Here is a 138185-nt window from a genome sequence, read left to right on the forward strand (position 1 = left end):
GAGTTGGCCATCCCCTCACCATCAATTCATATACCCGAGACAGCGTCGGATCATTGTGGGTCTCCTTCTCTATATCCGTGTTCGTTACTGGCAATCGTTCAATTATTGATGAATAAAATATCTCGATAGGGTCCACTGCTGGTGCCTCCTCCACAGTAGGCAGTGGCAGGCGCGATAGCCCATCAGCGTTCCCATGCTGTTTCGTGCCTTTATATTCTATTTCATATTGATTCGCCCCTAGAAACAGGGACCATCTTTGTAACTGCTGTGCAGTCATCACTGGAACGCCCTTCTTAGGATTAAAGATGGAGACAAGTGGTTGGTGGTCAGTCAGCAAGGTGAACTTCTGCCCATGCAGATAGTGGTTGAATTTTTTTACTCCCCATACTAGGCTGAGGGCCTCCCTGTCAATCTGGGCGTAGTTGCGCTCGGCTGAGGTTAGTGACCGAGACGCAAAGGCTACTGGCCTCTCCAACCCATCAGGGAATTTCTGCGACAGCACCGCTCCAATACCATAGGGTGATGCATCACATGCCAAACGAATTGGTAGTGCTGGGTTGATATGGGCCCACACCTCTTTTGATGTGATCAATTCTTTACACTTCTGGAAAGCTCGTCTACGTTCGTCATCCCACTTCCATGGTACCCCTGTTTGCAGTAGGGTGTTCAGTGGGTGTAATACCATGGACAAATTTGGTAAGAACTTGTGGTAGTAGTTTACCAGCCTGAGGAACGACCTCAGTTGTGACACATTTTCCGGTGCTGGAGCCTTGACTACTGCCTCAATCTTGTCAGGGGACTTATGTAACCCCTCTGCCAGATAGCCGGAGCCGAGGCTACTCCAAACACCAGCCAGTTGTATTGATAGAGACCTTTATGAGTGTTGATCGTAAGGTATTGTTTCGAAGCTTCTTCTACCTCCATTTGCAAGTACGCCTGGGCTAGATCAATTTTGGTGAAGCGTTTACCTCCAGATAGCGAGGCGAAAATATCCTCAATTCGTGGAAGCAGATATTGTACCGTGTGAAGGACTGGGTTCACTGTCACCTTAAAATCCCCACAGATGCGGACCTTCTTTGGTTCCCCAGGCGTATTACTCAACGACCTCTTCATTACAGGAACGATGGGTGTAGCCCACTCGCTCCAGTCCACTTTGGACAGTACTCCTGAACGTTCCAACCCTTCCAGCTCTGCTTCAACAGCTGGTCTGATCGCATAAGGCACTGGTCTGGCCTTCAGAAACTTTGGGCTTGCATTTTCCTCTATTTTAATCATTGCTGTTATTCCTTTTAGTGTTCCTAGTCCCTCCTGGAACACTTCTTTTGCGTCAGTTAGCATTTTTGACAGTCGGCCAGGTGTGACGTCGTCATCCTTTTTGGCCTCAACCTTCAGTGCCTGTATGGAATGCCAATCTAATTGCATCTTCCGGATCCATTCACGTCCTAGCAGTGGTGGTCCTCCATCTGGCAATACATATATATCCATTTTAGGTATTTCCTGGCCTTTATATGTCACTTTCACCCTTATTTTTCCTTTGGGGTAGACTTTTTACCCCGTATACGTCTTCAAGACAATCTCTGTAGCTTTCAAGGGTATGTGTGAAAATAGCCGCTTGTAGTCTCTTTGATTTATGACTGTTAGAGCTGACCCTGTGTCCAATTCCATTTTCACTTGGACTCCGTCTATCTTGAGTGTAACCCAGATAGTCTGGTGATCCTCCATTTCTGTTACCTTATGTAGTTTCAGACAACCCAGCTCCTTGATTCCGGAGTCTGTGTCACTTTTCTGTTTGTCTGAACCACTGTCCGTCACCTGGTGTACCTTTTTGTACTTCTCCTGTGGAGATTTCTTACTGTTGGTTTTCTTCCCAGACCTGCAGACTCTTGCTATGTGTCCTGCTTTCCCGCACTGTCTGCCCACTTGGTCCTTGAACCAACAATCTTTCTGGTCATGTGTTGTTCTGCCGCAGCGATAGCACTTCCCTGTTCCATAGGACATTTCTTTGGTGCCATATTCTTGCGGTCTCCGTTGTATCTCTGCAGCGCCCCTTGCGGCTGCTTCGTGTGATACTGCCATACTGAAAGCTTTGTCCAGCGAAAGGTCCTTTTCTGATAGAAGCCGTTTCTGGGTTCCTTCACTTTGTAGCCCACACACAAACTTGTCCCTCAACGTATCTGCTAGTCCCGCTCCAAACTGGCAGTGTTTTGATAGCTTGCGCAGTTCCGTTCGGTACTCAGCGTTGCTTTCGTCTTTGTGTTGGTTCCTTTTATGGCCTTGTGCATTGAGTGCTACTGGAGTTTTGGTAAGTGGGAGAAAAATCATTTAAGAGTATTTTGTGAATTTTAGCGTGTTAAAAAGTCAATTATTTGAAGTAGGTTTAATTTTTTAAGGGTATATTAAACTATTGGGCAGTTTAAACCGGAAGTAGAATCCGGGTATAAAAGGGGCGGGGCTAGTGCTGTGCACGGAGTGCTTTGTGCATTGAGTGCTACTGGAGTTTTGGTAAGTGGGAGAATTCGGGCAAGTGGGAGGTGAGGGTGTGTTTTTTGCTCTGTTTTTCCCCCCACTCCCAGGCTTAGACAGCACTGCAGAGGCGGAGCAGCGAGACGAGTCAACCAAACAGGCCCCACAGACAGTATTCAAGGAGGAGGTTGATGATCAGCTGGTTGGTTGGTTTTCTTCCTTCTCTTCTCTTTTATACCTTTAAGTTGGTAAGTCCTATTGAACAGTGGTGTGATATTATCATCTATATCCGGGCAGGGTCTTCATAACTAATAATAAGAAATTTAATTAATTATATAGAATGGAGCAGGTGATGTGTTAATGTTGCGAGATGTGGGAGCCGGTGGACCCCATTGAGGCTCACGGTGATTACATCTGCGACAAGTGTTTGCTGCTAGAGGAACTCAAGTTCCATGTTATGGAGCTTGAGACTGAGCTTCAGACACTGCGACACATCAGGGAGGGGGAGAAGTTCCTGGACTCTATGTTTCAGGAGATGGTCACACCTATGAAGTTAATTACTGCAGATGTAGTCCGTGGTCAGGGACAGGACAGTGTGACTACGAATGAGGAAGGTACAGGGATCCAGGATGTAGTGTTGAAGGAGATGTAGCCCTTGCTCTTGTCCAGCAGGATCGAGGTTCTTACTCCCTGTGAGGGTGGGAGCGGGGACTGCAGGGAGGATGAGCAACCTGGCCAAAATGTTGTAGTGGTAGGGGATACTATCATAAGGGGGATAGATAGGGTTCTCTACAGTCAAGAGCAGGAGTCCCGAAGGCTGTGTTGCCTGCCCGGTGCCAGGGTTAAGGACATCTCTTCTGGGCTGGAAAGAAACTTGGAGTGGGAGGGGGAGGATCCAGTTGTCGTGGTCCATGTTGGTACAAACGACGTAGATAGGACAAGGAAGACGGTTCTGTTAAAGGAGTATGAGCAGCTAGGGGTCAAATTAAAAAACAGAACCTCAAGGGTAATAATCTCTGGGTTATTACCTGAGCCACGAGCGAATTTGGCTAGGATAAATAAAATTAAAGAGTTAAATGCGTGGCTCAAAGACTGGTGTGGGAGAAATGGGTTTTGCTTCTTGGGACACTGGCACCAGTACTGGGACAGGAGGGAGCTGTTCCGTTGGGACGGACTCCACTTGGCCAGTGCTGGGACTAGAGTCCTGGCGAATCATATAACTAGGGCTGTAGAGAGGGCTTTAAACTAATTAGTGGGGGGGAGGTTTCTAGAGAGCAAATAATAGAAATGACAACAGAGAAGGTCATAGACTTAGGTAGCAGTGGGGGAATTAAAAAACAGAACGTGTCAGGAAGGGACAGAAGGTATGGAGTAAAAAGTAAAGTACTAAAAAGGGAAAAAACAGGAACTAAGTGTTACAAAACATATTTGAAAGTTCTTTATCTGAATGGACGTAGCATTCGTAACAAAATGAATGAGTTAACGGCACAAATAACGACATATGTGTATGATCTTGTGGCCATTACAGAAACATGGCTGCAGGGTGACCACGACTGGGAATTAAACATACCAGGTTATTTAACAATCAGGAAGGACAGGCAGGAAGGGAGAGGAGGTGTGGTGGCTATGTTAATAAAGGAAGGAATCACTATAATACAGAGAAATGATATTGGGTCAAAGGAGCAGGATAGTGAAACAGTTTGGGTGGAGATAAGGAATAATAAGGGAAAAAAAACACTAGTGGGTGTAGTCTATAGGCCTCCGAACAGTTGCAACTCTGTTGGACGGAGTATTAATCAGGAAATAGTTGAGGCTTGTAATAAGGGAACAGCTATAATTATGGGGGATTTTAATTATCATATTAACTGGACAAATCAAATTGGGCAGAGCAGCCTTGAGGATGAGTTCATTGAGTGTATTAGGGATGGGTTTCTTGAGCAGTATGTAACTGAACCGACCAGGGGGCAAGCAACCTTAGATTTGGTCCTGTGTAATGAGACAGGATTAATTAAAAATGTCCTAGTAAAGGATCCCCTTGGAATCAGTGACCATAACATGGTTGAATTCCATATTCAATTAGAGGGTGAGAAGGTTGGATCTCAAACAAGCGTGCTGAGCTTGAATAAAGGAGACTATGAAGGTATGAGAGCGGAATTGATTAGAGTGGACTGGGAAATAGATTAAAGGGTAAGACGGTACATGATCAGTGGTGTACATTTAAGGAGTTATTTTACAACTTCCAAAAAAGATATATTCCACTGAGGAAAAAAGGGTGTAAAAGAAAAGATAGCCATCCGTGGCTAAGTAAAGTAATTAAGGATAGTATCCGACTAAAAACAAGGGCATATAAGGTAGCCAAATCTAGTGGGAGGATGGAAGATTGGGAAGTCTTTAAAAGACAGCAAAAAATAACTAAAAGATTGATTAAGAAAGGGAAGATAGATTATGAAAGTAAATTAGCAAAAAATATAAAAACAGACAGCAAAAGTTTGTATAGTTATATAAAAAGAAAAAGGGTGGCTAAAGTAAATGTTGGTCCCTTAGAGGATGAGACCGGGAAATTAATGGTGGGAAACATGGAGATGGCAAAAACACTGAACAATGATTTTGTATCAGTCTTTACAGTAGAGGACACTAAGAATATCCCAACACTGGACAAACAGGGGGCTCTAGGGGGGGAGGAACTAAATACGATTAAAATCACGAAGGAAGTGGTACTTGTTAAAATAATGGGACTCAAGGCGGATAAGACCCCTGGACCTGATGGCTTGCATCCTAGGGTCTTGAGGGAAGTGGCGGTAGGGATTGTGGATGCATTGGTAATAATTTTCCAAAACTCCCTGGACTCAGCAAAGGTCCCGGCAGATTGGAAAACTGCTAATGTAACACCCTTATTTAAAAAGGGTAGTAGGCAGAAGGCTGGAAACTATAGACCTGTTAGCCTAACATCTGTGGTTGGTAAAATGTTAGAGTCCATTATTAAGGAGACAGTAACGGGACATTTGGATAAACATAATTTAATAGGACAAACTCAGCATGGTTTCATGAAGGGGAAGTCATGTTTGACAAATTTACTTGAGTTTTTTGAGGAAGTAACATACAGGGTGGATAAAGGGGAACCAGTGAACGTAGTGTATTTAGACTTCCAAAAGGCATTTGACAAGGTGCCACACAAAAGGTTATTGCTCAAGATAAAAAATCACGGGATTGGGGGTAATATTCTGGCGTGGGTGGAGGATTGGCTCTCTAACAGAAAGCAGAGAGTTGGGATAAATGGTTAGTTCTCAGATTGGCAACCAGTGGCTAGTGGTGTTCCGCAGGGGTCAGTGCTGGGTCCCCAACTCTTTACAATCTATATTAATGATTTGGAGGAGGGGACCGAGTGTAACATATCAAAGTTTGCAGATGATACAAAGATGGGACGGAAAGTAGTGAGTGAGGAGGACATAAAAAACCTGCAAAGGGACATAGACAGGCTAAGTAAGTGGGCAGAGATTTGGCAGATGGAATACAATACTGGAAAGTGTGAGGTTATGCACTTTGGCAGGAAAAATCATAGAGCAAGTTATTATCTTAATGGCAAGAAACTGGAAAGTACTGAAGTACAAAGGGATCTGGGGGTCCTGGTGCACGAAACTCAAAAAGTTAGTATGCAGGTGCAGCAAGTGATCAAGAAGGCCAATGGAATGTTGGCTTTTATTGCTAGGGGGATGGAATATAAAAACAGGGAGGTATTGCTGCAGTTGTACAAGGTATTGGTGAGACCGCACCTGGAATACTGCATACAGTTTTGGTGTCCATACTTAAGAAAAGACATACTTGCTCTCGAGTCAGTACAAAGAAGGTTCGCTCGGTTAATCCCGAGGATGAGGGGGTGGTCATATGAGGAAAGGTTGAGTAGATTTGGACTCTACTCATTGGAGTTCAGAAGAATGAGAGGCGATCTTATTGAAACATATAAGATTGTGAAGGGGCTTGATTGGGTGGATGCAGTGAAGATGTTCCCAATGAAGGGTGAAACTAGAACTAGGGGGCATAATCTTAAAATAAGGGGCTGCTCTTTCAAAACTGAGATGAGGAGAAACTTCTTCACTCAGAGGGTGGTAGGTTTGTGGAATTTGCTGCCCCAGAAAGCTGTGGAAGCTACATCATTAAATAAATTTAAAACGGAAATAGATAGTTTCCTAGAGGTAAAGGGAATTAAGGGTTACGGGGAGCGGGCAGGAAATTGGACATGAGTCTAGGTTCGGAATGGTCATGGCCCTGTGGGTAGTGGAGTGGGCCCAGGGGCCGTGTAGCCTGGTTCTGCTCCTACTGTGTTCTAATTCTGTGTTAGATTTCAGGAGATGGTTTTATTCCTGTTCCTGGCTGGGGTGGAGATCGCCTTTACAGAAGGTAAGTACTGTAGAAAATATAGGGACAGAGTGATCTCCTGGAAGAATTTCGATCGCCTAGATGGGTCGGAGAGGAATTTCCCAGATTTTTTTCTCCCAAATTGGCCATGGGGTCTTTTATCTGGTTTTTCGCCTCTCCTGGGAGATCACATGGGTTCGGGTGGATGCAGAGTGATAGAAGATTTGAGGTTAGGATCAGATCAGCTATGATCTTATTGAATGGTGGAGCAGGCTCGAGGGGCCGATTGGCCTACTCCTGCTCCTATTTCTTATGTTCTTATGTTCTTAAATCGTTCTGCTATCAGCAGCGTTGTGGGGTTTAAGTGGTCCTGTAGGATTTCTACTATGCTTTCAAAATTCTTGTTTACCGGCTTCTCTGGGGTTATTAGATTTCGCAGTAACCCATAAGTTTTTGCACCCATGGAATTTAACAGAACCAGTGCTTTATTAGCATCTGGCACTTCATTCGCCCTGCAGTACACCTCAATACGTTTCACATATGTCGCCCAATCTTCGACTTCATTGTCGAACGTAGCGATACTGCCACTCTTTGGCATCCTTGGGTGTGAGTTAACTGTCAAAAATGGCGCCTCCCGCGCTTCCCCTTCTTCTCCGCTGGCACAAAATGGCGTCTCCCGCGCTTTCCTTCCTTCCCGCGCTCGCCCTTCTTCTCCGCTGCGGCTTCTAAAAATGGCGTCTCCCGCGCTCTTTCTTCTTCTCCGCGGCTCAATGGCGTCTCCCGCGCTCCCCTTTCTTCGCCCCGCGGACCCTGTTCAGCCCGTGAGCCCTGGCTGTGCTCTGCGCGTTCTTCTTTTTATATTTTTCGACACTGCTCAGTCTAGAACCCGGCTGTTTCTCTACCCTCTCTCTCTCCGGTTTGTTTTCTTTTTCTCGACGCCGCTCGGTGTTCAACCCCCGGCTGCGCCCTGCGCTCTTCACCCTCTTTCTTACCCCGTCGACGCTGCTTGGCTTTCTCTCCGCCGTCGGTCGGCTCCAGCCGCCGCTGCTCGGGAAGGGTCTGCGCTGGACCTGTCGTCGGTCTCTTGCTGCTCGTCGTGGCTGGGGAACCAAGCTCGGCTCTCCACAGCCTCCCCTGCGAAGTTCAATCTCTGCCTGACTGCTGGGCGGTTGCTCGTGGTCGACGCCCATGTTCCTGGCCTCGACTTTTTTTTAATGTTGCAGGTAGATTCGAATCGACACTCGTCGCCACTGTTGGATCCGTGGTTCAGTGGATATGCTGTTATTAAATAATCACATGGATGCTGTACATTAACAATAAACAGGTCTTTACTGGAGGAGGGTAGTCTCAAGACTGGGGGTACAGAGGCATGCGCAAAGCTTATATACCGGTGTAGTCACTGCCGGTACTACAGTATACAGGAGCTGTAAAAGTAGTTCTGACTTAAAGGCACATACACTACAATAACCCTGGCTGATTTTCTTTTCCCTAATGCAGGGGCACTGAGGCTGATTGTAACGCCACCACTGCCACCTTGATAACTCGCCTTGGACCGACTGAAACTGGCTCTTTTGTGTCCTATATGGTTTGTTAGCACACTAAGCAATGTATTTACCCACTGAGCCATCAAAGGATCTGACGGTGGAATGTTTGATCAATTTTGAAAGTCAGCAGTTTGAGGAGAGTTTGTCAGTGTGGATCCTCAGCTTCCTCACGCTCATTGTTTCAGTGTTGTGGGTGTGAGGGAGTCTATAAAGGACTGTGGGAGTGGGGGTGGTTGGGGGGAGTGTGGGTGGGGCAATGGGTTAAAATATTTCTACTTCACCTTTTGGACTTGGGTTAGGATTCAGCCCATTAATGGGACGTGGGGCCAGGTGGCCATTTTTTAATAAGGCCGCTTTTAACCCTGCCCGGTGGAAATCAGGCGGGCGTGAAGTTAAAATCTCCCATGGGACTTACCCGCAGAGGTCCCGCTGTCTTTAAGCGGGATTCAATTTTAACCTGCTCTCCTGAGCAGGTGTGAGGGACACCTGCCAGAAGTCAGCGGGGTCCTTCTTTAAATATGCAGATGTAACGGGCTCTGATGATGCCATTGGGGCCAAACACCAGAGGCCTGTGCGGGGAAGGATTTATAGTTTCCATGCCAGGCCAACCTAGCGAGAAGAGGAGCCGGGGTCATAAGAGGACCAAAAAGGGTAAGTGTTTTTCCTTTTGTTTTTCCTTTCCTTGTGGGGACAGTGGAAGCACGAGAGCTCCTCTGGTCCCACAAGGAAAGTTTGGTCTTCCCCTGCCCCGGGCAGCCCCACTTCCCGAACCCCTTCCCAACCACTTACACGAGTGCTGGGGACCGTTCCTTTAGTAGCCTCCTACCGCACGATATTCCATCCCTCCTGCTTAGGACAGCTTGGCCCCAACCCGCAAGACTCCCACTCTGAATTAAAAATTGGGCCTCATGCTATAGCACAGCCAGCTACAGAGTAAAGTTCACTATTAACCTCCAGCAATAAGCAGTGCCTTAACGTCAGAACAGCACCCCTAGTGCCACAATGTGAAATTAATTCTTCCACATCAACTATTCCTGTGGGCTCCCAGGGCGAGATTGCCAATTTTAATTCCACTTAGCACTAAGGTCAGACAGCTTTACATTGGCGGGGGGCAGTGTAACGGAAATGGGAGCAAGCGCGGACCAATTTCCACCCGTCTAACTCTTACTCTCTATAGTTCGGTGTTGCGATTATGCAGTTTTCTAACTAGTGTCACCAGTCTTTGTACATCTGTTTCCTTTTCTATTTTTAGCCCAAACACTAGTTTTTTTTAAAAATGTCATAAATCAGAAAACAGGGACTTTCTTAAGGATTCCCTTGAGAAATGATTTTTTTTTTAAAACCCAGATTTTATTCTAAGTAAATCTTATGGGCATTTCTGCAGGAACCTCACCCAGGAAATGTGCATCATTGCCTTAAGCTGCGGTAAAACTATTTAAAACATTCTTTTATTACTGGAACTCAGCGAAGAGCTGTGGTATCTTTCGACGTTAGCTATTTGTACACTAACGTAGACTGCGGGTAACTTCAGAGAAACTCACGTCTCCCCGGATCAACCGATTGTATTTATTTTTAGCTAATGAACTATGATGCTGAACTACTGATACTAAAGCAATAAAAGCACTCAAACATTAGGAGTATCTTTATTACTGTAATATTTATTCAAAACTATATGTTAAACAGCTGAAACACAGTTTTACATAAAAATAAATCAAATATAAACACGGCCTTGATTTTTTTTATTCGTTCACACAATGTGGGCATTGCTGGCAAGTCCAGCATTTATTGCCCATCCCTAATTGCCCTTGAGAAGGTGGTGGTGAGCCTCCTTCTTGAACCGCTGCAGTCCGTGTGGTGAAGGTACTCCCACAGTGCCGTTAGGTAGGGAGTTCCAGGATTTTGACCCAGCGACGATGAAGAATCGGCGATATACTTCCAAGTCAGGATTGTGTGTGATTTGGAGGGGAACTTGGAGGTGGTGGTGTTCCAATGCGACTGCTGCCCTTGTCCTTCCAGGTGGAAGAGGTCACGGGTTTGGGAGGTGCTGCCAAAGGAGCCTTGACGAGTTGCTGCAGTGCATCTTGTAGTTGGTACACACTGCAGCCATGGTGTGCCAGTGGTGGAGGGAGTGAATGTTTAAGGTGGTGGATGGGGTGCCAATCAAGCCGGCTGCTTTGTCCTGGATGGTGTCGAGCTTCTTGAGTGTTGTTGGAGCTGTACTCATCCAGGCAAGTGGAGAGTATTCCATCATACTCTTTATGCCTTGTAGGTTGTGGAAAGGCATCTCTATCCCCTCCTATTCTCTCTTCTTCCTTATTCTCTCTCTGTCCTTTATTTATTTACGAATAAACCTCCCAAGATGTTGCTCACTGGTGGTGTGGGACCTGGAGCACGGTTTTTGGTGTTTACCATAATCCCACAGCAGTCTAAACATGACAGAGGTTCGCCCATCGCTGTAACAGAGCAAACTTATTGGAGCAACATATCACATGGCTGGCATGAGGTAAAACAGTACACACCTTACTGACACTGAAAACTGCAGACTAACAGATAGAATATTTATAATACTATTTGCCTATCCATTGTCTAAAATACAAGTCATTTTGTTCTTTCATCCCCAAAACCTCTAATTCTTTCTAATTTTAGACCACGTCTATTCATGGATTTACCTAATTATGCAAGTGCTTCCATTTACATAGAATTACATAGAAATTACAGCACAGAAACAGGCCAATTGGCCTAACTGGTCTATGCTGCACACGAGCCTCCTCGTAATATTTTTTTTTCTTCTCCTTCCCAAAACCATTTACATGATTATAAAAGATATTTTTTTCAATCCCTTGTTTCTCACAGTGGATTTGCAGTTCTTGCTGAAACTGCCATTGATGTAAGACTTGCACCAGAGTGTCCAACCAACAGCGCCGAGAGCCACTGGTGGCTTGTGATGATCTACGCCGGCCTACCTGACTGGCTGACTGAAGCCGCACCAAAGCACTTCATAAACATCCCCTCCGAGAGGCCCCAGCTCCAACCTCCGGCCCCCTTAGTGACACAAAAAAAATGTTCATCTCAAACCCTTTAAACTCAGATTTAAATAAAAAAACTTTAACCGCTTAATCTGCATAAACTGCTGGAAAAATGAGGTCATGGGCCCCTGAGGTTGTTATTTGGAAATGTCTCATCAGTTGTCGTGACGCGTTCTGGGTATTGTAGCTTAACAGGTGAAAGATGAAAGCTACAACAAGTCCAGCAAGTGGGCAATAACGCAGCAGCCAAGACCGGCATCTCAGTGTTGTGGATGAGGTTGCCAACTCTCCAGGGTTGCCCTGGAGTCTCCAGGAATCGAAGATTAATCTCCAGGACATTGCTGCGAGCAACCCGGGAGAAAAATCATTAAGGGGCATTGAACCAAATTTTTTTTTCATTGTTCTTTAAACACTTTCATTTATTAGTTATAAAAATATTGGAGATGGGGGGGGGGAAAGAGGCTGTTTCACTAAGTCAAGATTAATCCAAATGGGTAACAATTAGTCTGTTCCCCTTCCAATTGACCGTGGGAAGGCAGTGCACCTGGAGGATGGGCCAATGGCGGGAGTGTGTGGGGGGGCGGGGCTGTTCGAGGCGGGAGGTCATGTGACTGAACCTCCAGGAATACACCCAACCAGAGTTGGCAACCCTAGTTATGGGGGACTGTTTATTTGTGCTGGTTAACGCAAACGGACAGTGTTGAGAATGGGGAACGTTTCATTTGCAGCACTAACAGTGTCGGCATCAAGGCCTCCTAGTTGGGGGATCGCATGAGCAAAGCTCGCTCAACCCTGACTCAACGCAGTGCCTCAGCTCCCACCTCAGAGCAGCATCACCAACTGCACGATGATGAAAGTTTCCATTTCCCACATCAGATGTCCAGATGCCTTTCTGAATAAGATCACCGATTTATCACTGAACGGAGTTGACTATGTGTGGCCTACCCATATCATTATTAATTCAGTTAATACTGACCCCCAAAGTCACTTCCTATAGTACCTTTACAACCAGCAGAAAGGGGCAAAATGACAGAGAGATAGAGACGTTCATTGACAACAATCCGGGCTGGATTCAAACCGATCGCCCAGATAAATGAACAGCATTTTAACCCACTGCACCACTCATTGGGCTAATTTTGACTTTGGATGGTTGTGTAAAACAGGCAATATCAATTCAGCTGCCCATTGTACATCTCTCCTGATTTGAAATGAGTATCAGGAGAGATGTATAATGGGCGGCTGAATCGCTATCGCCCCATTTTACACCATCATCCAAAGTCAAAATCCCTCCCAAGGTCTCAACATTGCAAGTTTAGGCACAGCGGGTAGCTCTTGAGCAACACGTTATATAGAGGAGCATTGACTGCTAAAGGAAGGGAGTGATATTGCATTCCTACAAGACAACTGGTTAGGTCACAGCTGGAGTATTGTTTGCGGAGCGTCCCAATTATAGGAAGGATAGTAGAGCTATGGAAAGGGTCCAGTGATGATTCACTAGAATGAGACCAGGAATGAAAGAGATTCACTAGAATGAGACCAGGAATGAAAGTTTATGGTTGAAGAAAGGTTTGAAAAAATTAAGCATTTTTCACTGGTACAGAGAAAGTTAAGGGGGATCCAATAGAGGTTTTCAAAATTCTGAAAGGTTTTAAGGGGATAATTAGTGCTAAATTGTTTCCATTGGTTGGCAAATTGGTAATGAAGTGGCACAGACTGGGGATTATCGCTGGAGGAAAAAAGGGGACTTTAGAATTTTTTTTCAAACAGAGGGTCCTTAGAAATGGAATGTTTTACCACAAGTGGCAATTGAGTCAGAAACTATAGCATAATTTAAAAGAGAATTGAATTACTATTTGGAAAAAATATGGAAGTAAAGAGGGAAAGGGTAGGGTAATGGGATTAGGGTGATTGGAGAGCCAGCACTGGCACAGGTACGATGAGCCTAATGGCCTACTTCTGTGCGGTGAACTCCATGATTACAGAAAATAGCATGTTTAAGTCGAAACATTGCTGATCGTCATCATGCCTCTACAATTACCAGGGTAGAATCAGGACTCTGTGTGGTTCATACGCTGCAGATGTGAGCTGTAACCTGAAACAAGTTTTCTTTTTGGCTTAATGCAATGGAAATTCTCGTTACAGTCCATAAATTATGCTGAGCTATTTATACTAGAATATTAGAGTGCCTTTTGGCTCAAGCAGTTATTCTAACTTGACTTAAAGAATGATAAGTTACAGCATGTTGTTGGCAGTCCTACTGAATGATAATGAATAAAAGAAAGAAAGACTTGAAAGGCACTTGAATATGATACACTGCCACCACAATTATTTGGCTGTATATTTATTTCCAACTTGAGGTCTTCAGACCAATAAAGTTTAGATTTGCTGACCCTAAGCCTGCTCTACCTTAAAACATGGCTACCATTTTTCTTCTTCATTTCATATCAGAACTCCTCATCTCCCTCAGTGTTCTCTTACTGCTGAAAAATAAAAATAAGTCGAGGAAGTGTGATAGGGAAGCTTTGCTGTACCACTGCACAACATAAAGCTTTAGAGATGGAATGCACTGTGCCGATATGATGGCTGTGAAGGATGTTTCTCCCTCATCACCCAGAATCTCCCACCAAGCAGGGCAGATGGGCAGATGACCAGACGGGTGTCCTTCACCAATGTTGCTCTGAAACTGGCCGCCAACAGTTGTATAGTGGTGAGTGGCGGCTTAGCTCAGCAGGAAGCATGGCCACCTCTCCGGTACTGAAGAAGCGCCACACTGACTGAGGTCCTGCGTTCAGACTCAAGGATGCCAAGCCAAGGCCCCGCCTGCCTAAGTCTGCTGCTGGGCATTAAGTGGTACTAGTCAAAAGAAAAGCAAACACTCCTTGCTCAGCCACTGCCACCTGAGAAACGGATTACATAGAAACATAGAAGATAGGAGCAGGAGTAGGCCATTCGGCCCCTTGAGCCTGCTCCGCCATTCAACGAGATCATGGCTGATCATCCAAATTCAGTACCCTGTCCCTGCCTTCTCCCCATATCCCTTGATCCCTTTAGCCTTAAGAAATATATCTAACTCCTTCTTGAATATATTTAATGAATTGGCCTCAACTGTCTTCTGTGGTAGAGAATTCCACAGGTTCACCACTCTCTGGGTGAAGAAATTCCTCCTCATCTCAGTCCTAAATGGCTTACCCCTTATCCTTAGACTGTGACCCCTGGTTCTGGACTCTCCCGCCATCGGGAACATCCTTCCTGCATCTAGTCTGTCTAGTCCTGTTAGAATTTTATAAGTTTCAATGAGATCCCCTCTCATTATTCTAAACTTGAGCGAATATAAGCCCAATCGACCCAATCTCTGGGTTAGCTGCTCATTCATCTCCTTGTTGTTTGTGAAATGTTGCAGTTGAAGAAGGGCGGTCATATTTTGCCTCTATGACAGTCACTCTGCTTGAAAAAGTATAGACGAGCTATGAGATGTGCTGATATGCAATGCAATCATTATTTATTTATAACAGCAGCCTGGGGTGGGATTAAGGACAGCTGTTAGGAGAGGCACAGCAGCAGCTGTAGGCAGGATTTTCTCTCGAGCTTTTCCTTTCTCCCTCATATACTTTGCAAGTCTCTTGTCAGGATCCCTGTGCCGATACCAGTGTTGCTGCAGTGTTCAACACAGGGCCGTGCAGCTGTGCAGTCAGGGTGTGTGTCTGGAACATCAGTTGTTAAGCCAACACAAATGGCCCAGGATCTTCCCGGATGGATCAGGAAACGTGTAACATGTACCCTGAGGGTTTCTGTGCATGAGATTAAAGTTGGTGGATTGTCGTGCAGAGGAAGAAGAGATGTTGGGGGATAAATGCAAAATCCTATCAGGAAATTATTTTCCTCTCCTTCCTTTGTGGAGGAAAGTCGCCTCCCCCCCAGCAATACAGAAACAGGCCATACTGGGAGTTCTGCCGAAGAAAGGGACAACTCCCCATAGTGGCACTGCATGGCACAATACATCGAGGTTCTGCCCAATGCTCTGATAGATTAGGAGTTCTCCCACATGGAGTCTGTTTACACAACACGTTGTGGCAGCACGCATCAGATAATTGCACGTGCGGTAACATGAATCAGTCATTCATGAAAGAAAGACTAATGAAATAATACTGAGCGGCCTACGGGTGGCACTGTCCAGGGAGAGTATAAATACTCGGGCACGGGCCCAGCTTGCACAGGACATTCTTAACAGGAACTAGTGAAGGACACAACTAGACCTCCATGTTGTAAAACAGTTGATTAAAGCTTTGTTTAACGCTTAGACCAAGTGCCTAGTAGTTTTCTTCTGTCATGCTGTGCTGGCGATTTTCCGATATGTACTTCCGGTGGTTCCCCAAGACTGGTGCGTACTTGCAAAATGACACCCCGATGCATTCAAAAGGTCCGAGTCTGAATTCCCCCTTCCCCTCATTTACCCTGTGTCATAATATTTCAGATTGCTCAGTATTAAAGGGCCAAAAAATCCACGGCCTTTCCGGCGTTGTTTGGGGTTGTCAACTCTGCCAGGACGTGTTCCTGGAGGTGTCGTCACATGGCCCTCCCGCCCCCACGCTCCCGCCATCAGTCGCCCGACACGTCCATCCTCCCGATGCACCGTCCCATGCCAATTGGACAGTGACCTGACCCTCCTTCACCCAATTGGATGATTTTTGACCAGCAGTCAATCAGCCTTTTACCCATCTCCAAAATTTTTATAACTAATCAATGAAAGTGTTCAAAGAAAATGTAAAAAAAAAAGTATTTTTTTAATGCCCCAAGAATTTTTCTCCAGGATTGCTGGAAGCAGTGTCCAGGATATTAATCTTTAATTCCAGAAGACTCCAAGACAATCCTGGAGGGATGGTGCCCCGAGCGTTGTTATTTGCACCAGTCATCACATCCATTATGGATTGTATACTGACACTTGGGTTTTACTCCAAGTCATAAAAGGCAGACAGTTGGCATAGATGCAAGTCTTTCTTTCTTTTATTAGAACTAAAGGAAATTCCTATGATATTCTTTTTCAAGGACAAGACAGCCAATAACACCAAAGAGGGAATGTTGACACGTGACAGCACCACAAACCTTCAACTTCTATGAGGCTCAGCAAGCCCTCAAGAGGCAGGCCATACGCAGTGTCAGAATCAGGGAACTAGGAGGACGTGCACCAGCTGCAGGCCTGTGTTGAACATCTGCTTCTCTTCCTTCTCATTCCACTGTACCCTGCAATAACTGTCAGCAAACCCTATCATGGAAAACTCAGGCCACCTCGTCTACTGCTCACGTGGTTGTCAAACATCCGCCTTTATTCACAGGTGCTCTTCCAGCCACCCCCCCCCCCCCCCCCCGTTCACACAGTTTCAGTTTGCACGGGAGCCTGGAAAACAGCTCATTCAGGGCTGAATAAAGCACCCCCCATAAATCAACGTTGCCCCCCTCTCCTGCACGAGGCGAAAGATTGCAACTTCACCCATCCCCAAATTTTTTTGTATTCCAGGCCAGCATGCAAACAGCACGAATGTGGCTGGATACGGTCAGCATGTTTTTATTATGTCCGTGTATAATTGAGACACGGACTGCAGGAGTTGACTATAACAAGTTTTTACTGAATGGAGACAACCTGGAAACTGAAACTACAGAAGCCTGCTAGGGCCTTTTATACAGGGGTGGTCACTGCCGGTACTGCAGTCTGAGACCAGTTATTCTCTTAAAGGTACATACACAACAATTCCTCCCCTTTTAGATAAACAGTACATAACATTCATTTAACAACTAAATAATAACTAATTACAATTACAATTACGGTTGCTAGATACATTGGTTGAAGTTAAGCAATTATAAGTTCAGTCTTTGAGGAGGCTTCCTGATTCTGTCTGGATAACGCCTCTTTGGGGTATCAGGTTCTTGTGGCAAGGTTGAGTCGGGATCAATGTCGTTGTTTGGTTCGTCTGCTTCCAGTATCACCGATTCTGCGGTAGATGCAATTGGTACTTCGGTTTCATCGCCAGGTGTATCAGATCGTGGTGTGGAGTTGACGTTTTCCAGTGACTCTAGAATCTGGTCAGCATGGTGTCTTACAATGCTCTCTCCAACGTCCACGGTATACATTAGAGGTCCTTGCCGTGTACAGATCGTTCCTGGCTGCCATTTCTCTGTGCGGTAGTCCCGGGCCAAAACTGGTTGACCTATCTTAAAACTCCTGGTCGGCCTTTCATTCATATTCTGAAACTGCCTGTTCTCCACATCTCTTCTGACGTTTGGCTTAACCAAATCCAAGCGGCATCGTAGTCTTCGATTGAAGAACATCATGGCTGGAGTTTGGTTGGTAACCGCATGTGTCGCATTCCGGTAGGCAAACAAGAAGTTATCCACCTTGTGTTGTAGGGGTATATCTTCATTACACATTGCCTTGATAGCCTTCTTGAATGTTTGAACAAACCTCTCGGCCAATCCATTAGTGGCTGGATGATATGGGGCGGATGTGTAATGCTTAACACCATTGTTCTTTAAGAACCTCCGGAACTCTTCAGACACAAACTGTGGTCCATTGTCAGAGCAAATCTGTTCAGGCAGCCCATTCCTGGCGAATATGGTTCGTAAGACTGTGATAGTTTTTTCTGTGGTGGTTGAGGACATTTTTATTACCTCTGGCCACTTTGAATGTGCATCCACCGCAATTAAAAACATCGAGTCCATAAAGGGACTGATATACCTATCAATTCGTCCAATAAAAAGCGACGAGTTAGGAACGTAACTAAAGGTTTTTATTGACTAAATAACAGAGCCCACCCTCGTGGGTGATCGGGTCCAACAAGGAGGAATACCAGCCAGTCGACTACCTTTATACCTGGGCAGGTAGGTGGAGCCATGGGCGGAGTCGGAGGTGGTCAGCCCAGGTATAACAGCGCGACAAGAGGCGACCTCGTATCGTGATACAACAGTGATAACGGTGATAACAATACAACAGTGATAACTATAGTGTAACGATAAAAGTGGTTTACCACATTCACCCCTTGTTTAGATTTGAGTCCGGCGGGGTGAAGTGTACTACCAGTTCTGGTATGTCAGTCTGTCCGGAGGCCTCGTAAGCCTCTCCGATCGTCGCAGCGGCGGTGCTGCATTATCCGGTGTTAGTGCTGGTGTCTGCGTGGTCGGCGAAGGCTCGTGGGGTTCCGGCATGCCGTCTACCTGGGCTGGAATTGGGGGGGTGGTGGGGGGGGGTAAAGGTGGTGTCTCCGGAGTGCCCGAGGGTGCGAGGTCTCGTAAGGAGACAGTGTCCTCCCGCCCGTCTGGGTAAGCCACGTAGGCGTACTGGGGGTTGGCGTGCAGGAGGTTCACCCTTTCGACCAGGGGGTCTGTTTTATGGGCCCTCACGTGCTTTCGCAGCAAGACGGGCCCCGGAGAAGTCAGCCAGGTTGGTAGAGTGGTTCCCGTAGTCGACTTCCTGGGGAAAACAAACATTCGTTCATGGGGGGTGGCGTTAACGGCAGTGCAAAGTAGTGACCGGATGGAGTGCAGCGCTGTCGGGAGGACTTCCTGCCAGCGGGAGGTTGGGAGGCCCTTAGACTTTAAGGCTAAGAGGACGGCCTTCCATACCGTCGCGTTCTCTCTTTCCACCTGGCCGTTCCCTTGGGGGTTGTAGCTGGTGGTCCTACTTGCTGCAATACCTCTCGCTAGTAGGAACTGACGGAGTTCCTCGCTCATGAAAGAGGAGCCCCGGTCACTATGTATATAGTTTGGGAACCCGAACAAGGCGAAGAGGTCGTTCAGGCATTTAATGACCGTGGTACTGGTCATGTCTGGGCAGGGGAAGGCAAAGGGGAAACGGGAGTACTCATCAACAATGTTGAGGAAGTACACATTACGGTCAGAGGACGGGAGGGGCCCCTTAAAGTCGATGCTCAGGCGCTCGAAGGGGCGGGTGGCCTTGATCAGGCTTGCTCTGTCCGGCCTAAAGAAGTGCGGTTTGCACTCGGCGCAGGTCTGGCAGTTCCTGGTTATGGTCCTGACCTCCTCGATGGAGTAGGGCAGGTTGCGGGCCTTAATGAAGTGGTAAAGTCTGGTGACCCCGGGGTGGCAGAGGTCGTTGTGGAGGGTCTGAAGTCTATCACTTTGCGCGCTGGCGCATGTAATTCGTGACAGAGCATCGGGGGGTTCGTTCAGCTTACCTGGCCGGTACAAGATATCATAATCGTAGGTGGAGAGCTCGATTCTCCACCTCAAGATCTTGTCATTCTTGATTTTGCCCCTCAGCTTGTTATTAAACATAAAAGCGACCGAACGTTGGTCGGTAAGGAGGGTAAATCGTTTGCCTGCCAGGTAGTGCCTCCAGCGTCGTACCGCCTCCACAATCGCCTGGGCCTCCTTCTCGACCGACGAGTGTCGGATCTCAGGGCCCTGTAGGGTCCTTGAGAAGAAGGCCACCGGTCTCCCCTCCTGGTTAAGGGTGGCGGCTAGGGCGAAGTCGGATGCATCGCTCTCGACTTGGAAGGGGATGGACTCATCCACTGCGTGCATAGTGGCCTTGGCAATGTCTCCCTTAATGAGGGAGAAGGCTGCGCACGCTTCCTCCGTAAGGGGGAAGGATGTGGACTTCATGAGGGGTCTGGCTTTGTCCGCATAATTGGGCACCCATTGGGCATAGTAGGCGAAGAGCCCCAGGGTTCTCTTAAGTGCCTTAGGGCAGTGGGGGAGGGGTAGCTCCATGAGGGGGCGCATTCTTTCGGGGTCGGGGCCGATGAGTCCGTTCTCTACTACACAGCCAAGGATGGCAAGGCGCGAGGTGTTAAACACACATTTCTCCTTATTGTAGGTGAGGTTCAGCCGTTGGGCTGTACGGAGGAATTTCTCCAGATTCACGTCGTGGTCCTGCCGGTCGCGGCCGCAGATGGTGACGTTATCTAGGTAGGGGAATGTGGCCTGCAGTCCGTTCTGGTCAACCATCCGGTCCATCTCCCTTTGGAAGACCGAGACCCCGTTGGTGACACCGAAGGGGACCCTAAGGAAGTGGTATAGGCGCCCATTCGCCTCGAAGGCGGTGTACTGGCGGTCCTCGGGGTGGATAGGGAGTTGGTGGTAGGCCGACTTAAGGTCGATGGTCGAGAATATGCGGTATTGTGCAATCTGATTGACCATGTCAGATATGCGGGGAAGGGGGTATGCGTCCAGCTGGGTGTATCTGTTTATGGTCTGGCTGTAGTCGATGACCAGGCGATTTTTATCGCCGGTCTTAACGACCACGACCTGGGCACGCCAGGGGCTGTTGCTCCCCTCGATGATGCCCTCCTTCAGGAGACGCTGCACCTCAGAGCAAATGAAAGCTCTGTCCCCAGCGCTGTACCGCCTGCTCTTGGTAGCGACGGGTTTGCAGTCGGGGGTGAGGTTAGCGAACAGGGAAGGTGGCGGCACCTTGAGGGTGGATAGGCTGCAGGTGTTACGCGGTGGGCGGTTTAACCTTCGCTGGTTGTCGACTGTGAGTGGGGGGAGGGGTCCACCGTATGCTAGGGTTACACTTTGGAGGTGGGATTGGAAGTCCAGCCCTAGTAGGACGGCAGCGCAGAGCTGGGGGAGGACGAGGAGTTTAAAGTTTTTATACTCTGTACCCTTAACCGACAAGGTCACAGCACAGTAGCCGCTAATGTCCGTGGCGTGGGACCTCGATGCCATCGAGATTCGGTTGCGCGTTGGCAGGACAGGGAGGGAGTAGTGGCTCACCGTGTCTGGGTGGATGAAGCTCTCCGTGCTTCCGCTGTCGAACAGGCAGGTCGTGGCGTGGCCGTTTACTTTGATGTCCATCATCGACTTGGACAGGTGGTGTGGGCGGGCTTGATCCAGAGTGACGGAGGCTAGCGTGTAGGTAAGCGAGTCGTTGTCGTCTGCGGGCGAGGCGGTCGTCGGGTCCGGGGGCCCGGTGGCAGTCGGGCGTGGTGGGTAAAATGGCGTCTCCCACGAGGTAGGACAAAATGGCGGAGAAGATGGCTGCCCCCATAACTCACATGAGGCACTATTGGGGTCGGTTGCCTTGATCAAAGATGGCCGCCCCCATGACTCACGTGTGGGGATACTGGCCTCAGTTGCCGTGAAAGAAGATGGCCGCCCCCACAGTTCGCATGAGGCACTGCTGGCCTCTGAAGATCCGCTCCTGCAGGCCTTAGAGAAATGGCCTTTCTTCCTGCAGGTTGTGCAGGTAGAGTTCCTGGCTGGGCAGCGCGACCTCGGGTGCTTCTCCTGGCCGCAAAAGAAGCAGCCGGCGGCCCGATCGCGGGTGCCCGATGTCGGAGCCGGTACCGGGGGTGGCGGGCCCGGTCGGGTCCGGGACGCCGACGCTGAGGTAGGTCCCGGGGGCGGCGCTGCGAAGGGTATTGCGGTAGGGGTCGGGCCCGAGTCCCAGGGTCGTGAGCAGTACCTGGAAAACGCCTCCTGGTCCTGATGGGCCACCTCCAGGGAGAGAGCGAGGGCTTCAGCTTTGTCCAGGTCGAGGTCTTTAGCTTCAAGCAGTCTTTGCCGTGAGTAGTCGGACCGTAGGCCTTTCACAAAGGCATCGCGGATATTATCTTCCGTATTTTCAACAGCCGTCACCGCTTTAAAGTCACAGTTCCTGCCGAGTGCTCTTAGCGCCCGTAAAAATTCAGCTACAGACTCTCCTGGCTGTTGCGGGCGGGATCTTAGGAGGTGCCTGGTGTACATGTAATTTACCGGGCTGCAGTACTGCTGTTTCAGTAGGTTGATAGCGGCCTCGTACGTAGTCGTGTCCTGTATGAGTGCGTATACTCTCGGGCTCGCTTGGGCGTTCAGAAGTCTTAGTTTGGATCTCTGCGGGGCGCCGGATTCTTCCAGGTAGGATTCGAAGCAGTCCAGCCAGTGTTTGAAGTTGAGGGCTGCGTTTGCTGCCTGTGGGTTTAGATCCAGGTACGGTGGTTTGAGGGCTTGCAGCCAAGCCGGCTGGTGTGGCTGTGCTTCTGGGAGGGCTTCTGGCTGGCCAGTAGTAGACATCTTTAAAATTTAGTCAATAAAATTGATATACCTATCAATTCGTCCAATAAAAAGCGACGAGTTAGGAACGTAACTAAAGGTTTTTATTGACTAAATAACAGAGCCCACCCTCGTGGGTGATCGGGTCCAAAAAGGAGGAATACCAGCCAGTCGACTACCTTTATACCTGGGCAGGTAGGTGGAGCCATGGGCGGAGTCGGAGGTGGTCAGCCCAGGTATAACAGCGCGACAAGAGGCGACCTCGTATCGTGATACAACAGTGATAACGGTGATAACAATACAACAGTGATAACTATAGTGTAACGATAAAAGTGGTTTACCACAGGGACCAGCAAAATCAATGTGCACCCTTTGCCATGGAGATGAGGGCCATTCCGATGGATGTAGAGGGGCTTGTGGTGGGGCGTTTTGGACCTTCTGGCATCCTGTACAGCTCTTGGTCATCTCTTCGATTTCTCTATCGATTCCCGGCCACCACACAAACGCTCTGGCTAAGTTCTTCATTTTTACCCCTCCCAGATGACCCTCATGAAGCTCATTGAGCACTCTATCCTTCAATTTGGGTGGAATTACTACTCTGGATCCACACATCAAGGTTCCTCTGCACACTGACAGCTGTTCTCTTCTTGGCGAGAATGCTGGCAGCAGTGGTTCGCCATGTGCTGGCCATCCCTTCACCGTTAAATCATAGACCCAGGAGAGTGTCGGGTCATTTCGTGTTTCCTTTTCTATGTTTGCATTCGTCACAGGGAGACACTCGACTATGGTCGAGTGGAATATCTCCACTGGATCCACTGCAAGTTCTTCTTCCACCGTCGGCAACGGTAGGCGCGACAATCCATCAGCATTCCCATGCTGTTTACTTCCTTTGTACTCGATGTCATATTGGTGTGCCCCTAGGAAAAGGGACCACCTCTGTAGCCGTTGTGCTGTCATTATCGGTACGCCCTTCTGAGGGTGGAAAATGGAGACGAGAGGTTGATGATCAGTTAGTAGAGTAAATTTCTGACCGTGCAGGTAGTGATTGAACTTCTTCACCCCCCACACCAGGCTGAGGGCCTCTCTGTCAACCTGGGCGTAGTTACGCTCGGCTGAAGTTAATGAGCGTGACGCAAAAGCCACCGGCCTCTCTGAACCATCAAGGAATTTATGTGACAGTACCGCCCCAATGCCGTAGGGAGACGCATCACACACCAGTCTTATCGGTAGTGATGGGTTGTAGTGAGCCAATACTTCTCTTGAAGTGATTAGGTCCTTACTCTTCTGAAAGGCCCGCTTACATTCATCGCTCCATTTCCATGCTACTCCCATTCGTAGTAGGGCGTTCAGTGGTTGCAGAATTGTGGACAAATTCGGCAAAAACTTATGGTAGTAATTCACCAATCCGAGGAATGACCTCAGTTGCGACACATTTTCAGGCGCTGGAGCCTTAACTACCGCTTCAATTTTGTCAGGGGACTTATGCAACCCCTCTTCATCAATCACGTGGCCACAATACAATATCTGTTTCTTAAAAAACTCGCACTAGGGGCGATTGGCTCGTAGCCCATGTTCACGTAGTCTAGTGAGCACCTGCTCTACGTTGGCAAGGTGTTCACTGTCATCTTCACCTGTCACTACGATGTCGTCCAGGTAACACTGAGTCCCCAGAATCCCTTGCAGGACTTGTTCCATCGCTCTTTGCCATATCGCCGGAGCTGATGCTACTCCGAATACCAGTCGATTATACTGGTAAAGACCTTTGTGAGTGTTTATCGTGAGATACTTCCTAGAGGATTCTTCAACCTCCATCTGCAAATATGCTTGTGCTAGGTCAATTTTTGTAAAACGCTTCCCTCCAGATAGTGAGGCGAAGATATCTTCTATCCTTGGAAGAGGATATTGTACTGTGTGAAGGACTGGGTTCACCGTCACCTTGAAGTCCCCACAGATGCGAACCTTCCTTGGCTCCTCAGACTTATTGTTTAACATTTTCTTCATGACAGGAACGATGGGTGTCGCCCACTTGCTCCAGTCTACCTTAGATAACACGCCTGCATTCTCCAGATTCTCCAGCTCTGCCTCGACAGCTGGGCGAATTGCATATGGTACCGGTCTTGCTTTGAAAAACTTGGGAATTGCATTCTCCTCTATTTTTATCGAGGCGGTTACGCCTTTAAGAGTGCCCAGTTCTTGTTGAAATACCTCTTTGGCGTCAGCTAAGATTGTTGACAATCGTCCAGGAGTGACGTTGTCATCCTTTTTACCAGCCACCGTCAGTGCCTGAATGGAGTGCCAGTCTAAACTTATCTTTCTGATCCATTCACGTCCCAATAACGGTGGTCCACCATCTTGCAGTATGTAGAGATACAATTTCCGTATTTTCTTGCCGTTGTATTCGACAGGCACCCTTATTTTTCCTCTGGGGTATACTTTTTGCCCTGTATACATCCTCAAGACAATGGATGTCTCTCTCAAGGGTATGTGTGAGAATAGCCGCTCGTAGTCTCGTCGATTCATGACGGTTAGAGCTGATCCTGTATCCAATTCCATTTTGACTTGGGACCCTGCTATCATGAGGGTGACCCAAATGGTTCTGTGATCCTCTTTTGCGATTACGTTGTGAAGTTTGAGACAGCTTAGTCTCTTGTTCCCGGATTCACTATCGCTCATCTGGTCTTCGGAACTACTGTCCGTCATCTTTTGTACTTTCCTGTACGGTTCCTTAGTAGCCTTTTTGTTGTCGTTGGTCTTCTTCCCAGACCTGCAAACTCGTGCAATGTGTCCCATCTTTCTGCATTGCCTGCATATTTTGTCCTTGGACCAGCAGTCCTTCTGGTCATGGTTTGTTCTGCCGCAGCGATAACATTTTGCAAATCCCCGTGTCATTTCGTGGGTGCCGTATTCCTGTGGCTTTTGTTGTATTTCCGCAGCTCCCCTTGCTGCTGCTTCATACGATACTGCCACGCTGAAAGCCTTATCTAGCGTCAGCTCTTTCTCTGAGAGTAACCTCTTCTGGGTTCCTTCACTCAGGAGTCCACAGACAAATTTGTCCCGTAAGGTATCTGCCAGTCCTGCTCCGAACTGGCAGTGCTTTGATAGCTTGCGTAGTTCCGTAAGGTAATCAGCATTGCTCTCATCTTTATGCTGATTTCTCCTGTGGAATTTAAATCTTTCTGCTAGGATTTAGGTGTTCCTGTAGGATAGCAACAATTTCGTTAAAACTCTTCGCCTTCGGTTTGGCTGGAGTAATCAGGTCCCACAATAGGCCGTACGTTCTTGCGCCCATTAAATTTAGCAATACCGATGCCTTTTTCTCATCGGCTATTTCGTTTGCCTCGCAATATACCTCGACTCTTTCCACATACGTGGTCCAGTCTTCTATTGCATTATCGAAGGCAGTGATATAGCCAGTCTTTGGCATCTTGAAAATCTAAGATGGCGCCTCCCGCTCTTTGCCTTCTTCCCCGATTTAACAAAATGGCGCCTCCCGCGCTTTGCCTTCTTCCCCGCTGGATTAAGATGGCGCCTCCCGCGCTTCTGTCTTCTCCGCTGTTGCTAGCGCTGTTGCTGCCATTTTATGCCTTGATGGCGACGCCCTATGGTCTTCGCGCACTTCCCCCCGCGCTGCTGCTAACGCCGCTCTCCACGGTTTCCGTGGCAAACTGCAGCTCCTCGCGGCTTTCTGCGCGTTTAATTTTTTTTTATTTCCCCATCGTCAGAACAACCCTGCGGGACTCTTGCCTCCCTCTTCTCGGGTCTGTACGCTGCCCGGCTTCGTAGCACCGGCCGCGCCCAGTGTGCTCCACCCTCTCTCTCTCTCCTCTTCCTGACAACGCTGCTCGGCCCCGTTGCAAGCCACCCGCTCGAACTGTAGACCGCCGCAGCCCAGGAAGGATCAGTGTACTACCTGCCACCAGCCCGATTAGCTGAAGCACCATCGACAGGATAACCAAGCCCCGCTCTCGACAGCCTCTCCTGCAAATCTTCAACTCCGCTGACTCAGAGGCGGATGCCCACGGTCGACGCCCGTTTCTACTGTTTCTTTCTTCCTTCTGGCCTCGACCTCTGATAACTTTGCTTCAGGGATGGATCCCCATGAGGTGGTGCAGATTGTAGGTAAGTTCGTATCTGCTCGTCGCCAGTATTATGTCCGTGTATAATTGAGACACGGACTGCAGGAGTTGATTATAACAAGTCTTTACTGAATGGAGACAACTTGGAAACTGAAACTACAGAAGCCTGCTAGGGCCTTTTATACAGGGGTGGTCACTGCCGGTACTGCAGTCTGAGACCAGTTATTCCCTTAAAGGTACATACACAACAGTTTTCAATTCCACTGTGAAAATTAAACATTAATTCTAAACTTTGATGGAACAATTATTGGAAATTAGTATGCTGGATTGCCAACTAGACAAGTTTCAGGAAGCAAACATTTCCCCTTCACATAACTGTTGGTTTAAAGACTGTAAATATTGATTCTGACTTTGTAAAGTCAAAGAGAAGCCAAATGCTGGGAAATCATTGCGTTCTTGGAAAAGTTGGACAACCACTGGACTGTCAAACAGCTGCAGAGCGTTTCAGCGCAGTATCATGCGGTCACTAAATAGTGAAAAGATGCTGTTACTTCAACATAAGGATGCAGGGGACTGTGGGTAAGCAAACACTGTGCCAAGAAACGGCAGATTGCATCTCAGAGAAGAGTGTGTGGGTCACCATTACTGTACTTTACACACCAGCAGTTCATTAGGGTTAACTTTCCAAACATATGTTCGCATATATGCCAACTGCCTGCCTTTTACGCGGTCAACAGCATTTGGTGTCCCTGTTCATACAGTCCCCTGTCCTGCATGTGATCCAGACCACTCGTCCTCTGCCCACGGCCATCCCACCCGCCTTCACCCCCGTCACCCCCCTCCCATGAGTGAATAATATACCAGGAAAGCCCTGCTTCTCCTTTTCACGCCCTTCCAGTGCTACAAGGGGCAGCAACTCTCACAAGAATGGGAGTCTCTGCCATCCATACACAGAGCAGTCAATCCAGGGTATTAGTACTGGGACCATGCAAAGAGGAGATGGGGAACTGTCCAGTGCATTAGACACCAGACTTAGATAAGAGTGAAGACCAAATTAAGTCTTCAGGTGGTTAGATAATGGTGGGTAATTGGACCTGGACATGCAACATAATTCAGTCCCTATTTTAAAGGCGCACCTTCCGTCCAATAATATTTATATAATATGTTGACAAAATTTACAGAAATCTGGAAAGCAGAACAATAGAGCTGGCTGCAGCACAAGGCTTCTTCGGCAGCACCTCCCAAACCCGCGACCTCTACCACCTAGAAGGACAAGGGCAGCAGGTTCATGGGAACACCACCACCTCCAAGTTCCCCTCCAAGTCACACACCATCCTGACTTGGAAGTATATCGGCTGTTCCTTCATCGTCACTGGGTTAAAATCCTGGAACTCCCTCCCTAGCAGCACTGTGGGAGTACCTTCACCACACGGACTGCAGCGGTTCAAGAAGGAGGCTCACCACCACCTTCTCGAGGGCAATTAGGGATGGGCAATAAATGTTGGCCTTGACAGCGACACCCACATCCCATAAACGAATAAAACAAAAAGTTGCTCTGCTGGGAGATGCAAAACTGAGTGACTGCAGCATCACTATTGCGGGAGGGTGTAATGACAGCGTGACAAGTTTACATAGGCAGTTTCCATTATAAAGGAGGACATAGGAAATTTATAATAGAAAATGTTGGCACAAAACTACAACAACAACTTGACAACAGGAAGCAAGGTTTTGGTGACGGAAATTACATGCGGATGTAATATTTTAAATACACTATGGATAGGTACATAAAACCATTCCAGAATAAATTAGTTTTGGCATTCATTCTGAATCACAGTGCATTTTGAAATTCTGGAAATTGCAAGAAAAAAATTGTTTAAAAAAACAAAATTTCCAAGGATGAGGGACATGCCCCCAGGCTCCCTCGGAAATAACGTCTGCACCATCGGAGCTCACTTCCAATCAATTTTTATACCTCTGCATTAGCCTTTCCAATCTCTTCATTTGCTCCACCTCCACATTTTCAATAATTGGATTGATAGTCTTCAATATTATTAGCCCTATATTTGCAAAATTCGTCTTGTCGTATGTCATACCTGAGGCCGTTGGGTTTCAGTTTTCACAGAAAAACAAACTAAATTGTTGTGAATGTGATCCCAAAACATTAATAAAAGAAATTCTAAAATCAAATGTAATAAAAAGGAATGTGATTTATTTAATCGTCTTGAATCAGTGGCTTCAGTCACAGGCCTTAATTCAATTTTTCAGCTATACGTTGTTTTCTGAGTTGTCAGTTGTCTTCAAGCTGTTTGTCAGATTTTCCGAGTTTTGTAGGTTAACACGTATGTGCTCATCTAGAAACCATTGTAGCCTCACTTCCTCTTTTGCTCTTCTCGATGTTGCTGAGGAAGAACATATAGTTCCCAGTGCATCTGGCCCGGCCAGCACTTCAGAGCACAAGCTGTTGCTCACTCTGTCTCTCCCAAGCACCAGATTAGAGAGGTCCATCCTGCAGGAGTTAGAGAGTGAGCAAGAGGAGAGTGTACTTGGGCGACATACAGCGCATGAGTGAGCAAGAGGAGCTGCTGGTGTTATATGAGGACAAAGACGTTGCTTGCCAAATGTCAGGTTGTGTAGCCCCTCAGCTGGCGAGCCTGAGGATATGTATTCCACGAGACCTGCTTTTAACAGAACAGTGCATGCAGAGCATCAGGCATTGGGGCTGTGCCAGGCAAGGTGCTGCAGATGGTGGCTCAGGTGGAGGAGTCCACAGGACATTGGTGGACAGCTTCGCAACTGTGCAGTCCACCATGGAGATTGCAGCAGCTTGATTATCCCCATCAATCAGAAGATTGGGTAAACCAGCGTAGTTACCCTGGACATTGGGAAGACTGGAGACTGTGAGCCTGAATATCAGGGAGAGCAGAGATAGCAACTTCTGGAATCAGCGCACGCGCAGATTAACACGGAAGTCCAGGAGTTGCATTTCCTGCTCCTCCACAGGTTGTGTTGTGGAACTCCCCAGAGCCGGCAATCAATTCAAATCACAGTTCCTGATGAAAACTTCCCCTATTATGCTAGAATATCGCTGTTAACCCCACCGCCCCCTCCCACTCTCCCCCCATCCCCGAAAAAGTTAAATATGTTGAAAGTGGTGTAGCTGGGCTGTTAACGGCGTATTGACTGCTGAACAACCGTTTTGGCCCTGAAAAACTAATTTCATATTTGTGGAATGTCAATTTTTCCATTAATATGATAAGAATTACATGGCTTTTAATATAATAATTTTTTTTAACAAGTTTGTTTATGATATTTCAGCTTTTACCTTAATCCTATGTGTATGTCCCAATCTTTATTTCGCTCTCTGTAAAATTTATAAAAAGTAAATTATAATCTGTGCATTTTACTTCCTGGTTTGCTGTCTGTGAGAATTCTTCAATGTGATTGGCTGCTAAGCCTACTTGATTACATCAATGTTGCTGAATGCTGGAGATTCGCTTGATTTGGCAGCAGATTCAAACTCACGTTGGGAGAGCTGAAATTCATGCCAGAGAGGGATACTAGATCTTTGTGGACAGCTTTCTTCGAGGTCAGCGGTGAGCTCCATCGCTTCGCAAATTCCAGGCCATTATCATAAATTGGTTAAAATCATCATTGCAGCTAATTTAATAGCACTTTATTGTTGACTAACCTTCAAGGTTGATAACATCATGCATTAAAATATATTTATGCCAATGTTCTGGATGAGCAAAATATTTTCTCCAATTAAATATTGTGAAAACCGAAGCCATTGTTTTCGGTCCCCGCCACAAACTCCGTTCCCTAGCCACTGACTCCATCCCTCTCCCTAAATCTGTCTGAGGCTGAACCACACTGTGCGCAACCTTGGTGTCATATTTGACCCTGAAATGAGCTTCCGACCACATAGCCGCAGCATAACTAAGACCGCCTACTTGCACCTCCGTAACATCGCCCATCTCTGCCCTTGTCTCAACTCATCTGCTGCTGAAACCCTCATCCATGCCTTTGTTACCTCTAGACTCGACTATTCCAACGCACTCCTGGCTGGCCTTCCACGTTCCACCCTATGTAAACTTGAGGTCATCCAAAACTCGACTGCCTGTGTCCGAACTCGCACCAAGTCCCGTTCGCCCATCACCCCAGTGCTTGCTGGCCTACACTGGCTCCTGGTTAAGCAGCACCTCGATTTTAAAATTCTCATCCTTGTTTTCAAATCCCTCCATGGACTCACCCCTTCCTATCTCCGTAATCTCCTCCAGCCCCACAACCCCCCGAGATATCTGCGCTCCTCTAATTCTGCCCTCTTGAGGATCCCTAATTATAATCGCTCAACCTTTGGTGGCCGGGCCTTCTGTTGCCTAGGCCCTAAGCTCTGGAATTCCCTGCCTAATCTGTCCGCCTCGCTACTTCTCTTTCCTCCTTTAAGACGCTCCTTAAAACCTACCTCTTTGACCGAGCTTTTGGTCACCTGCCCTAATTTATCCTTATGTGGATCGGTGTCAAATTTTTTGTCTTCTAATACTCCTGTGCAGTGCTTTGGGACATTCTACTATGTTAAAGGCACTATATAAATACAAGTTGTTGCTGTTGTCTCGTTCTAGCTGAAGATTCAATATGGTCAGGACAGAAAAAACATAAATGCAGCTACCTGGTATCAGTAAAAAACTGTACTCATGCCTTGAATTTAATCCAACACAGAGCAATTCTGTTATACTAGATAACAGCACTAGAAGACCATTAGAGATTATTGATGAATTTGCACAGATACAATAGGTCCAATTTTGTAAGTCCATCAATGTCAGGCTGTAGCGGCGAGAACTGGCCTGCTCTTCATTTGATTGGGGTTCTTGTGCATAGGAAACGTGTAGGATGTTCAGACTTAAAGCTGGTTGGTTGCAAGTCACAAAATTGGACGAGCCAGCAGTTCTCAAAGGGAAGTTACAAGTATTGTGTGCGCAACAAAAGCAGCACGAAAAGCTCCCTCCTACAGTAATGAGCCATCGAAAGTGTTGGTGCAGGAATGCAGCAAAGGGCAGAGGGGTGGGGGTGGGGGAGGTGCCACGTTTGGTACTGAGATGTTAAATCCCAGGTGCAAGTTGTACAGCTAGAGTTAGCTGATCAACTGAAGCCAGTCTCTCAGATCTTCCATACTTGGGACCAAGTGGGTAGTGGGTTCCATCTAGAATGTCCTGGACTCTTGGGAAGCCTGCCAGGTGGTAAAGCCTCTGTGTTTTCTTCAGTTGATGTCTCCCTTTCATTGATGATAAAGGTGTTTACCCTGACAAATCTCATACCAATCACTTGCTTTCTACGCATACAAACTGTTGATTGGCTTATCTGGAAGTTGTCCCATGTGGTGGTCTGGAAGGATTCTGTTACATGGAAGCTAAATGCTGTAGTCACCTTGATAGTAATGAGAAGAGCTGTCCCAGTCTTTGATGTTGTCTATAATTTGGCCCACATGAGGTGACATAGCTCAGTCACTACCTCCTGCAGTGAAGCGGAGGCAAATTAAATCAGACCTCCTCTGACACATCCAAGTAGGATTGACGTGGTCTGTAATCACGGGTCCTTGGATAATCATGGCACCAAACATACTCCCTAAAGACCTGAACGTCTTGCGTCTTCACACTTCAGGAAGGACGTGAAGGCTTTGGGGAGAGGGTACAGGAGAGGTTCACTAGAATGGTTCCAGGGAGGAGGGATTACAGTTACTTGGATACTCTAGAGAAGCTGGGGTTGTTCTTTTTGGAGCAGGGAAGGCTAAGAGGATATTTGATGGAGGTGTTTAAAATCATGAAGGGTTTAGATGGAGTAAATAAAGAGAAACTGTTTCCAATGGCTGAAGGGTCGATAACCAGAGGGCACAGTTTAAGGTGACTGGCAAAAGAACCAGAGGCGACACGAGGAAAAACATTGTTACGCAACAAGTGGTTAGGATTTGGAATGCACTGCCTGATAGGGTGGTGGATACAGATTCAATAGCAGCCTTCAAAAGGGAATTGGATAAATACTTGAAGGAAAACAAATTGCAGGGATATGGGGAAAGAGCGGGGAGTGGGACTAACTGGATTGCTCTTCGAAAGAGCTGGCTGAGACTCGATGGGCTGAATGGCCTCCTTCTGTGCTATATTATTCCATTTCTTGCAGCAGTATGGGAACAGCCAATGGAATTCCCATCCTCCCAACTCTGCAACGACAATGGCCAATATTGCAGGAAAGCATTGCTGGCGAACCGAAGGCTTTAGCTAAAAGGCATAAATACATAGGGGTTAAAAAAAAAATATGCAAGATGTTCAATGCAGAAGTAGATAAATTCTCATTGCCAAAAAAAACCCTACACCTCAGCCCTAACTGAAACACCAGCCACCTTGCTTTAAGAATTTTTTTTAAAATTCGTTTATGGGAATGTTTCGCTGGCAAGGCCAGCATTTATTGCCCATCCCTAATTGCCCTTGAGAAGGTGGTGGTGAGCTGCCTTCTTGAACCGCTGCAGTCCGTGTGGTGTTAGGGAGGGAGTTCCAGGATTTTGACCCAGCGACGATGAAGGGCCAGCGATATATTTCCAAGTCAGGATGGTGTGTGACTTCGAGGGGAACTTGGAGGTGGTGGTGTTCCCATGAACCTGCTGCCCTTGTCCTTCTAGGTGGAAGAGGTCGCGAGTTTGCCGAAGAAGCCTTGGCGAGTTGCTGCAGTGCATCTTGTAGATGGTACACACTGCAGCCATTGGGTGGAAGCTCTCCAGGCCTGATCATGCATTCATGTTACATGGGCCAGGTACATGCTGGGGTCAGAACTGTTGTGTATGTAACCTGTTCCACCTTAAGAGAGCTTAAGCCTGTTCCACCTTAAGAGATGTACTACTTTCTCAGGCTGCTGTAGATGTAATACCGGGGGTGAACACACCGGTATATAAGCACTGTGCAGTAATCTTGTATTCAGTATAGTCCCTACCTCCAACCAGTAAAGACCTGTTTTTATTGTTACTCATTAGTCTGTTTTAATTAACTAAATAATTCACAGACTTAACACTGGCGACGAGTCAGGTTCTTACCCTGCGGCAGTTATTCCACGGCGGTTGAAGAGAGGTTTCAAACCTCACCACTCACCACCCCACTGGAAGTGACAGGCATTAGGACCCTGAAGCCTCCATCAGCTTGTGAACCGGAGTAGAAGACAGGACTGGGGAAGAGAGAGGTATAGGGCGATAGCGATCGGCAGATAAGGGCCGGGCCGCTTTCAAGTGCGAGGCGCAGCCGGGCCATCGATCGCATCCGCTGATAAGGGCCGCACTCGGGGGCTGAAGGGAGACGGCGTCGGGGGACGGGTGAAGACCGCCAAGCGCGGGAAAACCGCCATTTTGTGGGCGGAGGACGACGGCAAGAGCGGGAAGCCGCCATCTTTGATAACAAGTAAAGAAAATAAAATCTGAGAAATTGCAAATCTACAATGCCTAAACACGGGAATATTAGCACCTTTGATAGTGACCTCGAAGATTGGGCCATATATGTTGAAAGAGTAAAAAATTATTGTAAGGCCAATAAAATTCGTGACCAAGATAAAGCTCTAACATTATTAAATTTAATGGGTGCGAAGACATACGGGCAATTGAAACACCTGTTATCACCAGATGAACCGGCGGATAAGACGTTCGATGAGATTGTTACTGTCCTGAAAGATCATCTAAACCCCACGCCGCTGATGCTAGCGGAACGATTTAAATTTTACAACAGAAGGCAGCTACAGCATGAAAGCAATGCTGAATATTTGCTGGAATTGCGTAAATTAGCGAAATATTGCCAGTTTGGAACGGGACTGACAGAGGCACTTCGAGACAAATTTGTGTGTGGTTTATTTAAACAGGATACACAAAAGCGACTGCTCGAGGAGAATGAGCTGACGCTTGAGAAGGCGGTCACTATGGCAGCAGCACACGAAGCCGCAGCGAGAGGCACGGCAGTAATGCAGCTACGGTCACCGGAGCTCAGTGCACACAAATTGGGTGTGAGTTCTGGCAAATGTTATCGTTGTGGAAAGACAACGCATGATCAGAACCAGTGTTGGTTTAAAAACCAAGAATGTAGAACTTGTGGTAGGCTTGGACATATAGCTAGAGTATGCAGGTCAGCGAAGAAGACCAGCAACAAGAAGTCACCGCAAGGGAAATACGCAAAGGTACACAAGGTGGCCGAACAGGAGTCCGATTCAGACGCAAGCAGTATTGAACTGGCTAGCTTAAGGGTACTCAACGTTGGTAAGGGTGCAGACCTCCAGACAATTTGGGTTACTCTTCAGATAGAAGGAGTCCAAGTAAAAATGGAATTGGACACTGGATCGGCATTGTCGGTCATGAATAAGAAAGATTACAGAAGGTTATTCCAACATATTCCCCTACAGGATACGGAGATTATATTGACAACCTACACGGGGCAGAGAGTGTACCCCATCGGGACAATAAAGGTTGCAGTGGCCAACAAGGGCGAAGGAAGTCAAATAATGGACTTATATGTGCTACCGGAGGGAGGTCCACCACTACTAGGCCGGGAGTGGTTTAGAAACATAAATATGGACTGGCATTCACTAAAAGCCATAAAGAGTGAGAACTCGGTGCAGATAATCAGCCCAGACTCTAGAACTGATGATGGTAAGACCAACCCATGTGCAAAAGACAAAGTTTCAGCACAGAATTCCACTGAGCAACAACAACATAGTTTAACAGAGAATTCTGAGTCTGTCAAGTCTACTGATATGCACATTTTTGAGGGACACTGGGCTCGAACTCAACTCCATTTCAAACTACAACAGCAATTAGAACAAATGATTCGCCGTTTTGAGCAAGAGATGAATGAAATAAAAAAGTTCTTTGTTACAGAGTGGGAGAATCTGGAAAGTCAACAGAAGCAACTGATGGAGAAAATGGAGCAGGAGCACACCAACCATCTGCGCGAGGAGGCCGAACGAATCAAAGCTGATTCAGGTTCTGAAGGTGCATGCCATAATCTGGTGTCAGAAGAGTTAACGGTCAGACAACTCCTTCATATGCTGAGGGACAAGACTCTGAAATGGGAAAAACTTGAACACGAGCTGCGATCTTCAAAGGAAAAGGGTTCGGAGCTCTCAAAAGTCATTGAGATGGCTGATGTGACGACACAGACTGAAACGACTGCAACAGAGCAGCCATTGGATGCCAAAAGTACGCTGACTCACGTCAATGTAGAACAACAGACCGCTGAAACAGCTGCTCCGGTAGAGGGATTGCATAGTCCGATCAATCAATCCGACCGCATGGCGGCGCTGGAGCTGCGAATGGACTCACTCTGGAGCATACGCGATGCTGAGGATGTTGTGGATAGCACATTCAGTGAGTTGGTCACACCGCAGGTAAAGGCTAGCTCAGACAGTAAATGGGTGACCAAAAGGCAGGGTAAAGGCAGGAAGGTAGTGCAGGAGTCACCTGCGGTCATCTCCCTCCAAAACAGGTTTACCGTTTTGGGTACTGTTGGGGGAGATGACTTATCAGGGGAAGGCACCAGCAGCCAGGTTCAGGGCACCATGACTGGCTCTGCTGCACAGAAGGGCGGGAAAAAGAGGGATAGGGCTATAGTGATAGGGGATTCAATTGTAAGGGGGATAGATAGGAGTTTCTGTGGCCGAGACCGAGACTCCAAGATGGTATGTTGCCTCCCTGGTGCAAGGGTCAAGGATGTCTCGGAGCGGGTGCAGAGCATTCTGAAGGGGGAGGGGGATCAGCCAGTTGTCGTGGTACATGTAGGTACCAACGATGTAGGTAAAAAGAGGGAGGAGGTCCTACAAGCTGAATTTAGGGAGTTAGGAGCTAAATTGAAAAGTAGGACCTCAAAGGTAGTAATCTCTGGATTGCTACCAGTGCCACGAGCTAATAAGTTTAGAGAGAGTAAGATAGATAAGCTAAATACGTGGCTTGAGCAGTGGTGCAAGGGAGAGGGATTTAAATTCTTGAGGCATTGGAACCAGTTCTTGGGGAGGAGTGACCTGTACCAAGGGGACGGTCTACACCTGAACTGTGAGGGAGCCGATGTCCTCGGGGTAATATTTTCGAGGGCGGTTCGGGAGGATTTAAACTAATTTGGCAGGGGGATGGGAACCTAGATAGTGGAAAAGAGGGAAGTCATATGAAGTCAGAAATAGATGGTAGAAAGGTGAGAAGCAATAAGCAAAGGAGAGAAACACAAAGGGCCAAACTAATTCATAATGAGAGTGTGAAAAAAGCAAGCCTGAAGGCTTTGTATCTTAATGCTAGAAGCATTAGGAACAAGGTGGATGAATTAGTTGTGGAAATAGAGGTAAACAAGTATGATTTGATTGGGATTACAGAAACGTGGCTGCAGGGTGGGCAAGGCTGGGAACTTAACATCCAGGGATATACAATATTTAGGAAGGATCGGCAAAAAGGTAGGGGAGGTGGGGTAGCATTGCTGGTAAAGGAGGGGATTAATGCAATGGAAAGGAAGGATATTAACTCGGATGAAACGGAATCTGTATGGGTAGAAATGAGAAATAGCAAGGGGAGGAAAACGTTAGTGGGTGTGATATATAGGCCTCCAAATAGTAATATGGAGGTGAGGGAAGGCATAAAAAGGGAAATTAGAGAAGCGTGCGATAAGAGCACAGCTGTCATCATGGGTGACTTTAATTTACATATTGATTGGACTACCCAAATTAGTAAAAATTCTGAGGAGGAGGAATTCCTGGAATGTTTTCGGGACGGTTATCTGGACCAATATGTCGAGGAGCCGACTCGAGATCAGGCCATTTTAGACTGGGTATTGTGCAATGAGAAGGGACTTATCAACAATCTTCTTGTACGAGGCCCCTTGGGTCAGAGCGATCATAATATGATCGAGCTCTCAGTCGAGATGGAGAGTGAGGAAATTGAATCAGAGACTAAGGTCCAGAACTTAAATAAAGGGAATTACGAGGGTATGAGACGGGAATTGGGTAAGATTGATTGGGTGGTGTTTCTGGGGGGATTGACAGTGGATAGACAATGGCAAGCATTCAAAGATAGAATGGAAGAATTCCAGAACATGTTTATACCGGTTTGGCATAAAAATAAACCTAAAAAGGTGGCTCAACCGTGGATAACGAGGGAAATTAGGGACAGCATAAAATCAAAAAAAAGGGCATATCAACTGGCAAAAAAAAGCACCAGACCGGAAGATTGGGGGCAGTACAGGATACAGCAAAAGAGGACAAAGGGATTAATCAGGAAGGGGAAAATAGAATACGAAAGTAAACTTGCAGCAAACATAAAGACAGACTGCAAAAGCTTTTATCGGTATATCAGGAGGAAAAGACTGGTAAAATCCCAAGTCGGTCCCTTGCAGTCCGATTCGGGAGAATATATAATGGAGAATAAGGAAATGGCAGACCAATTAAACTCATACTTTGGTTCTGTATTCACAAAGGAGGACACAAATAACCTCCCAGGAATATCGGCAAACATAGGGACTAATGAGAGGGAGGAGCTGACAGAAATTAGTATCTCTAGGGATATGGTGTTGGGTAAGTTGAGGGGACTGAAGGCCGACAAATCCCCGGGGCCTGATAAACTACATCCTAGGGTACTTAAGGAGGTGGCCCTGGAGATAGCAGATGCTCTAAGGATCATCTTCCGGAACTCCATTGACTCGGGAACAGTACCCGTGGATTGGAGGGTAGCTAATGTTACCCCAATATTTAAAAAGGGGGGTAGAGAGAAAGCAGGGAATTATAGACCAGTAAGCCTTACATCGGTTGTGGGCAAAATGCTAGAGTCCATTATTAAGGATAAAATAGCGGAGCACTTGACAAATGGGGAAAGGATCGGACAGAGTCAACATGGATTTACAAAGGGTAAATCGTGTTTGACTAATCTGCTGGAATTTTTTGAGGAAGTAACTGGTAAAATAGATGGGGGAGAGCCAGTGGATGTGGTGTACCTTGACTTCCAGAAAGCCTTCGATAAGGTTCCACACAAAAGATTATCATGCAAAATTAAGGCTCATGGGATTGGGGGCAAAGTATTAACGTGGATAGAGAACTGGCTGGCGGATAGAAAACAGAGAGTTGGAATAAACGGCTCGTTTTCGGAGTGGCAGGCAGTGACCAGCGGGGTGCCGCAAGGATCTGTCCTGGGACCCCAGCTGTTCACAATATATATAAATGATCTGGATCAGGGAATTGGATGCAATATTTCCAAATTCGCTGACGACACCAAACTAGGAGGAGGGGTGGGCTCTGATGAGGATGTCAGGAGGCTACAGTGCGATTTGGACAGGTTGGGGGAATGGGCGGATACGTGGCAGATGCACTATAATGTGGATAAATGCGAGGTTATCCACTTTGGGGGTAAAAACAGGAGGGTAGATTATTATCTAAATGGCAATAGATTGGGAGATGGGGAAGTGCAGAGGGACCTGGGTGTTCTTGTGCACCAGTCACTGAAGGAGAGCATGCAGGTGCAACAGGCGATTAAGAAGGCAAATGGTATGTTGGCCTTCATATCAAGGGGGTTCGAGTATAGGAATAGGGATACCTTACTACAGCTGTACAAGGTGCTGGTGAGACCGCATCTGGAGTATTGTGTACAGTTTTGGTCGCCCCATCTGCGGAAGGATGTTCTTGCCATGGAAAGAGTGCAGCGGCGATTCACCAGGCTGATACCTGGAATGGCGGGAATGACCTACGAGGAGAGATTGAATAGTTTGGGCTTGTACTCACTGGAGTTTAGAAGATTGAGAGGGGATCTCATCGAAACATATAAAATTATGGCAGGCCTGGACAGGCTGAATTCAGAGAGAATGTTTCCAATGGCAGGGGAGCACAGAACCAGGGGCCACAGTCTAAAAATAGCGGGCAAATCATTTAAAACAGAGATGAGGAAGAATTTCTTCACTCAAAGAGTGGTGAGCCTGTGGAATTCCCTGCCACAGAGGGCTGTGAAGGCTAATTCAATAAATATTTTCAAGAGAGAATTGGATATATTTCTGAAGGCTAAGGGGATTAAGGGTTACGGAGAAAAGGCGGGGACGGGGTACTGAACTGGTAAGATCAGCTAAGATCTCAGACGAAGATCAGCCATGATCTCATTGAATGGCGGAGCAGGCTCGAAGGGCCGAATGGCCTACTCCTGTTCCTATCTCTATGTAACTATGTAACTATCTCCAAAGGAAGTTGAAGTATTAAAATCACAAATGAGGTCACTAGTAAACGACTTGCTGAAAGCCCAGAAAAAGCTGGATGCAGAGGTACACATGAAGAAGTCTCTTCAGGAAAGATGTCTGGATTTGGAACAAGAGCTGGCTAACGTCCAGCTGGGTATGGAGGAAATAGACGACCCTCTCACTGGTCTAGCTCAGGACGACACCGAATATTACCATGACCTGGTGGACGACACCGAATATTACGATGTCCTGTCCTGCCCAGCTTGTAACTTCGACTCCCAAAGTGCAGAAATCATGGAGGAGCACCAAAAGTCTACGGAACATCGGGAGAAGCTGGCTCTACGACGGAAACAGGAGGAAGAGAAGGAGGAACTGCGCATGCAGCTGGCAGCTGTGGCAGCTGACAATGGAGCCCAGAGAGTCTCCAAGAAGCAGAAAAGGAAAAGTAAAAACAGAAGATGACCCATCTGAACCATTATCACCTCTACCAGATCACACACGTGGTCCCTCCAAACGGAGCCAAATCAGTTCGGAAGTTCAAGCTGTTAAATCCATGAAAGGACTATTGAATGAGTAACGTGAACCGACTACACCACAGAGATTGAATCTGTGAACTGTTTTCCGCAGAGACTGAATCTGTGATATGTTACGTTAAACATGAAGTTATATATGTATATATGTTATTACGTTATGTTAAATGGGGGGGATGACTATAAAGCTAAGAAGGGAGGAGTGTTGTGTATGTAACCTGTTCCACCTTAAGAGAGCTTAAGCCTGTTCCACCTTAAGAGATGTACTACTTTCTCAGGCTGCTGTAGACGTAATACCGGGGGTGAACACACCGGTATATAAGCACTGTGCAGTAATCTTGTATTCAGTATAGTCCCTACCTCCAACCAGTAAAGACCTGTTTTTATTGTTACTCATTAGTCTGTTTTAATTAACTAAATAATTCACAGACTTAACAAGAACCCTCACCTGAAATTTTGAAATTCAGCATGTGGTTTAATTTAAATAGTTAAAATATATAAAGGTGGATTTTGCTTGCCAGTATCATGGCTTCACTTCTGCCCTGAGAACAGTGCTCACAAAACTGGTCACATCATGAATCAAGTTGGTGAGGTCGGGTGCCCGAATTTCCAACATTGCTGTCGCCACCAACAAAGCTCTACGCCACTGATGAAGCCTCATAATGTCAGCCCTAATGCATAGAATATGAACTTCATGAGGATAGGACAGAGATGAGGAGGAATTTCTTCACCCAGAGAGTGGTGAACCTGTGAAATTCTCTACCACAGAAGGCAGTTGAGGCCAATTCATTAAATATATTCAAGGAGTTAGATATATTCCTTAAGGCTAAAGGGATCAAGGGATATGGGGAGAAGGCAGGGACAGGGTACTGAATTTGGATGATCAGCCATGATCTCATTGACTGGCGGAGCAGGCTCGAGGGGCCGAATGGCCTACTCCTGCTCCTATCTTCTATGTTTCTATGTTTCTATGACTAGCAGGTTAGAAACGAATAAGATATGAAAAGAAATAGCAATATAATTCAAAAGCAAAACACTGCGGATGCTGGAGATCTGAAATCAAAACAGAAAATGCTGGGAACACTCAGCAGGTCAGGCAGCATCCGTGGAGAGAGAAACAGAGTTAACGTTTCAGGTCGATGACCTTTCATCAGAACTGCAGTATAATTCATACATTCTAGTACTGTATATATGTCGAAGAAAGTAACGTAATGTTACAAATTACTGAGAAATTCTTCTAGTCAGATGAGAAACGGCAAAGTGCATTAAGAACTACAAAATGCTGAAGAAGATTTTTTAAAATCTGTTTCTTGTTTGAAACTCCCCAGGTTCGGTGCTTTGCGCTGGAATTGTTTATACGTGGCCTGTGGAGCCTCACAGTGCGCAGCTAAGGGGCCCACAAAGGCAACTTGTTTGGACACCCCTTGCTTTAATCTGTCAGTGGGAATGATTATAAGGAAGAGACATGATGTCGCTGCGTGGGAAAGCAAATTATCGCACAAGTGTGACATTATGGTTTTACCCATAAGTACAACCCAGCCCTAAATGCAGTGCTGTAAGTCAGGAATGCACTGAAGGAGCTTATTTGTGCGTCCACATCAGTAGCCTGAACTGCCAGTTATGCCAAGGAGGAGTGCTGGAGGAACAATAGGACCAGAGCTGTCAACGTTGGCCAAATAAAACAGAAATACTGCGGACGCTGGAAATCCGAAACAAAAACAGAAAAAAGTTAACGTTTCAGATATAACCCTTCATCGGGACTGTTATGATGTTTCAGGCATTTTCTGTTTCTGTTTAACATTGGAGAAATCCGAGGTGTGACATTTTCAGTCACAATCTGAGGCAGCCCCTCCAGCCAACCACATAGACACAGTTAAAAGCATCAAGCTGGTTCCCTCAAGCCCTTTCCCCAACATTTCTCTTTTTCTGTATCTGTCCATCTCTTATGGAGGGTCTTTAAGGAGGAGAGGGAGGTGGAGAGGCAGAGGTTGTTTAGGAAGACAATTCCAGAATGCTGGGCCTAGGCATCTGAAAGCACAGCCGCCAATGGTGGGGTGAAGGGAGGGGGCGCATGCATAAGGTGCAAAGAGGAGGTCAGAGGAGCAAAGAGTTCAGTTGCAACTGGTTGAGACTACAGAGATAGGGAACAGTGAGGCCATGGAGGGATTTAAACACGAGAAGAAGAATTTTAAACATGAGGTGCTGGGGCCCTGAGAGCCAGTGTAGGTCAGTAAGGATAGAGCGAGCGGGACTTGAAGCGGGGTAGAACATGGGCAGCAGAGTTATAGATGAGCTGAAGTTTATGGAGGATGAAGGATGGAAGGCCGACCAGGAGAGCATTGGAATAGTCAAGTCTGAAGATAACAAAAGCACATTGGATGGTTTCAGCATCAGGTGGGCTGGGCTATGCTATGGAAGTGGAAGTGGAAAAGCTTTGTGATGGAAAGGATATTTGGCCACTAAGGTTGCAGGGAGTCTCATTCAGTCTGCGACAATTGCCTGAGATAATGGCCAGGGAGGGGAATGATGTCATTGGCAAGAGTGCAGAGTTTGTGGAAGGACATTAGTCTTCCCAATGTTTAGCGGGAAGAGATTGCAGCTCGTACAAGACTGGATGTCAGGAAAGTCGTTGGAGGAGGATGTTGTGGTCGACCTTGGAAGAGGATGATAAGGTATAATGTATTATGGTTAAAGTCACAGATTATGTCACTTGTGACTTTGGCAGGTATGATAAATAGCATTTAAATCTAGAGTTAAAGCTGCATATTTCACAGAGAAGGGCCTACATATATTGCTGCAGTGATACTTATGGTAAGTGTGGCTAGACTGATGTCTTCAAAAAGGGCATGTATCGGTTGAGGGAACGAATCTCCGCTCCAGATTAGCATCCAAGATCAAAAGGCAACCTCTGTATTCTCAGTTCAGCCATGCTCTGATGCCAGCTAAGCTGGAATTGGTGCCTCTAAATGGCAGAACTGTCAAGTGACCACGAGACTGGGCTCAAAAAATATTTTTTTTCATGCAAATAAGAGACTGTGGGGTAATTTTGATTTTGAGCAACAGTGTAAAAGGAGTGATATTCGAGCAGCTGCCCATTATACACCTCTCCTGATAGGAGGCTGATCTGATATCACTCCTTTTGCACTGTCGCGCAAAGTCAAAATGACCCCCTGTGCTTGTTTAATTTGCATATTTTAGAGTGAACAGGGAAGTTCTTCGCTTTGAAAGTACTTCCCCATGTTAAACTATTTCCCCTTTAAATAAAAATCGCTCAGAACCTTTTGAGGTTCCCCTTTAAACTAATCGGAATCCAAGCCTTGTCTTCGGTGACTCGAAAACATCATTTTCTATTTCATGACGTGCTGAAGTCTTTGCAAAATGGTACAAGCCCTTGTGCCCAGTTCTTTCTGGCTCAGCCCGACTCCAAGGTACCCATCGGCTGCAAGGCTATAAGAAAAGCGCTATCTCCACCATCAGGCCAAATAAGGAATTTCAGCTTTCATGCCGCATGAAGCAAACCAGATAAAAGCACAGAATGATACTGCACAGAAATGTTGACATTTTCAATTGGCCCCCAGCCTCAACAACTTTTAGGAGAAGAGAGTTACAGGTTTCCACTGCCCTTTGTGTGAAGAAGTGCTTCCTGACATCACCCCTGAACGGCCTGGCTCTAATTTTAAGGTTATGCCCTCTTGTTCTGGACTCCCCCCCACCAGAGGAAATAATTTTTCTCTATCTACCCTATCAAATCTTTTAATGATCTTAAACACTTCTATTAGATCATCCCTTAATCGTCTATACTCAAGGGAATACGAGTCTAGTCCATGCAACCTGTCCTCATAATTTAACCCTTTTAGCCCTGGTATCATTCTGGAGAACCTTCGATGCACCCCCTCCGAGGCCAAAATATCCTTCCTGAGGTGTGGTGCCCAGAACTGAATGCAGTGCTCCAAATGGGGTCTAACCAGAGCTTTATAAAACTGGAAATTTCTAAAATGTTAATCGCACACCAAAAGTCAGATTTTTGAAAATACTTGAACACTGTTGGATCTTGCTCAGGGGTAATCTGGAGTACAGTTGTGATGGTCCAATTTCAGGCCTGAAAGTGTTGCACAGCAGGGGCTGGGGAGTGGAGTGCAGAGGTGATTGAACTGGCTACGAAATTTCAAAATGCAAACCATTGAACTTCGAGAGAAGCAAAGCTTACCTGCTTTATCATTCAGGGGATGCGGCGAACTGTGATGGCAGCTGTTATGAGAGAATTCTTTTTTATTCCTGCATTTATTTTCCAATCAGGAGGGTGCAAGTAAAAGAGCATTTTCTTCTTTGTCCAATTAGAAAATTGGGATGTGTGTTTAAAGTGCCGGGATTTTCTTATGATCGACATTCAAAAGGGAATTGGATATGTAAGTGAAAAGCAGAGATTTTCTAGGGGGAAAGACCAGGACTAATTGGATAGCTCTTTCTCCGTACTGCGTACAGTTTTGGTCCCCTTATTTAAGGAGGGATATACTTGCATTGGAGGCAGTTCAGAGAAGGTTCACAAGGTTGATTCCTGAGATGAGGGGGTTGTCTTATGAAGAAAGGTTGAGCAGGTTGGGCCTATACTCATTGGAGTTTAGAAGAATGAGGGGGTGATCTTATTGAAACATACAAGATTCTGAGGGGGCTTGACAGGGTAGATGCAGAGAGGATGTTTCCCCTCGTGGGGGAATCTAGAACTAGGGGGCATAGTTTCAGAATCAGGGGTCACCCGTTTAAAACGGAGATGAGGAGGAATTTCTTCTCTCAGAGGGTCGTGAATCTTTGGAATTCTCTACCCCAGAGAGCTGTGGAGGCGGGGTCATGGAATATATTTAAGGTGGAGATTGACAGATTTTTGAATGGTAAGAGAGTCAAGGGTTATGGGGAGTGGGCAGGGAAGTGGAGTTGAGGCCAAGATCAGATCAGCCATGATCTTATTGAATGGTGGAACAGGCTCGAGAGGCCAAATGGCCTACTCCTGCTCCTATTTCTTATGTTCTTATGTTTCAAAGAGCCGGCACAGGTGCAATGCTGTATGATTCTACAATATGCCCATTGATATTAGTATGCTGTAGGAATTGAAGTCCACCAGCCTGACATGCATGGTGCACTTCACAAGTCGACTACCCGGTTTAATTCAGAGTTCCAGCATCCGCAGTATTTTGCTTTTCTATTGCTTGGTTGAGTTGCTTCACTTGTGGACCGGGGAAATGCACAAGAACTCAAGCCCCGCTCTTCGGGGACTGGAGCAGGCCAGTGCGGCAAAACTTCTTGGAGGCATTGTGAATTTAGCAGGGCTTTTTTTTCAAATTGTTACAAATTTTCTCTGGGTTTGTTAAATCATAAATGTTATTTATACGGCCATACACACATACAAATCTAGAAACTTTGTAAAAGCTGACCAATAGCTTCAAAAAGCTGACAATTTAAGAACCGGACTTGCATGTGAAAATAAGTACAGAGAGGGGATTTTAATTTAAGCAATAGGTATACACATCATTCCTTCACTTGCACTGAAGGGGAAAAAACATAAGTACGTGTAAGATTGAAGAGGAAATCCAAACGCTGAAGGCAAAAAATTGGTGGCGCATTTCTAAGGGGCCCAGCGATGCTCCCTCAGAAAGATTCGAATTTTTACATTAAAAATGATGCATTCGGGTTCATTTTAACCGAGTGTAATGTATCCAGGTTTGCTGATGATACAAAGTTAGGTGGGAAAGTAGGTGTGAGGAGGACACAAAGAGGCTGCAAAGGATATAGACAGGTTAAGGGAATGGGCAAGAACATGGCAGATGGGATATAATGTTGACAAGTGTGAAGTTATCCACTTTGGTAGGAAAAATAAAAAAGCAGAATATGTTTTAAATGGTGAGAGGCTGGGAAATGTTGGTGTTCAGAGGGACCTGGGTGTCCTTGTACACGAACCACAGAAAGTTAACGTGCAGGTACCGCAAGCAAATGGTATGTTAGCCTTTATTACAAAGGGATTGGAGTATAAGAGTAAAGGGGGGAATAATTCGGTTGCTTTGCGCCTCCCGTTAGCGATCTAAGAGGGCGCTAATGGGTCGCAAAGCAACTAGCGCCTGGGCGCGGCGATGTTTGCACCACTTGCGAAATTGACCAGACATTTTGCGGTGGTGCTAAACACTAACGCCACGATCATGACGTCAGTTGAACGTGCAACGCCCCGGTTGCACCCCGGACCAGATATTGAGTGGCACCCCCTGCCTTACCGCCTGCCGCTGGCAACGACAGGTTGAGGGGAGCGTTTTGCAGTCGAGAAGGGACTGGGGGAGCGCTATTTAAAGGCGACCGCTTCCTGCCTTTTTTTGTCAGCGACATTTTTGCACCACGCATTCTGAGAGAGAGAGAGAGATTTCTGGAGAGATTCAACACTGTGTGAAGGAGTTTTGGGTACTGAGCAGCACTTTGCAGGTTCATTTTGATTTGACGTTCCTTGCATCGATTTAGAAGAGACGATGGGGGCTGCACTCTGAGCTCTTTCCCTGGGCCTCTCCATTGTTCTTTCCAATAGATTTGATGTACAGGTCTCTCCAGGCCGAGATTCAAGGCTGCAATGAGCAGGGTGTGGATGGAGAGCAAAATCAACCCTCCCCTTTAAGAACTGGCTGGCACCATTGTGTCTGTGTTCCATTGCTGGCTGACATCACATGAGCTTCGCCAGCGCTCTGAGGTAACACCTCGCTCCTCGGCGTTAATGCCTTAAGAGAGGTGTGTAGCGCCTGATTTAGCGCTCCAATCACCTCCAGGGGCGATAGAAGTCAAGTTTGCAGTCGGAGGCGATAATTAGCGCCAGGCGCTAAACTTTGCGCCAGCCGATAATTGCGCCCCAAACGGGGTGTAACCGAATTTCTCCCCCCAAGAAGTCTTATTACAATTACAGTATATAGGGCCCTGGTGAGACCACACCTGGAGTATTGTGTACAGCTTTGGTCTCCTTACCTAAGGAAGGATATACTTGCCATAGAGGGAGTGAAACAAAGGTCACTAGACTGAGTCCTGGGATGAGGGGATTATCCTATGAGGAGAGATTGAGTAGACTAGGCCTATATTCTCTAGAGTTTAGAAGAATAAGAGGTGATCTCATTGAAACATATAAAATTCTTACAGGGCTTGACAGGGTAGATGCAGGGAGGATGTTTCCCCTGGCTGGGGAGTCTAAACCTAGGAGTCACAGTCTCAGAACAAAGGGTCGGCCATTTAGGACTGAGATGAGGAGAAATTTCTTCACTCAAAGGGTTGTGAATCTTTGGAATACTCTACCCCAGAGAGCTGTGGATGCTCAGCCATTGAGTATATTCAAGACAGAGATCGATAGATTTTTGGAAACTAAGGGAACCAAGGGATATGGGGATCGGGCGGGAAAGGTGGAGTAGAGGTAGAAGATCAACCATGATCTTACTGAATGGCAGAGCAGGCTCGAGGGGCCGAATGGCCGACTCCTGCTCCTAGTTCTTATGTTCTTAAGTACTTTTATACTTCAGAATTAATAGATTTTTAACCTAAAATAGGGAAACTAAGTCAATATTTGGATTTTCAACAGACCAACCGTGCTATCACTTCCTAAAAAGTTACCTCAACAGTCACTCTCCCACATCAATGCCCCAATGCCCCAGTTCACAAAGGCACTCTACCCCATCTGGACCCAGAGACACTATACGCCCTATTCAACTCACCAGCTTTTGTGGGGTGCATTCTCCTCTATGGGCACTCCCTGAGTACAGTGTGGGCAGAGCACACCAGAAGTGTGCTCTGCCAAAAGGTTAAACTTTGCACCCCAATTACCTGTCGGGGCTCATTTTCATGATATGAGTGTGCACCGGGCACACATGGGGGCACACTTTTGGGCACATGCCCAAAAGGAGAGGAAATCCAGGTGCCTGTGGGTCCTTACAGACTGCAGCTCAATTAAAGGGGCAGGTACATTCGGATCTCTACAAGAGAACTGGAATCATTTGGGAATTGTTTGTATTTGGGATCAGCTCAAACATTATTTTAGCTGTGACTGCATGTTAAAGATTGCTTGATTCCAGTGCCAGCTGCATGAAGCTTGACTGGTTGCTATTAGACGCCAGCCATGGCTCTGTGGTAGCACTGTCTCTGAGAAGGTTTTGTGTTCAAGCCCCATACCAGATACTCTTGGCTGACACTTCAGTGCTGTATTGACGGAGGTGCAGCCTTTCAGGTGAGACATTAAACCGAGGTCTCCCCTGCCCTCTCAGGTGGACATAAAAGATCCCATGGTACTATTTAAAGAAGAGCAGAGGAGTTCCCTCAAGCAACACCATTAATGCAGATTGTCTGGTCATTGATCTTGTTGCTGCTTGTGGGACATTGTGTGCAAATTAGCTGCCACATTTCCCTACATTATAACAGTGACTACACTTCAGAAATACTTCATTGGCTATGAAGTGCTTTGGGGCAGCCTGTGGTCATGAAAAGCTCTGTATAAATGCAAGTTCTTTCTTTGCTATGCATGGTTTTGCTGTTCTTTTCTTGCTTTTAATGTGTGACATGAATCAGTCATTCATGAAAGAAAGACTTATGAAATAATACTGAGCGGCCTATGGGTGGCGCTGTCCAGGGAGAGTATAAATACTCGGGCATGGGCCCAGCTTGTGCAGGACATTCTTAACAGGAACTAGTGAAGGATACAGCTAGATCTCCATGTTGTAAAACAGTTGATTAAAGCTTTGTTTAACGCTTAGACCAAGTGCCTAGTAGTTTTCTTACATCAATGTGCTTCTGCTATGACTGTGTTTCTGCTACTATACAAGGCTGAGATGGCAACAGAATTCCAAGGAAATGCAGGGCACCTAGTGTTAATGATGACAGAATCCATCTGTTCTTACAGGCAGTACAGCAGAGGAGAAGCCATGCTGCTTCCTGCAAGGGAAGGAAGGAGACTAAAGCAGTGGGCTGGAAAGCATGACGGGAGGTCACCAAAATGTTAATTCAAGTAGCTCTGTAGGGTGCATACAGTGCAGGAAGAGGTTCCATGACCTCACCAGTAGAGGTAGGTCATCAGTTCTGATGAAAGGTTATCAATTTGAAACCTTAATCCTGTTTCTCTCTCCACAGATGCTGCCTGACCTGCTGAGTATTTCCAGCATTTTCTGTTTTTATTTAAGGTAGGTCACTGGCTGACTAAGGTGTTCATTCGTGAGCATGTGCTGGATCTCTGAAGTACTATGCATGCTGTCCCTCACAATCTCTTTTCTTTTCTACATGTCTACCAATCCTCCAGACCTCACTCTTCATTACCTTCCTTGCACAGCATTCCTCTTTGCAGCACAAGCATGTCCACTGGTATACTCTGCTAAGAAACCTCACCTGCATGATCCACCTCTCCCTCTGCACAGTCCCCTCCTCATATGGGCAGGTTCTCTCACCTGCTTCATCTCTGCTTCATAACTTACAGGAGAAAGTAGCACAAAATCAGAAGGAACTGACTGCGATGGGAGGTGGGGAAGCTCAATGAGGGGAAGGCCCTCAACACTCAGAATGTCCACAGTCACGAATGGCTGGAGATAACAAAGTATCCCAAGGATCCTTCCTACACACTGCACTCTAACATTCTAACAAACACTGTCACACAAGCTTGCAAAGAAAGATGTTGCACTTTGCCATGTGCTTGCCTAGGCCAGCATAGGACTATCATCTCAATTCTTTCTTACAACATTTTCATTTTTATCTTGTTGCAAGAATTTTTCAAGCCTCAAGAGCCGACCCCTCCCAGGACTCGCCATCAAGTTGCACCTTAGAAAGAGGTAACAGTGTTTCCAGAATCCCATCACTGCAACTAACCCAGCCACTCACCAAAACAAGGGACATCCAACCCAGAGGATTCAGCAGGAGGGCAGCATAAAGGGTGAGCAGGAGCAGGTGGAGGAAGAGGAGCAGGAATCCGCTCGCTGGTGTGGGAGGCCATCTCTTTCCCCAGTTGGTGAGAGCAGAGATGCTTTCGGAACACAAGAGGGTGTTGGGGTTTAGTGGGGGATCTTCTCAGAAGCGTCTGACAAGTAGAGGCACGTGTGGAGAAGCCCGGAAGCCACGTGTGTAAGATGCTGAGTGATGGCATGCAGAACATGCAGTTGACATTGGAAGGTGTGGCAATTCCAGGGCTTTCTGCAGTGCAGCCCCTCACCACAACGGCTGTGACAACAGCTCAAGCAGTTGCCCTTCAGGCCTTGGGCTGCACTCTCATCTCGTTGGGAAGAATAGCGATATAGCTTGGCCAACTGAAGCATGAGATTGGGACAGGCTTCTGAGATGTCATTGCTGTCATATTGTCGACTCACCCGCAGAGCAGGGGACACTGACATGGATGATCCTCGCAGGGTCCAACCAGAAGTGGCAATGGTAGATGCTGCACCATCTCAGGATAGCAGAATTTCCACGCTACTCTACTGGCCAACCACACCCCCCAACAACCCCCATGACTACCCAAGAGCCAGAAAACAAGGCTAGACCAGACCATCCCTACAGCAACAGAAGATATACAGCCTATAGTGGGGCAATTAGGGGCTCAAGCTCAAAGATATAAAGTCCCCAGAATATATCCCAGAGACACAGATAAGCCCCCTTGCCCATGTAAATGTGAAATCACTTCAGAGAAGCAGTAGGAAAGGTAGTCACGCGCCAGAGGTAGAAGAGGAAAGGGTAACACTGTGGATAAACATTAGGTGCATGCGTGTGCGTACAGACATACATGTGCACACACATACATAATTTGGTACGAATAAAGCGCTCTTGGGAATCAGAAACATGAGCATTTTGCGGGTAGAGGAGCAGGGTGAGCACATGTTGCCCAGAAGAATGATGCTGTGGGAACAGGAGTGGGGTACTGTGGGGCACGTTTGACTTTTCTTCTTCTTGAAGATGGGATGGAGTATTTGTTTGGTCAGTATTGTGGAAAGAGTATTTGCAGCTCAGGAGAAAGTGCCTTGTATCAAAGCTAGACGAAGGGGACTAGTTGCTCATGCTCTTTCTCTGTCATGGGATCTTCAAGCTAATCTCTCAGCTCATCCTGATGAGCCTTAAGATGCAATCCTCTGTCCACTGTCAGATTGTCTAGACAGTGACACACCATGATTATGTGAATTACATCAGTTGGAGAATATAGCAGGGCACTCCTTGATAATCTAGGCAGTGGGACTCTTGCTTCAGTATCCTTGTGGTATGTTTATGATAGTCCTGGTAGAAATATTTACCTCATCATAGTTACTGGAACTGTCCAATAGATATAATGTTGGACAAGTGTATTGTGCATGGGCACATCATCACCTCCAAGTTCCCCTCCAAGTGACACACCATCCTGACTTAGGCATTTCCCCAGTTCAAATTGTCACTCTTCCCACCCCCCCAAGTTCATGCTGACACTCACTCCCCCCACTTGAAACTGGCACTCTCCTTCCCAACTCCCTCTCAGTTAATGTTGACACTCTACTTCCTCCCCCACCCCCAAAACACTGCTACCATTTCTCTCTCAAAGCATCGCTCCCAGCTTCTGCCTCTTCTTTCTGTTCTTTATTACCTTCCATTCTATTGCCATGCAATTCCCCTCTTTCATACCCACCCATTCTCACGTCATTGCCATCCATCCTTTCCATTGCAATTTCCTCCTTTTTCAATAATTCACCCCCTTTCAATGCCATCCATTTGCCCCCTGCCCTGTTTGCTCAGTTATGCTCCTACCCAAGTCTGGCTGATAATGCACCAGACCCAGTCCCCCTCTCCTCTCAGTATCACTACCAGTGCTCCTGGCAGGGATTCTGGCCGCTATACATCGCCCTGCGACACCTCTCTATAAGTAGGTTATTTCGTCCCATTTCCCTGCCCTATTTCCATATCCATTTAATTTTAAATTTTCCACTTTCCTTTAAAGGTTATAGTTGATTCTGCTTCCACCACTGTTTCTGTTCGGGAATTCTATGTGCTAACAGCCCTTTGTTTGCCTCTCTCCTTGTTCTTTTAGTGCTGCGATTAAATTTATACCCTCTAGTTACTGACTTCAAACCAGTGAAAATAGAGTTTCCTGATTTATTTTTATCAAACCTTCCTTTGTCACTTTTAACACCTCTATCAGACTTCATTTTAACCCCTCCTGCCTTCAACCCTATCACAGACCTTCCCTTTTGGTTCCCCTCTTCTCCCCACCTTTCCCTGCCTCTGTACTTGCTTAAAACCTGTTACATCTCTAACTTTTCCCAGTTCTGACAAAGGGCCATCGACCTGAAACGTTAACTTTGTTTCTCTCTCCACAGATGCTGCCTGACCTGCTGAGTACTTCCCGCATTTGCTGTCTTTATTCCTCTTCACCTTCTTTGTTCTGATTATATTAAAAGTGCCTATCCTGATTGTTATTTGCAAATGGTTATTACTATTTGGTTATAGTTGAGTGCTACACACAGACTTATGCAGAAACAGAGGCTCAAATGCAGCTTTCAATCAATTATTAAACAATGAGGTGATCTCATTGAAACATTGAAACACTGAGTGGGGATTGACAGGGTAGATGCTGAGACAGCACTGGCTGGAAACAAGGGGTTAAGGATTTTAAAGGAAGTAGGTGAGCACATTACAGATGCCCTAACTATAATCTTCCAAAGTTCTCTAGATTCAAGACCCGTTCCTTTAGATTGGAAAGTTGCGCATGCCACTCCACTATTTAAGAATGGCGAGAGAGGGAAACTAGGGAATTATAGACCAGTTAGCCTAGCATCTGTTGTCGGGAAATTGCCAGAGTCTACAATTAAGGATAGGGTGACGGAACACCTCAAATTTTCAGTTGATCAGAGAGAGCCAGCATGGATTTCTGAAAGGTAGGTCATGCCTGACAAACCTGACTGAATTTTTTGATGAGGTGACTAAAGTTGTGGACAGGGGAATGTCTATGGATGTTATTTATATGGACTTCCAGAAGGCATTTGATAAAGTCCTACATGGTTGTATGCAAAGGAGTTCATGGCCCGCTCAGTACAAAAAAAAATGAGAGGGAACATTGATTAGGACCACTGCTTTTCTTGATGTATATTAATGACTTGGATGTGGGTGTACAGGGCACAATTTCAAAATTTGCAGATGAGACAAAACCTGGAAATATAGTGAACAGTGAGGAGGATAGTGATAGACTTCAAGAGGACATAGGTAGGTTGGTGGAATGGGCGGACACGTGGCAGATGAGATTTAACGCAGAAAAGTGTGAAGTGATACATTTTGGTAGAAAGAATGTGGAGAGGAAATATAACCTAAAGTACAATCCTAAAGGGGGTACAGGAACAGAGAAACCTAGAGGTATATGTGCACAAATCGTTGAAGATCGCAGGGCAGGTTGAGAAAGCAGTTAAAAAAGCTTACAGGATCCTGGGCTTCATGAATAGAGGTATAGAGTACAAAAGTGTGGAAATTATGATGAACCTGTATAAAACACTGGTTCAGCCTCAACTGGAGTATTGGGGGCAATTTTGTCAATGGGGGCGCGTTGGAAGCGGGACTGCTGCTTGTTGTGTTTTAGTTCCGCCTCCATCGACTTCTGGCCAACCCACGCTATTTTCCCTTGATTGACCAGCGGGCTTAGCGGGCCAATTAAGGGGAAGCTGGTTACAGAGAATGTCAGCATATGACGTTTCATCTGTCAAAAAATTTTGACAGATGAATTGTCGTCGTTTGACAGCTCTGTGAAGCTGTCAAACACTGACATTCTATGTTGTTTGATGAGTCCTTGTATTCAAGACTCATCAAACCTCTTTTGTGAGCAGATATTAGATGGATGTTGCATCGGAGAATGCAGCAGCCATCCATCATCTCTGCTGGTGAGATGTGAGACTCTCCGCATCCCCAACTGTTGAAGCCTGCAGGAAGAAACAAAGGTAAGTAAACATTTTCTATCACTTTCCACTCACCTCACATATTGACCTCTCCACACTTGCACCCATCACTTACTTTCACAGCACACTTTTGCACCCCTCCGATCCCAGCAGACCCACTGCTCGCCTCGGTAACCCTGGTGGGGTTTCCCGACGTCGGGAAGCCCGTGCCTCTGTTGGAAAAATGGGGATAATCCTCTTAACTGCCTGTTAACTATCTGTTAACAGGCAGTTAAGCGGCTGTAATCCCCTTCCCACTTCCAGGAGATGGGACCCGGTGCGGGTCGGCTACCAGCCTCCTGGGAAGATGGCAAGGATGCGGGTTGGGGGCGGGATGGGCACCTGCCCCCGGGTTCTGCCATTTTCCTGGCAGTCCCGACTCCAAACCCGCCTCCCCAGGGCTGGCAAGATCACGCCTATTGTGACCAATTCTGGGCACCGCACTGTAGGTAGGAGGTGAAGGTCTTAGAGAGGATGCAGAAAAGATTTACGAGATCGATTCCAGGGATGAGGGACTTCAGTTACGTGGATAGACTGGAGAAGCTGGGGTTGTTCTCCTTAGAGCAGAGAAGATTGAGAGGAGATTTGATAAAGGTATTCAAAATCATGAGGGGTCTGGACAGAGTAGATAGAGAGAAACTGTTCTCATTAGCAGAAGGGTCGAGAACCAGAGGACACAGATTTAAGGTGATTGGCAAAAGAACAAAAGGCGACATAGGAAAAAACTTTTACACAGCGAGTGGTTAGGATCTAGAATGCACTGCCTGAAAGGGTGGTGGAGGCAGACTCAATCACAGCTTTCAAAAGAAAAAAATTTGCAGGGCTACGGGGAAAGGGTGGGAGAGTGGGACTAGCTGAGGTGCTCTTGCAGAGAGCCGGCAGGGGCTCGATAGGCCGAATGGTCTTCTACCATGCTGTAATCAATCTATGATTCTGTAAGGGACTGTTATCTAAGGTAGAAGCCCATGAAATTGAGGGCAAATTATTGACCTAGTTAGGAAATTGGCTGAACAACAGGAGACAGAGTGTAGGGATAATGGGTAGGTACTCTAATTGGCAGGATGTGACTAGTGGTGTCCCGCAGGGATCTGTGTTGGGGCCTCAACTATTCACAATATTTATTAATGACTTAGATGATGGCAAAGAAAGTCATATATCCAAATTTGCTGATGACACAAAGATAGGCAGCATTGAAGGCAGTGTAGATGAAAGCATAACATTACAAAGGGATATTGATAGATTAAGTGAACGGGCACAACTGTGGCAAATGGATTTCAATGTAAGCAAATGTGAGGTCATCCACTTTGGACCTAAAAAGGATAGAACAGAGTACTTTCTAAATGATGAAAGGCTAAAAACAGTGGATGTTCAAAGAAACTTGGGGGTCCAGGTACATAGATCACTAAAATGTCATGGACAGGTACGGAAAATAATCAAAAAGACTAATGGAATGCTGGCCTTTATATCTAGAGGACTAGGATATAAGGGGGTAGAAGTTATGCTGCAGCTATACAAAACCCTGGTTAGATCACACCTGGAGTACTGTAGCAGTCCTGGGCACCGCACCTTAGGAAGGATATATTGGAGGGAGTGCAGCGTAGGTTTACCAGAATGATACCCGGACTTCAAGGATTAAGGTACGAGGAGAGATTACACAAATTAGAGTTGTTTTCCCTACAATTTAGATGGTTAAGGGGTGATTTGATCGAAGTTTTCAAGACACTAAGAGGAACAGATAGGGTAGAGAGAAACTATTTCCACCGGTTGGGGAATCTAGGACTAGGGGGCATAGTCTAAAAATTAGAGCCAGACCTTTCAGGAGTGAAATTAGGAAACACTTCTACACACAAAGGGTGATAGAAGTTTGGAACTCTCTTCCGCAAACGGTAATTGATGCTAGATCAATTGTTAATTTTAAATCTGAGATTGATAGCTTTTTGTTAGCCAAAGGTATTAAGGGATAAGGGCCAAAGGCGGGTATATGGAGTTAGGTCGCAGATCAGCCATGATCTCATTGAAAGGCGGAACAGGCTCGAGGGGCTGAATGACTTCCTCCTGTTCCTGTGTTCCTAAGAGACTGATTTTTATTCCGCGCTACCAGCGGTTCTGCCTCTTACTTGTTGCGAGGGATGCAATCGCAACTGAAGTCAAAACTGATGAGCAAATACGATAACAAAATACTGCGGATGCTGGCAATCCAAAATAACAACAGAAAACGCTGGAAAAACTCAGCAGGCCAGGCAACATCCGTGGAGAGAGAAACAGTTAACGTTGATGAGCAAATGTTGCTTTACATCAGAACACTGCCGCAGTAAAGTTGCCACCCATCCATTTTTGAAAGAGGAGGCCCTTTATTTTGAAATAAAAACAGAAAATGCTGGAAATACTCAACAGTTCAGGCGGCAGCAGTGGAGAGAGAAACAGAGTTAACGTTTCAGGTCGATGACCCTTCGTCAGAACTTTATTTTGAGTGGGGGGGGGGGGGGGGTGGGGGGAAGGAAATGTAAACCAAAACATGAAAAGTCAAAATAAACAGTGTTCAATTTTTCTTTTCATTCACTCCTGTGTCATGATGTAGAGGCATTTTTTTTGTGGTCAATGAATGTAATGGATTTACTATGTAATTGATGAGTTGTATAAGTACTGTTGTACTTGAATGTTAAAGTAAGAAAAAGGACAACAGGTAATACCAAGCAAAAATGAAGAGTTACTAGATTGCCAATAGGACTGGCGTAAAATTATTTTTCACTATGGCTTACCTGTTCTGTTAATATTGTTGATTTTTCTGTAAAATTGACCATTGCATTTGTACTGTTAATCCTAAAGCTGTTTTATAAGGCTTTGTTTTATTATGGCTAATGAATGTAATGGATTTATTATGTAATTGATGAGTTGTAACAAGTATTACCATATTTAAATAAAGATGTAGAGGCATTCGGTGTTGAGATTTTCACTCAATGTTTTTGGCCTCCTCCTGATTCTTGTGAGTGGCAGGCCTGCGCTGACGCCATCTCTGTGCGCCGGTGTGATGACGCGGATGGGCTGCGCCGTTGCTAGGGGCGGGGCGGCGGCGATGACGTCTTTCCCCCCGCGCCGCAGCCTTGCGGTATTCGTTGTCCCGGCCTGAGGGAAGCGCGGGGTGGGAGCGGCCTGAGAGAGAGTGTGAGAGCCCGGGACAACCAGTCACTCATCGTAGAAGCGGTAATATCCCAGTGTCGTCCCCTTGGCGGAGAGCAGCGGGAGCCCACCCCCAGGACAGGCCGGGAAAGCGACCGGAGGCCGGTGCGGGAGGGAGTGCCGCCCGTCACCATGACATCCCGAAGGTGAGCTCAGCCGGCGGGGAGGGGAGGCGGAGGTTGGGGCCACGGCTCTCTTGGGGCACTGTGTGGGAACACCATCAACCTCTCCCTGATAGCGAGATATGGGGGGAATGAAAGGCAGCAGCAGCCCCTTCCCCCCCCCCCCCCCCCTCCTGAGAGGGAGCACTGACAGGAAGGACAATGCACTGATCACCTGGCCTGGGGTCAGGAAGCCTGAGCGGGAGGGAGGGAATGTCAATAATGGGTCCTGCCAGGCACTGAGCAGAGGGACAGCAACAGGCGTGCAGCTCCTGGGCACAAACCTTGTTGCACATCCTTCACTGAGCTCAGGTGTGTTACACCTGTAACTGCAAATTATGTGCCAAAGGTGGATATGCTGAAGACAGGCATTGGATTGGTGAATGTGCAGCGCTAAAGGTAGCTGAGAATGCACCCAGGACAGTAAAACTGAGAGTGGGTGAGCACGTCCCCATAAGCAGCTGTAAGTGCCTTCAGGCACTCCATAAATACAGGTGTGTCCAAGGACTGGAGAGGGTCCAATGTCATTCTGATATCCAGAGACAAAAAGAGATGTGAATTAGAGGAGTGAGATGGTGAGATGTGCCTTGAAAATGTACTGGGGTTCTTTTTCTTCCAGAGCTTGGAATTTTCTAAGTTATGTGAAGGAAGGTACTTTAGCAGTTTATAAAACTTCCTGATGTAAGCTATATGATCAGGTAACTAATAGGCAAGATTCTTGACATTTGAGGGATCTGGAAATAAATAGCATTGAATTAATGCAATTAATGTAAAATTGTGCTTGATGCAGGGAAATATGTAAAATGAATGTGTATACTTCAGGGCTAATTTACGCAAGTACAATGATTTTTAGATGCAACTAAGTGTATCCAGTCACTGTGTGGCAATTGTTTGATTATAAGGTTCTGGGGTGCACTTCAAGGTTATTTGGTCAAGGTCGTGCAGTTTATTTTGTATATTTAGTCTGAAAACCTAGATAGCTCCTTTTTTATAGAGTTAGATAATTGCGTGCAGTTTTTGATAAAGGACATTGATTAACTAGCTGGATTGTAGTGAAGAGAAGCAAGAATGATTCCAGGGCTTAAATTGTGCGATGAGATGAATGTAGTTAAACTTATCAGCAGAGAAAAGAAGATTGAGATAAGACATGATCAGGGTCTTTATAATACCTAGAGGTAGTGGATAGTATGGAATGTAAGCAGCTTATATAGCTTAATCTAGGACTAGAAGGCAAAAATAGAAAGTTAACAAGACTTCAGTGAGACCAGCGGTTTGAAGGATCATCTTTTCCTCCTGTGTCCCAGCAGGTCAGTAGATATGTGCCGTAGACTCCAGTTCAAAGCAGTTAATGCCATGTCAGCTGAATTCCTTCAAACCCAAACTGGATGACAGTTTGTGTATGAAAAGTTATTGGAATAAGTACAGACAAGGATAATTGTACACTCTACAAAACCTTAACTTCAGGCCATAGGAGTGTCGTTTCAGGAGTGCGGCCCGTTGAGTGAGTAAAATAATTTTCCAGTCAATTCTTGGATATTTTGTTCCTTTGCTGCTGGCGTCAGGATGAAATTTCAGTTTTTACTTCTTGGAAATATTGTCTGTGGTTATAATGAACTGCCACAGGAACTTCAATGAGGCAGAGCCTTAACGGCACAAACCGTGTGTGAGTGGAAGTTGTGGGGTTGATTCAGTTTTTAGCATTTGCACATTTCTGTAAATGTGGTACAAAACAGACCCACCCTCGTTTACTGCGAACTGACACCCAGATGTGGCTAGACACAGGAAAGGACAGCATGAAAAGATATGACAGTGCATGTTATTGTATGTAGAGAGACGTGACTGAGCAGATGCAACATCCACATGTTACTGTAGAGAGACAGCAGATCCTGCACAGAGGGAGAGAGCACTGAAGAAATGATGTTGAGGCAGCCAGTGTTGATAGGCAATTCAACCATGGGGGCATTTTGGTTGCACCCAATCCAATCCACAGAGATGCAGTTTCCAGCAGGGTCATTGCACGACGATCAGGAGCAAAAGCCATGACCGATGTCTTTTCCCAAACCAAAAAATTTTTTACATTTATATAACACCTTTCACGACCTCCAGATGTCCCAAAGCGCTTTACAGCCAATGAAGTACTTTTTGAAGTGTAGTCACTGTTGTAATGTAGGAAATGCGGCAGCCAATTTGTGCACAGCAAGCTCCCACAAACAGCAATGTGATAATGACCAGATAACCTGCTTTTTTTTAGTGATGTTGATTTGAGGGATAAATATTGGCCAGGACACCGGGGCTAACTCTCCTGCTGTGCATCAAAATAGTGCCGTGGGATCTTTTACGTCCACCTGAGAGCAGACGGGGCCTCGGTTTAACTTCTCATCCGAAAGACACCCCCTCAGCACTGCACTGGAGTGTCAGTCTAGATTTTTGTGCTCAAGTCTCTGGAATGGGACTTGAACCTACAACCTTCTGACGCAGAGGCGAGGGTGCTACCCACTGAGCCACGGCTGACACACCTGGGTGTTGCAGAGGGGGAGGAAACACAGCACTGAGCAGAAATAGTAGTCGCATGTTATTACTGTATATAAAGAGACAGACAGCCGCATCAGTTGGATAGAAACAGTACCTGAGCATTAGTAAGAGAATGCACGAGCAGATATGGCAGCTTGGGTTATTGTAGGGCGAGCACAAGACAGACACGCTGCGCAGGTGGAACTCTTGTATGTTACTGTTGTGCGAGAGCAGGCTGAGCAGACATGATGCCCAAGTGGTCATTATTCATGTGTGTACTTTGACAAGATTCAATAGTAGCCTTCAAAAGGAAATTGGATAAATACTTGAAGGAGAAAAAATTGCAGGGATATGGGGAAAGAGCGGGGGAGTGGGACTAACTGGATTGCTCTTCGAAAGAGCTGGCGCAGACTCGATGGGCCGAATGGCGACCTCCTGCGCTGTACTATTCTATGATTCTCTGTCGAGAGGATATTCAACAGTGGGGAGCATTACTTCCAGGCGGACTCACTGGTAGCAATGGGCATTTGAACTCTGCCAGATTTCAGCTTCCTTACCCAGGGGTACTGAGGCCAGTTTTAGCTACCACTAGTGCAGCTAAGATTGGTTAACTCTGTACCGATGGGCGATCAAACCTGGGACCTACATGTTTAGGCTCAGTTCCACACTGGATAAATTCAGTCAGCCATTGGGATTCTCACCGAGACTTTGTTTTAAGTTGCGTAATAAATTGATAGAATGCAACTGGCGCTGAATGCGGAAAACCGTGTTTGAGTGAGGCATGATGTGGGTTTTTAACATACTGAAAGGCAGACGTTAATATGGGTGTAAGCAGTTTATTTAACCTAAGCTGTGATTGGGGCACTAGCGAACGTGACTATAAAATTCACTCCTCAAGCAAGACTAAAGATTTCTTTCCCTGTGAAGTAGGCTCCTACCAAAATGAATGAATATTGGTTAAAAATATTTTTTACGAAGAGGTGACCAAATAACTGGGGGAAAACTTGATGGAAGATGATTATAGGAATATATAAGATCCATTTGCGATCATGGGAAATATGGTCAGTCAGGGGATGGTGGTGGTGGTGGTAAATTATCTAACATAGTGCCATTTTCATTGGATTATCTGTAACATGAAACGTGTCTGAGGGAGAGAATTAATGGTAGTGTATCTGAAATTTTCTTCAATTACTAGCTTGATTAGGGCCAGCTCTACAGCGCAATGTGTTTGAAAAGACACACATGGTTTCCAAATGTCTTTTTTTTTTCAGGTGGTTTCACCCCAATATCACTGGAGTGGAGGCAGAAAACCTGCTGCTCACCAGAGGGGTCGATGGGAGTTTCTTAGCTCGACCGAGTAAGAGCAATCCTGGTGACTTCACGCTTTCAGTGAGGTAAGAGAGAGGTTGTTGATATGCAGAGCAGATCCTGTCTGTCAGTGGGGAGGGGTAGCCCTGACTCTGCATAAACTTGACCTTGCTGTATCGAGGGACTCTCCTTGATTGGTGCAAATTTGTCAGAATGCTTTTAATTACAGATTGCAGAGAAAGAAGGTTTTCATCCCAGCAGTTGGCGTTTGAATCAAATCCAGGTTCTCGCCCAGTATAGCATCATGTCTCAGTAGCAGAATTTAAGGTGCAAAATAAAACCCCAACGCTGCTTATTTTTCCTGATTGGTACCACACGCTATTCTTGGGTGGAGAGCACAGGAGACTGCCCTGCTAACTGGCGAAGGCCAGTGTCACAGAACGCAGGTCCAGAGGTGCAAGGGCTGCCTGAAGTGATGCAAGAAAGCCACAAGAATGGTGCCAAATGTGCACTCTGTTTGGGCCATATAACTGAGTATGGGTGCAGTAGTGTAGTGGTTCTGGACTAGCAACCTGGAGGTTGAGAGTTTAAATCCCTTCGTTAAATTGAATTCAATAAATCTGGTCATTTGTAGCTAGCGCCAGAAAAAATGACCATGAAAGCTGGCTCACTAATCTGCGTCAGGAAGGTGGGGTGGTGAGTGGAGGAAGTCGCACTACCCCCGCCTAGTCTGTCCTACATGTGACACTATTCATAAAGCCTTCTGCAGTGGCCTAGCAGGCCTCGGTTCTATAGACAATCTCCAAAGCAACTAGGGGTGGGTAATAAACGTGACCGTCCCAATGTTGAGAATATATTTTTAGTTGAAAGTAGGTGTCTGGCAATTTTATATACTTTGTAGTCTGTTCACACAGGCAGAGCTATTTTTCAGAATAAAGGTCTTTTCCTTTTTGACTTTCCTGAAATTTGCACTCTGTGCTTCTGTGCATATTGCATTTTAAAGGAAATCTACCACAAATTTTTCACCGTCAATGAACTACTTTTGAAGTGCTATTAATGCTAGGGAAATGTGACAGCCAACTTGTGCATAACAGGGTCCACAAACAACATTGGGATAAGTATCCAGTTAATATGTTTTGATGGTGTTTGGTTGAAGTGTGAATGGTGGCCAGGGCACTGGAAGAATTTCCCTGCTCTTCAAATAGTGCCATGGGATCTTCGCCATCCATTTGAGCAGACAGATGAGACCTTGGTTTAACGTCTCATCCAAAAGACAGCACCTCCAGCAATGCAGTAGCACTGAAGTATTAGACTAGATCATGTGCTATCAGAGTGGGGCTTGAGCCCACGACTTTCAGTCTGAGGTGGAAGTGCCACCACTGAGCTAAGCTGACACTGACTCTGGCAAGGACTCTAATAGTCATGTTCAACAGTAACATTTGTTTCTAAATGTGCTCTTGTACAAGGACAGCTATCAATCCATGTATCATACACTGGACTTGGTTCTTTCCGTCCCTTCTCTTTTCTCTCCCCCCCCCCCCCCCCCCCAGTTTTCTCATCTTTATTGCCACTCTCCTGAAGCTTGTGGCCTATGCTGGACTTTGGTTTCATGGATGAGCAGCTCGTCTAGGAGGCCATTTTACATGTGAGTCTAAATGATGAGAAGTTGGCAGTTCTACCATAGAGAGCAATGCAACCAAGCCTGATTCTGTCTTCTCATGGCATCTACTCATATAGACAAGTTAATGATCAGAAGTGTTTAGAAGTTAGTGATCAGAAGAACCCTAAGTGTTTAGTTTACCTCCCTAGCCTAGAGGAGGCCATTTATTCACTCTGTTGGAATAAGACAAATTGCACAGCTTCCTACTCTTAACTGATTCTTTCCATAAGCACATAAGAAATAGGAGCAGGAGTCGGTCATTCAATATGATCATGGCTGATCTTCTACCTCAACTCCACCTTCCTGCCCTATCGCCATATCTCTCAAGTCCCTTGGGGCCCAAAAATGTATTGATCTCTGTCTTGAATATACTTGACGACGAGCATTTACAGCTCTCTGGGGCAGAGAATTCCAAAGATCCTCAAAACTCCTGCCTTCCCTTTTTCTTCCAGTTTACAGGCTTTTAAAACCCTAGCTTGGCCTCACCTAACCGCTGCTCCTTGATTTACCTCATTTCACCCTCACTCCAACTTTGGTTGTGTCCTGTGCTATGTCTCTACCACATTTCTCATTTTAAAAGATTGGGACACCGCCACTGCTGCTGCCCGGCTAAGGTCCACCAATTGCACACCGACCGGGAGTGAATCCCGGGACGCCTCGGTACAATACTGAGGATTCTGTTTTCTAAACCTGCAATATCCTTTTTATATCTCGTGGATCTCTTCAATTCTGCAATGATTGCTTGTAAGCTGTTGCAATTTCTAATCCTTTCCGTCTTGTTGAGACTTTAGTGTGTATTGTGGAAAAGGTACAGAAACAAATTATTTCGATTTTTAGGGTCATGTGGAAATTTTTGGTGATTTTCCCCTCCCCTTTTTCAGCCTGTTGAGACTAGTTTTCCATGATGTAGCATGCACTACATTAAAGAAAGGTGGATTCAAAGCCAATCTCAGCATGGAAAACTGCAATAAAAACAGAAAATGCTGGCAATACTCAGCAGGTCAGGCAGCATCTGTGGAGAGAGAAACAGAGTTAACGTTTCAGGTCGTTGACCCTTCGTCAGAACTGTCATTGACCTGAAACATTAATGTTTCTCTCTCTACAGATGCTGTCTGACCTGCTGAGTATTTCCAGTGTTTTCTGTTTTTATTTCAGATTTCCAGCATCCACGGTATTTTGCTATGGAAAACTGCATCTTGGAATGTGCCTGCTAGTCAGGATGTTCCAAATAGGTCCCCCTGAGCAATGCTCCTTTTGCTGTCCTTGGGTAACTTAGTTTAACCATCTCCAGTATTAAGGTATTGCAGAGGTCTGTGGTATCTTTTGAATAGATTAACTCGCATTCAGAGCCTTGCATTGCTGATCTTAGTTATGCTCTCGGGAGATAGCAAATGCTGCCGTGGAGGTTCATCTGTCTCCACTTCACCTGTTTCACTCTATGAAGCATAAAAAGGAGGACCTGGAGTTAGAAAATGGCGAGTGTGGCTTGCTCCCAAGCCTCTCATGGTGGCATTAGCGAGACACGGGAACCATGTGATCCTAGGACAACTCTTCTGCAGTATTTCTCTTTCGGTAACCTTCCCTCGGCGACGTGCTGGCCACTATCTGGTGCCTCCTTATAGTGGTGAAGCTGACATTGCATGCCGGGGGTTGGGGGGTGTCAGACCTGTGCTTGTATAATGCACATTGATGCTCTGGTACTCTTGCTTGTTTTTGCACCGTAAGGCATGAACACCCATGATTATAGTTGTTGAAGGGAAGCGTTGGCAGAGAACCTGAACAGGTCACTATCTCTTTCAGCAACAACAGCTTGCATTTATAGAGCACCCTTAACGTAGTAAAACATCCTAAGGTGCTTCACAGGAGCGTCATCAAACACACTGAGCCACATGAGATATTAGGACAGGTGACCAAAAGCTTGGTCAAAGAGGTAAGTTTTAAGGAGCATCTTAAAAGAGGAGAGAGGTGTTAAGGGAGGGAATTCCAGAACTCGGGGCCTAGCCAGCTGAAGGCAAGGCTGCCAATGATGGAGCGATTAAAATCGGGGATGGCCGAATTAGAGGAGTGCAGAGATCTCTCTTGGTGGGGGGGTGGGGTCGTGGAGCTGGAGGAGGTTACAGAAATAGGGAGGGACGAGGCCATGGAGGGATTTGAAAGCAAGGAAAACATTTCATGCTGTGGAAGGAGGGGAAAAGAAAATTTGTTCTTAAATAAATAATCTGGTTGTGACTTACGGTAACCCACTTTGTTTTGATCTGATAGGCGAAATGGGGCAGTCACGCACATTAAAATTCAGAATACGGGTGATTACTATGATTTGTATGGAGGGGAGAAGTTTGCTACGCTGGCTGAGCTGGTGCAGTACTACATGGAGCACCATGGACAGCTCAAGGAGAAGAATGGTGACGTCATTGAACTGAAATACCCGCTGAACTGTGCCGATCCTACCTCCGAGAGGTAAGCCCGGTCTAGTGCTGAACCCTGTTCACAGCAGTTTTTGTTGAAAATGAAGACTCTTGAGTTAACTTGCAGGTGCTTTTGAAGCTTGGAATTAAACCTTGCTTTGGCGCCAAATGTGTTTGTCTGGAGTGCTTGCTTGGCTCCTTTTGTCATTCATTGTAAAATCAGCTATTCATTTTTAGTAATGCATTTCAGGACTAAGGGAGCGAATTATAATCTGCCACTAACTGTTGGGTGCATCTATTTGCAACACCATATTTCTGATTGGTCCGCTTGGAAGACAAGACCAGATTTCTGATTGCTCATAAGTGCTGTTCCTAAGGTTTCCCTGGAGTTTGTAGCTCTGGATTGTTGTAGCTTGGACTGTGTTCAGGCTGGAATCTTGTGTGGGAGCAGAGTGCGGCAAGGCCAGAGCGCTGAGCGGGTGCACTAGTGGACACAGGGCTGATAATGGCGGTGCCCAGGAGCCGCACGTGATCCCCGCACCGGGCCAGAGAGCGCGAGAGAGGTGGCAGAGTGAGCAGGGCCCCGACACCACCAAACCCCAAGACCGCAAGATGGGCAAACTCGACCGGGTGAGCAGGACTTTAAACATCTGGGCCTGGGCGGGTTTCTGTCCTTGGCTGATTCTTGCTGGGTTTGGCCGCTGTCCGGATTCCCCCAAACAACTGACCCTCCTTCATCTCCCGAAACTTCGGCCTAGTGTCTTGAAGCCCCGACCCCGCGGCTGCAGCGCCTGAGTCTAGTCCCCATACTCAGTATTCCACCCTGAAGCCACGGCCTACTGTTGAGGCCCGTGCCCGCTAGTGATGGACTGTCGAGCCCTCCGGTGCGGATGCGCAGCCACAACGTCGGTGCACATGTGCGGTTCTAGCGGGGTTGGAACGGTGTTTAGCGCCACCCCCCCCCCCCCCCCCAAAATATCGGCGCAGAAGACTGTGCAAATAATCAGAGTGCTAACTGTTTTAAGCCAAAAATGGCACCCGCACAGAATAGGTGGTTATTTCTGAGAGGGCAGGGGGTTGGTATGGGGGCTTCCCCACCCCTGTCCAATTCATAGACGTTGATGTGATTGTGTCATTGTATAACACTTAATTGAATGAGACTCTCACCCCTAACCCACTGGAGCACTGATCATCTTCTGTTCCTGCTCTGGCTGCCCAGCACTGCCATTTGCTGAGCGAGCAGTCAGAAGTAGGAGTGGGATTCCTCCCTGTTTTTGTTTCTCCCATTCTTCCCCATTTGTTTGTGTTATGTGCTGATTTACGGCCGTCCAGTGTGATCATCCATTATTGAATGGCGGAGCAGGCTCAAGGAGCCAAATGACGCACTCCTGCTCCTATGTCTTATGTTCTTATGTAACTGAATCAATGTGAACTCGTTCTGGAGCGAGATGAGGGGGGGATTGAAAATGTTTTGATTTTAAAGAGTTTTCTATTTTTTTGATGCCACTTTCCTTTCTGTTTATAACTTCTATGCAAATAAACTGGAATGATTCCAGGAAGATGAGAAGGTCCCATTCACTTCAAGAACAGTTATTATATTTGCTGTATCTAGATGTGGGGAGTGTGGGAAATAACACTGTTGTTTCTTCCTTTTAATTCTTGTATTTTAATTCCTTTATTCAGGGTGCGGCGGTGTAGTGGTTATGTTACTGGACTAGTAATGCAGAAAAACCTCAGTTCCAATCACACCAAAGCAATTTGAGAATTTGAATTCGATTTATAAAAGAAAAAAAGCTGGAATAAAAAACTGGTAACTAAAAGTGACCATGAAGCTGTTGGATTGTCATAAAACCCAACTGGTTCACTGATGTTGTTTAGTGAAGGAAACCTGCCATCTTTCCCCCGTCTGGTCTATGGGTGACTCTAGCCCCATGCCTATGTGGGTAATTCTTCACTGCTCTCTGAAGTGGCCTGGTTTGCTAGTGAGCCACTCAGTTGTACAAAGGCAACTTGGAATTGGCAATACATGCTGGCCACCATGTTCCCCGTAATTTTTTTTGGGCTGTCGACCCTTTTAACGGGCTGCGTGGCCCATTCAAAAGTCCACGCATGTGCAGTTATTTCACTTAAAAGCTGGCTCGCCAGCTGCATGGGACCCCTGGCCACACATCTCAAGAATGAATAAAGGGGGGGAAAAAAGTCTTACTGCACTAAATACATCAACTGGGGCTGTGATTCATTGGGGTCAGACAGTACATTTGTGCGGTCATCGAGATAGAATCCCAAATCTAACAACCCAGCTGAGCATTGGCCGACCTCATTGCACAGGAGCATCCATGTCAGGGAGTGCCTACCCTCGACAGAATGGCTGTGATGCACCATGTGGCGAATTGAGAACTGTCCTGCATTTGTCATCCCATGGCACAGCAAACCAGCCCACACAGTTTACCAGGAGCTCTGCAACAGGAGTGATGTGACAGTTTTTAGCAAAGAATAATACATACGCATGTTTCTTAAAAGAAGTGACCAGTTAATGTGTTTTAGTAGTATTGGCTAGGACACCAAGAGAACTCACCTGCTCTTCTCCGAATAGTGCCATGGGATCTCTTGGGTCCACTTGAGAGGGCAGACAGTGCTCTGCTTCAGGCTGTAACCGGGACCTGGGGGTTGTGCCTCAGTTTAAAGTCTCCTCCAAAGGACAGCACCTCAGACAGTGCAGCACTGAAGTGTCAGCCCAGGTGATGTTCTCAAGTCTCTGAAGTTTGGCTTGAACCTTCTACCACTGAGCCAAGGCGGACCATGTGCTAACTACTGTGCATTCTAGTCTGCTGACCTCACCTTTTCCCCCTCACAAATTAGGAGAAAAAGGTGACTTTCCCCTCTTTGGTCTTCTCATGTGGTGCAGTGTATCCTAACTGAGGTGCGATTGGGCGACCACCTTCCTCCTAGTGATCTGTCAATGCTATTGTGACTGGTTACCACGATATAAGCAAAGACTCATCCTCTGATTATTTTCCTTTTTTGCTGTGGGAAGTTGCCTATCCTTCACGCGTGCCAGGCGCCTCTGAGTGGCATTGCTTGGGATCAGCCTCTCGATACACCCCACAGTGCCAGGGACTCGCCTGTTATAGTATTTTATAATGGAATGATTTAGCTTCTGAAACCAGCTTTGTATAGGATATTATTTTTGAGGTCTGAGGAATCCGCTCTTGGGCTGCCTTTAATATTGAGCTCTATACTGAGACTTGAACTTGCCACAGTCATTGGTTACTCCATAAACTGACATTGCTTCAATTGGCCTAATAACATCTTATTTTCACAAAAGGTGGTTCCACGGGCACCTCTCGGGAAAAGAGGCAGAGAAGCTGCTGACAGAGAAAGGAAAGCCAGGAAGTTTCCTTGTGCGAGAGAGTCAAAGCCACCCAGGAGACTTTGTCCTGTCTGTGCGGACTGGGGACGATAAAGGGGAAAGCAGTGAGGGCAAACCGAAAGTCACTCATGTAATGATCCGATGTCAGGTAGGTGACATTTAGCGGGATCACTTCGTACAACAAATGTTAGCGTGGCTCTTTCTGCCCTTGCAGTTATCTGGGTATTGCCTTGTGCAATTGTAATCGATGCTGGGAGATGTGCATTGTGATAGTGCTGCCATTAAAAGGTGCACTTGTGCATCAAATTAGAATTTTAAGCATTTAGTAAATTCACGTTTGTCCATGATGCAAAGTCTGTTTTAAGCTCAGTGTGCATTTGAACAATTGCACAAAGTGTTGTGACTAAGGTATTAATGGAGTCAAAATTTGGACTCTAACTGTGTTACATGATTGGAACTGCTAAATCTGTTTGTAAAAGTTGCAATCTTTTTGGTGAACATAAGAAACAGGAGCAGGAGTCGGCCATTTGGCCCCTCGAGCCTGCTCCGCCATTCAATAAGATCATGGCTGATCTGGTCTTGGTCTCAATGCCACTTTCCTGCCTGCTCCCCATAACCCTCGACTCCCCTATAGTTCAAATGTCTGTCAATCTCCACCTTGAATATATTCAATGACTCCGCCTCCACAGCTCTCTGGGGTAGAGAATTCCAAAGATTCACGACCCTCTGAGAGAAGAAATTCCTCCTCATCTCCGTTTTAAATGGGTGACCCCTGATTCTGAAACTATGCCCCCTAGTTCTAGATTCCCCCACGAGGGGAAACATCCTCTCAGCATCTATCCTGTCAAGCCCCCTCAGAATCTTATACGTTTCAATAAGATCACCTTGCATTCTTCTAAACTCCAATGAGTATAGGCCCAACCCCTTCATCTCAGGAATTAACCAAGTGAACCTTCTCTGAAGTGCCTCCAATGCAAGTATATCCCTCCTTAAATAGGGAGACCAAAACTGTACATCGTACTCCAGATGTGGTCTCACCAACGCCCTGTACAGTTGTAGCAAGACTTCCCTACTTTTATACTCCACCCCCTTGCAATAAAGGCCAACATTCCATTTGCCTTCCTAATTACTTGCTATACCTGCATGCTAACTTTGTGTTTCATATACAAGGACCCCCCTGATCCCTCTGTACTGCAGTATTTTGTAGTCTCTCCATTTAAATAATAATTTGCTTTTTTATTTTTCCTACCAAAGTGGATAATCTCTCATTTTCCCACATTATACTCCATCTGCCAAATTTTTGCCCACTCACCTAGCCTGTCTGTATCCCTTTGCAGATTCTTTGTGTCCTCCTTACAACTTGCTTTCCCACCTATCTTTGTATCATCAGCAAATTTGGCTACATTACACTCGGTCCCTTGATCCAAGTCATTAATATAGATTGCAAACAGCTGAGGCCCCAGCACTGATCCCTGTGGCACCCCACTAGTTACAGTTTGCCAACCTGAAAATGACCCATTTCTCCCGACTCTGTTTTCTGTTAGTTAGCCAATCCTCTAACCATGCTAATATATTACCCCAACCCTGTGAGCTCTTGTCTTGTGCAGTAATCTTTTGTGTGGCACCTTATCAAATGCCTTCTGGAAATCCAAATACACGACATCTACTGGTTCCCTTTTATCCACCCTGCTCGTTACATCCTCAGAGAACGCTAGCAAATTTGTCAACCACGATTTCCCTTTCATAAAACCATGCTGACTCTGCTTGACTGTATCATGGTTTTCTAAATGTCCTACTACTACTTCCTTAATAATGGACTCCAGCATTTTCCCAATGTTAGGCTAACTGGTCGATAGTTTCCTGCTTTCTGTCGCCCTCCTTTCTTGAATAGGGTTTAATTTAGACTGTATATATTATTTGCTAGTGGTACAGGAAACTCTCATTTAAACGGCACCTAAATATCCGGAATTCTCTATTAACCGGCAAAATTCATACTCCGAAAACAACACCTCAATAACCAGCAATGTTGCCGAGTCCGAGTCTCCCACGGTGGCCGAGTTAGTCAGTGGGAGTAGTTCTCCAAACTGCCACTACTCGGCTTCTTGGCGCTGTCAGAAGTCCGAACGCCTCAATAACAGGAGTCTGACTGTCCCGCACTGCCGGGAGTACCCAATTACTGTATATTGCATATTTCTTGATTTTTTTATTTTTGTTTGTTAAAAATAGCCTCGGTAGATAACTCTCTCTGCCATCCGGAATTTTTAATCAGCCAGCGCCATCCCGGTCCCGTTGGTGCCAGATACCAAAGAGTTTCCTGTAGTTAATGTTATTTGGGTCAGGCAAAGACTGCAGTAAACTCTTTACTTAAATACACTTTGTTGAGGCCATTGACACTGAGCTAGAGGGGTGTAAATTCGGCATCCAGCAAATACTTAACCAGATTTATGACTTGTAATCTCATTGTGAGACAATGGATAAGAGTAATAGAACTTCACAGAACAGTTCTGCCCTGTGTCTGATAGAATTTCTGAAGCAAACCTTTACCAGTACATGCAGGCTACAGCTTGGAAAGTTGCTCTGCTTTAAATGTATATTTATAGGGAGGAAGTAACAGCCTGGATTCCTAATCAAGTGGCTTGGATGGTATACATGTAGAAAAATGTAGCATTTTTCCTCATGCACTCAGGATGTGCAATGACTATAAACACTCTATGGGAGTGTATGCTCTCCTAAAACGTGTGCGGTTATACACATAGGTATACTGTAACTACATATATCTAATATATACTTAATTATACAATGATTTCATAATATATTTTTGAGATGTATTAATGACCTGGACTCTGGTATACAGGGCATAATTTGAAAGTTTGCAGATGACAAGAAACTTGGAAATGGAGTAAACAATGAGGGGGATAGTGTGGCGTTGGGGAAACACTGTGTGTATGTAGATAAACCTGTATAATCCCCTTTTAACTGCTGTATTCCCCTCCCCCCGCAAGACAGTTGCAAGCTGAGAGGAATAAGGCACGTTCAGACTTGCCTGCTGCTGATAGAAGGAAAACCAATCAGGTTCCAGCAGGTGACCAATCCGTGAGTCATCACCAGGTTCGCGGGCTTCACGAATTCAGTACTGTATTGAGAGTTGGAGTAAAGACCTATTTCTTGTAGCTCGCTGTGTTGCCTATTTCTTTACGCGGGAGACCGTAGTCCCCCACATTGGTGACCCTGAATGTCGGCGGCCGAAGCCCCCGACTCACGCAGCCCTACAGAGGCCAGCAACGACCCGATGGCAACCAGCAGCAGCCTGATGTCGGCCGGCGCCGCGTCCTTGAAGCTCCCCACCTTCTGGGAACACCAAGCACCAGCTTGGTTCGCGCACTCGGAGGCCCAATTCACCCTTCGCAGGGTTCAAGACGATGAAGAAAGGTACCTCCACGTAGTCTCAGCACTAGCAAGCTCTACTGCCGCCGAAGTTCTCGACCTGCTGGGGAACCCACCACAGACCGGCAAGTACTCAACCATTAAGGGCCGCTTGCTGCAGGCTTACGGCCTGTCCAAGGAGGAGAGGGCCCGCAGGCTTCTCTCACTACCAGGCCTCGGCGATTCTACCCAGACCCAGTTGATGAGCCGGATGCTTGCGCTCCTGGGCTCTGAACCGCAGTGCTTTTTGTTTTGGGCCCTTTTCCTCAGCCTGCTTCCTCAGCAGGTACAGACTGCCCTCGCGGGGTCCCCGATCACGGACTGCGTACAACTGGCAGCCGCCGCGGACAAAGTTTTCGCCGTCGCCCAACTCGGTTGTGCAGCCGCGAGGCTTCCCGACACCACCGAGTGTGCGCCGCCACGCCAGGCCGCAGAACTATGCTACTACCACGCGCATTTCGGCCACAAGGCCCAACGCTGCAGAGCACACTGCTCTTTCGATCAAACCAAGATGGCCGCCCGGCCCAACGCACCAGCCCCGTGCCGCCGCCTAGGCCCGCTTGACCGCACCCCCGCCGCCACGATGGCCATCGGCACCGCAGGTAAACTGCTGTACATAACCGACTCTCTTTCAGGGCGCAGATTCCTTTGCGACACCGGAGCCCAATGCAGCATAATTCCTGCCTCCCAGCTCGACATCCAGGCAGGCCGCAGCGGCCCACCCCTCGTGGCGGCAAATGGCGCAGCCATTGCTACTTTCGGAAAGCGACGGGCTGAGGTTTGTTTCAACGGCCAGCGATTTACGTGGGATTTCGTGACGGCCTCGGTGGCGCATCCTTTGCTGGGCGCTGATTTTCTTTGCGCCCACGGACTCCTGGTCAACGTCCGCGACAGGCGCCTGATCGACGCAGCAACTTTCGCTTCACTGGCCTGCCAGCAGAGCAACAGCCCGGCCATCGTCGGGTCCTGCTCCGCCCCGGCGCTTGACGACTACACCCGCCTACTCGCAGATTTCCCGAGGCTCACGCAACCGACCTTCTTAGCCGCGGCAGCCAAGCATGGGGTCGAGCACCACATCGCCACTACGGGACCACCAGTGTTCGCTCGAGCCAGATGCCTGGACCCAGCCAAGATGGCGGTGGCCAAGGAAGAATTCGCCACGATGGAAAAACTGGGCATCATCCGCCGCTCAAACAGCCCTTTGTCGTCCCCCCCTCCACATTGTGCCCAAGCCGGGCGGTGGCTGGCGCCCCTGCGGCGACTACAGACGGCTCAACGACGCCACCATGCCCGATAGATACCCCATTCCGCACATCCAAGACTTCTCGGCACACCTAGCAGGAAAGTCCGTCTTTTCCAAGGTCGACCTGATTCGCGGCTACCATCAGGTCCCCGTCCACCACGCAGACGTCCAGAAGACGGCAGTCATCACCCCCTTCGGACTGTTCGAGTTCCTGCGCATGCCCTTCGGGCTTAAGAACGCCGCACAGGCCTTCCAACGGCTCATGGACTCCGTCCTACGGGACCTGAGCTTCCTGTTCGTCTATCTGGACGATATCCTCGTGGCCAGTACCAGCAAGGCCGAGCACATCGCGCATTTGCGCTCCCTTTTCCAGCGCCTCAGCCAACACGGGCTAATCGTCAACCCGGCCAAATGCCAGTTCGGAGCAGCCCAAATTGACTTTCTCGGCCACAGAATCTCGCCAAGGGGAGCCATTCCCCTACCTTCCAAGGTGCAGGCGGTGGCGGACTTTCCCCAGCCCACCTCGGTTAAGGCGCTGCAGGAATTTTTGGGGATGGTCAATTTCTATCACCGGTTCGTGCCCAAGGCCGCCGCACTCATGCGCCCCCTCTACGAAGCCACCAGGGGCAAAACGGGCAAAGAGCAACTCACCTGGTCCAGCGAGATGGCGACAGCCTTCCACCAGACCAAAAGCGCCTTGGCCAACGCCACACTACTGGCCCACCCCATCCCGGACGCCAAGACCGCCCTCACCACGGACGCCTCGGATTGCGCCGTCGGCGCCGTCCAGCAACAGTGGGTCGAAGGCGCGTGGCAGCCACTGGCATTTTTCAGCCGACAGCTGCGCAAGAACGAGCAGGCCTACAGCACGTTCGACAGAGAGCTTCTGGCCCTGTTCCTGGCAATCCGGCACTTCCGTTTCCTTCTGGAAGGCCGGCCGTTCACCGCATTCGTGGACCACAAGCCGCTCACTTTCGCCATGGCCAAAGTAACCGAACCCTGGTCCGCGCGCCAACAGCGCCAACTCAACTTCATCTCGGAGTCGCCACGGACATCCGCCACGTCGCCGGCAAGGACAATTTGGTGGCCGACTGCCTCTCAAGACCCTCGCTCCACGCAGTGCACCTGGGCGTCGACTATGCCAGCATGGTGAGAGACCAGGCTGCCGACGCGGAGATCCAGGCCCTCAGGACGTCAACTACCAGCCTCACCCTGGCCGACATCCACTTCCACGCAGCCGGCACAACCCTCCTGTGCGACGTCTCAGTCCCCTCGCCTAGGCCAGTTGTTCCATCCGCCTGGCGCAAGCGAGTTTTCGACATCATCCACGGCCTTTCACATCCAGGGATGCGTGCGTCTCAGAAACTTATGTCCGCCAAGTTCGTCTGGCCTGGACTCCACAAGGATGTGAGAGACTGGACCAACACATGCGTGCCGTGTCAGTGCGCTAAGGTCCAGCAGCACACCAAGGCGCCATTGGAGTGTTTCCCGGTGCCCGAGAGGCGTTTCGACCACGTCCACGTCGATCTGGTAGGCCCCTTGCCGCCGTCGCACGGTTTTACACACCTCACGATCATCGACCGCACCACCAGATGGCCCGAGGTGGTTCCCCTCGCCTCCACCACCACGACCGACGTCGCGCGAGCATTCGTCTCGACATGGGTGGCCCGGTTCGGTGTGCCGACCGACATATCCTCGGACAGAGGCCCTCAGTTCGCCTCCCACTTGTGGAATGCCATCATCGCCGGCCTCGGCACCAAGTTGCACAGGACAACAGCCTACCATCCGCAGGCCAACGGGCTCTGCGAGCGCTTTCATCGTTCTTTGAAAGCCTCTCTCCGCGCCAGCCTGGCCGACACCAGCTGGATCGACAAACTACCCTGGGTTCTCCTGGGATTGCGTACCGCGCCCAAAGAGGACCTCCGCGCCTCTGCGGCCGAGATGGTCTACGGCCAATCGCTCAGAGTACCAGGCGACTTCCTCCCCCTGACAACGGAGCCGTGGTCGGCCGCCAGACAGCTTTCCCTGCACCAGGACGCGGCCCAGCAATTCCGTCCAGTGCCCACTTCGCAACACGGCCCGCAGCCGTCCTACGTGCCTCGAGACTTACGACATGCGGAGTTCGTCTTCGTGCGCCGGGACGCGCACAGAGGCCCACTGCAGGCACCATACACCGGCCCCTTCCCAGTATTGGAGACGGGGGACAAAGCTTTTCTTATCGATGTCGGCTGGAAGCCGGACCTTATTTCAGTAGACCGCCTCAAACCGGCGCACCTGGACCTCAGCTTCCCGTTTCGGCCGGCTCTTCCCCCACGGCGGGGCAGACCTCCCGCGTTGGAGGCGGCCCCACAAGAGGACCAAGACACGCCAGAACCTTACTTCCCGGCCGCCGCCCTACCTTTGCCGGCAGCCCGTCCAGCCAGCCCACCAGCAGACCAGCCGACGAACCAACCGGCCGACCTCCCAGACAGCCCTCCTCACACGCCAGATGGCTACTACGGCCGCTTGGTCAAACCTCCGCAGAGACTGACTTTTACAGTTAACGAGGATTCTGGGGGGGGGGGGGGCGTATTGCCACATTGGGGAAACACTGTGTATGTAGATAAACCTGTATAATCCCCTTTTAACTGCTGTGTTCCCCTCCCCCCGCAAGACAGTTGCAAGCTGAGAGGAATAAGGCACGTTCAGACTTGCCTGCTGCTGATTGGTTTTCCTTCTATCAGGTTCCAGCAGGTGACCAATCCGTGAGTCATCACAGGCTCGCGGGTTTCACGAATTCAGTAATGTGTTGTGAGAGTTGGAGTAAAGACCTATTTCTTGTAGCTCGCTGTGTTGCCTATTTCTTTACGCGGGAGACCGTAGTCCCCCACAATAGATACAGACTTCAGGAGGACATAGACTGGTAAAATGGGCAGACACACGGCAGATGAAATTTAACACCGACAAATGTAAAGTGATTCATTTTGGTAGGAAGAATGAGGCAAGGCAATATGAACTAAAGGGTACAATTTTCAAGGGGGTGCAGGAACAGAAAGACCTGGGGGTTTATGTACACAAATCTTTGAAGGTGACAGGACAAGTTGAGAAGCATACGGGATCCTTGGCTTTATTAATAGAGACAGAGCGTACAAAAGCAAGGAAGTTATGCTAAACCTTTATAAAACACTGGTTCGGTCTCGGTTGGAGTATTGTGTCCAATTCTGGGCACCGCACTTTAGGAAGGATGTCAAGGCCTTGGAAGAGGGTGCAGAGGAGATTTATTAGAATGGTACCAGGGATGAGGGACTTCAGTTATGTGGATAGACTGGAGAAACTGGGGTTGTTCTCCTTAGAGAACGTTACTTAAAGGGTTAACGGTGGATAGGCAGTGGCAAACATTCAAAGACCGAATGGATGAACTACAGAATTTGTTCATCCCTGTTTGGCATAAAAATAAAACAAAAAAGGTGACTCAACCGTGGCTAACAAGGGAAATTAGGGATAGCATAAGATCCAAGGAGAGGACATATAAATTGGTCAGAAAAAGCAGTAAACCTGAGGATTGGAAGCAGTTTAGGATTCAGCAAAGGAGGACAAAGGGATTAATTAAGAGGGGGAAAATGGAGTATGAGAGTAAGCTTTCAAGGAACATAAAAACTGACTGTAAAAGCTTCTATAGATATGTGAAGAGAAAAAGATTGGTGATGTCAAGCGTAGGTCCCTTGCAGTCAGAATCAGGGGAATTTATAATGGGGAACAAAGAAATGGCAGACCAACTAAATACATATTTTGGTTCTGTCTTCACAAAGGAGGACACAAATAACCTCCCAGAGATGTCGGGGAACATAGGGTCTAATGAGAGGGAGGAACTGAATGAAATCAGTATTTGTAGGGAAATGGTGTTAGGGAAATTGACGGGATTGAAGGCTGATAAATCCCCAGGGCCTGATGATCTACATCCTAGGGTACTTAAGGAAGTGGCCCTAGAAATAGTAGATGCATTGCTGGTCATCTTCCAAAATTCTGTAGACTCTGTAACAGTTCCCATGGATTGGAGGGTAGCTAATGTTACCCCACTATTCAAAAAAGGTGGTAGAGAGAAAACGGGGAATTATAGACCGGTAAGCCTGACATCGGTAGTGGGGAAAATGCTAGCGTCCATTATAAAAGATGTAATAGCAGAGCACTTGGGAAAACAGTGACTGGATCGGACAAAGTCAACGTGGATTTACAAAACGTAAATCGTGCATGACTAATCTACTGGAATTTTTTGAGGATGTAACTGGTAGAATAGATAAGGGAGAACCAGTGGATGTGGTGTATTTGGACTTTCAGAAGGCTTTTGATGAGGTCCCGCATAAGAGATTAGCGTGTAAAGTTAAAGCACAAGGGATTGGGGGCAAGGTACTGACTTGGATAGAGAACTGGTTGGCAGACAGGAAGCAAAGAGTTGGAATAAACGGGTCTTTCCGAGTGGCAGGCAGTGACTAGTGGGGTACCGCAGGGATCAGTGCTAGGACCCCAGCAATATATATTAATGATCTAGACGAGGGAACTAAATGTAATATCTCCAAGTTTGCAGATGACACAAAGCTGGGTGGGCGTGTGTGCTGTGAGGAGGATGCCGAGAAACTCCAGTATGATTTGGACAGGTTGGGTAATTGGGCAGATGCAGTATAATGTGGATAAATGCGAGGTTATCCACTTTGGTGGCAAAAACAGGAAGGCAGATTATTATCTGAACGGCAATAGATTGGGAGAAGGGGAAGTGCAACGAGACCTGGGTGTCCTTGTGCACCAGTCGCTGAAGATAAGCATGCAGGTGCAGCAGGTGGTTAAGAAGGCAAATGGTATCTTGGCCTTCATAGCGAGAGGATTCAAGTACAGGAGCAAGGATGTCTTGCTGCAGTTGTACAGGGCCTTGGTGAGACCACACCTCGAGTATTGTGTGCAGTTTTGGTTGCCTTAATCTGAGGAAGGATGTTCTTGCCATGGAGGGAGTGTCATCTGATACCTGGGATGGCAGGAATGACTTATGAGGAGAGATTGGGTCGAATGGGCTTATACTCGCTGGAGTTTAGAAGAATGAGAGGGAATCTCATTGAAACTTATAAAATTCTAACAGGACTAGATGCAGGAAGGATGTTCCCGATGGCGGGGGAGTCCAGAACCAGGGGTCACAGTCTAAGGATAAGGGGTAAGCCATTTAGGACTGAGATGAGGAGGAATTTCTTCACCCAGAGAGTGGTGAACCTGTGGAATTCTCTACCACAGAAGGCAGTTGAGGCCAATTCATTAAATATATTCAAGAAGGAGTTCGATATATTTCTTAAGGCTAAAGGGATCAAGGGATATGGGGAGAAGGCCGGGCCAGGGTACTGAGTGTGGATGATCAGCCATGATCTCATTGAATTGCGGAGCAGGCTTGAGGGGCCGTGTGGCCTACTCCTGCTCCTATCTTCTATGTTTCTAGAGCAGAGAAGGTTAAGGGGAGATTTGATGGAGGTGTTCAAAATCATGATGGGTTTTGATAGAGTAAATAATAAGAAACTATTTCTAGTGGCAGAGGGATCGGTAACACAGATCTAAGTTGATTGGCAAAAGAACTAAAGGCGACATGAGGAAACATTTTTATTTACAGAGCGAGCTGTTGTGATCTGGAATGCACTGCCTGAGGGTGGTGGAAACAGATTCAATAGTAACCTTCAAAAGAAAATTGAATAAATACTTGAAAGGGGAAAAAAAATGCCGGGCTATGGGGAACGAGCAGGGGAGTGGGACTAATTGGATTGCTCTACCAAAGCGCCAACACGGGCAGGATGGGCCGAATGGCCTCCTCCTGTGCTGTATCAGTCTGATTCTATACCAGTACGTATAATGGTTGCATAAAATGTGAATCTATTTCCTTGAGAACCTGATTTTTTTTTTTTTAAATAAGTATAAAAAATATTCTACCTAGTGTAGCTCCATCACACTTTGTTGTAGATGCATAGCAGTTTTTGAGAAGAAATCCAGTCATTGCCCTGGAACCTGAAATTTACAAGTAATTCACCATTACGGTTGCCTGGATTTCCATAAAGACTACTAAGAGCAGCAAAGTTATACGGTAGGACAAGTTAGCAGCTGGCAATCACATCTACGTTCTAGGCAATACCATGGCGGATCCACTAATTTTTTAAAAAATGGCAGCCGATTTAAATTGGAGCAACCCAACAGTTCTTTCTCTTTTATTGAAGTTGGAGGAACTCGTCTTCAATGCTCTTGCTCTCAAAAACATAAATCCACCCTTGCTATGCTTCGCCCACCAACTTGCTTTCTCTACTTACTCTGAATTGATTATCACAAGCAACTGTATCTGTCTAATTGCGTAGGTGAGTTGTATCAATATAATTACAAGTGACAGTGAGCAGGCGACGTTACAGTAGCTCCTAGGTGCAACTGTGAGTCACATTTAATAAACCCAGTTAGGTCTAAACCACAGAGGTAGAGCGATGCTCCCCATAGATGAGTGCAGAGCAGACCCTAATTCTGCTCATTAGCATCGTCCTTTTCAAGCCTGGTGTTCAGCCACTCCATGGCATGTTCACAAAAATAACTTGCTATTTAGTGCTCAGGTTATTGCCAGAACAGCAGACAAGCTAACTTAACCTGAAGCATTTCTTTTTTTCATGCAACAACGCTCCCTCCGGTCTGAATAATGAAGTGGGATCTGTATGAAGTGACCGTGCTCACTGGCACAAGTGTATAGCCTGAGGTTGAAATACCTGTAATGCAGTGTGCTGGCAGTAGACACGTATCCCTGCTGCTGTCCTCCTTTCTTCTTGCCCTCTGCTCCTCACCCCACTAAAAAAAACTCTACACTACTAAAATCAGGACTTCCAACCTTACTGCACAGAAGGCAGCCATTCGGCCTATTGTGCCTGTGCCGGCCCTTTGAAAGAGCTGTTCAATTGGTCTCGCTCCCCTGCTCTTTCCCCATAGCCCTGCAAAATTTCCTTTTCAACTATTTATCTTTATCTTTTGAAAGTTACTATTGAAGCTGCTTCCACCACCCTTTCAGGCAGCGCATCCCAGATCACAACAACTCGCTGCATTAAAAAAAAAATGCTCCTCATTCTCTCCTTTGGTTTGTTTACCAATTATCTTAAATCAGTGTCCTCTGGTTACAAACCCTCATAGGGTCATAGTCATACAACACAGAAAGAGGCCCTTCGGCCCATCGTGTCCACGCCGGCCATCAAGCCTGTCTATTCTAATCCCATTTTCCAGCACTTGGTCCGTAGCCTTGTATGCTATGGCGTTTCAAGTGCTCATCTAAATGCTTCTTGAATGTTGTGAGGGTTCCTGCCTCTACCACCCTTTCAGGCAGTGAGTTCCAGATTCCAACCACCCTCTGGGTGAAAAAGTTTTTCCTCAAATCCCCTCTAAACCTCCTGCCCCTTACCTTGAAACTATGCCCCCTGGTTATTGACCCCTCTACTAAGGGGAAAAGCTCCTTTCTATCCACCCTATCTATGCCCCTCATAATTTTGTACACCTCAATCAGGTCCCCCCTCAGCCTTCTCTGCTCTAAGGAAAACAACCCCAGCCTGTCCAGTCTCTCTTCATAGCTGAAGCGCTCCAACCCAGGTAACATCCTGGTGAATCTCCTCTGCACCCTCTCCAATGCAATCACATCCCTCCTATAGTGTGGTGACCAGAATGGCACACAGTATTCCAGCTGTGACCTAACTGACTAACTCCTGCCAGTGAAAACAGTTTCTCCTTATTTACTGTCAAAACCCCTCATGATTTTGAGCACCTCTATTAAATCTCCCCTTAACCTTCTCTGCTCTAAGGAGAACAATTTAAGTTTCTCTAGTCTCTCCACATAACTGGAGTCCCTCATCCCTGGTATCATTCTAGAAAATGGGCTAAAATTATTACATGGCTGGGAGCAAGAGATTAATTGTCTCTGTTAAGAAAGAACAAACTTGCATTTATATAAACACCCATCACGCCTGTGCTCTCTGACCCACGCTGGCTCCTGGTCCGGCAGCACCTCCTTTCCTATATTCTCATCCTTTTGTGCATGATTTGACTGATGCAAGCGTTTGTTTTAAGATATGGATAACACCATCACAATTCAATGCAAGAAAGCTCAGAGACAACACTGCATAGTTGCCTTATTTGAATCATTGTTAATAGGTACCTGGGAATGATGCGGGCTCAGATAATGTAATCTTTGTGCAAAGCTTGAAGTGGGATGTGTTCCATAAGCATATTTTATTTTTAAAAATGAAGAGACCAGTCTTGAGTGTCCTGATCAAAGAAAACACATTCAAATGAAAGGGAGGCTGGCCATGCTGTTTGGTTTGATTGTAGTGTTTGAAGAGACTGAACCTTCCCCCATGTACACTCGGTAAGTGATCAGCCTCTGCATCTGCTGTAACCAGTTCAATGTTGGTCTTAAACCATAACCAAACAGATTTGATCGCATGAAATGTTCAGCGTCCCCCACAATCTGTGTTTATGCTCTCTCTCCTCCTTCCTACAGGATGGGAAATATGATGTTGGTGGAGGGGAAAAGTTTGATTCCTTGACGGACCTGGTGGAACACTATAAAAAGAACCCAATGGTGGAAACCTTGGGCACCGTCTTGCAGCTCAAACAGGTAATGGTGTGGAGATGCCGGAGTTGGACTGGGGTGGACAAATGTAAGAAGTCACACAACACCAGGTTATAGTCCAACAGCTTTATTTGAAATCACAAGCTTTCGGAGCGCTGCTCCTTCTTCAGGTGAAGTGGAGAAATGCATAAAGACACAGCTTATATAGTCAGAGAATCATGTCAGATGTTTACAGGTAACCTTTCCAACTGCCATTTATCACACCTCGGCAGAGAGATAATCACAGCACACCTTTGACTGCTGTGATTATCTCTCTGCCGCGGTGTGATAAATGGCAGTTGGAAAGGTTACCTGTAAACATCTGACATGATTCTCTGACTATATAAGCTGTGTCTTTATGCATTTCTCCACTTCACCTGAAGAAGGAGCAGCGCTCCGAAAGCTTGTGATTTCAAATAAAGCTGTTGGACTATAACCTGGTGTTGTGTGACTTCTTACATCAAACAGGTAATGATTAGGCATCCTGACTAGGAGAGGGACAAATGAATTGCTGCTGTGATTTGAGAAGGAAGCAGCATCACACCGAGCAACACTGTGTATTTAGGAACAAGAGGCTAAACTATATTATTTGGGTCACTTAAAACTGCTCAGCACTGCACGACTGCAGTGTTGGGGTTCTACCACTAGAGGGCACCAATTGTAAATGTAAAAACTTGCTCCAATAGTAAAGGCGCTGCTGAGGATTTGCTATATTGCTTGCACCAGCAATGCAACTTGCTGCAGGATGGTGAGATCCAGCTTAATGCTGAATTCCTGATCTATAAACTCTCCGAAAGGGGCAAGCATCTAAATGGAGGCGATATCTTTTCGCTTTCCCAATGGAATGTAGGGAAAAACGCGGAAGAGTGGACCTTGTCTGCGTTCTCTTGCATGCTAGTGGTCAGCTGTGGGCATCTGTGGCAGAGCTCCGAGAGCAAGCTGTCTGCATTCTCTCTCTGAGGAACAACTTGTGGCAGCAGCCGAGAGCAAAAAGCCGGGGCGGCAAGGAGGTGGAGGTGGTGTTGCAACAAGATGAACTCCCAGTTGATGTTAATTGCATTAGCAGACCCTGGACACGTAGTGCCCATCCACAAATAATGAACCTTTTGTTACTGTTTTTTCTCATTTCGTTCAGTGTCTGAATGAATAGATGTGTTGCACAGCACTGATGATTTCCAATTAAAGCTTAGATTTAGTATAATGAGCATATTGCTTCAGGGACTTATACAGATTGATTCCTAATAAGCCAGTCTGTCCTCACTGTGATTTGATCTATACTCGGCTCGCATGACCAATGCGGGGTTTATTAGTGTCATGTTGCTCAAAATGCAAGGATTAGTACTGTATCCTCCCTGCGGCGCTGTGCCCATACAGGTTACTGCAGTGCATTACAATATGTTTTTACATTTAAATTAAAACATGGCTTGAGACTTGGGTCAGCACTGAATGGTGTAGTTATTAGTCTTCTACTGAGAGGAGTTTACATTGTGATAAATTCTGGAAAACCGTTCAAAATCTCCAGAGAATGTGCTCCCAGGGCGGTGACTGGGTTTTGCAGTTTGGAAAGAGGCACCTTTTCTGTCCCCACCGCAAATGTGCCCGAGCAGCCACTAAATTCCTATCAGTGCAACATTGAACTGATCCCTGGGTCAGGGAGCCATAGAAGATATGAGGAGAATTGCAAATATCAGGGAGCTGTAGAATGCAGGAGGTGGAAACGGGTCTATTTGCAAATGGATTTTTGTCTGTCTTTTCGCCTCTGCAGCCACTAAACACGACACGAATTAATGCAGCTGAGATTGAAAGCCGAGTGAGGGAACTGAGCAAACCCGCTGAGATGATGGACAAGGTGAAGCAGGGATTCTGGGAAGAGTTTGAGGTAAATATTTCTGCTCACTCTTCTGAGGTAGAAGATAACTGAGAACTAGTGATGTATTGGATTAGTGGACTGGCCATTTATTTCTGGAACCAGGGTTTCAATCTACTCTAGCTGATGGAATGACAATTTCTTCTCTAAGGATTCGGAGTGAATTAAAATTGAGGCACTTTTGCTTAAGAATTCTGGTGGATATTAGGATTCCTTTCAAAGATCAGTATGTTAGAAAATTATGGCTGTTTGTTTATCTGTGTTTTAATTTTTTTTGTCTTTTTAAATGGTGTTCCCTGATCAGTGGCTTCATTGATGGATAGCTTCATCAGAGAAGTTGATTAGGGGTCACTGAATTCATCAGTGTTGGGAAATGAATTGCTTGTTAAAACCGCCTGCTGGTTTGTGATTGAGATTTTTGCCATTTTAATGTCTTTTGTTAATTCAGCATCCTTGACCTGTCAGGGTCAGTAAGTCCTCTAAGTCAATCACTGATAATTTCAGCCTCTCTATTTATTTAAAACTGGAAAAGAAAATCCTCCAAAAAAAAAAGACTAATGGAAAGGGGGAGGAGAATAGAATGTTAATTGTTTCTATCCAGTCCATTTTAAAAAGAGCACTTCTAAGTGATGAGACAAATCCCCCGCAGGTAACATTAAATACTTCCTGTTTCAATATAGTGTCGTTTGTTTCCTAGTCATTCACCAGCGTGCAAATACTTATTTAGTGTCACAGGGGCTGAATGAATATTAAGAAAAAAATATCAATTTTGATAGTAAATAGGAAAAAGTATTTCCTCTGGCGAGTGGGTCAATAACCAGAGGTCATGGATTCAAAATTATTGGGGGAAAAATCTAGAGGGGAGATGAGAAATTTTTCACTCGAGTTGTCGGGATCTGGGACGCTCTACCTGAAAAGGTGGTGGAAGCGGGTTCCATGAATAATTTTAAAAGGGAGTTGGACAGGTACTTGAGGATGAGGATCTTGCAGGGATAGGGACAAAAAGCGGGGGTGTGGGACTAAGCACGACTGCTCGTTCAAAGAGCCAGCACGGGCACGACGGGCCAAACAGCCTCCTGTGCTGTAAGTTTCTAAGAATTGCTGGAAACCTGAAATAAAAAGAGAAATTCCTGGAATTGCACAGTGGGTCATGGCCTGTAAAGAGAAAAGACAGGCGAACATTTTGGGTGCAAGATCCTTTGTGATTCTGAGGAAGGGTCTTTCACTCATGTTCCTGTTTTACAGGTGCTTGCTGACTACTGTATATTTCCAGCATATATTCTCTCTATTTAAGACACTGAGCAATACTGCATACATTCAGTCATTCAGATCCTATGTGTGTGTGTGTGTTTTAAAGGTCATTTTTTTAATACGCCTTTTGGATGACATTACGGAGAATGTAGATGTTTTGAGTTTAAGATCATTAATGTTCTGAGGATTCTATCAATGTTCATAAATCCCTCGAGTGACTTGTGAATGACAGCCAGCTGTAGTCCTCTTGTCAAACTATCTACACTCCTGCCAGTCCATTTCCCTGTGTCTAAATCCATTAGTTCCCAATCAGCTGACTGCCGTCAAACCCTCTGCCTTTGTTAATAATTTTGCTGAAATAAGCTCCTGATCTCTTAAACTCTCAAATCCTATAATCTTAAAATCCTAATGATTGTATGGTCTGAATTTTTTTCTCTCCTCCATTTCTGGGTACGTTTCTGTTGATGCCAGTTGTCATGCAGTGCATCACTCAAGTGAGCGTCTGCGTGAAATCTGATTGTGTAGAGCATCACAGCCACGTCTAAACTTGCCCTCACCTGGCACTCCAACACGTGTACTTTTCAGCAGGATTCCTGTACTAATGAACGGAAACTGTGGCTGCCTGTGTTTTATTTGCAACCCCTGCATACCGAAGGGAGATGTGGTCAATTGTAGTTCTGTTCTGTAATTGTTTAAATTTTCGGTTATTCAACCTCCCCAACCGTGTTCTGTTGCAGACACTACAGCAGCAGGAGTGTAAGCTTCTTTACAGCCGAAAGGATGGACAGCGGCAAGAAAACAAAAACAAGAACCGCTACAAGAACATCCTGCCCTGTAAGTATGGACTGACCTAGCCCATCATGTGGCTCTCTTACCACCCGGCCCCTGCTCCACTTGTGCTAGTTGTATTGGTGACTTATCTTGTAACTACTGACCGTCTACCATCAGCTAGTTGCCAGTCCGAAACCTGTCACCTTTTAATTGTAAACTGCCTTTCTTGCAAGTCCTAGCTCATTATTTTTGTAGCTAACCGCTTGCATATTGGGCTTTTCAGGAAACAGCATGTGTGAGTAAGGGCACGTTATCTGCATTCTCTGAATATGCCATGTCTAGAAGAATACTAACTCCTTTTTAATTCTCAGAAAAGGGAGTTGCTGAATGAGCATTTCCGACGTCCCTCGTGTTAAGTAGTTTGGCACCTAACATCAATGATTTCTTCCTTCTAGTTGATCACACTCGAGTGGTCCTACACGATGGAGACGTGACTGAGGCTGGTTCCGATTACATCAATGCCAATTTCATTACGGTAACTATTTAGTGCTTTGTATACTTCAGCATAGAATTTATGTGGAATATTAAAAAAATTAAAGAAAAGGTAGGTAGAACCTCTTTGAGATGAAGGGAATTACCCAGTTGTGGTGGATGATGGTATGGCAGAGATATTGAAAATTTAGCATCAGTGGGCATGCAGGTGTATGAGAGGAAGAGGTGAAGATATTGCTATAGATCACTGTGGAAAAGAATTTGCTTCTGAAAAAAATGTGGGACTCGGTAGATAAGTCACCGGGTGCTGATCGCATGCACCCTAGGTTGCTGAATAAAGTCAGAGGAGATGAGAAGCTCTACCACTATTTTTCAGTCCTCCTCAAATATGCAAATTATGCTGGAGGGCAATGCTCCCTCTCTTTCTTGTGCGGTCCCTTTAACTTTACTGCGCGGCCGGCACGGTGTCTTCCAGTGGCAGGAACTGATGGGCGGCCTGTGCGGGACCTCGCGATTGATGCACGGCCACACATCTTAGGGGGAACATTGCTGGGAGTAGCCAACTCTTTCCATGAAGGAAGACTAGGGTAAACTGGGTAATGTAGACCAGTTAATCTACCATTAGTTGTGGCCGAACTCTTAAACATTCACTAATTTGATCTCCAATTATTGTATGCATCGTTAGAATTCATAATTTAACAGCCAGCATAGATTTGTTACCAGCAAGTCACATTTGACTGATTTGGATAGATAAAAGGAATCCAGTAGATGTGATGTATTTGGATTTTCAGAAGGTGTTCGATATAAAGTCTCATAGGAGGCTTGTTAGAAAAATTCAGGTGTGTGGTACAAGAGGAAATGTAGTAGCATAGATAGAATGATGGCTGATGGGCTGGAAACAGAGTTAGGGTTAATGTGTGTTTATATTGGAGAAGGCTTGGAAATGGTGTACCCCAGGGGCCACTGTTGGCCCACTTTAATTTTCTATTATACAACAGCAACTTGAAAATTCTAGCGCCTTTAACGTAGGAAAATGTCCCAAGACACTTGGAGGTGTAAGGAAAATGGATGCTGAGCCGTAGCAAGAAATTGAGGGATGGCCAAAAACTTGGTCAATGGGGTGGGTCTTAAATAAGGAGAGCGGTGGAGAGGCAGAGGTACTTAGGGAGAGCATTCCAGAGAGTGGGACCTGTGTAGCTGAAGACACGGCTGCCAATGGTGGGGCAAAAGGAGGGGGGTGGGAGGATACACAAGCTAGAGAGAGAGAGTTTTTTGGGTGGGGGGGGGGTTAGTGGTTGTTGTCGGCTGGAAGAGGTTAGTCTCATTCTTCATCATTTCTATGTAAGGATGTGAAGACCAGAATGTGAATTTTAAATTTGGGACTTTGGGGGAACTGGAGCTAGTGTAAGTCAGTGAGGACGGGTATGATGGGCAAGCAGGAGTTTGTGTGGAATGGGATATAACAGCAGGAGTTTGAAGCATGGAGGATGGGAGGCTGGCTCGGTGAGCATTGGAATAATTGAGTCTGGAGGTGACAAAGGCATAAATGAGGATTTCAGTAGTAGATGGGCTGAGGTGGGGATGGAGGCGAGTGATGTTATGGAAGCAGGTAGACTTTGTGCTGGAAAAGATGTGAGGTTGAAAGCTTGTTTGGGCTTGAACAGGGCGCAAAGGTTGTGAACAGTCTGGCTCAGCCTGGAACAGTAGCTGGGACAGGGAGGGGTGAAGTCAGTGGTGAGGGTACAGAGTTTGTGGCCGGAATTCTCATTATTGCTTTGGTCAACTTGATGCTGAGATGGAAGAAGTTACGGTGTATCCAAGATTGGTTGTCAGCAAAGCAATCTGATAGCACAGGCAGTCAAGAGAGGTACTGGAGAGGTAGATTTGGGTGTCAGCAGTGTATATATGGAAGTTGACCCCATACTTCGGATGGTGTCACCAAGGGGAAGTATGCAGACATAAGTAGACGGAGCCAAGGATGAACCCTTGGCGAACTCCAAAGGTGATGATGCTGGGCTGGGAAGAAAAGACATTACTAGAGATACTCTAGCTATGATTTTGAATATGTAAGACTGGAACTAAGCAAGGGCAGTTCCATGGAGCTGGACAATGGATGAGGTGTTAAAGAAGGATTCTGTGATCAACAGAGGGGTTGAGGGTGGGTTTTTGAGGAGGGGGGTGACACTGATGGTTTTGAAAGGTAGGTGGAGAGTGCCTGAGTGGAAAGTATTTACATTATCTGTTAAAATGCAGGCAGAAAGGGAAATTGCTGATCAGGAGTTAGTGGGAACAGGATCGTGTGAGCAAGACGTAGGTGTTGATATGAGCTTTTGGGGAGGATGGAGTGGGGGAAGATGGAGGAGAGAAGAGGATTCTAATGGGAGATGACTGGGAGAAAGTTGACTTGGCAGAAAGGGACAGGGGGGAGGTGCAGCAGAATGGATGATCTCTGTCTTGGAGATGAAGAAATCCATGAGCTTCTTGTACTTATTGTTAGAGGTGAGGGTCAAGAGATTTTAGGAGGTGATCAGCAATAGAGTAATCTTTGCTCTTCAGGGTTAATCTAGAGCAGTGAGCCATTTTGGTAAAGGAGAGTGAGGCCTGATTGAGCTTATGTGGTCAAGCCAAGGTCTAGTGATGGACAACTAGGCTTGATGAACACCCAAAAATATAAAACTTCCCACTCAATGCAGTGGCATTTTAACAAACTTAATTTTGTAAGTAATCGTGGGCTCCCTGACCGCTCGGCAGAATTAAGCAGTGAGTAGCTGAGCTGTACAGTCCAGGAAAGTTCCAGGTAAAATTTCTGGCCTGTACTAAGTTAGATGATTCCAGCTGGGCAACCGTAGAGGCTGTACAATTGGCTTCAGCACCCGGGGCTAGGGAGTGGAATATCCTGCACCTGAATGGTGCTGGAAGTATGTATACAGCTAGTGAGAAGAACAGGATTGCATTCAACTGTGGTTCCTCCCATGGTGAAATGGGACACTTGCATTCACTGTCTACGTAATGAGCATTTGAGTGAGTTATTGGAGGGCATTCAGTGCCTGTAGAATTTTATCCCAGCAAGGTGTCGCCACCTCTTCTGAGAGAAGAGATAAATTGCTGCTGAGCTTGTTTATGTCCGGGTCAGTTTGTGGTTTGGAGTATTATTGCCTTCGAGTCCGATTGTGGGTTCAAGCCCCACTCCAGCACTCGAGCACGTAATCTCGGCTGGCACTCTGGGGAAGTTAGTCAATTTGAAATCAGAGTCTAGACTTCCAGTTCAGTGCGCTAGGTGGATGTGAAAGACCCCATGGCTCTGGTGTCCTGATCAACATTCTTTCCTGAACCAACACTGCAAAAATAGATTCCCTGGTCATTTATCGCATTGGCTGTTTGTGGTATCTTACTGTGTATAAATTGACCTTTTTGCCTACATAAATGACTGCACTTCTAAAGTCACTCATTGACGTGAAGCATTTTGAGATGTCCTAAGGACATAAGGCACTATATAAATGAGAGTTCTTTTAAAGCGTACTTTGAACAATAATCCTCCCCCATGCACACATGACAATGGTGATAATTGTAGAAGCTCCTTACGCAGGTAAAATATTTAGTGCATTCGTCATCAGATCTTTTCCACTTGGAATAAATGTGATTTCTTGCTCTCGCTCCCTAGTCCCTGTAGTTGGACATAGATTGGCATTGACTGAAAGCCTTTGAAGTAAAACTACTGGCTTCTCGAGTGGAAACCCATTAAACAAAATCTTAATTTTGTAACTGATCTTCAAAAATAATTGAATCTTGCTGGTGACTCTTGCTCTTTAATCAAACAGAGCTGTAAATCAGGACTGACTCGTTAATACATCGTATTCATCTGTTTAACTCAGCATGACATTGAAAGCAATCGAACCACCACAAAGCCAAAGAAGAGTTACATTGCAACGCAAGGCTGTTTGCAGAACACGGTGAATGACTTCTGGAGGATGGTTTTTCAAGAAAACTCGCGAGTAATTGTCATGACTACAAAAGAAGTGGAACGAGGAAAAGTAAGTCTTAATGACCACAAGAATATATATTTTTTAATTGTGTGGATTGAGTTTGGCTAACCTGTAGGTCCTGGGGACCAGATTAATGAGTGAGGAGTTCGAGGCGTGATGATCACCATTTGCTGTATGCTCGTTTCTGGCGGGGTCAGCAATAGTCTGCATCAAGTGCCACCGAGCTGTCACTACATTAGCTGCTACATTTTTCATATATCTTTTATATATTGATTCTCTTAGCACTTCTCTCTCCTGAAGGCACAGACTCAGCTGGCTGGAGTAAGAGGTATTAGTTACCCTCTGGTACTTTGGTGAATATTGGCAACTTGGAAGATTTGGGGGGGGGGCGCAGGTGGTGGAGCGCAGGCAGAATGTGTAGAGAATTCCAGCCAATCATGAATCTATCGTCATCAATCTACACACTGATTTTCAAGCAAGATTCACTGCATGCTAATCTTGCTGGCCGCTGTAAAGCAGTTTGCAGTGCAAAATGTTGTTGTAACTGCATCTGTTTGAAAAGCCCCACCTAAAACCCCATCATGTCCCTTTAATCTGTAAAGAAGCGTATTAAATCTAATGGATTCCTTGTACTTACTGTGTTTTTATGCTGCGGTAAGTATTCCTGTTGTAGTCCATAGTTATTTCAGACCATTGCTGACCTAGTTTTCACTTGAACTTTAGTCTCTTTCTAGCTGAATCCAAGATGGCTACTCCATTTTACAGTAAATGAAGTTGGATATATGATCAATTAATGGAAGGTTTTGTGTAGCCAGTGTAGGGACTCTGGAGTTCCACACCTCTTCCTCCCCCACCCCCCCGGCACAAAACAATTCTCTGGAACATGAGGCAATAATTGGTGGTGACTTGAAGCAGGAATGCTCACATCAAGCTGGTCTTTTACAAGACCCCTTGTGTAGAGCGAATGGTCCAAATGTATCCCGATGTGTCTGCTCTGTACTGAGTCACTGCGGAGGAATTTGATGAAGAAGATTTTAAAAATCTGATGGGAGAGCTTCTATTCCTCCTTAGCCCCTGTGTAGGAATTGGATCTCTGCAGCCCACCAATGTAGAACTGTATATAGGAATCAGAGAGTGCCCTTATAATGGGAAATTATCCCAGCTCTCCCGAGACTCTCAAACTGGCCTGGTACTTAAGAACAAAAGAGATATTGTCAAGAAAAGCTTCTACCCTGCCTTGGAATCGAGCTGTGTTTTGAACATCCCTAATGTTTTAGCCTCTGCTATAATTACCTGGCAAATTATTCACTAATAAACTGATCCCAGAGCATAGGAGATTCTGGCTACCCCTGCCATCCAGTACCAATCCCTCTCACTTAAGAGCAGCAAAGAGAAATATTATTTTATAGATAAATGTTGGGTTTGGGGAACGTGGGGGCATGGAATGATGGATGATTTGAAGGGGCTGGGGGAGAGCCTAACTCTCTCTTCCCAAAGCATTCAGTGCTGGGTTCATTTTGTTGTATCGCCTGGGGTGGGTAAACTGCAGATGGCAAAATAACAAGAGGCAAAGCTATTTTCGTTGACAGAAAAATCATATACTGTTTTGCATTGCATTTACAGGAACATGCATTGTGTCTGTGGGTATAACTGTACTTGTATTCGTGTCGTTTGACGCAATCAGGAGGGTAGTCGGGGAGGGGGAGACCAGGTCTAATCTATCTGTTCTCGGTCTATATTTGTTACTTAAGCACTGCAAGAATAGTAACCCAACTGAAGATCGAAATCTGGTTTAATTCATTGGGGGAAATTTTAAAGAACAGCGATGTCCACTTACAATTTGGACAAGTAAGATGGAATTGGTCAATGTACATCAAACCCTGTACATTACCTCTGATTAAAGCTATCCCTCTTGCAGAACATAGTGTTGTTGCCTTTTTAATGGAGGATCTGTGAGCTCCGAGCACCTAGCAATAACTTCTAATATATTTTCTTGCACAGTAAAGGTCTCTCTTTATTGGCAGTGAGTGACGGTGATTAATTGACATTACAGCTGCCAGAGAAAAATCAATTGATGTAAAATTTTCCTCTTTTTTGTGATTTATTGCCTTGCTCACAGTGTTAGTTTATGAACACCACTGGATGCAGAATGAAATGGGTTTTATACTTGGAATTCTAACGGGCACAAGCGGCAACATCGAATTCAACCTAAAGTCTTTGTTTGCATGGCCCAAGCTTTTTTGGTATTATATATTCAGCTAGTGCCTGAGTCTCTTGCACAGCTGAATTGTTGGTGGTGGGGGAGGGGGAATAAGAGATTGGAAGGGGAAGGCAAGATCACAGTTTGATGCTTCAATTCAATTCAATTTTATTTGCCATATGTAACTAGTACAATGGAATGCTTACTCCCCGTAGGGACACGTCAGCTATTCTTACAGCACTTGCAAAACTAATTGAGTTAAGCTAATTTTGGGTGGAAAAGGGCAGGTTAAATGTAGATTCTCCCTTTTTGATTTGTAATTTACGTCTCATTATGCTACTGACCCAGGGATAGAGCGTGTTCTTTTTAAAATGCAGGTTTGAGTTTCTTTGCTCACCATGGTGTTGTCATTACTCTGCAGCAGAGTAATGAGATTAAAAGAAAAGGCGCAACAACTGGAGATGCCCTGCACCTCCGTGTACATCACATTAGCACCTGATTGGCTTAAATATAACTTTCATAAATCAGCCACTTGCAAATGAACAGGTAGGAATGTGCTAATGGGAAGGAAAACTACCAACCAAGAATCGGAAGCTAGAAAACCGCAGCTAATAAAACAAATAGCATGAAAGGCAAAACCGAACCAGTGAAATCAGTCAAGTATGCTATCTTTTTTATCAGTACCAGAGGGCAGAGAATTGAGATGTTTCTAACGCACACAATTGCAGAATTCACAACAACATCATTAAATTTACCTCGAGTTCTCTTCTGCGTGTTTCAATAGTCTCCATGAAAATTTCCATTTGAAGCCCTGTCTGTGCCTCCTAAGACTGCGGCTTCACTTCTGTTCCATGCCCCAGGTCCAAAGCAGCAGAGTCCCAGAGCAGCCCCATTGTCTCTGCATGTCACCTGAATGGAGTACAACTCTCTCGGTGCAATGTTAACTCTGATAGATTATAATTCCCAGATGCAGTTAAGGCTGCAGCGTTCTCAGTCATATTTTGGTGCTTTTAAACACACCATCTGATTGGACAAGCAAGTACAATTTGTCCCACATACAGTCTTCTGATTGAAAACCAGATCTGTGTGTGTGGGGGGGGAGGGGGGAATCCTCCTAATAGTTGCCATCAAGGTTCACCACATTCTCAGTGCTATTAAACAGGTGAGGTAACTTCTCCTGAGGTCCAGTGACTTTAATTTTAAAATTCTCTACTCCACATGTCCCCCACCTACCTCTGTGCTTCCTGGCCCCATGCACAATGTGCTGCACTTCTACCATTCTCCCCACCCACCCACCACCACTGCACTTCCTGGTTACCCTTATCCACTGATGTGAGTCCCACTATACGTGGTCCCTTCCCCACTCCACCTCTTCCAATCCATCCCTGGTCTGCACTTCCCTGCCTCTTCATCCAGTGCTGTGCTACACTTGTTGGCTTCTTGCCCCTCCTTTTTCCTTTTTGTCCCCCTTCCCCACTTTACCCTGCTCCAAGTCCACTTTTCCCTGATCATTGCGTCTTGGCCCCTTTCCCACTGTGCCCCAATCCCATAAACCATCCTAAATGTCACGACTGCCGCTCCAGACTACCCATGGGCAATGGCATAAAAGATCACCAAGTCTGAAATACAGACAGAATGTACAGCAGGTCAGTCAGTATCTGAAAGAGAAATATAGCTAAACATTTCAGATGTTTCCACCCAAAACATGAACCTTCAGATCTTCATTAACCTAAAAACAGAAAATGCTGGAAATACTCAGCAGGTCAGGCAGCATCCGTGGCGAGAGAGAAACAGTTACTGTTTCAGGTCAATGACCTTTTGTCGGAACTGGAACTGGTTAGAGATGTAGGCTTTAAGCAAGTACAAAGGCAGGGGAGGGGAGGATAGAACAAAGGTGTGACAGAGTGGAAGGTGGGAGAGATTAATGACAAAAGGGATGATGTTGCAAGGCAAAAGGAGATGGTAATGGAACAAGTAAAGAAACGAAAGATGGGTCTAGAGGAGGTGCAAGTGGGAATATCGGAATCATCAACAGCTGCTGTCCGGAAAAATGGGGGCAGTGGTTATGGTCGGAAATTGTTGAACTCGGTGAGTCCGGAAGGCTGTAAAGGGCCTAATCGTTAGATGAGGTGCTGTTCCTCGAGCTTACGTGACCTGTTGTGCAATTCCTGACTTTTGTTAGCGCAATTCACACCTCATCTAGAGCCATCCTTTGTTCCTTAACCTGTCCCATTACCACCTCCTCTTGCCTTGAATATCTCTTTCTATCCTATCACTGACCTTCCCTTTTGTTCTTTCATCCCCTCCCCCTTTTCCCAGCCCCTAACTTGCTTCACAATCTGTTCCTTTTCCTGCTTTTTTCCAGTTCTGACAAAAGGTCATCGACCTGAAACGTTGACTCTCTTTTTCTCTCTCCACGGATGCTGCCTGACCTGTTGAGTTTTTCCAGCATTTTCTGTTGTTATTCCTGACTTTTGTTGTTTTACGCTAAGAAACCTCCTGCCAAATGTACAACTTTACATTTAAGGTTAACTTCATCGACAAATTTGGTTTTGGATTGCTCTGGCAAATAGCTGGCACAAGCGTGACTGGCTGAATGGCAAACTCCTGTGCTTCATGAATTACGAGGAGAGACTTGAAATATACGGACTATTTTGTCTTTTTCTTCTTATGCCTCTGTGAAGCACCTTGGGATGTTTTTCTAAATTAAACGTGTTCTATAAATGCAAGTTGTTTCTGCTGGAGCAGAGAAGACCAAGGAGATTCAAGAGGTTTATCAAGAGTTTAAATAGGGAAAGACTACTTTCTCTGGTTAGGGGGTCAGTTATGAAGTATTGTCCATTTAAAAGTATCACTGAGAATGAGGAAAGTAGGAGAAATGTCTTTATACAGAGGGTTTTTGGACCATGGAATCCTTTGCACCAGGGAGTGGTTGAGGCAGAGACCATTGCTTTTAAGGGAAAATTGGATAAATATTTAAAGCGGGGAGTGATACAAGACTATGGGGGTAAAGGTGTACATGCTGTGGTGTACTACAGGGATGCAAAAATGGTCTGAGCCCTGAATGTGAATCTGATCTTGGGAGTGAAATTGGCTGAATGTTCTGCCTCACAGTGCAGCCCTTCCCCCTCACATTCTTCTCCAAGAAAGCTTGCTGAATTTATATATCCTAATGCTTGAAGTAAGCTTCTTTACGCTAATGCATCTATTTCAGAGCAAATGTGTGAAATACTGGCCAGACGAGATGTCTTTGAAGGAATATGGCGGTATGCGTGTCCGGAATGTTCGAGAGAACCCAGCCCACGACTATATCTTGAGGGAACTCAAACTCTCTAAAGTAGGACAGGTAAGAGTGGGGGTAGGAATTGCAATGGGGGTGGGGGAGGTGAATGTGTGTGTTCCCCCTCCTAAGTTTGTTCCTTTCTTTTGTCATCGGAGGGGTGAGAGTAGTTCCCGGTGTCTGATTTTAAATATAAATCTCTGTTTTAGGGGAGCACTGAAAGGACTGTGTGGCAATATCACTTCAAAACATGGCCAGATCATGGTGTTCCCAGTGATCCAGGTGGCGTCCTGGATTTCCTGGAAGAAGTAAATATCAAACAGGAGAACATCCCAGAAACGGGGCCGATCGTTGTTCACTGCAGGTACAGGAAAAGATTGGGTTTGGAGGAGAAGATTTAACTCCAATATTGAGTAAATCTTAATCCTTTTGACAGGAGTCCTCACTGAAACAATACCAATAGTTTAATACTGTTACTTTGCAGTGTTTGAAAATGAATTGGTATAATTGTTATTGGTGAGCTATTGCTGGTTACCTGTGACATACACCAAACTTGAAAGTATTGGCTTCCTCTGGAAATTGGGTCGTTCAGTGGATTAGGACACTGTCTTTTCATCTAGGTTTAAATGTGTCACAAGTGGATGGGATGAAGCTTTACTCTTTTTCTGTTGAGTGTAAGAGATTGGCATGAAATCGGGAAGTTGCAACTCCGTTTATTGTGTGTGTGTGAATCCACAGTCCCCTTTTTGGCACTAATTTGGCAGTCTTTATTGAGGAGGCCACACACACCAGGTGACTGGTGTAGGAAATTGGTGTGTCTCATCTGTTGCCATAGAACCGGTCTTGAGAAGTTTGGTTTGTAGATTTAGAGCAGATCGTTGTCTGTCTTTGACCTGTAAGAACTCAAGACTGACACCGGAAGGGAAAACATTATTGTTCCACTCCCCAACATGAGACCCTGCACATAGAAAGCTTTATGTTCATGTCTTTTAATATCCCCTCAATGAGACCATAGAGTCATAGAGTTATACAGCACAGAAAGAGGCCCTTTGGCCCATCGCGTCCGCGCCGGCCATCAAGCCCTGTCTAATCTAATCCCATTTTCCAGCATTTGGTCCATAGCCTTGTATGCTATGGCATTTCAAGTGCTCATCCAAATGCTTCTTGAATGTTGTGAGGGTTCCTGCCTCTACCACCCTTTCAGGCAGTGGGTTCCAGATTCCAACCACCCTCTGGGTGAAAAAGTTTTTCCTCAAATCCCCTCTAAACCTCCTGTCCCTTACCTTGATTCTATGCCCCCTTGTTATTGACCCCTCTACTAAGGGGTCTACCATTTACTTGTATCTGGGCTCTACCATTTACTTGTATCTGGGTTTTACTATTGCCCTCTGCTACCCCATCTCAGGAAGTCCATTAGATACAGTTCCACAGGCACCAGTTGTCTTTGGTACCTCACCAAGTGGCTGCTATTCACGTGTGAGCCTCGACACTGAAGCAACACTATTTGACTTCATCAGAGTTGAGCCCAATCCTATCCTCTCTCAATTCCATATGTGCACAGCACTCGGGAGCTGAAATCCTGGCTGAGATTTTTTCTTGTGCATTTTTGTTACCTTTCTTCCCCCCCCCCAACTATCCAGGGTCACTGCAACCAGATGTAACACTCTTACTGCCACTTCAGCTAATTCAAATCAAACCTGCTACCTTCCTGGTTCTGTCCTGAGGGGGTTGGTCTGTTCTGCAGTAAGACTGCAGATAAGCAATGGTCTAGTACAGTGAGCAAGTGGATGTGAAAGATTGCATACCATTACTGTAGTATAGTGTGCATCTCAGTGAGGTTTCTTTATATTTTTTTAATTTAAAGTGCAGTTCCTGCCTTGTGATCTAATTACTTTGTGTCCTCTCTCTCAAACATTTTCATTTTACATTACTGTTGAAAAAATTGCATGTCAAATGAACATTGAGAATATTTCAGTATAAATGAGCAAGTTACAGAGTGAATGTAAACTTGATCATTTTGTGTTGATATTTCAATCCCTCAATTGGACCTTTGCCGTGGATTTTGCTGCCAAGTGCTCATTATTTAAGCTTAATGGTGTTGAACTCACTAGGAGAGAGATTGAAAGAGACCTGGGAATGATAGTAAACCCAACACTTGCCATGTCCAATTATTGCCAAGCAGCAATCATCAAAACAAACAATACTGAGCTGTATTGCCAAATCAGAGCATAAATCTGACTCTGTCATGCTGAAGCAGTATAACATGGGCAGGTCGCGCATTTGCTTCAGTTTTGGCCACTGAAGCACGAGAAATATTCAAGCCCCGGAAGCGGTACAGGGAAGAGACTGATCCTATTGTTGGAGCCAAGAGATATTGAGAAAAGCTGGAAAAACTTGAACTCTTAAGCCTTGAAAGGCAGTTAATGGGGAGGCGGGGGTGGGGGGACCTTCTACTGGTGTAAAAGATACTAAGCGGAATAGAACCAGTTAATCCACAGCACCATTTCAAATTGATCCACAGCTACAAGACAAGTGGCAAATGTGAAAATTGGAAAAGGCAAGTTCAGGATTGATGGCAGGAAGCACTTCTTCACACAGTGATTGATGCCTGCAATGGTCTTGGGAGAGTAGTGGGAGCAGAAACTAGAGACAGGATACTATGAGGGAATATGGTAGGTTCTTGTAGAAGGCTGAGCTGAATTACCTTCCTGTATTGTGCTTAAATTTGTGATTTCTTCCCATTTATCAGAACACTTTGATTAGATTACTTAGTTATATTTCATGTACAGGTGCTTTTTATTCCTCCGTCTATCATGAGAGTGAAGAAACTTTTATATTACTCGCTGTTTTCTTGATTGATGATTCATTTCAGACCATCCATGATTTATCGCTCATAATCTTAATATACTTTTTTGAATTTGGCCCCTTGTACTCCTTTTCTACTGTTTCTGTGCTCCTCCGTAGAGAGGGTAACCAGCCTGCTAATCTAACTCGGCTGCTAGGGTGTGAGTACAGGCCAGGGCAACTTTAAACCCTAATGGAGCAGACGGGTGCTGAATCACAGATGCCAGTCTTCAGCCAATATGATTCACTCCACGTGATATCAAGAAACGGCTGAGCGCACTGGATACGGTAAAGGCTATGGGCTCCGACAACATCCTAGCTGTAGTGCTAAAGGCTTGTGCTCCAGCACTAGTCGCACCTCTAGCCAAGCTGTTCCAGTACAGCTACAACTCTGGCATCTGCCCAACAAAGTCATAAATTGCCCAGGTATGTCCTGTCCACAAATAGCAGGACCAATCCAATCTGGCCAATTTCCACTCCATCAGTCTACACTCCATCAGCAAAGTGATGGAAGGTGTCGTTGACAGTGCTATCAAGTGGCAGTTACTCACCAATAACCTGATAACCGATGCCAAGTTTGGGTTCTGCCAGGCTCACTCTGCTTCAAACCTCATTACAGCATTGGTCCAAACATGGAAGAGGATTTTGCCATAGACATAGTAAAGGAGGAGGTAGTGGAGATACTTGATGGGATAAAAATTGATAAAGAGGAGGTATTAGGCTGGCTGTACTTAAAGTAGATCGGTCACCAGGAGCAGATGGGATGCATCCTAGGATGTTGAGGGAGAAAATCGCGGAGGTACTGACCATAATATTCCAATCCTCCTTGGATACGGGGGTGGTGCCAGACGACTGGAGAATTGCAACTGTTACACCATTGTTCAGAAAAGGATGCAAAGATAAACCCAGCAACTACAGGCCAGTCAGTTTGACCTCGGTAGTGGGGAAGCTTTTAGAAACAGTAACCAGGGACAAAATTAACAGTCACTTGGACAAGTGTGGATTAATTAAGGAAAGCCGGCACAGATTTGTTAAAGGCAAATCGTGTTTAACTAACTTGATTGAGTTCTTTGATGAGGTAACGGAGGGTTGATGAGGGTAATGCAATGGTCGTATTGTACATGGATTTCCAAAAGGCGTTTGACAAAGTTCCACATAATAGGCTTGCCAGCAAAGCTGAAGCCCATGGAATAAAAGGGACAGTGGCAGCATGGATATGAAATTGGCTAAGTGATAGGAAACAGAGTAGTGGTGAACGGTTGTTTTTTGGACTGGAGGAGGGTATACAGTGGTGTTCCCCAGGGGTCGGTTCTAGGACCACTGCTTTTCTTGATATATATTAATGACTTGGATGTGGGTTTACAGGGCACAATTTCAAAATTTGCTGATGACACAAAACTTGGAAGTATAGTGAACAGTGAGGAGGAGAGTGATAGACTTCAGGAAGACAGACAGGCTGGTGAAATGGGCAGACACATGGCAGATGAAATTTAACGCAGAAAAGTGTGAAGTGATACATTTTGGTAGAAAGAATGAGGAGAGGACATATAAACTAAAGGGTACAACCCTGAAGGGGGTGCATGAACAGAGACCTGGGGGTATGTGTGCACAAATCATTGAAGGTGGTGGGGCAGGTTGAGAAAGCAGTTAAAAAGGATTTCGGGATCCTGGGCTTCATGAATAGAGGTACAGTATAGAGTACAAAAGTGTGGAAATTATGATGAACCTGTATAAAACACTGGTTTGACCCCAACTGGAGTATAGTGTCCAAATCTGGGCACCACACTTTAGGAAGGATGTGAAGGCCTTGGAGAAGGTGCAGAAAAGATTTACGAGAATGATTCCAGGAATGAGGGACTTCAGTTACGTGGATAGACTGGAGAAGCTGGGGTTCTCCTTGGAGCAGAGAAGATTGAGAGGAGATTTGATAGAGGTGTTCAAAATCATGAGCGGTCTGGATGGAGTAGATAGAGGGGAACTGTTCCCATTGGCAGAAGGGTTGAGAGCCAGAGGGCACAGATTTAAGGGGATTGGCAGAAGAACCAAAGGCAACATGAGGAAAAGCTTTTTAACTCAGCGAGTGGTTAGGATCTGGAATGCACTGCCTGAAAGGGTGGTGGAGGCAGACTCGATCACTGCTTTCAAAAGGGAGTTGGATAAGTATCTGAAGGAAAAAAAATTGCAGGGCTACGGGGAAAGGGCGGGGAGTGGGACTAGCTGAAGTGCTCTTGCAGAGAGCTGGCATGGGCTCGACGGGCCGAATGGTTACAGCACGGAAGTCGACCATTGTATGATTCTGTGACTTGCATTTATGTTATATAGCGCCTTTCATGACCACCGGACGTCCCAAGAACTTCACAGGCAATGAAGTACTTTTTTTTTGAAGTCACTGTTGTAATGTAGCTCCCCTAATGCCACCAGAACAGACATTACACAACCCAGCACAGACCAGGGATGGAATCTGGGGACACCCTGGTCTATATGGCTTTAACTGGCTGTTCCAAGGGAGTCGGTCGGAGCTAGAATTTCAACGTTGTGGAGGAGGAAGCGAGATTTGATCCTTTGCCAAAAGCTTGTCACTGGGCCACGCTTGATGTGTAGTGCAGTGCAGTCACTGTGATGAGTGGGTTTTTAGACACAAACAGCAATTTAAATACTGACAGCAATCCTTTGGGGACAATGAAACAGCTTTTTCCCCTCATCAGCTAAAAAGGGAAAACTAAAACATTGTGACAAGGCTAATGGAGTTAAAGATGAAAGTGCATTTTATTATTTTCAATGAATTTTTTCAGCAGACAAAAATCACTGCACAGCTTAACAGTAGGTTTACAACCCTCCAGCATAATGATCCTGCAGCAGCATCCCTTGGGGAGAAAGGATGGCTGATTGAATTTACTTTTTAAAACCTATTTTTGTTCTTGCAATTTTCTCCTCTCCTGAAGATGCTGACTCACTGGGGTGCAGTTTCACGGAAGCCTGTGGTCCCATGGTATTTCCAGTGACCTTTTTTTAATGTGAACCAAGACAATGAGTATTGGCAGGGTCTGGAACCATACAGGCATCCGAGGACAATTCTGTCCTTGCTCGTCCACACACTTTCCAACAGAGTTAGCAGTGGGAACCCTCTCTCCTTTTGTTCTTCTCGCTCGCTATCTCCACTCTCCTCTTTTCCCCCCCCCCCCCCCCCCCCCCAATGGTAAATCCCTAACAATAAATATCTCTCTGTTCTCATTAAACTTGGATATGTTGGCACTGGGGAATAGAGCATATTTTTTGCATTCATTGCAAGCACCAAGCGCTCCTATGTCAGATGTAGTATATTAAAAGCATTATCCCAGTAATAGCCCTTCGCCCCGATACCAGTAGAATGCCCCCTATCGATGCACATTTAATTGTGAACTTCTGGTCTCTGAAATCCAATTGGTTGAAGTTTTAACTTCATTATTTTGTGAACTAATCCTTAAAGGTTTGGGGTTAGTGAGTGCATTAGATACTGACAATCGAGTCTTTTCTTCCAACAGTGCGGGGATTGGGCGCACAGGAACCTTTATTGTGATCGACATCCTGATCGACATCATCAGAGAGAAAGGTGGGTAGGTACCTGCAAACTGGCTGTTCAGTCGCACCAGCCTCCAGCCAATTGTATGTTCCCACAAAAAAGGGATTCCTGCCCTATTAGTGTTGGTGAGTTAAGTAAAATTTAAATCCCAAATTGAAAGTGCTTTAGCTATTGAACACTCACTGATGCTTGTTCTTGTGCACAGTCTGCATCATGAGTGCCAAAGCAGGGCCGGTGTGTGCCACACCATTTTAAATGAAACACTTCCACATTTCTCTTGTCCTACAGATAAGTATAAATTCCTGTGTGGGTGGAAGGGATTAACGCTTTTTGGTGTCTAGGTATCTGGAGCTGTGTGAGAAACGACTCTTGAGCGTGGTTGCTGGTTTGTGTAAATATTGTACTGGGATCTGTTGTATTATGCTTTGTAAATTGTGTTTTGGGGGTGTGGCTTGGTCTGTAACTCCTTCACTGGGGAGATGACGTGTAATGTGGGATTCTGCCCTGTAGGTGTGGACTGTGACATCGATGTTCCAAAGAGTATCCAGATGGTGCGGTCACAGCGTTCTGGGATGGTTCAAACGGAGGCTCAGTACCGGTTCATTTACATGGCTGTTCAGCACTATATTGAAACACTGCAGCGTCGGATCGAGGAGGAGCAGGTACACCATGCGCAGTGAGCAGGAATGTTCAAACTTGTATTTAAAATGTTCTGTTCCACAAACAATTGTCTTTTCACTGCCCTGTTTATAGCTAATTGTTCATTAAAATAACAAATTAGGTAGATTCAGACAGGTATAGGACTTCAGTCACTGGGAAAGGGGCATTCTATCCAACTTGTGCTTCGGAAAGGAGATTGAGTGGGTAATACGTTTTGATCTCGTGTTTAATGTCAGAAGTATGAATAAATTACATATGGTGTCTTTATAGTTGGAGGATTCTGACTGTTACCAGAAGCTCCATCACTCCAATTAACAGTGTTAGTAGATTTGTAAATTTGCATTGGATAGAAAAAATCTCCATGGACAGCTCCCCAGTGCTGTTGGTAAATGCAAGTCCCAGTGTGGAACGGAACCAAATACACCAATGACATTTCAGGTTGGAGCCCCTGAATTAGCTGATCCTGAACTATTAGAGGAAAATTCAGCCAGAGTTCCTGCTACTAATAGCTCTCCAGTGACTCCTGCTGAAAAAATGTGCATATCTGGGTGTGTGGTGAGGACAGGTTCAGGCTGATTTTCACTGGTCATGCTCATACCTGAATACTAGCCACTTGGGTGAGGTATCTACGAAGTGGTATTCCAGCAAGTGTCAGTGCTTTCAGGAGAGGAGGAATTTGGAAAAAAAAAACACTTACAAATTCATGTGCAGTTTTATGTAGGAGGTGGCTCTGGTATATACTGTATTAGCTTCTCGCTTTTTGGGTGCAAACAAATTTAATGGGCTCAGTTTGGTACGGCCGCACCACACAAGGCCAGGGCCCCTTTAACAGAGATCACCTGTGTCCTGGGGAGGGAAAGTGTCTCTCTAATATCCGGCACACAGGAAATGGCTGTGTTTATCTTCCATATCTCATCCGTGGACATCGGTAGGTACAGTAACATACAGGCCTCGACAGAGATAAGAAGCTCTCTGAATAGTTGTTACAATTTTGTAGATTGGGTAGATAAAATAATGGAACCATTTTACATAGACAGTAGCATCTGGAGTGATGGGCAGGTAGCTCAGTAAATGCCATCTTCCTGTGTGCATTGGATTGCCAGCAGGGTATGTTGGACTGCCCTACCATTCAGAAAAGTTGCAAAATTTCCTTATAGCCTAGCTCATCTCTATCCTTGGCACAGATCCAAATTACTTGTCAGCTGCGTACAGATCAGTTTGTGTTGGAATTCTGAAAGACTTGGCAGTTAACATTGTTTTTAGTGAGTGCAGGGTGCGCTAGTATTAGGCTGTTAGTGTCTGCCTCCACAGTGACGCTCTCCAGGGTCAAGGCGGGTGTGGTATATGTGGGGTGCTGCAGGGAGTGTGTAGGGTACAGTGCTGGTTTTGTCAGTAAGGACGACGAGGCCTTTTTTTTCCCCGAGAAGTAGAAAGATCAGAATGACTTTGTTTTAATTTTTGTTCCCAAAATAACTCAGCCCATGTTTGAACAAATTCTTGTGTAAAGGACACTCCATGAAACACTCTAACAAGGACCCTGCCTCTTTTTCCAGAAAAGCAAGATAAAAGGCCGTGAATACACAAACATCAAATATTCCTTATCAGACCTGACGTGTGGAGGGGATCAAAGTCCTTTCCCACCCTGCACACCCACCCCAGCATGTACAGAGTAAGTACAGTCCATTTCACCATGGTTTTACACACTTCCCATACTTACTGTAATCGTGCCCATTCAATCAACCATTAACTCTTTGCTCCCATAAGTTGTGTATGATTGACTAGTGGTTGAAGTGGATGGTGCAGACTGTCGTTTCAGCTCTGACCTGGGCTTGCATGCTGCCCAAACTAAAGAGACAGCGATCTCTCCTCTCTGCTGGCTCCAGGGGTCCAAAGTGAATGAGTTTGAGGTGGCCTTGACTCATTTTGTAATAGATATAAATGTATAGTATGAAGCCCCTCATAGTTTTGTTAGTTGGCACTGAGCATGGCCAGAGGAACCAGAGTGACGGTTAGAGAAACATAATGCCCTGTGGTGCAGTGAGAGGTGCTTTTCTGAAGTTGAGGCAAAATAGAGGAAGCTTTACTCTGTTTCTAGTCTGCATTGTTTCCGATACTGAATGCCCAAACCGACAATTCAACTCCTTTTCGGCTGCATTCAGGCCCATGTATCACCTAGATGAGCAAATGTGAACCCAATGGTAATGCTGTAGTATTTTGTGTGGAGACCCTCTGCAAATGTTGGCACAGTCCTGGGGAGACTCTGTCCTAGCTTCCAAAAGACCATCACAGTTGCCCAGACGAATGGAGTGCGCTCATTGCGGAGTGTGGTATGTCTGACTGCAGACAAAAATCCCTTAACTTTATGGATGCATTCGCAGCCCGCCTCCCAAAGTCTGCAGACTCTAGTTTGAAAACCTGTGGTATGAACACAAAGAACACCTGTTTCAAAGGAATACATTGCACTGTGTCCAGTGAAGGGCTCTCCTACAAGGGATGAGTTCAGTTCAGGTCAAGTCTCCACTAAAGTAATTGTGTGCTGCAGCAGTGGGATTATAAACTGGGGGGGTGGGTGGGAGGGGGAAGTAAGAAAAGTAACAGGCACATGAGACATTGACCTGTAAATGGTAAGAAAGGTGCAATAAATGGGGAAAAGGTTGGATAATATATGTAAAAGGCACAAAGTAGAATGGAAGGTGAATGATTTTGGTTGGTGTAATCTTCCCTGCGCTCTTTGATTGGGAGGGGCAGAAACCCAAGATGCTGTTGCTGTTGATGGATTTATGTATTTCTGGAAAATAGCTCTATGATGAACTGAATTTACAGATGGGGAATTAGGCACCAATATCTCGCTGTTAATGTGGGAAGAGCTGGAGGATTTAATTTGTTCATCACAGTATATGTAAACAAAAGCCATTGGTGCTGTAGGTGGGGGATATCTGTGAACAGTCATTATTTCATTAAAGTAATGTTAGCAAACAAGGTTTGAAGAAGGTTAAGTCTTGCCATTATAAGCGTAAGTAACCTTTTAATGACTGCAAACAATCTCTTTGCACCAAAAATGAACTCGTGTGGAGTCTCATTCCTTCAGGTTTTGAATTTTTGGGGGAGATTTTAAAAATGTAAAATTTAATTTTTGTTTTCTCTTCCTTTTTTTTTTTCTCTCTCTCTCCAATCTTTCTTTCCCTCTCGCGCTCTCTCTGTACCTGATCTGACATTGAATTTCCCCTGCTTTAATTCACCCTCCTTCTCGGTCCTTCCTGTGTTTATTTCCCAATCCTTAAATCTCATTGGTTAAGGAGATAGCCAGTTGGTTGCCCTGTTCACTCTGGTCCCCGTTTCCTTTGCTGTGCCATTATCCGCTCGCATTCCCAGCAACTTTGCAGGCAAAACTGTTTTGAGCTGACGGATGCTGGGGCAAGCCTGACTAAAGACAGACACTGTTGGATGCCCTGCTACAGCAAATTCTGGCCCTTTGTATCCTTGGCGTGTATTAACAGTGAAATTGATTTTAGATTTGTTAAGTTTTAAAATCATTACCTGCACTGAAAGTGGACATGCTGCTGGAGGTGAGTAATGATGCTGCAGTGCATGTAATTTATTGGAACTCTCAAATAAATATTGCTAGAGTACTATATCACTTGGGGTGGGACAGTTTTCATTTGATTACTTCAGGTCTCCTGTCTGCACTTGGGTTTGGGTGCCTTAGTTAGCTTGATTTTCTGTAGCATGCGAGTGAAGGGCAGTGTTCCTTTTAAGCTGCGCAGCGCTCTGTAGCTCCCATGCAGCCGGCTCACCGGCTTTTAAATGGGAACAAAACGCACATGCGCGATATTTTGAATGGGCCGCGCACCCAAGAAAGTAAATTAAAGGGAACATCGGTGAAGGGTAATTAATTATATTCAGTTCTAACGTACAAACGGTCCTGTGACTCCCGCAGGGAGTGCAACAAATTCCATTGCTCGTAGTGGGAGTTCTCGTTTGGGTGAGAGACCCCCATTGTATGAACAGCACATTCCTGCTGGTAGAGTCTCACTAATGTGAGTTGGGGTCAAGTCAGTGCAACGTAGCAAATTGTAATGTAAAATACATTCACTGAAAATTAATGATCAGTTTAGGGAAAATGTTGGGGAGTGAAATCGAGATGCTTTTTAATGAAAAAGTTTGGTATAATGATGGCTTAATTTTGTTAACATGCTGCAACATTGTTTGTATGTGAATTATTGCAAATGAAACCTGGTTGTGTTCTCTCCCTGGCAACATGCTGTAGTTCTATTTTATATTAACAAAATGGTACGGAATTTAACTGATCCCACACAGTAGCAATGTTAAAACATGTGAATTAAAACAGTGTTACTGTTATGAGAACTATGCAAATAATAACACTGTACAAAGTCAAATACTGTAGCTATAATTAATCAGTGCCACAATGTTAAGGTGGCTACTTTGCAGTATTGCTGCGTAAAATGGCATTGCATTTAATACTACAGGGTTACAGAATAAACATTAATATAATCAGTGGTCGGGAATGCATTAATGGATCATCTGTGAGGTTAGCTTTCTAGTTCATAACTACATGGTGAAATTGAATGAGGAATTTCTGAACATATGAGGGAGTGAAAGAAACAATCAAAATGTTAGCTACATGTGTGACATTCTTCTGTTTGAAATCGCCCCCCTACCCACGTGCATGCACTTTTCTCCAAGGGATATCGCACGGTTACAGATGATTGCAGTATGCGATGACTGCGGTGCGTTGTTACCCGTGTCTGTGTAATTGTTTTCTCTGAGGTAAAGAGCAGCTCCCGCATGAGTGCAACTAATCTGCTATTGCTAGTCCTGGCAGAGATGGAGTTGAGAGAAATAATTGTTTTACTGTTGCGGTGTGGAGTAGATGAGAATAACAATTGGGGGCACAGTGATTCCTCTGTGTAGAGGGAGATGGGTCAGAAATGTTTGTTAAAGGTAGGGAGGGGGAGCAGCAAAGACCAGTGCCAGGCTATAGTAGTGATGTACACACATCCAGTGGTGAACACATTTATCTAACACTGTCTCCTGATGCAGGTTATAGTAGTGATGTACACACATCCAGTGGTGAACACATTTATCTTAACACTCTCTCCTGATGCAGGATGAAAGATGAGGGTGGCAGGATCTATGAAAACGTTGGCTTGATGCAGCAGCAAAAGGGCCATAGATGAGATAATGCCAGTGTTCAGAACAGAATGGAACGGTAAGATTTGTTACTTCTTTTTTAATCTCATTTAAAAAAACAAGTAAATGAAAGATCTACGACGTCTCCTGAAAGTGCTGACTCTTACTGTGGTGGTACAGTTCCACCACCCTCTTAAATTTCACCCAAGATAGGTAGTTGTTGATATTTGAGCCTGACCGTGAGGGTCAGCAGATTATTTAACTCCTGGGGCCAACAGTTGCTTCAGTTTTTAAACAAAAATATTCACACTTTTTCCTTCCACTAAAACTAATTGATTGCAAAGGATTTTCTAGGATTTTGCAAACCCTTCTATCGCCTGTCAAATAAGAATGTCTTCCAAACCTTTTGGAGTGGGTGTCCCTGGCCCTCTGCTCAATGGCCTGGTTAGAGGTGGGGGTAAGGGGTACAACGGTCATGTGAAACCTTCAACTTTTGCATTGTAAAAATGTTTTCCCTCTTCCCTCGATCATCTGCCCTCTTCAGAAGGTACCGACTCTTAGCTGAGCTACAGGTCCACGGGCAAGGGTGAGCTATTCGTCACCTCACCCAACCAGCCACTCTTCTCGTGAGCCCTGACATCAAATATTGGAAGGCTTATTGAACGGTGTGGGGCATCACCCCAATCCGGTGCTCCTCTGACGTCCACATATGAGCACTTTCTAAATGGTGTCACTGGGTACTGACGCTGAGCAGAAACCTTGTCTGTTTTCTCCCTCCCTATTCCGGAGATCAAGGGGTTATGTTACTGGACAACTAATCCAGAGGCCTGGACTAATGATCTGGAGATAGGAGTTCAAATCCCACCACGACAGCTGGGGATTTAAAATTCAATGAATTAAATAAATCTGGAATAAAAGCTAGCGTCAGTAATGGTGACCATGAAACTGTCGGATTATCATAAAAACCCATCTGGTTCCCTAATCTGCCGTCCTTACCCGGTCTGGCCTATATGTGACTCCAGACCCACAGCAATGTGGTTGACTCTTGACTGCCCTCCGAAATGGCCCAGCAAAGCCATTCAGTTGTACACCACCACCATCTCCAGGGTAATTAGGGATGGGCAATAAATGCTGGTCTTGCCAGTGATGCCCACATCCCATGAATGAATTTTTAAAAAAATTATAGGGCTGTATTTGCTGCCTAGCTGAGAGCAACTAATTCAGTAAAGACTGAACCTCAGACTCTATAGGGTTCAGAACCAGGCCATGCAATACAGTCACTTACTAATCCAACGGGGAGTCATCAAGAATGTTTAAATGCTGTTTACATTGTATCTCTACACTATCACACTGCTGTTTCCATTGTTACTGGTGTATATTTTCATTAACATGATGGAGATTTGAAGCAAAAAGTTGGAGTTTCCTCGTATGCTACTAATCCGAGCTGGTGGTATATGGTGACTGAGTTTAGGGTGATCGAGCTGGGCTCCAGCTCTTGTGTGTCTCCAGCAACTGGCTAATGAGGGACATTTGCAGGGGTCTGGGAGCAGATCGCCAGCCCAGTTTGGGTGGGGGAGGGAGGGTGATGCTTGGTGCCAGGAGATCTAACCGGGAAAGGGAGATCATTGATAAAATATTAGGAGCTGTGTGCTTCATTACAATCTCACTGTGTTTTCTAGCCACGGAGTTGATTCTTTGCAGCAACTTCATAAATTACGATTTTGTTTTTTAAAAATACTGCCATGTAGTAACAACTGCTCTAAGTGTTTGAACTCCAGGTCCCAAAACTGATCCAGAAAATATTTGTTCTTGAAGAATTTACCTTATTTTTTGTTAAATCCATAAGCACTTTCTCAGTAAATCTAAGTATCACGTTACTCAGTGTTGATTTCAGCTGTGGCCTTGAAGTGTAGAATAAACAGATGATTCTGTTGTTTGAATATAACAGCCACAGATTGAAACACGCATTTTCTCTAAATTCAACTGTATTGATACTGTACTCAGTTATCAGCTGTGTGCTGAAGTGAAATTGGTTCCACTTTTCCAACACATCAAGAGCTTTGCTAAAACTTTACTGTCATTTGATTTTATTTTTCCCTCTCAGGAACAAGTTGAGGTGGCTGTGAAAAGCAGAGGAGAAATGAAAACACTTCAGGTGTGAGTGGAATGAAAAACGACCGTCGAAGGCTTAGTTCAGAGTATCGTGGAATTTGTTTTCTTTCCCCCCTCCCCGTTTAAACACTAAAAGTGAAGAGTAACCACCCTCATTCTTTCAGAACAAGGTTCTCTGTGCTAGAAAGTGAAGCATCACCCATACTTTGTGCATCCTTCGCATCGCTTTTCAGTATTTTACTGACGTGAAACCCAAGTGCCTTTTTACAGTCATAGCCTCTCTGCCATCATTTTTACTTCACGTAGTTCTCCGAGAACTTGAACTCATTTTTAATTCTTTTTGTTTAAATACAGAATAGTTTTAAGAACCCAGTGAGGTTAAGTAGAAAATCGTACATCTTTAAAGAATAGTTTTGCTTTTAGCAAGCTGTTCAGTAACATTGACGTAGACCATGAGAGTGTTATGTGTTGTACCTTTGGCTTTCCTTGTTTTTATTAACAGCTTAAAAAGAGGGATTGTTGGAATTTGCACAGGGGATTTCCCCTCTCTTTCCTCCCCTCCCTGTTAAGTTGCTTGGAAGTATTGAGGCTTTTTAATACTTAAAACTCTCGTCTTTGTAAGAAAATGATTCACTGGCCATAGCCTCGCTGTTAGGGTTGATACTGTGTTGGAGATTAGATGTGTGCTACCCCACATCGATGTGTATCTGTTTCATATCAGACCATTTTTTTGTTGGCACAGAATGAAAATGAATTAAAAACAAGATTGTTCTCCCTAGTAATAATGAGAGAACCCAGCAACCTTAGTACGGTTGAGCTCTGATGAGCGTAGGACCTGCTCGCCAGGGAACTTAACACTTGGATAGGGGTTAGTGTTCAGTTTGTATCCCTCCCAGCCACAGCTAGAGATGACCAATTTGCCTGTCTTCGCCCTATAACAATTCACTCTTGTACACCGTAAGTAAGGTAAGCTATATGTCTGGGATAGTCAGAGGTGTGCCAATCTCCTGTAAGAGATCTCGAGCCAGAAACAAGTGATCTTCCTCCACTGTGCCTATAAAATCTACACTCGCCGCTCCCCCCCACCCCCCCAAACTGTGTCTTCCTGAGTTCTTCTCCTCCATTTGGTATTGGTCACAATGTGTGTACGTTCCACATAAGAGGAATGAGTCATTAAAAAAAGGCTTGTGTACTGTTTTGATTTAAACATTTTATATGTAAATTTGAATGTTATTTTCTATGTACTTTTATATGAAACTATCTACTTTTAAATACTCCATGGGGCACAAATTAACACTACCTTCAACAGCAGGTTGAATTCCTAGTGTTCAAGGAGATAATGGATTAGGTAGATGTACTTTGCAAGCTAAATCTCTTGAGGACGGCACCACCTTTGGTTGGCATTTTCCTGACACTTGGGGCAAGGACAAGCTGCAGCTTCTCTGGGGTGCCCCTCTCTGGTAGCTTGTGGTAGTTACACCAGAGTTCAACATGCAGTTCAAATACAAGAACAATTTTCAAGACGCCATTTTGTCCCAGCTCATTTCAGGAGAGATGAGGGGTAGAAACCATAGCATCAAGGACCTTTTTTGAGCCAAATGCAGTTGGAATCAGTAGGGAGGAGTAGGCCATTGTTCTGGGCCTCAATGTCCATTCCACACAACACTGGCCTATATCCCAAGTTACTAATCGGCAACACATTTGCATTCCCCACAAAAGCTATCCTGAGTCTTCTGTAACTATGTTTGGGTGGAACTGGTGCTGCCTTCCCCATTTTCCCTGCTGCCCCTCCCCTCCCTACCAGACTGTTCTCCTAGAACCATATGCATGTGTAGGACAGTATGCCAATAAGCCATATCCCAGACGCAACAGAAGCTCCTGAAGCAGATTTAAGGGTTTAGGGTGAATGGGGGAACAGTAGAGGGGCCACCTACTTGATGAGACCATATTAAATCTGACATTATAGCTCAATAAAAGATCCTCAGTACCCTTGAGGGAGCAGGTGATGCCCTGTAAGAGACCACTTGGAGTTCCTCCACTTTCCACTTCTGTATGGAAAAGGATTAAATGGGCGTTGAGAAAACTGCTGTGTCCACTAGAACGGAGCAGACGTTTAGCATCGTTGGTGGATCTCCACTGTCTCCAAACCACTACAGAAACCATTGTTTGTACTGGGTTAAAACATGGATCAGGAACAGGATCGGGCAGATGATTTAGTAGTGTCTCCAGACAGTGAAGTGTGTAAGCAGGATCTTACAATGTGCAAATGATACTTTTGAGCCACCTTAGTGTTTTAGCCTACGTGCCAAATCTATTGGGCAAATTTAATCTGATGGGAAGTGGAAGAGTTCAGTGGCAAAGTACAAGAGTTCCACCTACCCTGCCCCCTGCTGGCAGTGTACTGCAGGTAGCTTGCCTCTTCAGTGATGCCTGTGACTTGGCTAGCCTTCCTGTGAGGCTGCTGTATCAGCCTGCAACTAAATATAAAGGATATCAAAAGAATTTTTTGAAAAACTTGAAATGGGAATCTATACATCATCACTTTGCAGTGAAATTCTCCCTAAAGCAGTTTATACCGAAACTATTTAGATGCCTAAAATGTGACCGTGGATTTTATTGTATTTACTGACCGGAGCTGCTGTTTTGGAGGATTTTATGCTTGAATCAGGATTTTGTAATTTTGTGAGGTTATGAATCCTTTTATTTCCTCCTCCCCCCTCCAAGCTCCATGCCACCCGTGGCTGACTAGCGGGAGGGTGCGTTGTGACCTGCTCCCAGGCCTCTACCGTTGCGCTGTCAGCCAGCTGTGAGAAGCCACATGAGAGCATCCCAGGGATGAATCTCTTTCCTCGGTATGGCCTTTGTTTCCTGCCCTCTATCTGCGAGGAGGATCCTGGCCTCTGCTCGCTGTTTCCTTACACGAATACACCTGTGATCGGGAACTCCTGGCCTGGGAATGGACCCACATTGCCCAGTTGCTCCATGTTGATGCTCTAACACACACACAGCTAATTCAAGTTTTGTATTTGAGCATTAATTGGGAAGTCTGCATTAGTTTGGAATTCTGCACTTGGTTCCTGAATGCGTTTTTCTGGAGCTGACTCGTTAACGAGCTTTCAACTTCACAACATTTAAACTCGATACTTAATATAAAAAGAGGAGAAATTAACTTTAGCAAGTCCTGGATGTAACCAGTTGGCCTTTTAATGTGAATTGAATTGCTCTAATGCTTCAGATTATTACATGGGCTGTTTGTTCACCTGCAGAATCACAAATTGAATAACCCATTGTAAACGATCAGAATAATGGTGCAATGACTATAAATGACATCTGCTTTTTATTATCCATCCTGTAATTTCACATTTTGTCAAACTACATACCATTCAGATGTCTAGTTTATGTACAGACACAGTAAATGATTTTCCTATATTTATAAAAGTATATATGGGTGGTAGTCGATTTCTTTTTTTTGCTAGTCATGCTGTGATTTTAAAGCTGCATAAGCTGATATCAGAGTATAAATGTATTTGTAATGTATCAGATCTAAAATTAGGAATAAAGTCATTTTATATAAGCTGAGTATCTGCATCATTTTCTCTCTCACCTCTGTTTCTGGAGTTGCTGTCCAGTAAGTACAGACCTCCTGTGGGATGATAGTATTCTGTGATAGACACACACAGTCTCCCTGTGAGACTCAATGAAATGAATAGTCCACATTAGTTTGAATTTAGATTGGCATGGAACTACCTGCTACTGGTTGGTATGACTGCTGCCTCCAGCAAACAAAGAACTTGCCAAACCAAGGAATGCAGCTCCACCTGTATTTACCTAAAGACCAATGCAGATCGGAGTGCGTTCCGAAGGCATAACATCTTCCTTCCATTCACTGTTCTAATCGAGGCTCATTGCAAACTCTCCTACTCCTTCTCTCCCACAACTTCGTGTAAAACTGCTTACCCCTCGGCCTTTTCCTCCTACAAGCATTTGAAAGTAAAACTTGGCATCGCCTAACCACTAGTTTTTCATCTCCACTTCTCTATTGAAGAATCTTCTTTGGCTAGGTACGGAGATAATCCATGTGAGTCATTTAACATCATCCTAGCCCTGAGGATGTGTTTGGTCCTTAAGACATGCTACAACTAATGTTAACGGCTGTGTACATTTGTAAGTGAAACATTTCCTGGGGTCATTTAGTGGGGGTGGGGGGGGGGCTTTCAATTCCAGGTAAATTGGGACATCCACTGATTTACCCTCGGCTCCTCTATTTGAATTTTTGCATTGGGTATTTTATAAGTTACAAAGGAACAGTACTTTCAAGTCAGTAACATTTGCAGGGTGTTGATAAATACTTGGACATTCTGAATATGCTGCCTGGTGTTGAACAGAGTCGTACAGACATGAGGTAGCGGGTTCAATGCCTGATCTACTCCTTGCCCCTGGGCTGGGGGCAATCACTGCACCTGATCGCCATCCAGTGGCTTTTGCTGGAAGTGTGCATGTGAGCAGTACACGAGTAAAGGATTGGGCTCACTTGTGTATTTCCCTTCCACGGCTGAATAGGCTGCCAACGCTCATGAATGGTACTTGGGAAAGTTACCAAATGCTGCTGGTGCTCGTTGAACTGTATCGCAGCAAAGAGTCAAGGCCTTCAGGAGAGGGGAGAGAAAAATGAATTTGCTGCAAAACTGAATATCAACAATCTGATTGCTGCATCATTACCCTGCAAGTGGTGGCAGCCATCTTCACTCGTTTTCTATCACTTGCAATTATTTAAAAAGCAGCAACTTTTGCATTTTTAAAAAGATTTATGTTCTACATGCCAGTCAACTCACCCTCCCCCAACACAACTCACCAACTTTTGTTGATCACATCACAGTTGGTGTGTATTTCAAAGCACTTGGCAGTTTTCTGTCCTGATAATTCCCTGGAAAGTAAAGCTATTTGCATCTCCTAGTAGGCCATTCAGCCCCTTGAGCCTGTTCCAGTATTCAATTAGATCATGGCTGATCTGTACCTCAGTTCAGTTTGACCACCTTTGATCCATATCCCTTGAAACCCTTACCTAACATAAACTTGTCATGAAAATTTCAATTGATGCAACATCTACAGCCTTTTGGGGGAAGTGTTCCAGATTTCCAGTACTACTTGTGTGAAAAAGTGCTTCCTGATTTCAATCCTGAATTTTAAGTAGAAATCTTTTCTTTTTGATTAATTTTGGAACGGTTTATTAAATAACTCTTGGAGTACCTGTAAATATTTGCCCATTTGAAGTTCAATGTACAGAAAGTATAGGGGCAGCACGGTGGCATAGTGGTTAGCACTGTTGCCTCACAGCGCCAGGGGCCCGGGTTCGAATCCGGCCTCGGGTGACTGTCTGTGTGGAGTTTGCACATTCTCCCCGTGTTTGCGTGGGTTTCCTCCGGGTTTCCTCCCACAGTCCAAAGATGTGCGGGTTAGGTTGATTGGCTATGATAAATTGACCCTTAGTGTTAGGGGGATTAAATATGTGGGGTTAAGGGGATCGGGTGGGATATGTGTCAGTGCAGGCTCGATGGGCCGAAATGGCCTCTATCTGCACTGTGGGGTTTCTGTGATTTCTGTGAAAGTCTAAAAGGAGAGGTGCTAAAAAATGTCTCCATACGTGTCTGCACCCAAATAATGAATGTCACATACACACGTAGCATAGGAGCGTCCTGCATCCTTGCTGCACTAGTGTCCTTACTCAGGGACACACAAATCTTTAAATAGGATGTCATTTTAACAGCCTTACAAAATAGCATTTTGTTACTGGAAATCAAATACTTTGGGGAGGGGGGGGTGGGGTGGAGAGAGAGAGGTGCTGCCTGAAAATATAGAATGTCCTGCTGATTCAATTACTTACACCCCCCGCAGTGACTAGAGGTCTGCTTAAATAGAATCAGGGTCCCTTTCATTACTGCACTAGAGGCAAAGATGTTGGGGGTGGTGGGTAGGGAAGTGTATTACAGTTGAAACTGCAAGTGTGATTATCCTTTGCGCAGTGATGTATCTGAGATGGGAGATGAATGGTGACATGCTCCTTCCTCTACTATTGCAGGCATATCAGTAGCTAATATTGTCAATTAAATATTTAAACAGCTTAACTTAAATGTGATTTGTATCTTGCGTGTATATACTACTAATATGTAGGCAATTTCCCTCCATTACTTAGTCCAAGGGACGGTAGAAAAGAACAATCAGCTTTTCCTCAGCTCCTCATAGTCACTCCTGGATGAAACTAGCTCCGCTGTTGCTTTACATTCTCACATCCTTACTCCTTGGTCACTCTGCATTTTTAGACTGTCTTCACATCCCCATACCTTTCCTCCATGCCTCGTATACCCCCTCCTCCTTCCACCCATGACTCTTGAACATCTCTGTTCTCTGCCCTTTGTACTCTCCACCTCCATGATGCATCTCAAATAAGCAGAATTAGATCAAAGTTTCGGTTCATATCTTTCGGTGGACCACACACGCGCACAAGGGTTGAAGCATTAGTCTTCAGTAGGACTCTACTTCAATTAGACTCTAGATCTGTGAAACATCATGGTTCCTGAGCTGTTGGGATGCTCAAAATGTCCTTCCAGGAAAGGCAACCCATCAAGATTTTCTGAAGTTTTGTTTGATTTATCTTTTTGAGGAAGGGACAGAGTCACTTTCAGAACCTTCCTTAGCAGATTAAATAGGTTTGGTAGAATCCATGATGAGGTAGATTGTACAAAGTCTACTGGCTTGACTGGGTGAATGTCCTTTTCTTATGCTGTGTAAAGGGCTCCACAGCTAGATTTCATACTCCGCTTCCCTTCCTAGTGTTGCACTGCTTAGGGTAGCCCTTTGCACATCACTCCTGTGTGTTGGACATGACTACAGCCCTGGACACACATCCCCTTCTCAAAACTGTAAGTTAAAAATTCCACAGGAGATTCAGAAAGTGCGGCTTGTATTGGCGCGTTGCAGGGTTTGTCCCTAAAGCGTCGCTACACTGCATGTTTAAAGGGGGATTTAAAAAATCTATTCAGGGTCAGCTGCAGTCCCCGAGGAAACCAGTCAGTAAATCCTGTTCCCATGGAAACTAGATATTTTCAATTCCCTTTGCTTGTATCTCATGTATCATGGGCGCATAGGCAGGGATGGTTCATTTAATGTGTATGAAACATTAATATTAAAAAAAAACAGTAACCGCCAAAATGCAGTGTCTTGTGCCCATTGGGACCACATAACCCTCCTCTACCCCGACACACACAATACTGTCAGCTTTAATCTTTTTGCTTGAGTTAGCTTTTTTGGGGGGAGGGGGGAGATCTGACATCCAGACTGTTTAACAGTTCAGATATTCAGTGTTTCAGAAAGTAAAAGATTAAGAAGACTTCTATTTTTTTTGCTTCCCAGCTGAAAGAAATTCTTATAAATGTCCAAACCATTATCTGAGGGGAGTCGCTGAGAGGCCAATGGGGAAGTGTGGCGCAGGGTTTCTGGTGGTGAGCGGCAGGGACCTGTCAGTCAGTGAGCATGCTCACAGCTGTGTGCATTCTCACACAATAAGAACTCTGAGGAGGAGAGAAGCCAGAGTCTCGTCAGCGTGCCGGAGACTGGGGCAGAGGAGGCTGTTAACAGAGACCTGACACTCAATCATTCAGTGTGGAGAAGGTAGGAGCAACAAACAAACGGTGGCATTGCTGTGCATTGGTGATAACTCTTGTTTTTATTACTGGGGGGGGAAAGGCAGCGTGAACTTGGCACAAAAGGCAACAAACGTTTGAGGACAATGAAGAATACTTGCAATGAGATCATTGCACTTTGAGGCAAAAATGTTCAGCAAAATGTTAAAAGGATTCATTGTGCTGGTTAATCATGAGTTAAATTGCTGTTCCAGGCTGTGCTTTGCTACTTGTCCTAATAACTACAGACCCCAGGTGAGTGAGAACTAGAAGGAGCAGCCTCCTGTTACACCACTTGCTGCTCTAGAGTCCAGAGCGCTGTAGCTCAGGACCGCAGGAGTGGGGCGTTCGTGCGGTCCTGGATTTGCAGATGGAGAGTGATGCTGCACAACTTGAATCAATCTCTGAAAGCTTGTGTTTTTTTTTTAACTGAAAAGCCGAGACTCCCGGGAGAGAGGTTGACAGCCTCTCAACACGACCCCTTTTATCTGTGTTTTCAGTCTGTCAGGCTGAAAAAGTGACAGCACAAAGTATAAATCTAAGTAGCAGTGCTTCACTTGATAGAACGGCGTTTCCCAGAGAATATTCATGAATTGGCTTTTTCTCCCCGAGACTGTGATGAGTGAAAGTCAGTGATGACCAGACACTGCAGCTCTCTGCATTTTTAAGTTGAACCAGCATTATCTACTCGGACATTTACATTTCACTGCAAGATAGTTACTTGCATACCCAACACCTGTGTATAGATACGTGTTTGTAAAACGGTTTTCTGATTTATTTTTTCTCTCCCGGATCCACTTTTCACGATCTAGTCGATGGATATCTATCTGTACAGAAGCCAGTCAGTCCTTCTCCTTTACCTTGTCACACTGGCTCACTGGGTAGCACACACGCCTCTGAGCCAGAAGGTTGTGGGTTCAAGTCCCACTCCAGAGACTGGAGCACATAAAGCTAGGCTGACACTCCAGTGGAGTGCTGCACTGTCGGAGGTGTCGTCTTTCAGATGAGCAGTTAAACAGAGGTCTGCTCTCTCAGGTGGACATAAACGATCCCACGGCACTATTTCGAAGAAGAGCAGGGGAGTTATCCCCAGTGTCCCGGACAATATTTATCTCTCAATCAGCATCACTAAAACAGATTATCTGGTCATTATCACATTGCTTGCTGTGCACAAATTAGCTGCCGTGTTTCCCACATTACAACAGTGGCCACACTTCAAAAAGTACTTCATTGGCTGTAAAGCGCTTTGGGGTGTCAGGTAGTCGTGAAAGGTGCGATAGAAATGCAAGTCTTTCTTTGTCTGGAGACACCCATGAGCCATGTGTGAACAGACCTCTCCTTAGAAACTTGCCTTCTCCTCCAGATATCCCACTAGGTTGGTGTGGTACCGAGCCATACAGACCAAGAAAGTCCCCTGTTCTGCGCTGAGCTCACTGATTTCAGCTGGACAGCAGCTTTAGTTGGCCTCAGTGCCCTAGGAAGAGCAAGGAGAGGGGAAATCACACAGGGGTTCCTGCTCTTGACCACTGTTCCCTTGACCATTGCTAGAAAGTTCAGGTGTGTAGAGGTTGGAGTTAGACAAGAGTAGCCTGTGACTGTCTAGACACAGCCATGAAAGAATAGCCACTTGAAGAGCTATGGATCTGCATCCAGTGAGATTCAGCAGCTTCAAGAGAAATGGGGTGAAAATGGGAGGAGGGGGTAAAAAATAAGAGGATGAAGGATGTAATGGTATGAAGATCTAAACATAGCAAAAACAAATGAATTGCATCCCGACGTTTGAGGTGTGTGCGTCGCTCTGTGTGGGAGGAGCAGGGTGGCAGCCTACACTTAGGCCTCTGACGGTACTGGCTGGTGGGAGATGCACATGAGAGTGACCAAGGGTGTACTCGGTGTCTACCTTCCCCCTCCCTCGCCAGGTAATGAAGTGAAAGTGCTGTGTACAGTCACACAATACGTGAACTACTTGTCACGCTGCACCAGTCTTGCCACCTAATCTGACACATATACCACCCTGGGTAATTTGCCCAACATAGAGAACAGCCTCCCAGTACATATGGCGCTGTTTCCCTGAAACTTCTGCAGATTATATTCCGGTCATTTTGTACTGATCCCAAATGAAAACTTTTGGCGTCCATATCACACGTGGGTTATCTTGGCCTTCAATATCGATTGCGACACCCGAAAAAAGGAGAAAAAGGCCAGCGAGTTGGCAGCTTGAAAGTACAATTGTGAGTGAGTTGGAGGAGATTTATTTCCAGGGGCGGTTGCTGAAGGAAGTGGGGTTAGAAGGAGCTGGGGATTTAGGTGGTCAGGGATACAAAGAGGTGGTCGGAGATGGCTTTGTCACTGATTGACATCACAGTTGAATAGGTTGTCAGTATTCACTGTCTAGCCTCGCCCATGAAGAATAGTTACATGGGGGAGGTACTAGAGGGCTGTTGGTGCCCATGCAACTATACCACAGCAAGAGTCCGAGCCCTCAGAAGAGAAGAAACATTCGGAGAATGAGGGGAAAAGGATTAAAACAAATCTTTTGTTGTAAAAAGCACAACTGACACATATCTGATGAAATATGGAATGAAAGCAATCTCAATGAAAGAAATCTCCAGGTTCATAGAACAATAAATCACAGAGTTTTGAAAAAGGGTTAGACCCAAAACGTCGACTCTAATTTCTCTCCACGGATGTTGCCTGGCCTGCTGAGTTTTTCCAGCATTTTCTGTTGTTATTTCGGATTTCCAGCATCTGCAGTATTTTGCTATCGTAATAAATCACAGAGGTTCAGTCTGTTGTTTTATGATGTAATTTCAATTACTCTTTTTGTAATCGCCTGATTATTCAACAATCCACATGATTTGAAAAAAACAATTAGTTTTAAGATGATATCTTTGGAATTCTCTACCCCAGAGGGCTGTGGATGCTCAGTTGTTGAGTATAGTCAAGACTGAGATCGATAGATTTTTGGCTACTCCTGCATTATTTCTTACGTTCTTTACCTCCAAAACAAGTTGAGGCCTCCATAGATTTAAGCGTGTCAGCCTCTGCCTTGTTTACGGAAAATTTTTCAGGGCCTCTGGGATTGTTCTAGAAGGCTCTGCGTGTTGCTTCTCTTATGTTGATGCACTCAGTCCCCTCCCCCCTCCTATCCCATGTAAGGGGGATCATTCCTACTCCAGCTGAACCTCAATTAGCCTTCAGATTCCATTGCCTCACCAGTGAATAATGAAATCTAGTGGAAAATCTACAGTCTCCACATCTCCTTAGAGCAGGTGTTTTAAATTAACTTCTCTGGTTTGTTTTAAAATTTACATTTTTTTAAATAAAAGCTGGCAGCCCCGATTCCCACTGGGATTTCATCTGCAACCAATGCTCGGGCTGGGCTTCCACCCTGACTCTTGTTGCCACCCTAGCCTTAAGGCCTGACTCCAGCTGGCATCTCAACCCTAAACCCAACACCAGCTGGCATCTCAACCCTAAACCCGACACCAGCTGGCATCTCAACCCTAAACCCAACACCAGCTGGCATCTCAACCCTAAACCCGACACCAGCTGGCATCTCAACCCTAAACCTGACACCAGCTGGCATCTCAACCCTAAACCTGACACCAGCTGGCATCTCAACCCTAAACCTGACACCAGCTGGCATCTCAACCCTAAACCCGACACCAGCTGGCATCTCAACCCTAAACCCAACACCAGCTGGCATCTCAACCCTAAACCCGACACCAGCTGGCATCTCAACCCTAAACCTGACACCAGCTGGCATCTCAACCCTAAACCCGACACCAGCTGGCATCTCAACCCTAAACCCGACACCAGCTGGCATCTCAACCCTAAGCCCAACACCAGCTGGCATCTCAACCCTAAACCTGACACCAGCTGGCATCTCAACCCTAAACCTGACACCAGCTGGCATCTCAACCCTAAACCCGACACCAGCTGGCATCTCAACCCTAAACCCGACACCAGCTGGCATCTCAACCCTAAACCTGACACCAGCTGGCATCTCAACCCTAAACCTGACACCAGCTGGCATCTCAACCCTAAACCCGACACCAGCTGGCATCTCAACCCTAAACCTGACACCAGCTGGCATCTCAACCCGACACCAGCTGGCATCTCAACCCTAAACCCAACACCAGCTGGCATCTCAACCCGACACCAGCTGGCATCTCAACCCTAAACCTGACACCAGCTGGCATCTCAACCCTAAACCCAACACCAGCTGGCATCTCAACCCTAAACCCGACACCAGCTGGCATCTCAACCCTAAACCCAACACCAGCTGAAACCCCAACCCTAAACCTGACACCAGCTGGCATCTCAACCCTAAACCCAACACCAGCTGGCATCTCAACCCTAAACCTGACACCAGCTGGCATCTCAACCCTAAACCTGACACCAGCTGGCATCTCAACCCTAAACCTGACACCAGCTGGCATCTCAACCCTAAACCTGACACCAGCTGGCATCTCAACCCTAAACCCGACACCAGCTGGCATCTCAACCCGACACAAGCTGGCATCTCAACCCTAAACCTGACAACAGCTGGCATCTCAACCCGACACCAGCTGGCATCTCAACCCTAAACCTGACACCAGCTGGCATCTCAACCCGACACCAGCTGGCATCTCAACCCTAAACCCAACACCAGCTGGCATCTCAACCCTAAACCCAACACCAGCTGGCATCTCAACCCTAAACCCAACACCAGCTGGCATCTCAACCCTAAACCCGACACCAGCTGGCATCTCAACCCTAAACCTGACACCAGCTGGCATCTCAACCCTAAACCTGACACCAGCTGGCATCTCAACCCTAAACCTGACACCAGCTGGCATCTCAACCCTAAACCCGACACCAGCTGGCATCTCAACCCTAAACCCCACACCAGCTGGCATCTCAACCCTAAACCCGACACCAGCTGGCATCTCAACCCTAAACCCGACACCAGCTGGCATCTCAACCCTACACCCGACACCAGCTGGCATCTCAACCCTAAACCTGACACCAGCTGGCATCTCAACCCTAAACCTGACACCAGCTGGCATCTCAACCCTAAACCCGACACCAGCTGGCATCTCAACCCTAAACCTGACACCAGCTGGCATCTCAACCCGACACCAGCTGGCATCTCAACCCTAAACCCAACACCAGCTGGCATCTCAACCCGACACCAGCTGGCATCTCAACCCTAAACCTGACACCAGCTGGCATCTCAACCCTAAACCCAACACCAGCTGGCATCTCAACCCTAAACCCGACACCAGCTGGCATCTCAACCCTAAACCCAACACCAGCTGAAACCCCAACCCTAAACCTGACACCAGCTGGCATCTCAACCCTAAACCCAACACCAGCTGGCATCTCAACCCTAAACCTGACACCAGCTGGCATCTCAACCCTAAACCTGACACCAGCTGGCATCTCAACCCTAAACCTGACACCAGCTGGCATCTCAACCCTAAACCTGACACCAGCTGGCATCTCAACCCTAAACCCGACACCAGCTGGCATCTCAACCCGACACCAGCTGGCATCTCAACCCTAAACCTGACACCAGCTGGCATCTCAACCCGACACCAGATGGCATCTCAACCCTAAACCTGACACCAGCTGGCATCTCAACCCGACACCAGCTGGCATCTCAACCCTAAACCCAACACCAGCTGGCATCTCAACCCTAAACCCAACACCAGCTGGCATCTCAACCCTAAACCCAACACCAGCTGGCATCTCAACCCTAAACCCGACACCAGCTGGCATCTCAACCCTAAACCTGACACCAGCTGGCATCTCAACCCTAAACCCGACACCAGCTGGCATCTCAACCCTAAACCCGACACCAGCTGGCATCTCAACCCTAAGCCCAACACCAGCTGGCATCTCAACCCTAAACCTGACACCAGCTGGCATCTCAACCCTAAACCTGACACCAGCTGGCATCTCAACCCTAAACCCAACACCAGCTGGCATCTCAACCCTAAACCCAACACCAGCTGGCATCTCAACCCTAAACCCGACACCAGCTGGCATCTCAACCCTAAACCTGACACCAGCTGGCATCTCAACCCTAAACCCGACACCAGCTGGCATCTCAACCCTAAACCCGACACCAGCTGGCATCTCAACCCTAAGCCCAACACCAGCTGGCATCTCAACCCTAAACCTGACACCAGCTGGCATCTCAACCCTAAACCTGACACCAGCTGGCATCTCAACCCTAAACCCGACACCAGCTGGCATCTCAACCCTAAACCCGACACCAGCTGGCATCTCAACCCTAAACCTGACACCAGCTGGCATCTCAACCCTAAACCTGACACCAGCTGGCATCTCAACCCTAAACCCGACACCAGCTGGCATCTCAACCCTAAACCTGACACCAGCTGGCATCTCAACCCGACACCAGCTGGCATCTCAACCCTAAACCCAACACCAGCTGGCATCTCAACCCGACACCAGCTGGCATCTCAACCCTAAACCTGACACCAGCTGGCATCTCAACCCTAAACCCAACACCAGCTGGCATCTCAACCCTAAACCCGACACCAGCTGGCATCTCAACCCTAAACCCAACACCAGCTGAAACCCCAACCCTAAACCTGACACCAGCTGGCATCTCAACCCTAAACCCAACACCAGCTGGCATCTCAACCCTAAACCTGACACCAGCTGGCATCTCAACCCTAAACCTGACACCAGCTGGCATCTCAACCCTAAACCTGACACCAGCTGGCATCTCAACCCTAAACCTGACACCAGCTGGCATCTCAACCCTAAACCCGACACCAGCTGGCATCTCAACCCGACACAAGCTGGCATCTCAACCCTAAACCTGACACCAGCTGGCATCTCAACCCGACACCAGCTGGCATCTCAACCCTAAACCTGACACCAGCTGGCATCTCAACCCGACACCAGCTGGCATCTCAACCCTAAACCCAACACCAGCTGGCATCTCAACCCTAAACCCAACACCAGCTGGCATCTCAACCCTAAACCCAACACCAGCTGGCATCTCAACCCTAAACCCGACACCAGCTGGCATCTCAACCCTAAACCTGACACCAGCTGGCATCTCAACCCTAAACCTGACACCAGCTGGCATCTCAACCCTAAACCTGACACCAGCTGGCATCTCAACCCTAAACCCGACACCAGCTGGCATCTCAACCCTAAACCCCACACCAGCTGGCATCTCAACCCTAAACCCGACACCAGCTGGCATCTCAACCCTAAACCCGACACCAGCTGGCATCTCAACCCTACACCCGACACCAGCTGGCATCTCAACCCTAAGCCCGACACCAGCTGGCATCTCAACCCTAAACCTGACACCAGCTGGCATCTCAACCCTAAACCTGACACCAGCTGGCATCTCAACCCTAAACCCGACACCAGCTGGCATCTCAACCCTAAACCCGACACCAGCTGGCATCTCAACCCTAAACCTGACACCAGCTGGCATCTCAACCCTAAACCTGACACCAGCTGGCATCTCAACCCTAAACCCGACACCAGCTGGCATCTCAACCCTAAACCTGACACCAGCTGGCATCTCAACCCGACACCAGCTGGCATCTCAACCCTAAACCCAACACCAGCTGGCATCTCAACCCGACACCAGCTGGCATCTCAACCCTAAACCTGACACCAGCTGGCATCTCAACCCTAAACCCAACACCAGCTGGCATCTCAACCCTAAACCCGACACCAGCTGGCATCTCAACCCTAAACCCAACACCAGCTGAAACCCCAACCCTAAACCTGACACCAGCTGGCATCTCAACCCTAAACCCAACACCAGCTGGCATCTCAACCCTAAACCTGACACCAGCTGGCATCTCAACCCTAAACCTGACACCAGCTGGCATCTCAACCCTAAACCTGACACCAGCTGGCATCTCAACCCTAAACCTGACACCAGCTGGCATCTCAACCCTAAATCCGACACCAGCTGGCATCTCAACCCGACACCAGCTGGCATCTCAACCCTAAACCTGACACCAGCTGGCATCTCAACCCGACACCAGATGGCATCTCAACCCTAAACCTGACACCAGCTGGCATCTCAACCCGACACCAGCTGGCATCTCAACCCTAAACCCAACACCAGCTGGCATCTCAACCCTAAACCCAACACCAGCTGGCATCTCAACCCTAAACCCAACACCAGCTGGCATCTCAACCCTAAACCCGACACCAGCTGGCATCTCAACCCTAAACCTGACACCAGCTGGCATCTCAACCCTAAACCCAACACCAGCTGGCATCTCAACCCTACACCCGACACCAGCTGGCATCTCAAGCCTAAACCTGACACCAGCTGGCATCTCAACCCTAAACCCGACACCAGCTGGCATCTCAACCCTAAACCTGACACCAGCTGGCATCTCAACCCTAAACCCAACACCAGCTGGCATCTCAACCCTAAACCTGACACCAGCTGGCATCTCAACCCTAAACCTGACACCAGCTGGCATCTCAACCCTAAACCCGACACCAGCTGGCATCTCAACCCGACACCAGCTGGCATCTCAACCCTAAACCTGACACCAGCTGGCATCTCAACCCGACACCAGCTGGCATCTCAACCCTAAACCTGACACCAGCTGGCATCTCAACCCAACACCAGCTGGCATCTCAACCCTAAACCCAACACCAGCTGGCATCTCAACCCTAAACCCGACACCAGCTGGCATCTCAACCCTAAACCTGACACCAGCTGGCATCTCAACCCTAAACCCAACACCAGCTGGCATCTCAACCCTAAACCTGACACCAGCTGAAACCCCAACCCTAAGCCTGACACCCCAATCCTAAGCCTGACACCAGTTGAGATTTCAACCTAAATCCCATGTCTCTGGCTGCGATCCCATGGAATAGTGGGATGACAGATATCTGATGTTGCACTTGTAATCTCAGCTCCTTTTTGAGCTTTGTTCCTCCATCTTCAATCAGCCAGTTTCAGATTAGCGCTCACAGATGTCAGAAGGTTGCTCCCTTTGCTATGGGGAGCATGGAAAAGGATGTGGATGTGGATAGAGAAAATGGAGAAATGAGAACGTGCTCGACTCGAGTGACAGTTCCATTAAACACCAGCCATCCTCAGTGAGATGTTCTGCGTGAAGCTGCCAATTAGTATGAGTTATGGGACCTGCTGTCAGCCCAGACACATATGGAACTGGCACTGGGTTAAGGTTGCTAAAACAGAATTTGCAAGTTCTTGTCATGAATTGCAATGCGATTCCTGAAATCCCAAGCCTACTAGCCCATCCCAATCTCATCCTAGCTCCGCATCAGGTGAGAAAATTTGCAAAAAAATTGTTGAATTCTTAAATGGTTTTTGAAATGCAAAGTTACAATACAAGAAATAAAAACACAACATGCTGGAGAGACTCCAGATTTCCAACATCCGCAGTATTTTGCCTTTGTATAAGTGTTACAATACAAGATACCAGTTCCAAAAATATATTTTTATCACTTGAAGATTTTTTTCCCACCTACAGATTTTTGAGAACAATTTAAAAATCTTTTTGCAGAGCAACAAACAGGTGGGTGACATCGTCCCCTAAATTCATTTCACTTCAAACCCTTACGGGCAGCACTAGAGACTTTCATCCCACCAGTTTGGATTCAAACCTGAATAACTGAAGTGAAAGGATAAGGGGAAAGGACACTCTCCAACTCATACACCACCCAGCCCTAGAGGTGAAAGACCGAGTCTAACCCACACACCACCCAGTCCCATAGGTGAAAGACCGAGTCTAACCCACACACCACCCAGTCCCATAGGTGAAAGACCGAGTCTAACCCACACACCACCCAGCCCTAGAGGTGAAAGACCGAGTCTAACCCACACACCACCCAGTCCCATAGGTGAAAGACCGAGTCGAACCCACACACCACCCAGTCCCATAGGTGAAAGACCGAGTCTAACCCACACACCACCCAGTCCCATAGGTGAAAGGGAGTCTAACCCACACACCACCCAGTCCCATAGGTGAAAGGGAGTCTAACCCACACACCACCCAGTCCCATAGGTGAAAGACTGAGTCTAACCCACACACCACCAAGTCCCATAGGTGAAAGACCGAGTCTAACCCACACACCACCCAGTCCCATAGGTGAAAGACCGAGTCTAACCCACACACCACCCAGCCCTAGAGGTGAAAGACCGAGTCTAACCCACACACCACCCAGTCCCATAGGTGAAAGACCGAGTCTAACCCACACACCACCCAGTCCCATAGGTGAAAGACTGAGTCTAACCCACACACCACCCAGTCCCATAGGTGAAAGACCGAGTCTAACCCACACACCACCCAGTCCCATAGGTGAAAGACCGAGTCTAACCCACACACCACCCAGTCCCATAGGTGAAAGACTGAGTCTAACCCACACACCACCCAGTCCCATAGGTGAAAGGGAGTCTAACCCACACACCACCCAGCCCTAGAGGTGAAAGACCGAGTCTAACCCACACACCGCCCAGCCCTAGAGGTGAAAGACCGAGTCTAACCCACACACCACCCAGTCCCATAGGTGAAAGACCGAGTCGAACCCACACACCACCCAGCCCTAGAGGTGAAAGACCGAGTCTAACCCACACACCACCCAGTCCCATAGGTGAAAGACCGAGTCTAACCCACACACCACCCAGTCCCATAGGTGAAAGACCGAGTCTAACCCACACACCACCCAGTCCTAGAGGTGAAAGGGAGTCTAACCCACACACCACCCAGTCCCATAGTTGAAAGGGAGTCTAACCCACACACCACCCAGTCCCATAGGTGAAAGACCGAGTCTAACCCACACACCACCCAGTCCCATAGGTGAAAGACTGAGTCTAACCCACACACCACCCAGTCCCATAGGTGAAAGACCGAGTCTAACCCACACACCACCCAGTCCCATAGGTGAAAGGGAGTCTAACCCACACACCACCCAGTCCCATAGGTGAAAGACCGAGTCTAACCCACACACCACCCAGTCCCATAGGTGAAAGACTGAGTCTAACCCACACACCACCCAGTCCCATAGGTGAAAGGGAGTCTAACCCACACACCACCCAGTCCCATAGGTGAAAGACCGAGTCTAACCCACACACCACCCAGCCCTAGAGGTGAAAGACCGAGTCTAACCCACACACCACCCAGTCCCATAGGTGAAAGACCGAGTCTAACCCACACACCACCCAGTCCCATAGGTGAAAGGGAGTCTAACCCACACACCACCCAGTCCCATAGGTGAAAGGGAGTCTAACCCACACACCACCCAGTCCCATAGGTGAAAGGGAGTCTAACCCACACACCACCTAGTCCCATAGGTGAAAGACTGAGTCTAACCCACACACCACCCAGTCCCATAGGTGAAAGACCGAGTCTAACCCACACACCACCCAGTCCCATAGGTGAAAGACTGAGTCTAACCCACACACCACCCAGTCCCATAGGTGAAAGACCGAGTCTAACCCACACACCACCCAGTCCCATAGGTGAAAGGGAGTCTAACCTATGCATCATCCACCTTCAGAAGTGAAAGGATAATATCCAATGCACGTACCATCCAGTCTTATAGGTGAGGGTTGGTGTGTATCCCATACATCACCTAGTCACAGAGGTGAAGGATAGTGTCTAAACCACACATCACTGAGTCCCAGAAGTTAATAATGGCATCTTACCCGCACAGTGCCTAGTCCCAGTAGTGAAAGGCGGGTGTCTAATCCACATGCCTTCCTTTGAGTAGGGCCAGAAATATATTTGGTTTCTTTGGTAGCTTGACAGGTTCTCAACGTCCAACTAGCAGTAGGCTATATTAGAGAGAAAACTTGCAGGGCTATGGGGAAAGAGCAGGGGAGTGGGACTAATTGGATAGCTCTATCAAAGAGCCTGCACAGGCAGGATGGGCCGAATGGCCGCCTTCTGTGTTGTATCAATCTATGATTAGACCATTTGATATAATAGATTACTGCTTAATGCTGAATGGTAAAAGTGCTGAAATATTCCATTGCCCAGTACATCCACCAAGTATAAAGAGAAAATGCTAGAAATGTCTGGGTCTGGGTCTCAGCCAAAACATCAGCCTCTCTTCACTCACTCACAGGCTGACTGACCTGCTGTGCAGCAGTTTCTGGATTTCCAGCATTGGCGCTTTTCTTTTCACTTCATTTCTACCATGCAGTGTCGCCTAGGTAACGGCTATTTAAGCACAGCGAAAGGTAAAGTGTATATATTGAATATAATAATGTGGGGTTTGCAAAGGCTTGCATTCATTTCTCACTAGATATACATTACCACAAGTAATGACTTCCCTACACCCAGCAAGCGTAACATTAGAGTCTGCATTGTAATGGAGTTAATTTACATTTGTGAATTAGGTCTGATTAGCAGAAGGCATCAATCTGTCTCTTCCTCCTCCCCTGCCCCAATTATAACCTCTGAATTTCACAGACACTTCATTCAGTTTTGAGCGGAAGAACTCTTTCCTACTGCATTTGCATAAATAAATTAGATCAAATTAGCATAATTTAATAATATATTATCCCTAAAAAGAATGCAGGCTTTTCAAGTTGAGTTTCACCAAGCTATTGAGTGAGTTATAAGGGAAAAGCTTGTGTTAGAACTTGCCTGATTTGCATACATAAATGAGGCCAGATTACCATAATTCAGCCATACGTTATCCCAAACAGAATGAACCATTCATAGGAAGAGAAGTTGGTTTTTGAGTTATGCAGGGAAGACTATTTTATAACCAAATTGTCTTTTTCCATGTAAATTAACTCAAATTAACATAATTGAGCACAGGTTATACCAAATAACTTAAAGAGTAAACACTTTCTGGGTTTTGTGGCATTTGCGTGATAGATTGAAACACAAAAAGATTTGTGACAAATTCAGTCTCCTCGTTCCCGTCCCACGACACAGCGCCATGTTACACGTGGATGATATAAGAAACACCTGGACTGCTGTAAATCTTAAAACAAAACTACAAATGCACAGCAGGGTCTGTCAGTATCGGAAAGAGAAAAGACAGGCTGAGAATTCATGTGCGGGCTGGAGAAGGCCCTTTCATCAGATGGACAAGGTCAAGTAAAGACGAGACCAGAGAACCAGGCCAAAAGTTCAAATCTACTAATTACTTTCACAACGAGGCAGCTATTGGATGTAGAATGTATTAAGATATTTTAAAACATCGGAATGAAGTGTACTACTTAAAGGTTATATCAAATGGGACAAATATGCAAGTGTTTGAAAGATAGAGACAGGAGAAAAAAAAGAAAGACTTGCATTTATATAGCGCCTTCCACGACCACGGGATGTCCCAAAGCGCTTTACAGTCAATGAAGTACTTTATGGAGTGCAGTCACTGTTGTAATGTGGGAAATGCAGTAGCCAATTTGCGCACAGCAAGCTCCCACAAACAGCAATGTGATAATGACCAGATAATCTGTTTCAGTGATGTTGATTGAGGGATAAATATTGGCCAGTTCACCGGGGATAACTCCCCTGCTCTTCTTCAAAATAGTGCCACGGGATCTTTTACGTCCACCTGAGAGAGCAGACGGGGCCTCAGTTTAATGTCTCATCCGAAAGACGGCACCTCCGACGGTGCGGCGCTCCCTCAGCACTGCACCGGAGTGTCAGCCTAGATTTTTGTACTCACGTGGCAAAAAACGTCAGACATTGGTCCAAACTGGTGGGAAAGAAGAGACCGACTGAGAAAATCCAGTCAGAAATGTGGGGTTCAGCTAAATTCATTGTTCACACCCGTGCGCTGAAGAGTGCCCAGGAGGAAGGAGGGATTCTGAACTTGAAGCTGTCTTCTCTTTCAGATTCTGATCGACCCGATGTGTATTTTAAATATTTTCTGCTTTTATTTAGGATTCTGAGCATTTGTAATTTTTCCTTTTTATTTCTAGTTCTTGCAGTTTGTGTTGAGCTTGGTTGGTGCAGTACAGGAGACTAAAAAGATGGATAAGTTCTGAGCGAGAAGAGGGGTAGAGGCAGCAAGCCACAGAGACATCAGATACTGTGCGATGCTGGAGCCCTGTCCCTCAGTCCGTCCTTCACTCTGTCCCCCGTCCCTCGCTCTGTCCCCCATCCCTCGCTCTGTCCCCCGTCCTTCGCTCTGTCCCCCTCGCTCTGTCCCCCGTCCCTCGCTCTGGCCCCCTCGCTCTGTCCCCCGTCCCTCGCTCTGTCCCCCTCGCTCTGTCCCCCGTCCCTCGCTCTGGCCCCCTCGCTCTGTCCCCCGTCCCCCGCTCTGTCCCCCGGTCCCCCGCTCCGTCCCCCGGCCCCCCGGTCTGGCCCCCGGTCCCTCGCTCTGTCCCCCGTCCCTCGCTCTGGCCCCCTCGCTCTGTCCCCCGTCCCCCGCTCTGTCCCCCGGTCCCCCGCTCTGTCCCCCGGCCCCCCGCTCCGTCCCCCGGCCCCCCGGTCTGGCCCCCGGTCCCTCGCTCTGTCCCCCGTCCCTCGCTCTGGCCCCCTCGCTCTGTCCCCCGTCCCCCGCTCTGTCCCCCGGTCCCCCGCTCTGTCCCCCGGCCCCCCGCTCCGTCCCCCGGCCCCCCGGTCTGGCCCCCGGTCCCTCGCTCTGTCCCCCGTCCCTCGCTCTGGCCTGTCCCCCGTCCCCCGCTCTGTCCCCCGGTCCCCCGCTCCGTCCCCCGGCCCCCCGGTCTGGCCCCCGGTCCCTCACTCTGCCCCGTCCCTCGCTCAGTCCCCCGGTCTGTCCCCGTCCCTCGCTCTGTCCCCTTCGCTCTGCGCTGTGCCTCGTTGTAACGGAATCTCGCTGATATTGTGTCAAGCTTGATGAGCTCGCAGTGACTGTCTAGGAATTGACAGTCGGAGTGATGTTGCTGCTGTGAGCTGCAGTCTGCTAGTTACTGAAGCAGCCACTGCTGGTGAACACTGGTGACAGCTCACCCTGTGCTGCTCGCCCCTCCCTGCCACTGCTGCAGTGTGTAACTGACTGCAGGAGATGGTGCTCAGGGCAGCGGGAGACTGCTGTTCCTACCTTTTTTTTTAAATGATGGTGATTTTTGTGGCTGAGATTAATTTACCCGACAGCAGGAAGTGGATAAATTTCACACAATTGACAAATCACTGAAATGTTTGTCAGTGTTTAGACCACAGATCAATGAACTGCGCAGGAAGTGTTTCACCTGATACAGCATCACGTGGACACACAGGACAGTTAAATACACAATTAATAGAAAGTGCCTCGGCTTTCAAAGCTGTAGGGATTATTGGGAGTGAACCTTGATGAAGTTTTGGGTTCAAAATTGAAAAGCACCCTGTTTGTTTGATACCATTGCCAGTGTATTCATTTGATGATGTGCATTGTGATCTGATTTGTAAATGGACTATCGACTCCCTTCTGTCCAGTCATTTCTGCTGATTACTCGGATGTTGAAATACGATTCAGTCAGTGGTGATTGAAGCCTCTCTACCTCGCTGCAGCTTTTAGGAGGCTTGTTGACTGGCTTTTTCTCTCCTAAAGGTGCTTTCTCTCTCATGCTGGAGTAGGATTCTCGCAGATCTCCACTCCTTCACCCACCCGACCAGCTTTTATATGTTATAGTCTCAGGATAAGGGATCGGCCATTTAAGACTGAGATGAGGAGGAATTTCTTCACTGAGAGGGTTGTGAATCTTTGGATGCTGAATCATTGAGTATATTCAAGGCTGAGATTGATAGATTTTTGGATGCTAGAAAAATCAAAGGATATGGGGATCGGGCAGGAAAGTGGAGTTGAGGTCGAAGATCAGCCATGATCTTATTGAATGGCGGAGCAGGCTCGAGGGGCCGTATGGCCTACTCCTGCTCCTAATTCTTATGTTCTTATGAAGCATTGGGGAATGAGATTGTATATCTGGTGTTGGGATGATAGGATGGACAGGGGTGTTTGGTGCCCCATTATTTCCCCACACAGTGAGGTACCAGACTGAGGTTGGAATGGGAGTTAAGGAAGTGCTGCCATAGGGAGAGGGAGAGAGTCAAGGTAAGCCACCTTTGCAGGGGTCACTGGATAGCGGTCGGGAGCGGCAGCACTGACGGATTTGTATTCCGCTTCCTAGCCCAGGGCCACTGAGACCAATGGTAGCTCCCTTACTACCACCTTGACTGAGACCAGCTCATATAGCACAGACGAGAGGTCCAACGTGGGACCTTCCCGGTCCATATAGCAGTGAGCTTGTATAGAGTATTGAGTACAATTCTAGTCATTGTATTACACTGGAGACAGCTACACTGGAGAGGGTACGAAGAAGAACCATTAAACTGATACTGGGAACTAGGCATTTGAGGGACGTGGAGAGATTCAGGAAGCTGGAAATGGTTACACAGGAGAAAAAAAAGTTAATGGAGTTTTCTAAATTCTAAGCATGTAGATAAAATGCACACCAGTAAATTGTTTGTCAATCAGACTCTGTAACCAGGGCAGACAGACTTGGAAAAGGGAAGATAAACAGAGAGCTTGCATTTAATCGCTCTGGTGAATGGGAGACAGGAGGACAGTGTCAACAACAACAACTTGTATTTATATAGCGCCTTTAACGTAGTAATGCATCCCAAGGCCCTTTCACAGGAGTATTATAAGACAAAAAATTTGACACCAAGCCACATAAGGAGAAACTAGAGCAGGTGACCAAAAGCTTGGTTAAAGAGGTAGTTTTAAGGAGCATCTTAAAGGAGGAAAGAGAGATAGCGAGGCGGAGAGGTTTAGGGAGGGAATTCCAGAGCTTGGGGCCTAGGCAGCTGAAGGCACGGCCACCAATGGTTGAGTGATTATAATCAGGGATGCTCAAGAGGGCAGAGTTAAAGGAGCGCAGATATCTCGGGCGGGGGGCGGGGTGGGTTCTGGGACTGGAGGAGATTACAGAGATAGGGAGGGGCGAGGCCATGGAGGGATTTGAAAACAAGGATGAAAATTTTGAAATCGAGGTGTTCCTTAACCAGGTGCCTGTTATGTATTGTGTGTTCTCCTCCCACCTGTGGTGGCGCTGTCACAGCAGATAAATGGTTGGGTGTTCTCTTGGTTAAGTTTAGCTCACTTTGTTTGGAACTCTCCAGAACTTCCCTTTCCTTCCTGAATAAAGCACTTAATGTTTGAATCTCTGGGTTCTGAGTTCAAATTGTGTCTAGGTAGAAAGGTACTGACACAACAAGTGGTGACGAGGGTCGGATGAATCTGCGTTGTGGGAACTTTCTTGTTTTCAACTTCAAAACACTCGGAACAGAGATTGCAGCATCACATTAACGTTACGGGTGCAGTGAGTAAATAGAAATTTTAATTTGAAACGTGAGATGGCTACGATATTAGGAAACATCGGTGATTTTGATGAAAATGTGGAGCAATGGAGCGCTTATATGGAACGTTTTGACTTTTGTTTTGGCGAATGCGGTGGCAAATGAAAAGTTCGTGCCTACCTTTTTGAGTGTAATGGGGCCGAAGACATTCAATTTACTTCGCAGCCTTGTGCAGCCAGATAAGCCAGGAACTAAAACATATAAACAACTAGTGGAAATTCTTGGAGCACATTTTTCACCAAAACCTCTGGTTATTGCTGAGAGATTTAGATTTCATAAACTGAATCAAGAGGAGGGGGAATCAGTGACGATGTTTATTGCTGCTTTAAAAAGGTTGTCAGAACACTGCGAGTTCAAGGAGGTGCTGAATGACACCATTAGAGACAGACTTGTGTGTGGTCTGCAAAGTGCAGCCACACAGAAGCGCCTTCTTACTGAGGACAACCTTACTCTTGAAAAGGCCACTGAAATTAGTGTCTCCATGGAGATGGCGGAAAAGGAGGCTCACCAGTTGAGTTCAACAGGGAGAGTTCACAAGGTGTCGTCTGAGCCTAAAGGTGCGCGGAACAACACATGTTACCGTTGTGGGAAAACGGGCCATCACGCTAATGACTGCTGGTGTACGGAGCTGGAATGCCGAAATTGGGGCAAAAAGGATCACATTGAACGCGCCTGTAGAGGTAAAAAAAAGAACAGACAGAGCTGGGAAGCATGAAAGCAAAATGTCTGTATTTGGACAAGAGAGGAAAAAGAGTGTTCATTCAGTGCAGTATGATGGAACAAGCAAAACAGAGGGGAGCGACACCTCTGAGGAGGAAGAGGTGCACATACTGACAGTTGCAGGTGGTTCAAATGGCTACTGGGTGTCACCACTGGTGGAGGGACAATCAGTGCGGATGGAGGTGGACACAGGCGCGGCTGTGTCCCTTGTTTCAGACACTGTCTAAACAAAATGCTAAAGCATCTTACCCTTCAGCCAACAAACGTGCTAAAGACGTATACCGGCGAACCTGTGGCCATGAGAGGCGCCATTGAGGTGACAGTTAAATTGAATGGACAGACTGCGAAACTGCCACTATATGTGGTAAAGAGAAATTACCCATCGCTACTGGGACGTGCGTGGCTAGAGAAAATCACGCTGGACTGGCTTGCAGTCCGCATGATGTCAAAAGGGGAGTCAGGTCTGACTGCAGTGTTAAACAAACATGCAGAACTCTTCAATGGGGAACTTGGGAGCATGAAAAAGATCAGCGTGAGACTGGACATTAAACCTGACAGCAAGCCGAAGTTTCACAAAGCCTGACCTATACCCTATGCAATTAGGCCAAAAGTTGAGGCTAACTTGGAGGCCTTAGTTGAGAATGGAGTCCTGGAGCCTGTGAGCGTGAGCAAATGGGCCACACCAATTGTTCCTGTCCTGAAAAAGGATGGATCTGTTCGAATCTGCGGGGATTTTAAAGTGACTATTAACCCGGTGCTGTCTGCGGAACAGTACCCTCTTCCCTTCATTGATGATCTTTTTACGGGCCTGGCCGGAGGGCAAAAGTTCAGCAAAATAGACTTATGCCAGGCTTATCTACAAATGCATGTCGATGACAAATCAAAGGAGCTGCTGACAATTGTGACACACAAGGGGCTATACAGGTACTGCCGCCTTCCGTTTGGAATTACGTCGGCCCCTGCTCTATTCCAAAGGGCAATGGATCAGATTTTGAATGGACTGCCAGGAGTCCAGTGCTACCTGGATGACATCCTTGTCACTGGGACAAATGAGGAGGATCATCTTCAAAATCAAATCAAATCAACTTTTATTGTCATTGTTAGTGCACAAGTGCAGTACAACGAAATGTAGGCTTGCGGCTCCCGAGAGTGTACATTTAGATTAAGACATTTAAACATTCAACATACATTTGGCTTGTAATACATTAACATGGCTTGTAATACATTAACATAAACATAACCATAATAAAGTGCATTGGCAGATGTGCAGGCTTTAGAGGTTATTTGTGGAGTTCAGTAGGATGACAGCCCTGGGAAAGAAGCTGTTCCTAAATCTGGTCGTACGGGTACGAATGCATCTGTAGCATCTCCCAGATGGCAGGAGGACGAACAGACTGTGGCTGGGGTGGGTAGGGTCTTTGATGATGGACCGTGACCTCCGTAAACAGCGTTTCTGGTATATGTGCTCTATGGTCGGTAGCCGGGTGCCAGTAATGCGTTGGGCAGTTTTGACTACCCGCTGCAGGGCTTTCTGGTCATAGTAGCTACAGCTGCCATACCATACTGTGATACAGTTTGTCAGGATGCTCTCTATTGTGCAGCGGTAAAAGTTAGAGAGGATCAGGGGTGACAGGTTACATCCCTTCAGCCTCCTTAGGAAATATAGGCGCTGCTGGGCCTTCTTCACCAGAGAGGAGGTATTGAGGGACCAGGAGAGGTCTTCCGTGATGTGGACTCAGAGGAACTTAAAGCTGTCCACCATTTCCACCACAGCCCCATTGATGTGGATGGGGGTGTGACTTCCGCCTTTAGACTTCCTGAAGTCCACAATGATTTCTTTGGTTTTCTTGATGTTAAGGGCCAGGTTGTTATCGGCGCACCACTTCACGAGATGCTGGACTTCCTCCCTGTAGGCTGACTCATCGTTTTTGGTGATCTGGCCTACTACCGTGGTATCATCCGCAAACTTGATGATGGTGTTGGAACCATGAACAGCCACACAGTCGTGGGTGAAGAGGGAGTAGAGGAGGGGGCTCAGCACACACCCTTGTGGGGCCCCCGTGTTCAAGGTCAGGGGGGGGGAGGTGTGGTTACCTAATTTGACAGACTGGGGTCTGTTTGTTAGGAAGTCCAGGGTCCAGTTGCAGAGGGAAGTGTTCAGGCCAAGAGTTTGGAGTTTGGTGGCCAGCTTGTTGGGGACGATAGTGTTGAATGCTGAGCTGTAGTCTATGAACAGCATTCTGATGTAGGTCTCTTTACCATCTAAGTGATTCAGTGCCGAGTGTAGAGCAGTTGTGATTGCATCCTCCGTTGATCTGTGTGCACGATAGGCAAAC

The 138185-nt window shown here is 46.4% G+C and overlaps 1 protein-coding gene across 2 annotated transcripts; it reads left to right on the plus strand.

Annotated features, from left to right (window-relative positions):
* Positions 1–57111: 57111 nt before the first annotated feature.
* On the plus strand, positions 57112–113721 carry ptpn11a (protein tyrosine phosphatase non-receptor type 11a). Of its 2 annotated transcripts, XM_085961362.1 has the most exons (16): positions 57114–57416; positions 61214–61336; positions 65173–65367; positions 68641–68833; positions 81867–81983; positions 83743–83856; positions 85833–85929; positions 86322–86401; positions 90231–90389; positions 95756–95887; positions 96031–96185; positions 102187–102254; positions 102735–102886; positions 104438–104553; positions 108013–108114; positions 110140–113721. In XM_085961362.1, the coding sequence occupies exons 1-15, from the start codon at positions 57403–57405 to the stop codon at positions 108080–108082; spliced, it is 1785 nt and encodes a 594-aa protein (XP_085817488.1). In that variant the 5' UTR covers positions 57114–57402; the 3' UTR covers positions 108083–108114; positions 110140–113721. The 2 variants fall into 2 exon arrangements, with proteins under 2 accessions (XP_085817489.1, XP_085817488.1); XM_085961363.1 differs by lacking the exon at positions 108013–108114 and having other exon boundaries at positions 57112–57416.
* Positions 113722–138185: the final 24464 nt, after the last annotated feature.

This window comes from Somniosus microcephalus, chromosome 19, assembly GCF_052327205.1.
Source record: "Somniosus microcephalus isolate GS21.2 chromosome 19, FLI_Smic_1.0, whole genome shotgun sequence".
NCBI classification, from domain to species: domain Eukaryota; kingdom Metazoa; phylum Chordata; class Chondrichthyes; order Squaliformes; family Somniosidae; genus Somniosus; species Somniosus microcephalus.

What these genes read in the sequence shown, in the direction of transcription:
- ptpn11a (XM_085961362.1), top strand. An exon ending in CCGTCTTGCAGCTCAAACAG is followed by an intron (nt 81,984 to 83,742) that starts GTAATGGTGTGG and finishes TCGCCTCTGCAG; the next exon opens with CCACTAAACACGACACGAAT. An exon ending in GATTCTGGGAAGAGTTTGAG is followed by an intron (nt 83,857 to 85,832) that starts GTAAATATTTCT and finishes GTTCTGTTGCAG; the next exon opens with ACACTACAGCAGCAGGAGTG.